The 129,883-nt window shown below is 46.3% G+C and overlaps 1 protein-coding gene across 1 annotated transcript; it reads right to left on the reverse strand.

Moving 5' to 3' along the window:
• Positions 1-63,005: 63,005 nt before the first annotated feature.
• On the reverse strand, positions 63,006-121,516 carry Pgm1 (phosphoglucomutase 1). The gene is made up of 11 exons (XM_041651907.1): positions 121,152-121,516; positions 88,129-88,291; positions 87,519-87,665; positions 85,607-85,732; positions 84,494-84,684; positions 83,071-83,225; positions 80,975-81,090; positions 73,550-73,685; positions 70,462-70,645; positions 68,147-68,281; positions 63,006-63,628 (listed from the first exon to the last, which is right to left on the reverse strand). The coding sequence occupies exons 1-11, from the start codon at positions 121,395-121,397 to the stop codon at positions 63,539-63,541; spliced, it is 1,689 nt and encodes a 562-aa protein (XP_041507841.1). The 5' UTR covers positions 121,398-121,516; the 3' UTR covers positions 63,006-63,538.
• Between the last annotated feature and the right edge of the window lie 8,367 nt (positions 121,517-129,883).

Here is a 129,883-nt window from a genome sequence, read left to right on the forward strand (position 1 = left end):
CAGCGAGACGCCGCCTGTGAAACGCCAGCACTGAGGTGCAGAGGGCTCCCCAAGTGTGAGTAGTTATGAACCAGCGTGTTGTTTTTGGAAATCTCGCTGCATTTTATGTATCACATGTGCTCTCCAGCCCATCTCCCCGTGTAATTGCCTTTCCCTTCGGAGCGAGGAACCTCTGATCTGACAAAAGGCGGTGACGTCACCAGGCTTGCTCTCACCCAGCTTCGTGTTTAAGCTTTGGACAGGCAGCTCTCCCACGAGTCATCTGACAGCCCAGGCCTCGCTATGCCGTTCCTGGGGGACGTTAGTCAATGCTGCCTGAGCTTCTTATGCGGGTCTCCAGACAAGCACGGGGGAAAAGTAGAAGGGAGAGGAGTCGGTGCGGACATGTGAGTGGGACAGAGTCTCTGCAGAGCACATGGGAACGGAAGAAAGCTTACTCTTACTGGGTAATGGGAGGGCCCGGTGCATGACGGGAAAGTCATCACAGTGCAGCAGAGAAGGGACTTACATCCACTGGCCCACTTGAAACATGACTTTGACATTGCTCTGCTCTGGCGCTAGCGTGCACCAAGGGGCACCTAGCATGTCAGTCTGAGTGCACACAAAACTAGAAACTGGATCAAGAACCAAAGGCAAGATTCCAAGCAAGCGACATGCCAGTTGAGTAGGTGATATGAATCCCAAACAGGATTCGGAGAGGGATCCCAGTTTCAGAACTGGGGAGAACGGGCAAGAAAGGTAACCCGCCATTTAGTCAACACGTTCTAAGCAGACACCCCGCATATCCCCACAGCACCACCACATGCAGACCAGCCCCCTTCACACAGTCAGACCGAGACACAGTGAGTTCAGCAGCTTTACCAAAAGTGCACAGCTAGTGTGTGGCCAAAGCAGAGGTCGGATTCAGACCTGTGCAACTAGATCCTTGACTTGAAACTAAGGGAGTTTCTCTACCAAGGAAGCGAAGCCAAGTTTGGAAACTCATGGAAATCTGGCCAAATACATTTAGAAGTTAGACGCACACACACACACACACACACACACACACACACACACACTTATTATTACTCAAGAGACTGCCTGAACAGCCACACTGATCTAATAGTGTTCCCAGAGCTTGCGTCTACCCAGAGCTAGAGAGTCTGCTGGAGACTTTAAAGGTCTTAGCCAGGTGTCTCAGATCCTAGAAGGTGAGCTGGTGGTCACTGTGCTATCACCCAGGCAGGGGACACAGGAGAGAATGGTAGTCTTCCAGAACTCTATCTTAGAGCTAATTTACAGGTCTTGTTTCAAGCCCTCAAAGCCTACAACTGATGTCCCATCCCTTCTGCCACAATTACTACTAAAGTCACAAGACAGCCCAGATTCAAGAGGTGAGAATGAGGCTCCATCTAGCTGTAGTGGAGGTGCTGGCAAAGCCACACTGCAAAGTGCTTCAAGGATCCACCCACATTTTGCAACTGTCCGGCCATGGTGCTCAACCCAATTCCAGAAGTCCAGTGAAGGGCAGTGGCCCCTCCCAGCATTCTGGACTATGCTGACTTCCCTGCCAAAATCCTTTCTTCTACTAAAGATCCTCTCCTTGGCTGGTTTTGGGGTCTTGTTAGCACTAGACTGGGAAGGGAGAGATGGAATGGCTTAGAGTTGGGCAGATAGACAATGTATCTGCCTTCCTTCTTTTAGAGGTAGTAAAATCCAGACTGTTTACCCCTTTACTTCATCTCTATAGCTTTTACAACTAACACAGCTTCATGAGAAAGTACATTTGAACTTTCTCAGCGAGCTGTCCAGCCTCGCCATTCTTCTCTGAGAACACTGTCAAATTCCAGAAAACAGATGTTCTTTAATTAGATGAAGTTTTACTAGGATTTCTACCCCACTGCTAGCACTGTTTGCAATCTGAATTTAAGACACGGGATTCTTGAAATGTATTTCCTATGGGTACCACTGAGATCACAGACTCCCCAGAGGTGTACCTTGGAAAGCCCTGACATATGAGATTGCTGGAAGGAGACTTGACGCGTTGGTGCCAAGAGCTGAGTGCTTCAGTGTCTTGGAGAGAACAATGGACTTGGAGTCAGAATTGGCTGACGCAGAAGTCAAAGTACCATGATCGAACCTGTGCTCGGAGGCCAGACTGCCTGGCCTTGCATTCTGGCTCTGTCATGTGTGCGATGTGATTTGCCAGGCCACTTAGCCTCTCTGTGTCTCAATTTCTTCACCAATAAAGCAGGGTAATATAAATGCTTATTTCACTGATGTGCCATAATTCAAATAAAGTGCCGAGCGCAATGCCTGAACCGAGCGCATTCCACCTGTGTGTCGCCTGCCATTACCGGCACCTACTCTTGTGGCCTGGGGAGCCTTGAACAAAATTCTTAACATCGCTCATGCCAAATACCGCCATCTCTAAAATGGGAATGCCGTTATTCCTCGCTCTTACGTCCTTCAACTTCAGATCTCAGAGGGACCTTCCTGCCGCCAACGTACTTTGATATGAGGCTTTTGCTCAAGCTAACTGGCAGAGACAATCTCCTGGGAACAGAGAGGGCACTCCCGCCACTTTCCCACAGTGTCTTTGCTTGTCCTTAGCCGCCTCATTGACTCAGTACTCACTCTGGGGGATGCAGTCATGCTGCTCAGCTGACTTGCTGCCCTGGGAGGCAGCCGTGCACAGGGGAACTCCTGCTTCTCGCTTCCCTCCTGCTCCCTGCTGCATCCGCCACCATCTGGAAAGACCGATGACCAACCCACTTTCCTATAGCCGATCCACTCTTCACATGCACAGCAGCCAACAGAGGCATGGCTTCCCACCCTCCCGTGCTCCCCCTTCTTTTGCCTGGGCTGGTACAGTCAAAGGTTGGGAAACAGTTTCTCTCCTGGGCCAAAGGAAGGGCGTGAGGTCACGTAAACACAGCAATGAGTGGGGACAGAAAAGTAGCAGTGAGCTTCTTGGCGTAGTTAGCCAAGTCTTGGCAGCCTGACTTGACTAGCAACTGTTCAGTTACTTTGTTCTTCTCCATGGCCTGGCTACTGCCTCGAGCATGCGGATCAAGTCCCTCACCTGGACATAGGACGCATTTTCTCTCAGCTCCATCTTCTTCCTTCATTCCAAAAACAGATACTGATTGTGTTGCCATTTCTCAGTGGTTTTCCAGCCCTTATCATTGAAAGTTTGCCATCTTAAAGTTCAGCAATGGATCTCCTCCATCCCAAGCCTCATCACGTCTCCATATTCTAGTCTTGCTCCTACTTCAACCTTTCTCCATCCCCCCATTCTCCTATGCCTTCCCCAAGAAATTTCTTCTCCGTACCTCCTTTCTCTACAAGCTCGACTTTATGTGGCATACTAATAACCTCTGCCTCCTCCAGGAAGTCCCCCTAGTTTCCCAAGGAAGGTTAGTTGTTACACTCCATTTTTGCACTTGCTGACGGCACACTCTTATGATGGGTTTGATTGTGTGTTTATACAGGCATGTTTACAGTCTCACACAGCTCAGTGAGACCCACTGCGTCCCTTTGGTGGCCTGTGAAAGTCCAAAATCCTCCCCAAGGCTACTGTGAATTCCCTGTTTTCCTGGTTCCCTCGTCTGCACCTCTTGCTTCCACGCCTACGCACTTTAGTGTGCACAGTGCCAACCCAGGTGTGGTCAAGAATGTCCTGCCAGGGGTGTGTAGACTATATATTGCTCCAGGACACTCAGTCAAGAGGACTAAAAGGTCTTGACAGCTCAGGCCAGTCAATGCTAACTCTGCATCTAGTCACAAGGAACCTTTGCCAGGGTACAGTGTGCAGCATGAACCAGCTGCGCTCCTGTGAGCTTCCTGCAGTTCTAGCACAAAACTGTCCTACAGCAAGCTTCTGTGATACAGACTTCACTGAGCTCTGGGGAGGCATGGCACGGGGACAGGGCCCTAATTCTTCATCATCCACGGCCTCACTTCCATGTACTGCCCCCCCTTCCTGCCTCCATTCCTTTTCTTCCCCCTTCTATCTCCATATCTCTTCTATTTTCGCCTTATCTCCTGTTTTCTCTCCCTCTTTTTTTTTCCTCTTCTGTCTTTCTCATTTTCTCAGGAGCAACTTGATCACTTCATTCATTCATTCTGCCAACTCCAGAGGTTAACTTTACCCACCGGCTGCTTACAAAGACATTCTGGCAAACAGACTTACTTCCCCTTCCCCAGGAAGATGTGGCTGCTATCTGCCATAAAGATAATGCTCGCCCTTAGGCATCGAACTGTCTGTGGCCCACCCCGTGTCTGTCAGCTCTGTAAGAGTGGAGGAGGCAGGTGCCCATCCATGGTGGCCAGCATTAGCCCATTAGTAAAGTAAGAAATGAAAAATGAAATGTAGGACTAATTAGGACCTGGCTCAAACTCCTACTCTGTCACTCATTAGCTGAGGGCTTTGGATAAGTCATTTAACCCTGCAGGGTCTTGGTTTCTTCATCTTCAAAAGCAACAGAATGAAAGAATAGAAAGTAACACACTTGGGAGCAGGTTTGCCCAGACTCATGAGCCGGAATACCGAAGGCAAGGACTCGTGGAAATGCTGTGAGGACCATTAACAACAAAGCACACACGAGGCTAAGCAGGGCATCTACCATCCTCTTGATTATTCCCGGGATTTTAACTTAGTATTGCTGTTATAATATCAAGCTATCAGAACACAAGAAATCAATAAGTTTAACAGAAACTTTTTTTTAAAAAAAATGAGTGTTTTACATTGTAATGATCTAATCGGACCCTAAAATAATCTTAAATTTTGTTTTAGAAAAAGTCATTGCGTACGCAATTGTTGTCCAGCTGGTTGGAACATAGGCATATTTCACGTGTCAATCTATCAGTGACAGTTGTCCTGTTTGGTATAAGACATCTCTTTGTGAAACTCTTCTCTGGACCTCAAGTGCCTTTCTCATTCTCACTGACGTTTTACATTTTTGTCTTTTTTTTATTTTTTCATTATTTTTTATTTATTTATTAAAGATTTCTGCCTCCTCCCCTCCACCGCCTCCCATATCCCTCCCCCTCCCCCAATCAAGTCCCCCTCCCTCATCAGCCCGAAGGGCAGTCGGGGTTCCCTGCCTTGTGGGAAGTCCAAGGACCTCCCACCTCCTTCCAGGTCTAGTAAGGTGAGCATCCAAACTGCTTAGGCTCCTACAAAGCTAGTACGTGCAGTAGAATCAGAAACCCATTGCCATTGTTCTTGAGTTCTCAGTAGTCCTCATTGTCCGCTATGTTCAGAGAGTCCGGTTTTATCGCATGCTTTTTCAAACCCAGTCCAGCTGGCCTTGTTGAGTTCCCAATAGATCATCCCCAATGTCTCAGTATGTGGGTGCACCCCAGAACCTGGAAACAACCTAGATGCCCTTCAAGGGAAGAATGGATGAAGAAAGTATGGAATATATACATATTAGAGTACTACTCAGCAGTAAAAAAACAATGACTTCTTGAATTTTGCATGCAAATGGACGGAAATAGAAAACACTATCCTGAGTGAGGTAAGCCAGACCCAAAAAGAGGAACATGGGATGTACTCACTCATAGTTGGTTTCTAGTCATAAATAAAGGACATTGAGCCTATAATTCGTGATCCTAGAGAAGCTAAATAAGAAGGTGAACCCAAAGACAGACATATAGTCATCCTCCTGGAGATTAACTTTCATCGGGCGATGAAAGGAGACAGAGACAGAGACCCACATTGGAGCACCGGACTCAAATCCCAAGGTCCAAATCAGGAGCAGAAGGAGAGGGAGCACGAGCAAGGAACTCAGGACCGCGAGGGGTGCACCCACACACTGAGACATTTTTGTCTTTTAAAAAACTTTTCCTGGCCTTGAATTAAGGCCTTTAAGGGGCTTTCCATCCTCTATAATGTATGCATACTCATTACGGAGCAAAACAATGGGTGTTTTGAAATAGAATGAACCCAAGGAGCTTCCTTACCCAAAGATTTACTCTAGCGGAATTTTAAAAACAGAAATGTCTGACCTTAATGGGATCTTTAGATTGTGACATCATAACACTGTGCAGGACAGAGGAAGCTCTCCCTTTCAGCCCAGCCTTTCCCATGGTGGCATTTGGATGTCATGTAGCATTTATTTGAAATGAGGCCATCCTCAAATACCTTTCATACTGGCTGAAAATTCATCCAGCTGTTTTCACACGATGTGGTGCCAAAGGAACAGAAAGGGGCGAACTCATGTTTGTGTAGTTGATAATGGTGGATAAATGATCCCGTGGACTTATGGGAATGTCAGGCTGACAAAGAGACTTAGTAGCAGCCAACGGCACCTGGTATCCCGTAAGCCTCCAGTAAACGCTGTTATCTGTTTTGTGAAAGATCAGGGTGCGAAGCCTCCTCGCCCCATCATTATCTCTACGAAACCCCGGGGAGGGAACAGACACCCAGAACAAAACCCCCAGGGAGATGTGCTGAAGGGTGGGAGAGAGCTGCATCCGAGCCAAGGAGCCCCCTCTCTTCTCCTCAGCATCTTTTCCTTTGTTGTTATAGTGTGCATCACGCAACAGTATAAGGGGTTAATAACTGTGGGGAGACGTTCCCCCCTAGAACCCCAGTTTCTCACTATTTACAAATCCAATGTGCCCCAAACCTCTGAGCCTTTCGGAGGAGCGGCAACATGAGGAGGGTTCTAGGAAAACCAGCATGGAGTCGTCCTCCAGCAAGAAGACAAATCACCATTCTGGCCTCCCTTTTTTGTTTTTCCTTCTTTCTCTCCCTTTCTCGAGTGGCCAGATCAATGATCTGCAGCTGTGAATGCTGCCATGTTTATTTCTCTACTTTTTTCTACAAAACCCCTCGCATTGTCAAGGCTGCCTGCGCAAAATGAAAACATAAACATCTAGACAGTTGTTATTATTTTCAATACAAAACAAAAATGAATTTATCCTGAACACAACCAGACTGCATAGGTCAATGTTTTCTGTTTTTTTTTTTTTTTAAATTCCTTTATACACCAGAAGATTTAGTAGCTAGAAACTGCTAGAATTCTCTTTACAGACTCCAAGGCATTGACCTCGGTTAAACTCCTGAGTGCAAAGTAAACAGAAAGTCCCACAACTTAAGCCTGATTTTATGCCCCAGCTGTGTAACAGGAGGCGGATGTCTTAAAACAAACAGCCAAACAACAAATGCAACCACCACCACCAACTCTAAAGTGATAGGGTGTGGCCCATGCCGCCGAGAGCAGCACAGCTTCCTTCTCTTCCCAAGTGTCCTACAGGAACTCTTGAAGAATAGGACAGGGAGCTCCAGGACTGGCAGAGTGGGCTGGAGCTCACCTGTTGAAGGTGGTCAGTGCACAGCGGCTCAATCAGCCCAGGTTGGTGACTTAGTGATGTCTGAGAACATCACAGTGGGCACCAACAGTCCGATGTTTTGCAGCGAAAGGGAATTCGAACGGTCGATGGGATGCTCACACTGACGGGGCTTCCCCCTGCCCAGTCTCCTCCGTTTTCCACTAGAGCTTTGTGAGTCGAGGGTTGTTGCTCTCATTTAGACAACAGACCTCAGAAGCAAAGTGACTGGAATGGGAGTCATCCGTAAACCAGAGTCAGAACCAGAAATAAAATTCATTTCCCCGGGGCGGCTGCTCAGCTAAGAGTCTGCAGGTGTGAATGAGCTCCAGAAGCTTCCTGTAGTAAGAATATGCAGGCCTGATCCTTAGAAATGCAAGAGCTTCAACCAGACCCTGCGAGGAAGGGGGTTTCCAAGTGACTGAGAAAGGGGCGGCGTTCTTTTTAAATGATGCGTTTGCCGTCTGCACAGCATCTGTCCCTTCCCTCTCGTGGGGTGGGTGACAGAGATTGTATCTCAGCTCTGAATCCTGTCACCTGATCATGCAGAGACCAGTTCTTCTGGCCTAATCCTCAAATGGCCGCAGTCTGGCAGGCAGGCTTTATGTTAGCCTGGAGGGTTATGAGGTTAGACGATAATGAGTAAATATTTTAGTACCAACTCCTCATGAAAGAACAGGGTGGCCTGGGAGAAAGTTTCCCCAGTCTAAGCTGTTCCTGGTTGGACAATGGTCAGTATTGAAGATGGTGCCAGTCCACAGTAAAAAGGCTGATTACAGCCAACTTATCTAGCCTTCAATGTGGTGTTTTAAAATCAAAAGAAAATATTTTTTTGGAAAACATAAATCACATAGAAATAATTCTGAATTAACAGTTACGCTGAGGTATCCAGATGGTTAGCTATCCGAAAGCTTTTATCTAAACTACAACACCCCCCCCCCACACCGGGGCCTTAGCACAAGTTAGATGGGGCACTAATTGATTCAGGGAGCAAGGAGGCCATACATCACAAAGGGTGCAGAGAGATTTAAACTTTTGACAAGACAGAGTAAAAATAGAAATAGATGGCCCATAAGATGTAAAAAGGCTCCCTCAGCTGAACTGGAACACTGACCTGGCAGGTGAGCCTCTGTCATATATGAAAATGACCACCTAATTCTGAGTCTAATTTCTTTATGGTCATAATTACCTATTACTGTAATTCTATCATTACTACAATGCCGAAGTCTGGAGAGAAGAGAAACTGCAAAATCACTGCTAATCATCTTACTAACAATAACACAGAGGAGGGTCTCCCACTCTCAAGTCCTTGCAAGAGTCTGTGTGTCCGTACAAGGACTCTTTACCAAGCAATGACGTCGTGTTGAACACTGTTCTTCTCTGATGCAGCAATCACTGTGTGAACATAATCTTTTCACTCATCTTTACTGAATTGGTATAAGCATCTTGTGTTTCTAGCCTTAGAAAACCACAAAGGTAGCAGAAAAAAACACTCATGTTCAATTCTGAGTGATATCCCAGAAGCCCCGTGGGACATCATTGGTATAGGAAGTAATGAGGGAGGTGTCACAATGAGTTGTTCCTGGTCATTTGTGTTCTGGGATGTGGGCTGCTTTACGTGGTTAGGGAAAAGTGATATACATGTCTTTTAACAATAACTATCAATATAAATGGATCATTTTTCTCAGTGAAAAGCCAGACTAACAGATTGGGTCATAAAATGAGATTCTTCTCTTTGTTACCTCTATAAGCAAACTTCCAATCAAAGATAGACACTACTTCAGAAAGAACTGACTCCCACAGGTTGTTGTCTGATGTCCACACACACGCAAACATGCTTGCATACACTAAACAAATGTATGATTTTTTTTAACTGACAGGTGGAAATAAATAAAATCAGAACTGAAATCAATTAAATAGAAATATAAAGATCATTGATAAGATGAACAGTTCTTTGAAAAACGAAACTAATAGAGATTGGCAAACCCTTACCCATACCAGTCAAATGAAATAGAAAGAAGACCCAAATTAATAGGATTAGAGACAAAACAAAGGAAGGCTTAGTGCCTGTGGTGGTTTGAATGAAAACGGCCCCCATAGGCTCTCAAGGAGTGGTGCTATTATTAGGAGGTGTGGTCTTGTTAGAGCAGGTGTGACCTTTGGGAGGAAGTGTGTCACTGAGGGCAGGCTTTGAGGTTTTAAATGCTCAAGTCAGGCTCAATGCCACTCTCTCTTCCTGCTGCCTGAGGATCTGGGTGTAAAACTCTAAACTACATCTCAAGCACCATGTCTGCCTGCGCGCCACCATGCTTCCAGCCTTGATAACAATGGACTAAACCTCTGAACTGTAAGCCAGCCCCAATTAAAGGCTTTCCTTTAAAATAATTGCCATGGTCATGGTGTCTCTTCACAACAACAAAACCCTAAGATAGAGCCTGACATCAGTCAGCCTGCCTCTGAAGCTCAGTCTTCTCATTGGCTTGCTCTTTGTGAATAAACTAATCGACTTCTCTGAATCTAAATATTCCTATTTGTGTAAAAGGGAAAAATAACACCCAACTGCTGGTGTAGTAGTGATAATCAAATAAAGTACTGGATATAAGAGACATTTGACAACTCTAGATAGCTACAGAGACACGGGATACTGTGGGCATTGATAATAAAAAGCTGGACTGTTGTTGTTAACCATAACTTCTAGTGTATGCGTGCTGAGCATTTGCGTCTGTGCGTGTTTTGCATGTGTGGAGATACACGTGTGTGTACATAGGCACGTGGAGGCCCAAGGTTGATGTCATGAGTCATCCTCAGTCATCCAGCCACCTTATTCACTGAGGCAGAGCCAATCGAATCCAGAGTTTGCAGATACGGCTAGTCTCAGTAGCCAGTTTGCTGTCTCTCTTTCAAGGCTGAAATTATAGGCCCACTTGGCACACAGGTCTTTAGTTAGGGTTTTTATTATTGCTGCGAAGATACACCATGACCATGGCAACTCATATTTAAAAAAAAACTCATTTAACTGAGGCTAGCTCACTTGCAGTTTCAGAGGTTCAGTCCATCATGACAGGGAACACAGCAGCGTGTAAGCAGTCATGGTGCTGCAGAAAGAGCCAAGTGTCCTACATCTCGCAGGCAACAGGAAGTCAGCTGACTCACTGGGCAGTATTCTGAGTATATGAAACCTCAAAGTCTACCTGCACAGTGACACACTTTCCCCAACAAGGCCATATTCACTCCAACAAAGCCACACCTCCTAATAGTGCCACTCCCTGTGAGATTATAGGATTATGGGGGCCAATGACGTTCAAGCTATCACAGCACTGACACAGGTTCTAGCAACGCTGACTCCAGTCTGCACCCTTGCACAGCAAATCCTTTCATCTCCAGCCCCACCCACCAGGGACGGTGTTCGCACGTGGCAGAAATGCTCTGTGAACATGATTAGTTTACCAAAGAAAACACAGACCTCAACAGACTGGGGAGAAACACCAGGGCACAGACCTGGATGAGAGGGGAGCCTTGAGTTCTTGGCCATGGGAACCAGTAGCATCAAGTTCAGTAAGTGCTCCTCTTGTGTCTGAGAAGTGTCCCACTGTTACCAAGAGACCAGGAAATAGAGCTAGAGCAACTTCACCAGCTGGGGCAAGGGAAGGCCTGAGGCTCTCGTAATGACGCCTACCATTTGTGCCTTTAGAACTAACTGTGAGACACCACCACACTCGTTATCTTGGTAGCAATGATTATTGTAATCGTACCTATTATTACTTATTGCCCACAACTGTTTGTCTCGGGCTTAGCAGTAGTCTAAGCACTTCATATAAATAGTCCAGGTGATCCTCCCAATAAACACAAAAGGTAGAAACCTCTATTTTACATATGGGGGTTCTTGGGACACAGAAACTTAAGCTACAGTGTTAATTTGTCTTCAAAATCTGAGCAAGGAGAGTGGAGGAGAAAGTGGCATGACTATGGCTTCCCATTTTTCAGATGAGGAAACTGAGTCTTGGATAGGTTGAATACATTGCTTAAGACTTCTTTCCAATCCATCACTGCTGTAGAGTGCGGCCCATTTCCCTTCTGCTCTGCTCAGCTCCATTAGGTCAGTGACACATTCAGGCTTGGAAACCACATCTTTTAACTTCCAACCTGAGCCCAACCACAGCTGCCAATGTTTTGCTACCAAGACTTATTGCCTTGAATACACAAGTGGGCAATTTGATGGCTGAGGTCACCCCAGGAGCCCAAAGCCATCTGCCTGCTACACAGAAGAGTCCTGTCCCACTCGCGGTCAGAGGGGACCTGCACTGACCTTCCCACCTGACAACCAGGAAAACAAACTCAGGAGATTCTGGAGGGGAGGGGGTCAGAGGAATCCAGCTCTGGTCTACGGCCTGGTCTACAGACCACCTGGTCTGAGGTGGTCTGTAGCCACCCTCAGTTTAACTCCCTGGAGGCAATGGTGTAATCCCCCATCTGCCATTCAGCAAGACTCACTTGCCCCATGTTGCTTTATTATGCATCCCTCCCGTGCTTACACAAGCCAGCGCGTGTACTAGAACTGCACACTCCTGCACGCAGCTACTTTATTGGGTCTCTGGGAAAACTTCAGTCCCTCCGGTCACCCCTGCACACACTCCCATCTAAAAAGCACCATGAACTGCAGCCATAGCAACCAGTGGGAGCTGGCGGGGAAACAACTGGCAAGAGCCTCACTCATCAGTCTCTCACTTAAGCGTTTGTTGAGTTTCTCTCCTTGGCCGGACACCGTAGAAGGAACTGGGGATGAGATAGATGCACATTTACACGTCCTAACAACTTCTCTATGGCGATTATTATTGTACATTCCCCCTCCAACGCAGAGAGTTATTTGTGGAAGGCACCTTCCGCTTGCCTATGGTGTGGCAAGGCACCTTCTTGTCACTAATGGAATACCGATAGGCGTATGGGTACCACTTCTGGGTCAGAGCTGATGTGTTTCTTTCCCACTTAAACTTCCCCCAGGAGCTGGCAGAAAGCAGGGGGTCTTTTGAGCATGGGTCTCTAGGCTGCCCTGCTTGGAAGAGAGCAGTGTGGCAAACACAAGCACAAATGGACTTGCTGAACAGGACGTAGGCAACTCGGCTTGATCATTTACACCTTTGTAAGGCTTGTGACAGCAGCCAGCATGGCCGCTGTTAAAAACAGCTTGCTGGCTCAGAGAAAATCAAGAAACCAATGACATACACAAAGGTGAAGTGGCATTGCCTGAGGACAGGAAAGGCCCGAGGTCCGAGGTGTGGCATTCCCGGACATATGTTCCTCTAGGGTTGAGCCCTATTTCTTGTTTTCTGCAGTTGTGCTGGGCCTGGTTTGTGCCTGAAACCCCAGCCATCTCCCTGGGTTTGCCTGCCACTGGTGAGTGAACGGCTTGCAAGTTTGGAATTTGCTGCAAATATCCCGCCACTAGAAACATGGGGCCAGTTCTAAAATGTTTCACAGCAAACTAAAAACTAGACAAACACCGAAGATGGAGATACAGAAATATTTCAGGCTTAAAACCTCACTTTACTTTAAAAATAGAAGCTGAATCTCTTGACGAGATACACTTTGGTGTCCCCACCCGGAAGGCTTCCTCTGTGATGAGCTACCCTCTAATCCATGACCGGTCATCCCTGATATTCCCAAGGGCTTGTTCTGGCTAGGAAGCTTTATGGGAAGAGCTTGAAATACCCAGAGAGAGAGTGCACGGCAATAGTTATCAGACTCTAGCGGCCAAAATATCACACAGGAGGCAAGAGCTTCTCACCACGCTCTTCTGGGCTATCCAGGGAAAGTCCCTGAGTTCCAAAACACAGGCACCGTAACTCGGCCTCCTGGATAGTCTGATCTGAAGCCACAACACAAAGCATCTCTTCATCAGTGTCAGGGACAGCAGTCTGGACCCGACCTCTAAAGCCACTGAACAGCTGGACTGAGTTGAGCTAAGGGAAGTTCGATGGCTCCCACTGACGAATGCCTATGAAATGCCGGGAGTTCTGCAGATATTCTTTTACCAGTAGTACACTGAAAATATTTATCTTTATAACTCTGAGAAGCAGGTGTCATTATGTTGCTTTACAGATTTGAGGCATGCAAATCGCCCAATTGGTTTCAAGTCGAAGCCCAGATGATGTTGAAAGTCACTGTGCACCATGGGTGCACCAGGACACGACCCTCTGGAGGCATTGTGTGTCTCACCTTGGCACTGTTACGGTCGAGAAAGAACTTATACTGTTGCCTCTGCATCGGGGTTGTGCTTTGCTGAAGGGATAAAACCAAAACATTTTAAAGAACCAGAAGCCAGTGTTCTCACAAGCTCAGAGGAAACCTCCAGGCCCCTCGGTTTGGAACCTGGCTTAGTCAGCTGCCCACATCACCAAAAGTGGTAACATAAATTCCTTCTCTTTTGCCTCTGTTCTTGGGAGCACAGTCCTATTTTGCAACCCTCATTTACAGCAGGGTACCTCAAGTTCTGCACTACTGGCAGTTTCTAGCACAAAATTGATCTGCACACATTACGGCACACATGGGGATTCAAACCCCATGGAAGCGGGTCAACTGCCAGCACTGGGCTTTTCTGGGGAATTCAGCTCACAGAGCCCAATGCATAACATTGCCTGTGCATTCCAACCTGCTGAACCTCTAAGCCCAGCTAGGTAGGCTATTTCCCCAGGCTTGGGTGCGCGTGAGTGCCAAGTTCATTCTGGCTGAAAACCAAGTCTGATTTCCTGAGTTCAAAATTGGTTATTTCAGAACCCCTTGACAGGCCCATGTCACCTGCTTCTCCTATAGGCCCCTGGGAATTCCTCTTTCTAGGACAGTCATGCTTGCCTTCCCCCAGTCTTCCTCTCAAGGACTTTTTAAAAATGTGTTACCATGTAGTATGATTTTTCTACTTAACTTTAAGAACATTATTTAGGTATATCTATGCATGCCTGCTTTTCTGTATGTGAACCATATGCAGGCAGGTACCTGCAGAGGCCAGATGAGGGCACCAGATGCCCTGGAACTAGAGTTACAGGTGACTGTGAGCCATTCTATGTATGTACTAGGAACTGCGTTCAGGTCTTCAATAACAACAACAAGGGTTTGACGGGCACTCAGGAGGCAGAGGCAGGCATATCTCTGTGAGTTTGCCGCCAGCCTGGTCTACAAACAAGTTCCAGGACAAACAGGACTGTTATATAGAGAAACTTTGTCTCAAAAAAAAAAAAAAAAACCGTAATTATTTTTATTATAAATAAAAAGGTAGCAAGGGCTCTTACCTGGTAGGCCATCTCTCCTGCCCCAATTTTCAATTTTTTGCATACTTTCAGCATTTAAAGCTGCCAGCTTATCACAAAAATATAGCAGGTAGCGCCATATGCAGTTCTACCAACCCTCAGTTTGCTCATTGGCTGACACGGAGCCATAAGGCCAGCAATGTCGTGCCACAGATGGTGCTAGCCGTTACTATTCCTCTGTGGTGGACAGCAAGTGTGTCTCACTGACAGGACTGAGCAGATGCCGTGACAGGCTGCTCAGTCTTTCCTCAGAGATCAGGCCTCAATTTCGGTTTCCTGAGAGGAAAAGCCATGAATAAAGGACAGTCAATATCCAACACTCCCAACAGCAAGGAGGAGGCCTAGTGCATGCAGTGCTAGGCCAGGCCAGGCCTGAGCCAGCCTCCACGGCAGCTCAGGAACAGGGCCCGGGACTCGCCCAGGCCTGTCCCAAATGGAAAACTGTAGCCCTGACTAACCCCTGACTAGCCCTAGCCAATTAAAATGTACTAATATGATTTTCACTTGCTTAAGTCAATCATATCTAATATGATGGAGGGGGGTGTTTAAAATGGCAGTCCCCTCAGTAAGACTTAAAAGAAGCCCCCACCTCCCTCTTGTAGCCATTTTGCCTTTATGTAGGATGGTCAGCATGCTGGAATAATTTTTTTAAAGACTCTGCTTTTGCATTTGATCTGGTCTCTTGGTGGTCTTGGGGGTCTGGGCTCTGGGTACAACATCATCCCTTACCCTAATGCTGATAATATTCCTGAGGCTTCAGAACGAGTCAGATAGGTGGACTCTCAGCAGGCAGGAGTCTGCATACATTCTGAGGAGAAAGAGTGTGGGGACAGACACATATTTTGGGTTCTACAGTTTCCACTTGCCATAGATTGTCTAAAAACACGGACTTTTCAGGTCCCCCTCCTTGGACAGGAATACAGGTCTGTCTCCTCTGAATTTTGGCTGTTTTTCAATTCCCTTTGAGGTGTGAAATACACTGGGAACTATGTAGTGGTGACGTCCAGGCCTTGTGTGGCTTTGAAGCTGATTTTCACTCTCGTGAGGTCCAGACACCATACGAGAAAATTTGAGTTTGACTAGACAGTTTTCTTGGAGAGAGGAGCAGTTACAAACAGCCCCCGGATGTCCCTGCCACACCAGTGGGGAATCAGGCATAGGAGGTGGCCAGCCTAGATATCACCCCCATGCCATACCACATACTAAATTCACTGCATGAAGGACCTGGGCAGCATAAATGTTTCTGAACTGTTGGCAGAGCCTGGCTACTCCTTGGAGTCGGGAGAAATAAGACATATTTTTAAGTCATGTTTCTTGCGTTGCGTAGCAATAGACAAGATACACAACACATCGTAAAACTTCCACTTTCTCCCCTCAATTCACCTCCGTAAAGATGGAAACGGCAGCTCTCTCTTCTGTGTCCTCGGTGACTCTACTTTTTACTGAACATACATTTGTACCTCTCTCTCCTCCAATGTACTGGAGACAGCTGGGGGCTCCTGTTTGGGTTTTATTCATGTGGGTGTCACCCACTCCACAGAGACTGTTTAAGGAATCAATCACCCTAGCTCTTGCCCTAAGTCCTCTGGGCGCTTACGGTACTGCCTCCCTCTCACCCACAACAGTAGCACCTACTCGAAGGTCTTTCTCCCCTCCATATGCGAAACAGGGGCTCTCGCATGCTCTCTTTCTGTTTTTCTCCCTTTATTTTCTTTCATGGAACATTTGACACTTTGCATATCTGTTTATGGCCCATCTGACAGGAGCACAGAAACTCGTGCTGCCCGTGACGGGTTTTAATTCCCTACTGTGTTTCAGTCCCTAGAGCCATGCTTGACACCCGGTATGTGTCTCACAAATGTCCAGACCAATAAATGCAGGAACTGGATACTGGTAGTCTCACTTTTTTTTCATGCAGTAAACCCCTTTATCCATATATTCTTATATGCAGGAGTTTATCAAAAAAGATTCATTGTTCTGGTTCAAGGCCCCTGGTCTCCGCTACACTATTGCTGCTGGGTCCTCATTAGGACTCTTCCTGAACACACCCTCGCTGTCCTGTGTCATGGAGATCCTGCAGCCCTGGGTTCAGAGGACTGATACACCCCCAACCCCCAACCCAGTGCTCCAGCAGAACACAGAAGGAGTGGACGTTGGGGTAGGGCCGACATACAACCCTGCTTCTGGAACTGTGTCAGCCGGCCCGATCTCCCGTATCTTTGCTACCAGGGTGGGCTCTCCAGCATTGCCCTGCCCAGTTCACCCCTTGCCGCCATAAATGAGGAGCAGGGCGGTTCTCCAGCTTTCAGTTCCACAGGGTTGTTTCTCCCATACCTAGAGCTTCAGGGCCAGCTTTACCCTGTGACCCAGGTGAGGTCTAGGGTCACTCTGTCCAGTGCAGCAGCTGATGAAGGAGCAGGGACAGCTCTCCCACTCCTATGACCTCAGGACCAGCGCTCCCACCTGCCTCAGGCATTGATGGGCGGGGACAAGGGTGGTAGTCATTTCTCACTTTTAACTCGGGCTCTTACCTTTTCATTTGAGACCTTATAAACATGATTGGTCCACAGACATGTGCAGCCTTTCCCCTTTTTTCTTTTTTATTTCTTTTTGTTTGTTTTTTTCCCTCTTTTTTCTTTTCCATTTTTTTTCCTAACAGTCTTAAGGTAGAGAATAGTCATATGCCTCGATCTGGCTGGGCCCACAGAGGCAGTCACCAGATGCACTTCTGGGCTGAGCGAAGAGCCTGTGCCTCCTGCTGGCTCTTGCCTGGCCCTGTGTTGAGATGATGGAGCCACCAAATCAAAGGAGTCTTGGATTGCTAGGCCACTGTATGCAGAACAGCTGTCCTGGAGAGCTGCCCATCACCACAGGGGACATTGCATGAGTCAGAAATAAACTTTTGTTAAGTTAAGCCACAGAGATTTGAGAGTGGGCTCTTACGAAACAGCCTAACCCGCCCTGATCCAGGAAAGCGTATTTGCTTGAAACAGAAGAGGAAAACACAGAGAGAAGGGGAGAATGAAGTCCTCCCATCACCCAAATCCTGGCTTACCATTTCAAAGTGCAAAATTGTCTCGCCTGAGCCAGGCGCAGCACCAGGCGAGGCCCCAAGGGACCGGGATAAATATGACTCAGTCTAACAGCCCAGTGAGAGACAGTGAGCTACTAAAAGATGATGTGGTGTCACGTGGTGCTAGCTGCTCCTCATCCCGGAGATCACTTCCCGTGTAAGATTAGTCTGCATCAACGGAGCAGGCGCTCCCGGAATAGGCATAGGTCCTGGGATAATGCAATTAGGTCAGGCTAGGCAGGAAGTGGAGAGGCTGGGCACACAGAAAAGGGCTGCTGTCTTTCCTTGGTGGCCACATGCCTACTGGGTCCTCTTCCCCAAGATGGCGGTCTTCTCCTGGTTCTGTGGGTTCTCACTTAGGCCTGTCGTCTAAAGCCAGAGCCTTGACCAATGCCTTGCGCCATTCTCCACTGAATTGTGAGCAGCTTACCTTTGCAAGCAGAAGGGAGAGAGGGGACCATGCAGTACCCCCATGCACAACAATGGCTGGACAAGTCTCACCGTTCCAGATGTGTCAGACTATTTTTTTATGCCTCTACCTCACAAGAAGGACTGTCCCCATTCTTCAGACGAGGCACCTTCATGATCGGAGAGGTCAGTTACCTGGCCCAGAGCCATGTAACTTATTAAGTTACTTGGCTTATTAAACTTATTAATAACTAAGTTATTGCGTTTACTGGTGCCTCCCAGAGGTCTGAACACAGGGGCCACCCCTTCTAATTTCCACCCTGCACTCAGATCGTGCCTTTACTCTCTAAACAACCATGTCTGCTCCTGCTCTTACTATTGTTGCTTCCTTCCAATCAGTCAAGGCAGGGAGATCTACTACTGACTGCGGGGATCTCAGAAACCCCGTCACTTCCGGACCCCTAACACCCTCACCCTACCACTTTTAAAGTCAGAAAGGGAAAACTCTTCATTCTGGGAACAGCCAGAAAGGACAATTCAGAAGCAGCTGTGCTGATGGCAAAATAGCCCTGTTCTACTGCACCTGGACCTGAAGACGTCACCATTTCTTACCTGGATTGGCTGCGTAGTTTGTCTACAACTTCTATTCATTGGTCAATCCATACCTGCAATCCAATTGCTTCTCTGGTAGAATCGAGTAAGGAGAAGCTAGCCATCTAGACTACAGGAGCAGGTAGTTCTGGGGAAGTGAAAGGGTTGCCAACATCACAGCTATGGTTGCTGAATAGCCAGTGAGCTAGGAAGACCCAAGGATTCCCACACAAGTAGTGGCTGACCTTCATCTCTATGGAAACATCCCAACACAAAAACATGTGCATTTTCTTGGCCACAAGTTTAATTTTACCAGTTATGGACAAAGTCTCTAGGCCATCCTACGGGCTTCTAAGAATAGTTAAAGGTGTGTGGTGTGTGGTGTGTGTGTGTGTTTCTTTAAAACTAGGTCTTACCTATAACCGCAGAGATCCAAGACCGGAAACGAAATCACGTTTATCCCCATACCCATGCATCCTCCATGTTGCTCGAGGCAGTGACATTGGAAAGAAATTCTTCCTTTGCCTATGGCGCAGGCTCCCAGGTGTTCCCTGGGACCCTCTGATAAGCATGCTAGCCAGTGGTGTTAGTCTATTCTTGTGTTGCTCTAATAAAATAGCTGGTGCTAAATAATGTAAAAGGGAAATATATGTATTTGATTTTCAATTTGATGGCTACAAAGTTCAACCAGAATGGCATCAAGTCTGACCTTACACGGCTGTTTTGCTTTTCTGACCTTCATGCTGAACCCCAATACCAGTCTCTGGGGTTTTATTAATCCTGCTTCAGCGACCAGAGCTGCTGACTAGGTCATCCTGAGATGGGTGACGTCACATGGCAGGTGCAGGCGTGAGAGAACTCATGTAGTGAGAAGGAAAGCAGGAGACGAAGGAGGACAAGGCTGTTTTCTAATAAACCGCTCTTAGGGACTCAGCCCATCAGAAAGGCCTAACACATTCTTCAACATTGTCTCCTCACAGGGGCAGTCCCGTGCCTACCCTACTGGTAGGTCATACAGTTTAACACTGGAAGCCTGTGTTACCTTTTCATTTTGTCACAGTGGTGACCAGGCTTCCAGTGCACGAGCGTTCGGGAGACATATTTGTCAACTATATCCAAACCACAGAAGCCCTGATCCTCAGCCTTTGTTTTTGTCTACAAACAAACCAAAAATAAATATTCATGTTTCTGGCAGGAGCAGTAGCTTACTGTGTCATGGGCAGTTTCTGTGCAAGGCAGGCAGGGAGGGAAGAGGGCAGGCACAGGATAAATAAGCCCTTGGGGTGCTTTAGATGATGAGCAAGGAGATAATTAGTGCAGTCATCCTCACCACAGAGATCCTAGTGTCAGTGTGTGATCAGGTATGATCACCCCCACTGCAGAGATCCTAGTGTCAGTGCATGCTCAGGTGTGATCACCCCCACTGCAGAGATCCTAGTGTCAGTGCATGCTCAGGTGTGATCACCCCCACTGCAGAGATCCTAGTGTCAGTGCATGCTCAGGTGTGATCACCCCCACTGCAGAGATCCTAGTGTCAGTGCATGCTCAGGTGTGATCACCCCCACTGCAGAGATCCTAGTATCCGTGCGTGCTCAGGTGTGATCACCCCCACTGCAGAGATCCTAGTGTCAGTGTGTGCTCAGGTGTGATCACCCCCACTGCAGAGATCCTAGTGTCAGTGCATGCTCAGGTGTGATCACCCCCACTGCAGAGATCCTAGTGTCAGTGTGTGCTCAGGTGCCGTCACCCCCACTGCAGAGATCCTAGTGTCAGTGTGTGCTCAGGTGTGATCACCCCCACTGCAGAGATCCTAGTATCAGTGCGTGCTCAGGTGTGATCACCCCCACTGCAGAGATCCTAGTGTCAGTGTTTGCTCAGGGCTAAGCTTCCAGGAACAGGACATTTCCCCCTTTTTTTAAAAAAAATATTTTTATTTATTGTGTATGTGTGTATGCACATACAGACGCCAAAGGAAGTTAGAAGAGGGTATCGGCTCCTCTGGAATTGTAGGCTTTGTGATACTCCTGCTGTAGCTGCTGAGAACCCCATGTAGGTCCTCCACGGTGCAGAATGCACTCTTACCGGCTGAGGCATCTCTCCTTCTCCATGTTTTACATTTATTTCTACCAAATTTAAACTGTTTATCATTAGTAAAACAATTAGAAATAAACCCTAATCCCTTTGCTCCACTCTCCGGGCCTTTTCTATTAGACACAGCTGTGAGCTACGCATGCAGGGGACAGGGACATTGAGAGCACAGGGTTCCCGGCAGGGCAGGAAACCGTTTCAGACTCAGTTTCCTCACTTGCCCTTAGGACCGGATCCTTCTGTTGCCTTTCACAGTTTGGGGAGTCTTCCACCGGAACCCTGCCTCTCTCGCTGAGTATTATTTCACAAGTGCCATTCCAAGAACTGGACTTGCTGGTCAAGGAGGCGGAACAGTTTTGTAGCCTTTGTTATTTACTGCCGGCTGAAATCTCATTTTGTGAGGAACCTTTGGGCCGGCAGAGCGGCCCATGGAATAGACGTCACAGGCGGCCGCTTTCGCCGCTGTTTCCGCCCCAGTCCCCACTGCAAAATCCATCCTCAGCGCTCTCCCCTCCAGCAGTTGGCTCCAAGTGCAGGAAATAAGGATTCCATAGAGAAGGGCGACGGAAGACCTACGACGTGAGAGGACGCAAAGCTGGGAGGGGGAGGGACCGGAACTCTGCATTCGGGGTACCTTTTGTGATTTTAGCACTTTGATCAAGTGAACAATGCCAGGAAGAAACTTCGGTAGATTAATAACTTGTTGCTTTTGTGCTTTATGAGCACCTTTTGCTTTCTCTTTCTTCCATTTTTGGTTCTTTAATTTATTTTATTTAACGTACAAAGCGACAGGTTTCCTTCTCTCCTTCTCGTACATCTTTAGCAGCTGTCGACTTCGCACGGCCTGGCCCTCTCCTCTGCGTCCTTGCCTACCCTCCCCATTCCAGTATCCAGCATCCGCCCCCCCATCTGCTTCTATATCACCCTTTCCACCTCCACTTCCTCAAGCGCACCCCCCAAGAGCTTCTTCCTACTCTCCTGACCTCTGCCCACACCCACCTCCACACAATTATACGTATATAAAAACTAGACACTAGGATCCACATATAAAAACAAATATGCAGTATTTATCTTTCTGAGCCTGGCTTACCTCACTTAAGATCATACTTTCCTGTTTGATTCATTTTCCTGCAAAGTTTATACTTCAATTTCTCTTTGTGGCTGAAAAAAAATCTATTGTGGGGACTAGGGAACTGACTCAGTAGGTGAAGTGTCTACCACACAAGCATGGGAGCCTGAATTCAGATCCCCAGCACCCATATTAAAAAAAAAAAAAAAAAAAAAAAAAAAAAAACAGGCATGGTTGTCTGCATCTGTGAACCTAGTGCAAGGTGCATAGACACCAAGGGATCCCTGACTAAGTAAATAAATATTGGGTTTAATGGGAAACTGTGTCTCAAAAGATAAGCCAAGGGGAAATCAGGAAAGACACCCAAAGTTGATGTCTGGCTTCTACTCACACAGACAGACACACACACAGAGGCACACACACATGTGCACGTACACACACACAATTCTGCTGTGGACATGTACCACACTTTCACCCTACATCCATGTGTTAATAGGCATCTACGTTGGTGTCATTTCCTTGCAGAGGAGACGTGAACAAGGATGTGCAAGTATTCCTGTGGCAGATATGGAATGCTTTCAACATACACCTAGAGTAGTATAGCCAGACTATATGGTAATTCTGCTCATGCCTGAGGCCTGAAGAAGCCAGAGAGGGCATCGGACCCCATGGAGTTATGGGTGGTTTTGAGTCGCTGTGTGGTGCCGGGAATCAAACTCAGGTCCCGAGCAAGAACAAGCGCTCTCAACCACTGAGCCATTTCTCAGTCCCTAAACTTGACTATTCTTGCTTTCTGCTTGGTATACCAATAACCAAGGAGGTTATCCTATAAAGTCTTTTAATGACTTTTTATAGATTACCTTTTGTAATCTTTTTGCTTGCCTGACTGCGTGATTCAGAGGCTAATCTCGGAGGGAGCAGCATACTGGGTCACTCTGCCCTTCTCAAGGAACGACCGCTACATTTAGCTATTTACCTCTAAAATTGGACCTAAAGAGTAAGCACTGAAAGGAGTCATTTGGGTGCCAACTATGTCCCTTTGTGTCCCCATTATGAGATATAAGCCATCTCTTCCTGATAAGGACTGGGTGCTGGCAATGAGTAGACAACAGGCTATGGGGTGTTCCCCTCTGCGCGTGGGCTCCTCAACATGTAGACTGCAGAGGTGTGGCGGTGCGGTCCAAGCTCTGTAGGCGAATACTGGGGAGCGATGATAAGGAAGTTCCCTTGCCAAGCTTCTTGGCTCCTCCTCTCGCATGCCCCACACCCTACCGTCTCCATAGCTTCCGGCAGATTTGGCTTTTCCTATGCTGTCGCTTACTGTGTTCGTTGTACTTTTGGTGTTTCTCACCGGTGACCACTGATATCTGGTCTCTGATTTTGATACCTCATCTTCTCTGGCATCATGAATCACCCCAGTCTCCCAGCACAGGCTCCAGTCTACCGAGGACAGCCAACCCCGAGCTTCTGAGCCATGGTGGCTTTCCTTTGGGCCAGGGATCTCCTGTTCTTTCTGCCAGCGGGATGCTACTTGCGATTGCCCTGTGGGTTTCTCATCTTCTGGCAGATTTCGTCAGCCTTCCCTAGCTCTTTGCTCCAGTAGTCACGCTTCTGAAAGCCCTTTGCTAACTCCCTCTGACAGGCTCCATACCACTGTGGCACTGGAACCTCACTTGCTGGGGATTACGGCTCTTTCCAACTTCCCGAGAGTCACTCTGGAGATGGGTGAATAGCATTTCTCAGAGGCCTCGTCAGGGACAATGTCCTTGCAACAAAATTTAAGGTCTGATCCCTTCCTACCCACCTACTTAATTGAGTAATCTCAGGATCCCATTCCACATGATTTTCCCAGTCTCTGTTGACATATGTTGTTTAGGTTCTACAGTTTCTCCGGCATATAGTTCTTTTTCTTCCTTCGACAGACCGAACACTTCTCCGGCTAAAGTGTGTTGAAATTCCAGCCTATTGTTTTCTTGTCTGGTGGATAAGGAAATGGGGAGATCATGTGTTATTCTATAAGGCGAAGGTTTCCACATTACCTGCAACCGAATAGGAAGCATTAGCCTTTAGCTAGATGTGGTGAACTGCAGGTGCAGCCCAGAAGAGTCCAAAGATTGCCAAGAACATCACCAGGATGTCCTCCTCCACTGCGGAGGATTCCATTCCTACCACATTGCAGTCAACATTATTGAAATATCTCTGCATGGGTTCAGCAAACTCTGCTTCTCTCTGAATCTGTTCTGGGCATTTCTCTAAGTTCTTCCCACTTGAGACTCGAGGATATAAGGGTTAGTACATGCTGTGCATTCTGCTGAATGCGGTGCCTCCATCTGCCATCCCTTCTCTAAAGCTGTGACTGCTCTCTGCCATGCCATACCCACTCAATGCCATTACCCACTCCACTCTATTCTCTTATAACTCAGTATCCCTATACTGCACTACACTTCTGCCTTGGGCCAGACGTCATCCACACACCACCTATCACCAGTTATTCTTGTTGCCAGCTCAAAATTCAGCGTCAAGTTTTCCTGTTAACATTCACGTCCTTAGATACTTGAAGAACCTCTCTTGAATGGGGTCCGATTTCCTGGGAGCCAGACTCAAATGGATACTGGTGTGTTTGAGCCACAGAGAATACTACGACACAGAAGAACAGGACTGACTGAGGAAAGAGGCCAGCATGCCGAAGCCAAGGTTTAGGCAAGTCCCAGGTGGCTCTCGGGAGTTTGGGTGAACTACAGAGTAATCCTGAGGTGGGGGTGTGGCTGGCTGGATTCCAGTGTGTTTCTGACTCATCGGCTTCAGAAGAAGGGATGCTCCGCTCCTCAGAAACCGTTGAAGCCGAAGAGAAGGAGGGAAAATGAAGCCTCAGTCTGAGAATGTGGTATAGATGAGATCTCTTTTAGTGAGTGTAGGGGTGTTTGTGTGTGTGTGTGTGTGTGTAAAGTGTGTGTGTGTGAAACAATTGAAGATAGCATGGCACGTCTGAAACTCATGCAGATGGGGAGATCTTGAAGGGAACCAGACCTGGAGGAGAATCTATACATTGAAGACATTTGCAATTAAAAACTGTTTTTTGTTTGTTTGGTTGGTTGGTTGTTGTTGAACTTATTGAATCAGTGTCTCCCAAATTTATACGTCACAGAACTTGTGACTTTTCCGGAACACCTACTGATGTGCTTAGGGCATTTTGGAAGACACAGTTTGGGGAACCATGAGGTAAGCAATGATCACAGGGCTTCCACCACTCTCTAAACAACCCAATTTTAACCAGGACATTGGTGGTTGATTCCTTATTATAATCAGGAAACAGAATGAAATGGTAGGATTAAGTCACAGTTTCCTTGCTCAGCAATGTTTCTATGGAAACAGGTACCAAGTCACACCCACTAAGTAACAAATTCTGTTCCAAGGTCTGAGGCCATAGATGACTGACAAAGGCTCTCTCCCCAAGGAGCTGATGGGCTGTGGTGGGGTTCAGAGTGCCTATATGTAATTATTATATGACATAGCGTGTTCCTGAGAGGGAGGAGTGTGCCGAGTGACCATCTTGAGCCTGCAGTTGTCCAGACACAGCCTGAACATCTTCCTTTCCTGAGGATGGCCTAGCAAGGGACACAGAAGTTGGGCCTGGATAGGGACTCTGGGGGAGACAGAGGTTGGAGGGGAACTTCAGGATTGGGACTCAGGATTTATAAGTATCTTGACAATAGCAACTCATGTGGTTTTAGCCAGAGCCTGTCTATTGTGCTGAGGTAGTGAGATGAAGATAGTAGCCATTTGCACCCCACAGGGACTCCATGAGTATCAAACAGGAGAAAAAGGCCATAAAAATTAAGCCCGCAGTAAAGTACTATGCAAAGAAGGATCTTAGGACGTTCTTATTCCTCCAGAAAGTACATTTCAAAGACAGCTAAACAAACTCCCCCAAACTTTCCACTCTCGGGGCTATTTTTATTTTGTGATTTTCCAAGCCTCAAAATGAAATTGGAAAAAAAAAAAAAAGGAGAAGAAGAAAGAAAGAACCCTTGGCGGCTGCTTTTTATATGGTAGTTTATAAGAGTGAGGATGAAATAGAAATCATGATAGCATAAGGCCCCAAGTTTACATTCTCAGAGGGAGGCCGAGCTGGAAGCTCTGATGACTTTAGGGAGGGCAGCTGAACTCACTAACGCCAGCCTGGCTCTAACTAGCCTGTGTAGTTTTAAGTGGTCTAATCAGGCCCGCTTTTCACAAACACAAATAAATAAAAATTGACATTACATCGGGCAACAATATGGCATGCCCTGTGCAATTAGAACCAGCTGAGTTTGTGCACCCCACGGTTTACAGAGAAGGCAGCCATGCACTGCGCTCCGGGGACAGATGTCTCTGTGGCTTCTCAACACACGGTCCAGGGCAGCGGTTCCCAAGCCCTCGAGGGGGGCTGCGGAGTCACTCACTTCTCTCAGATGGTCCTGGGCCTCATGTGCTACAACAGTTGTGTCATAGACTGGCAAGCAGCGCGATGAGAGATTTTCCCTTAATGAAGGGTGGATCCCATTGTTCTAGGGTGACAAAACTCCAGTTTCCTGGGATCTCGTCTGAGAAGGCCTGGAGAAAGGGAGCGATGGCAGTCGGCGGAAGGATGGGAGGCAAAGCACATTCTAGATCTTTCAACAACCAGGCCTGCCATTTAAACTCAAACGATTCTTCGGCATCATTCTTTCTCTAAGACACTGCCGGGCTCTGGGTTCTCAACCTCGTCTCCCGCCGGAGTGGACTGCACACGGCGATGGGAATACCCTTCCTAAGACGCAGAGCGAAACGGGATCTCCTCAATTCAGGTGGGTACCACTACCCTGGGAACAGAACCCAAGGGCTCCCAGTTCGGGTGGGTACCCAAGGCTTACAAGTGGCTCACAAGGTTCTCAGTGAGACCTATGGCAGTCTCCCCTCTCCCTGACCTCATGCCCTGCCTCCATGGCTGCACACTCTCCCCCTGCCCTCCACTGCCACCCCCATTTCCCCCTCAGCTGGGATCCCTTTCCTTTTTCTCATTCTTGCTCAAGTAACTCCAGGCCTGCCGATTTCAGGTCTGAATTTTAGATACCATTTTTGGGGTAAGTTTTTGCCAGAATGTTCCTCCTCAAAACTGAGGTTGGAAGACCGGCTCAGCAGTTAAAAGCACTTGCTGCTCTTGGAAGAGGACCAGAGTTTGGTTTCCAGCACCAACATAGCCCCTCACAACGTTCTATGGGCTGTAACTGCAGATGGATCCAGTGTCCTATTCTGGCCTCCACAGGCACTGTACATATGGAGTGAACATATAGACAGACAGACAAAACACTCATAAACATAAAAATATTAAAAAATAACTAAGGTTGGCATTAGCCTCAAGACTGAGTTGCCTCTCCTGCGGATGTGCCTCCCTATCATTGTGTCATGAGAGAATAATATGTGGGTGACCCACGGCCATCTCTCCATTACCAACCCGGAAGTTTTAGGAGGGTCAGTCTGAGAGTTGTGGCTGCTGAGTCCCTCTGGAAGAAGCTGAACAAGTCAGTTAATGGACATATTCAGGGAATGTTTTTCCTATCTTCTGGTTTCCTAAGTCGGGTTGCCAGACGGAGAAGTTCCTGAGCCCTCATCCCCATCACATCACCCCATGAAGCTGACCATTCTGCTAGGCCAGCTTTCGTTGATCAAAGAACAAAACTAAAGTTTTCAGACACTACAATCTTAGGAGAGAACTGATTAAAGGGAGGGCAAAAACAACAAGGGAGTTGGCTCCGTGGAACAGAGAGAAGGGAGAGATGGTGGAAATACTGGCACTCTCCTCAACATATCCCTTCTGGCATCAAGGCATTCGTTCACTGCGAAGCTATTGACACCCTCTTGGGCTTGATGGGAAAGGATGGTGAGGACCGCTGAGGAGGCTCAGAAAGAGCAGTAAGCTGTCAACTTTGCTCAACAACCAAGGAGCAGAACTCAACCAAAGGCCCAGTTGTCTAATCCCAAGTTATCTCCTCCTCTCAGAGTCTCTGGAGTTCTCAGATCTGTGTGTACACTTCCTGAAGACTATGCAGACGCAGAAGTAGTGCATGTGCCCTTCAGCCAGAGACGGCCAAGGCAAATACGGATTGCTCCTTGGCTTGCAAAGCAAATATTTACTCAAAAGCCACATAGCATGGTACATAAGTTCCTGATATCCCCGGGCAGTTTCTAATTCATTTATCGTTTATTTTTAATTTGTTTTTTAGTGCATATATTTTCTGCATTAGGCCCGGAATAAACAAAGTTCAGAATCAAGGCTGGCTGAGTTGAAAAAGTGGTCTGTACTTAAAACCCCTAGTCTCTGCCCATTACCTCTACATTCCGATTTCTGACAAGTCCAGGAGCAAAATCAATCAAGTTAAATGGAGTCAGAGCTCCATGTAAGGGCTGTCTCTCAGGCGATACAGCATGCTGCCCTGTGGGAAATGACTGGAACAATAAGAAGACGTGAGCAGCTCCTAGCACATGCTTCCTACTGCTAGCCAAGCGAGCTGGGGTTTGCTTATGACCTTGTCTCTAGCCAGTTGGTGACCTGGGCAAGTCACTTAACCTCTCTGAACTTCAGCTTCCTCCTCTGTAGAGTGTGATTAATGATCAGCTCCTAAGTTGAGTCTCTATACATTAACAAGAGCCCAAATGAAAGCCCGACTCTAATGTCTGCCCCCCAAGTATTTGCTAAAGCCTTCCAGGAGCCTGGCTGTTCTGTGGAGTGGGTAGAAGCAATGGGCAGTAGATGAACTTCCCTCTTCTTAGAACCTGTCCTCCAGTGGGGCCAGACAGATGATAAACAAAGAGTACACCGTAGATCGCATGGTAAGCTGGAAAAAGAAAAGTCACCGTAAAGAGGAACTAGAAGGTGCTGGGATATGTCGTGATTTTATACAAAGAGCTTCTCTGACGCAGTGGATCCTGGAGGCATTGCGGGAAAAGAGCAGGGGAAGAGTGGGACAGAGGCTTCGGCTGGGGATACTGGGAGTGTGGGGGGTGGAAAGCCAGAGTGGGTGAGCAGATTGTATGGGCGCCGTGGGAAGTGGATGAGGGGGAGCTAAAGCTCCTTCCTTGTACTAAACTCAAACCTGGACCCTTACATGTGTTAAGACTTACCAAAATAAACCCCATCCCAACTTGACCCAAGAGCGAGAGGTGTTGCCTGTTTGACTGTGAGCATACACCCTTCCACACCAGTCCAGTTCATGCAGATTCTGTAAACATAATCTGGTCCTGAATTGGATCCCATCTTTAGGTCAGGTTACTGTTTTGGACTGTTTCATCTACAGAACTTGGCACTAACCTACCCATTGTTCTTTGTGGATATGAAAGACAGGACAACTTGGCCAGAGCTGCTTTACTCACCAGCAGCTTTTGGTTCCTTATATAAAGTCTGGCTGGGGAGCTCAGCCGTTATCTAATGCCACCATTTCATCTGCCTGGATTTTCCAAGATCCATAGAAGAACAAGTTTACCTTGCCTTGGTATTAAGCAAAGACTGGAAGAAAAAAGGAACTTCTGCTAGACAGGCTAGGACCAGCGGGGGCCTACACGAGCCAGGGCAGCCAGTGGGCAGGTGAATGGCATGGCCTGGCAGAAGAGGAACAGTAGGCATGAGGGGAAGGAGTAAAGGATTTCCAAAGATCACTGAGTAGGCTTAGCTAGCAGAGATATGCAAGGAATAGGGATTGACTTGACTCTGGCAACAGCAAATGAAGGAAGGACACAAATGTACAAAAAAAAAAAACTGGGACCAGATGGCTGTGGTGCCTGATAGAGATGCCCCAGCAGCAGCTCAGAAATGCTGCACCAGTATTTCATACAAGAGGCACAACTACATACAGGTAGTATTACATACAATTGGATATATAGGTATTTAATCTTGGCGGCAGGTCTTTGTTTTAGGGGAGCAGTCTCAGGTTGTAGTCACCCAGGAAGACAGAACTGTGGTTGACAGTTTCTGCCTATGATACCAATATCTAGGAGGAGGAAGATGCGGTTGATACTTTCCTCACACACTCCACATCCATACTGGACCAAGGGAAGACATGCCATTCATGTAGCCTCCTTTATCTCATTCCTACAATGGGAGATGGCAGGCAGCACTTTCATTAAGTACCTGCTGCTTGCGGCACAAATTCTTAAGTAGTCCTCGCCAACCCTCAAAACAGAATTACATCATTTAGAAGAGGTAACTGCAACCCCGAGAGGCTGAGGGAATTGCCCACACCACCATAACTAATGAGAAACAATTGGAGGATTACAACCTACTGCCTGCATGGCCTGACATCTTGCAAGATAGTAGGAATATTGCTCTGAGAGAGGTTATTTTCTCATGAGACAGGATACTGTTCAGAGTTCAGAAGTTGAGGCAAATTATCCTCTGTAGGGATAACCAGATTCACCAGATAGATTTTTGGTTCAGGTCGGGGCAGGGTTTATTCCTGTACAGTACCAGTGATCTGGTCCTTTGGATTGAGACCCATCTCCTCTCCACCCAAGCTCTCATCCTTGCGGGTCCAGCTGCCTTCTAATGCTTAGCAGGTCTCTCAGCACCAGGATCGATCACACTCCTCACATGTAACCAGCACCCTGCCACCCTGCCTGCCTCTGCTTCCGGAAGCCAGCCTGAATGAGTCAGACACTTTAGCCACCGCATTGACTTATTTTACAACTGCCTGCCTGGTTTCCCTTGTCCTTCTTGGGCTTGTTGGCACCCACTCCCTTTCATAAGCACGGTTCTTCAAGAAATAGCATCTGCATATATGGGAATCTCTGCCCTGGCCCTGCATTGTTGATAGCTCTGGAGTTGTTTATAAAAATATCCCTCACATTCCCTGCCCGATATGGTTCCCGCCATGCTATGCATCCTGGCTTGCTTTGCCAGTTTGATAAGAAGCACTTTGTTTGCCCTTCGGGGAATTTCTGACCCACCTCACCGGTTTTTCTTTCCAATATCACATTATTCATTAAAAGAACTATTATAAAAATTGCACACATAAATCCAACCCCTGAGTTTTAAACTGTAAGGAGGGCACACTTGAATCTGTGGTGTTTTGTATCTGATCAGTTTAACTGGGAACTCCTTCGATTATCTGGAGACTAGTTAGCTCAGTCAGTAACCTGCCCACTCATCTTGGTACTATACTAGTTAGTTCAGCAGGGGACTAAAGAACTCAAGTGGCGTTCTGGTTCACAGAATGCAGGACTGGGTATCTCATGTTTGATTGGAAATTGTAGTTGGTTAATGTACTCGTTGGCCAATAAACTCAACTTCCTACAGCCCTGAGTTTTGGAAGAAAGACCCTGATCTATATCTCCCTGAAAGCAAGCCAGCATCACTCTGCCAGGTTCACTAAGCACGGTTTTCGGCTTTAACCCAGGTAGCACATATAGAGACTACATATAGAGATATAGAGAAGATGAATAGGTCCCTGCAGTGTGTCAGCATTTCTAAGAACAGCTCTAAGTAAACTCGCCTCTGGGACATTAGGTCTCAGCAATCTTTGAACCTCAAGTAGGGTACCAGTAAAAATAATTTACTCACCAGTTTACCAAGCCTCTGCTGTACCCTAAATACCATGCTTAGCCCCACGGATGCAGAAAAATAGTGCATACAATTGGATGATGTTTTCCAGTCCCTAGGAATGGCCCTGTGACTGAAGTTTGGCCAATGGAGCATGAGTGATACCCATTAACCATTAACCATTAACCACTCCTCGCGGCGTGGTTAACGGGCCTGTCTCTTTCTGTTCCAAGACAGGTAGGCCACCCAGAGGACCTTTATTTTTCTTCTGCGACATCTCTGACTTGTTTATGCTGTCTCCGCCCTTGGTTTCTCCATCCCACCACCCGCTAGCATGAGTCCTCCACCTGGGATCTTGACACATCCCCCTAAAAAGTTTTGCATCTGCTTTCTGTTGACTTTCTTGCACCTAACATCATGCATTTAACTCTTTTCTCTTTAAATCAGAGTCCCCTCCATGAGTTGAATAGTTGAGGCTAGCCATCTTTCCTATTATCCTAGGAGTATCTAGACAGATATGGAATTGAGCTAGGGAGGGGAGTCTGTGTTTCCCTAGCACGCTATTGGCCTGGACTTTGAAATAGAAGGCTTATCACTTTAAATAATGTATTTGGGAAGGTTTGCTAATCTTGAATCCCTCTAAGGCAACTCTTTCTTAGAAGATTCAGCTTGCTTTTAAAAAATACCATAAACTGAATTTATTGGCGGCAACAGAAATTTGTTTCTCGTGTATTTGGAGACTGTAAAGTCCAGATTTGGTAACAGTAAGGGCCAACAGTCTTCCACAAACAATGCCCCCTTCCTGTGTTCTCACATTGTACAGGGGCTAAGAAGTGTCCCTCTGGCTTCTTGTATAACGACACTAATCCCATGCCCATGGCTCAGTTAGCTCTTAAAAGCTCCACTTTCAAACATCATCATCATCTTGATAACTAGGATAGCCGTATATGGATTTGAGGGGCTGAAACTTTCAGACCACAGCACCTCACCACCTAAAGCTCTATGAAGATATCCGAGTCACTATTCCTGCTGTTCACCAGATCCTGAACCTACAGCATCTCTTTCCTCCTAAAAGGGGCTGTCGCTGTCTTCTTTCAAAGGTTCCCCGTGATCTCTGTCAAATCCAGCCTATTGGTCTCACATGAAGCATGTGACCAACCTCTCCCTCATTCATGTTAGCTTAATATCTCCAAGTCATCTGACTCCTGGGTCTCTCTATTACCTCAAAATAGGCATGCTCCCATATTCTCTTCCCAGTAGACTCTGTCTGCTTGCTTGCTTCTGAAATCTTGATCCTCCTGCCTCAGCCGTCTCATTCTTCTCTAAATCCTCCTTTTTAGTATGTAGGACCATTACTACTACTTGCGAATACACGCATGAAACAAGCCCTAGGCATACCCCTGGCATCGCCATGCCTTCCTCCCGAAGAGCCCTGTGAAGCTGAGCACCCTAACTCCATATTGCATATAGGACGTCAAGGCAAAAGGAAGAGCTAGGCAACGTGTGCAAGGCACGCAGCTGCCACGAAGTGAAGCTAGACAAGACCAGTATTTGTCCAGGGGACGCCCCCTTCACACTGGAAAAGATACCTCGCTTTCTGAAGCAGATACAGTCCAATTTCAGAGTGCTTAGTTTGGCAAAGAGAGGAAGTCTTTATTACCGCTTGTACTGTTAGCCATGTCCCTTCCTGCAGGAACAGAATGCAGGAAGTCCACGTTGGGCTCAAGTAGCTAGAATTCCAAGCCTGGCCTCTGACTCCAGGGGTGCTCTCCCAGCAACCTCAATTCCTTGGCCCCACAGTCTGCTGTGAGGATTTAACTAAACAGATCACAGATGTATAGCGCTTGGCCCGGAGTCTGACGCGTGAGAAGTCCGTGATATAAGGTAGTCACTATTAGTGTCATTCCCATTCACATCCCTGTTCTGACCCACTTCCAAAGCTTCAACAAACTCATTCATCAGAGACTTAATTGGCTCTCTGGTGCCAAGCAGTATGCTAGCGACTGGGGTTGCAAAGATGATTACAGTTCGCTGCCTGCCTCACCCAACTGCAAATCCAGCAGGCGAGAAAGCCACAGAAAAGATGAACTGGATGGAATATAGGGACAGCGGCAGTAATAGCTACCATGAGCTCAGAGGAAGGAATCATGGGCTGGCATCAGGAGGGATGAGGTCCAAGGTAGGTTTGGTAGCAGACTTAAAGAATTTTTGTAAGCATTTGAATCATCAGCTGTTGGTCAGGCTGGATCACTGGCAAGGATGGTACAGAGATTGGTAACAACATGAAAGAAAGCAGAGAGCTAGGCAAGGGCATGCTGGGTGTGACCTGGAGTTAACACTCGAGAATGGAAAGCCACTAAAATCAGGTCATCAGACTGGGATGTGAACAGGAAGCCAATTCTGGCACCTAGAACAACACTTTGCACATAGCAGGTCCTTAGTAAACACTTTGTCGGTGAATATATGGATGGAAAAATGGATGAAATAACTTGCAAAAAACGGGCTCCTGCGTTAGCACTGAGAGAGTAGTGTGTAAATTTAAAGAGCCCCTGGACCGGTGAACACAGATGTGGATGCTTGATTTAATCCACGGTGGAAGAAGCTGAGCCTTTGATGATGAACTATTCCTGTCTTCCATGACTGACCCAAACGCTAAGGCCCAGAGGAACAAGAGGCTTGGGAAAACCATTGTTCTCACAGCCTGTGGGGTGGGGTTGCATCAGAGTGAGCATCCCTGAGTCTAGCGGCCATTATAAAGGTCTGATTGGAGCTGAAGCTTCATGCCTTGCTTGTCCATCCCACCCCTAAGAGAATGCCTGATTCTGGGTTCTTCCTGCAAACTGTCCATCCTTTGGGGGCTCTTTGCTCCCGGAAGCCTCCCCTGCTGATTCTAGCAAGAAACAATTCCCTTCTAACTCGCAATGCTGGGCTCTGCAATTTACATTTCTTCCTTACCCCAAGTCTTTACAGCAACTATATAAAACAAGGACCTTGGTTATTCCCAGCACACAAAAAAGGAAGCTGACAGGCCATAGTGACTGCATCCACAATCCCAAAAGGATCAGGAGTTTAAGACTAGCCTGTGCTACATAGAGAAACCCTGTTGCCAAAGAGCCTAACCACGGTGGACTAAATACTTTTCAAAGACTGCACAGAGTATCTTCCACAATCCCTAAACTGATATTGCCATGTCCCACAGCACTGATAAGAAAGCTGAGACTCAAAGCAGTGAACGTGCCCAGTTTCCACAGGGATCAGAAGCTGTTCCCAGGACCAAACCCAGCATTCTGTTGCTTGCGCCTCAGGGTTCCCAGTAAGGAGGAAGATTTGCCTGGGCTCACCCTACAGGGTGCCAGCCCATCGGGAAACCCTTACTTTATCCCAGCACTTGGACCGTCTTCCATCACAAGCCTGTCCATTCTGAGGATACACACAGCTGCTTTTGTTGTTGATAAATAGCTCCTGTAACTTCTCTGTGTAGTTTTCAAATTCCTGTGGACAGAGACTATGCTTTGGAGATCTCCAAGAGCCACAAGCATGCAGAAACCTATGTATTTCAACTAGCTGAAGGACCAGCTACACAAACAACTCTGAAGATGCTCTTGTACTTTCTTGAGTCTGTAGAGGTCTGTAGGAATCAGCAGTCTCAGATTTTGGTTGTCCCAAACTTTTGTGAGTTGCTGAAATCCCAAGTCCGATTTTACATCCGGCCTGATTTCTTTATATTATAAAGTATAAGGACCTGAGAACAAACCATAAAGCTTTGGAATAGGTTTCTAGAAGAGAAAGGGGGAAAGATTTTTATTGTCTGTCTTTATTTTTCCTGCTCCTGCATGAATAAGGGAAGTTAAGCACACTTCCTGTGAGTTTCCCTCTCCAAGGACCAGTTCTAAGCCATCATATTGTCGCCCTCTACTGGTAGCAATGGCAGGTGACTTACTCTCTAAAGTTAAGGGTGAGGGTTTTTTGGCTTTGAAAACATCAGAGCTTTTAGGCTAAAAACATTTTGCTTGGAAGAGTAAAATTGACCACCAGAGGTGGATACAATTCACTCCCTGCAGAGAAAAGCTCTCCTCTGTTTCAGAGCCCTTTATATTAACTCTACTGGAGCGCTTCCTTCTGCGTATGTCATGATCACACCTCACAATGGCATTCAGTCAGAACTGTTTATATTTGTTTGCTGTCTTAGGTCACAGGTCTTGACTCATACCAGGTGATCAATTAGTGGTCATCAAACACAGGCACGTGCAAACGGACGGAAGAGGACGCCACATTGTTCATCTATAGAATGGAGGAAAGGCAGCAGGGGCAGAACATACCTCAGTGCCCTCGATAACAGATTTTCAAATCAAAGTAATGCCTTTCTCCTAGAACTGAACAGAATCAATGCCTGGCACTGTTTAGATTTGGGTCATCAGACTTTCAAACTAATGGCTATACTTTTCATTTCTTTCTTTGAAGTTCTCGGTAATTGAAGGGTAGTAGAATTCTTTTCTTTTTTTCTAGAAAGCTGAAGAAAGGAAACTAGGCTGTGCATAGTTGTGGCTACCCAGCAACAATCCACGCTTTACCGAGGTGGGGGGGGCACGATCCTGCTGTGGGTAACCTTGCCTCCTTCTGCTGGCCTCCTGGCAGCTACAGACCGAGTATGAAATCCAAGATCAGTTACCTGAAACCCTTGCCATGGGCTTAGGCTCCTGTGGAACTGGAGAGGTATTAAATGTTTTTATGGTGGTGGTTATGGAGTAGGGCAGGGGGGAAGGCTTGGCTGGAGTAGTCAAGTCTCCATCACGAGGATGTGTTCTTAACTAGGGGTGTAGCTCAGTGGCAAAGTGCTTTCTTATCAGGCGGGAGCCCCCAGTGCAATCCCCAGCACCATGGGAGGGGACCGGGAGGCAACTAGGAGGTGTCCAAGCCACCCTCCCCATGGGCTACAGGGCTGGAAGTGCCTGCCATCTCCAGAGTTTGTGGAACCACCTGGGTTCTCATCTCTATTCCATGGTCCGCCAGATTGTCTGGAGTCTGTGACCTCTCCTTTATTCTCCCTTCGCCTTAATGAACCCAAAGTCGGTTTCTGTACCTTAATAACAACAACAACAACAAATGTAAAAAAAGAAAAAGCAGAAAAAGAGAAGTCAGAAAAGAAAAAGAAAGAGAGAAAGATCATGAGGGAGGAAGAAAAGAAGGGAGGAGGCAGGAGGAAGAGAAGGAGCAATAGGAAAAGAAACTGGAGGCATCTTCTGGTTGACAGACAGCTTTGCACATGCTTAATACATGGTAGGCATCCAAGGAAAGTTAAACTAGAGGAAAATCAATTGTTTAGGTTATTTTGTCTTGGTGTTTGTTTGGTTGGTATGTTGGTTGGTTTGGTTTGGTTTTTCTGAGGCAGGGTCTCACCCTGTCTTCCTGACTGGCCTCAAACTCTCGCTGACCTTCACCTTAGCTTCTCAGAAGGGATTACAGATGTGAGCCACCATGTCCAGCCAAAAGTCCCCTTTTTAATAAAGCACAGGATGCTTGTTTGATAGTCTCCTTATCTGACTTCTCTGGCAACCCCAGCCGCTCTTTCAGGGTCAACCAAGCCTAAATTACCTGCTCAGAGTGGTTGGTCCATTAACCATCAGGAACTACACGGGGGCTCCAGAAAAGGTAATTATCTTCTCCCCCAACACACAAATCCACTATATGCATTTTATCAAGGCCCCCACAGATTCCTGAGAACAATCCAGAGTGAGAAGTTTTACCGTCTATACTACATGTACTATATGGTACTACTCCTGTATTGCAGCGCGTGCACTACAGGACTATTCGTAAGCCTCAGGCAAGGGCCTGGAGATTTAAACACTCAAAGACACACAGACATAGACATATGTCATCTTTGAAACAGGAATGCCCCAAGAATGCCCCCTTTATTGTGTACCAGAGCTTAGTGATCCTTAACTGATAGCCATTCCCCAGCCAAACCCACCAGAAACCAATCTCCTGCCATCAGGAACTCCCGAGGGTCTCATGCTCAGAGCAGCCGCAGGTTGTCTCAGAGCATAGGAAAACAAGTTGTTTACAAGAAATTCAGGTTCTGGGGGTTCACTGTTCCCAACCAGAAGTCACTGAGATCCAGGCTATCTTATCCTTTCAACTCACAGTTCCATCCACACAATGAAGAAAATTAAGCCAACAAGTGCGAAATAGGAACCTATAAAATTACCAATATGTCACCATTTCAATCTACAGAAATTGCATTTCCATATGGAAAATGACTTCTAATTCCAACTAGTTTTTGTTGTGGTTTGGTTTTGTGTTTTACCATACCTAAAATTGTCTGTAGCTGGAATGCAGGCGAGAGAAGTAAAATGGCCCCAGTGCAGCTCCTAGTTTGTTTGTTCTCAAGTTCTACAGCTCAAAACTCTGGAAGCAACCATCAGTATTCCTTGGGTAGAAAGGGAGAATGTCCAGGAGGAAATGATTCCATTCAATCCTACATTGCTTTTTTTGAATCTCATTTGTGCCACTTATTATACAAGATGCTGAGGAATCTGAGTCCCCAGACTGGAGTCCTTGATGGAGGATGAAGTTGGCCATGTATCCGGCCTTGCTCTTAGCAGACACGAGAAGTCATCACGTCCATGTTTTTATCTTGTTCCTTCTCACACATCTGTAAGAGGGAATTTAGCTCCCTATGGAAATGAGAGAACTAAGACCCAGAATTTAGCAAATGTCTAAGACCACCAGGTAAATGATGAAATCAGATTTAGAATCCAGTCAAGGTTACCCAACCACTGTGGTCAGCTGAGACACTACATCAACATGGCGTGTGAAGCCCACAGAACTTGCTGCTGCTTCTTTATTTTTTTTAAAACTGCTGCACTCTTTCCTTACCCTATCCCCTCCTTACTTCTTCTGACATCAAACTCTAATTTGGTGAGCAACTGGTTTACACAACAAATGGCTTAGTTTGGAAAGGAAGGACTGCTTTTTATTTGGGTCAACCTGATAGCATCTCCTAGGTGGCTATAAAAAATATTATGGATCTCTATTACCTATCCAGTTTCAACTTGTCCTGGAATTTTCTAGTTCTTTATTCATCATCGTGAGAGTGGATTCTCAAGACTGGAGTCCAAGTTGTGTTACAGCTAGAGGCCAGGAGCACAGAATCTGCATTTGGGTGTCCTACCGTTGCACACAGCACAGATCAGTTTCCTACCCATCCTTCCTGTGGCCATTCCCAAATGGATGTGGCTGTAGACTCATTCATTTAGTGGAAAAATACTGAGTGCCTGCTATAGTTGAGAACTTTGCTAGGGTTGGCAGCATTGCATGGTCAGAACGTGCTGTGACCCCCACCACCACACACATCCCCAGGTCTTCCTCTCCACTGCAGGGCGAACTTATCCTGAGGGCTCTCAGTCTTTCAACTTTGACATCTCTTTGTCGTAAATTCTTACTTTTCCATTTCCATTTTCTTTTCCAGTTTCAATTTCCACTCACCCCACTTTCCTTTTGCAGGGATGCAGATTGAGTCCAGGGCCTTGTGCATCCCAGGCAAGAGCTCCACCCCTGAATTACAGCCTCAGGATTTTGTTTTGCTATAATCTTTTGTATAATCATATTCAGGGTCTTACCAAGTTACCAGGCTAGCCTCAAACACACTCTGAGACCCGCACAGGCCTTGAGAGTTACTGATATTCCTGCGTCGGCTCCCAAGTGGCTGGGATTACAGGTGTGTGCAAAGATCCCAAGCCTCTTACCTCTTTTCTAATGAAGGGAAGCATCCCCGCACATAGATTAGGTAAAACAGACAAGTCGTATAATTGATAGCCCAGCGGCAGCTCTCATAGTGACTCCCTCTGTTCTCAGGCAGGTTGTCAAACTATACATGCTATTTCCTATGATAGCAGCAGGACTATTACCTATTTTTTTGAGCTCAGTAATGTCTCAGCCCCATGTCTTGCTCAGTTCCCTGACTAGCCACTTCCTACATGCCTGGTGACCCATCCTTCAGAATCCTTAGTTGTGGCTTCAAGAGACCCCTGTGGGGGAATCAGATAGTAGCTGTGTTATAGAGTACAGTTTCCCAACATATTTGATGTCCTGGGTTTGATCATCTGCCCCCATGTCCTCCAGAAAGAGAATCCCTGATAGAGATCTAGGCCCAGATGACTACAGTATCAGTCATTTCTGCAACTGCTCTCCCCAGATGTTGGGTGGGAGAGTTTTGCTGCCAAAATGACCTGGCAAGAGCCCCAATGATGCAGAGAATCCCAGGACCCAGAGGGAGAGTCTTGCTGGAGCCTTAGACTAAGCCAGCACGTCAAGCCCCAGACTCCACGGAGCCCTCAGAGATTTCCTGAAAAGCTTCCTGGCTCCTTTGTTTCTTGAGAACTGAGAGAGGTAGGTAAACCACTGAAGATGTTTGATCCAACAACTATTAACCAGGCATCCGGGGGTCTCTGGGATCATGAACATTCCAACGTAGATAGAAAAGTGCAGCAGATACAACTATCCATTTGAGGATTTACGTGGTTTCTAAACTCATTAAATAATTAATAATTCTCCCCGTTAATATGGTAAGTCCATTTAAATTCTTTTACGTGTGTGTATGTTTCAGGATGCTTTTAGAGAAGTAGGGCTCTGATTTTTTTCCCATTACTTGAGGCAGGGTTTCCCACTAAGCCTGGAACTCTTGGCAGCTCTGCCAGAGCTGTTGGCAGTGAATCCCAGAAACAGAGACGAGAGTTCTGAATGGGTGAATGGAGAAATGGATGGATGGGCAATACCAATGTATATCGGTATGACAGTCACAAAACATTAATAAAAGGGGTAAAGACTTGTAACTACTGTGTCCATTTCATTTTGTAAATGCATTTTGCTTCAAGTATATCTGCTGTGAAGACATTCTGCCATGATGTTTTTCTTTGCCTCTAAAGGTAAAATTGTGTAGCACTTGTGGTCAAAGGCTAATTTGACCCTGACTTGTCCATTTCCTAGTGGTGTGATCTGGAACATTTTTCTTTGCCTGTCTGGGCCTTGGTTCCTTCATCTGTATGACGTGGATAGCACCTTACAATGTTCCCCGGAAAGGTGGATGAACGTGAATGTCTTAACCCAGTGCCCGTCACACAGTAAACAGTAAGTAACTTTAAGAATGGGTAGACAGTGGTGTTGATTCACCCAAGGCCTTTGGTAGTTAAGAATCTACTCAACAAGTATGATCTACCATGTGTTAAAACTAACTTCAGGGAGCCAGCAATAATCTAGACTAAAACATACTAATTAAAGCCTCTAAATAAACACAAAGTCGGCCAGAAAGAAGAATTCTCAGATACAGCGGATGGCTCAGCAATACAAAGACTTCATCTCTAGGGGTTAGAAGATGGAATTACTTTGAAGTACAAACACACTCATTGGTCCTCTCCATGTGAGCTACCCAGCCTGCCATCATTGTACTAGAACAGCACTAGGCTGTGGCCATGGTAAAATGACACTAGGCCTAACACGGGGCAGATCCAGGTTTGTGTAACTTGACTCCTAAAAACTGAGGAATCTGCACCCAGAAAAACTGCAGTAGCGTCCTTTGCCATGGTTTCACCTTCTAGACTCTGTTACCTCAGGCAAACAATGGACCAAAAATATTAAACAGAAATTTTCAGAAATCAGCACCTTCTGAGTTTATATTGGTATGCATTCTGCACTGTAGAGACAGGAATCAATCCTTTGGCCGGTGTATCCATGCTTTATAAGCTACCCACCTGTCAGTCACTTACTAGACGTCTTGGTTGTCACATCAGCCATATGCTCATCTATTGGAGCTGACACTGTCTACAGTTTCAAGTATCCACTGAGGATGTTGCTGTCTACGCTATATTGTAATTTCTTATTTTACACTAACATTGAACCACAGGAGCACATTGCTAAAACCTTTACAAGGGCTTGGGGGACCAGTGCAGTGAGGGACTCAGAAGCTTAGACCACTAGCAGGCAATAGTACATCTTCCTCAGGTCCTAGGAAATTTGTCCCCGTCTCTATATAGGATTTGGCTTGCAAAATATAATCTGTCATTGCATACAGACCAACAGAACCTCAGTACTGAACTATATACTTCAGAAAATGTCTATATAGCTTATTGGGTTTATACTTGAGAAGAAGAGAGGTGAGATGTTTTGGTAAAGATCAAATAGAAAGCCTGCCAGAAAAAGGCACCCCATGGTAGAGAAAGTACCTTGAAAATTTTAGCTATGAAAAATCTGTTTTCTTTTCGGGATTAGATTTTGTCAGTATTAATAAGAACCTGTATTTTTATTTTTTAAAATGGTACACCATGACAAAACATAAATATATAGGCTATAGAAGCAGTTGAATATCTTCTAAGAATATAGCAGACAATGCTTCTTAAGTTGCTCTGAAATCTTCTACCCTGACCTAATCATTCATGAAACAGAAAACAGCCATGTGGATTTGGGCAACCCTGGAAGCAGAGACCAGGACAAAGCTCTGGATGAACATATTTTATTAGGAAGATGAGCCCCCAAAGCAGTCTTTGGGGTGGGGGGCAGAAAGAGTAATGCAAGAAGAGGGTAATGGTCTCCAAGGCTACGTGAGCAGGTCACTGTTCTGAGTCAGATGGAAGAGAGGCCAGGGGGCCAAAGTGGAGCCCCTGCTGCAGTGTTGGTGAGACGTACTATGAGCTGTGCAAGCTCAAAGAAGAGAAAAACACTTTCAGCCTGGGTTTCTACGGTTAACTATTAAGCATTCTCAGGTGTCTCAGATAGAAAGCATTGAAAGATAACTCCAGTAATTATGCCTGAGGAATGCTTGTGAATCTGGGTTCTCTGGAGAAACAGAATGCACAGATATGCCCTAGGAGAGACAAGGAGATGGGTTTATTCCAAGCAATTTGATCATAAGGAACATAGCTAAGAGGTTCAAGGTTGTAGCGGGCAAGTTGAAGACTGAGTGTGGCCGATGACATGATCCTAGCGTAAGTCTGCAGAAGGAGGTGAGTGCAAGCTGCAGCTCCAGTCCAAGGCACAGAGCAAACACAGCTTTGCCTTGTCTTCTTTCTATGAGGATGTCCGACAGCTTGGATGATATCTACCATGTTTGGAAAGGCAATTTGCTTTCCTTGGTCTGCAGATTCAAATGTTCATCTCATGCAGAGACATCTTCACAAACGGACACAAGGAAATGTTTCAGCAGCTCTCCAGGCACCCAGAACCCAGACAAGTTGAGACATAAGTAACCACCACTCTAGTGAAAAAAAAGTTAAGATGGTTATGGTAGTTCAGAGGTTGGGCACTTCTGTGTAAGGCACGTGAGTTTGCAAAGCCTAAAAGTCACTTGGGTTGGTGACAAACCAGCACCAGGGTTTGGAAGGTTGAAGTTCTAGGGAGAGCCTGTAGTTGTGGACTTGAAATTTATTGATCTAAGGATGGCTTGAAAGTAAAGGAAGTGAACAATGGACCTAGTTGGAGAGAAACAAGGGTCCATAGTGAATCCTGGGGGTACTTTAGTGTACTCTACCTGCTACTGGTTTACAGAGCTTCCAAATTATGTCTAAATATCCCCCATTTATAAAGACACCAGCCATCCTGGGCCCCAATGAACCTTTAAAAAGAACTTAATTGCTTATTAAAAAAAAAAAAGGACCACATTTTCAGATTCTGGGGTCCTGGGGGTTTTGGATTCATCTCTCTTCTGGATTCATGCCAATTCCAACCCACTTCGCCCAGATCCCGAGCCTGTTCCGTCCTGTTCTGGGCACCCATAAAAGAGTTTCTGATGACTGATTTCTGGGAAACTGAGGCTGACTCCTAAGGACCCAGTACTTGATGTCCCCTCGCCTGGGCTTTGCCAAGTTCCTGCTGAGAAGGACACTGAAGCACCAACACCCTGAACTCATCCCCAGAGTCAGCCACCCACTCGGGGTGAAAAAACAGAATCGCCGAGAGTGAGTACTGAGAGTTCAGCTGACTTCTGAGATGAGGACTTCAGAGAGATGTGTACAGAATAGATCAAGGGAAGATTTAGAAACGGAGGTGGGACCATGCAGAAAAGGACCCTGGGTGACTCACACATCATAGTTCTCAGGCTCATTCAGTTACTAACTCTCTGCTTCCCCCTTCTTGAACTGCTCTTGACTTATCTTTGAAAGTACAGACTACACCAGCCATCTGTAATAATAAAATACTGACCCTAGGAAACCAGGGAGGTGGCTTGTTCTGTAAAAATGCTTGCTCTGCAAGTATAAAAACCTAAATTCAAAACCACTACATTCACATGAAAAGCAGGCCTACGTGTGCATAGAAGTAACCCCAATGTTGGGGGTGGGGCAGAGACAGGCAGATCCCGGGAATTCACTGGCCAACCAGCCTCGCTGAAGACTGAGTCTCTAGCTTCATGCTCTGAGCTAAGTCTTCCCTTGCTCCTGCCATCCCCCACATGATCTTTTGCCTTGCATTGCCCTCTGTCATATCTTGACACATGATGAAGGCCTTCACAAATACCGAAGTATGAGAAACGACTTTCTCTTCTTTATTATTTTTTTAAAAAAAGAAATGGCATTCCATCTGCAATATTCTGTTATGGCAACACAAAACAGATTAACACTTTTTAAGCTGAGGTTCCTTAAGGGCAGAGACCATGCCCTACTCTGTTCACCACTGCATCGCCCAGCTGGCACATAAGTATCTGCAGAAGGAAACAAGCAAGGAAACAAACGGCTCAGTGGTCTTTGAGAAAGGATTACCTAGGAAGAAGGAGGGGCGAGCTGCTGTCCAGTGGCTCAGTGCATCCCACACAGCTGTCAGTAGAACAACCAGCACACAGCAGCTATTCAGTAACTGCTTATTGCTTCATCCTGCCAGTTGGGATGACTAGAACGCTTAGGTCTCCATGTGAGCCCAGGACTTAAAAATCCCCAACCAAAAAAAAAAAGAGTTGTGTAGATCTTCCCACTTGGACTTTGATCCTCCTTTTGGCAGCATCCTGCACCGCCCTTTGGGGAAATGAGTAATGAAAGCCTCTGTAGCTAGTAGAGGACCTGGGCCAAAACCAAAGAAGAGGAGCCCAGATCCCCTCAAAGAGAGTATCCTGGAGTGGTCGTAAGGGATTAAGGCTATGCTCGACTCTCTCTTGAATTCATATAAATCTTTTACCTTTTATTATCAAAGAAACTATTTCTTTGGAACCATCAGAGTGAGAAAACCAGGGAAAAAACAGGTAATGGGGAGATGGTATTTATGTTTGTATTGGGGGAAGGGTCTCGATGGGCACTGGGGTCTGCCCACAACCAGGCTCACATATGCTGCTGCTACATATTAGTTTGACATGCTAGAATCATGGGAAGGCCAGTGTTTAGGCAAACCTGAGGCCTAGGACCTCAAACCTTCACCTCCATCTCCTGTTCTTTCTGGGAGGAACACTGTCTATACCCGAGGGGCCAGGCTTGGACCATCAACTACTGGCACAGTCTGGGGCCCACTTTCTCCATTTCTGAGAGACTCTGCATCCTATGGCCATCTTCACAGACGCTCCTTGGGTTCTTCTGTCTACAGGAGTCTGCGTGGACTCAGCCAACAGGAGACACTAGTGGGAAGCGGAAAGCAGGACCAGAGAGGGACGATGGGGTATGGTGAGGAGTGTGGCTGCTAAGTCTGGTTCATTGTAAATGCCTGTACATTATTAGGCTACTGGGCAGAAACCCAGTGGTAGAAACCCCTAGGACGTACAAAATGAAAGTGAAAACGATAGTTCCCAGAAGTAAATCTCTTCTTATGAAGAATTGACAGGAAATGTATAGGTAGACACATATACAGGTTCCATATGGCATCCTGTTCTCTGCAATGTTTGTGCTCTGTAGGACCAGAGCTGTTGGAGCAAAGGAAAGGCACGCCCCGCCCTTCTAATTTAGCCCACCACTGCACAATGCCCACATTGATGCCGTTCAGAAACCGGGCATCCGAAAGATGCGTGTCTACCTGAGGGGCTCGCTGGTCTCCTGGTCTTAGTTTATTTATGCTCTAGATGATAGCCAGGCTCCTCCTAGTCCCTTAGGACTACAGTGACCTGGACTGTGACCTCACACACAGACTGCATTTCATTGGCTCCTGAGCGCTGCTGCCGTGTTACTCCAAACACAGTTCTGTGCACGGCAAGACTCTCAGACTGGTTATGAGGGCTCCTTCAGTAGATGCTCCCGGGTATGTCTAGAGAAACATAGCTGGGCCAAAGGTTTTGGGGGGCCTGTGAGGATGATAGAGTTTTCTTATTGGAGCACCTCTGGCCTTTGTGGCTGTTCTGAAAGCATCTCACGGTGATACCCAGGCTAAACTCAAACTCATGAACTCCCCACCCCAGCCTCCTGAGTGCTGGGGTTGGGCCATGTGCTACCACGCCTGGCTATACTTTGAGGCCCTGTCCACTGCTCACATGACTTGTGGGTATATGGGGGGGATACATATTTAGCTGTGGGATATTCTTCCTAAACATCTCAATGACAAGGGGCTGTTTTTAGAGTCTTCTTCAGAGTATGTATTTCTGGGAACCAAATCCTTATCTGTTACTCTCAGTCCCTGAGTCCGGGGGACTTTTAACAATGAGAAGGAGTAAGGAGTGCATTCTTGGCTTCAGAATTAGGTTTTCTCTGGAGGTCAAGATTTCAAAGAGATTGACTGCAAAGACAGAAGAACATGTTTGTGCTGTCGCTGGAATTGGACAAACTTAGGTTTGAGTTTGGTTCCACAACTCACTAGCTGTATGTCCTTGATCTCTGAACTCCACTTTCCTAATCTGTAAAAGGGGGCCATTGCAACCACTGCCTATTAGGGATATCATGAGAAATACGTGGAATGTATGTAGCGAGCATTCAGTAAATACCCAATGAGAGCCTCTATTGTAACCATGGAAAAATAGCACATTTCCTAGGCATCCCATTTAAAAGAAAAAAAAAACTTTTGGTGTTTATTTCAGGAGAGAAGGAGAAGAAGACAAGGGGAGAGAAGGAAAAAGTGCAAACAATCTGGCTTGGAAGGGAGCTTACACTTTGAAGCTGACAAGTGTAATTTGTCTTGAGACTGCCAAGTACTCGGGTTGAGCCTTCGTGTGGGAAAGGAGAGACAAGCAAGATTAATCTGGGGCCTTCATTACTGACTCCATCTGGCCTGGTTTGGCACAGTCCCTTCCCTCTACAGGCAGATTATTCCTTCAAAAGCCTCAGCGGAGGGCTCTTTAATGGGTCCTGACATGGCAGGAATGGGGCGCACACAGCTCCGAGATAAGGGCCCAACACGAGGCCAAAACGCTTCCAGCACTACAGGCCAGATGCTCTGCCACAGAAGACAGAAACACGCTGAAAAGGAGCCAAGGCCTCTGGGCCATGGTGAAGCCAGGATCCCAGAAGCACCTGGTCTCCACCCTGGGGAGCAGCAGGAACCGCCTTGTGGGATGGGCTGGTGACATGGATTACCTGACTGGACGTAGTCCAATGACCAAAGGCTTTGGGTGATCTACTTTAGAGTCACACTGGGGATGAAAGAGCTGGGTAGGAAGAGGTTGGTTTTAGACATTTTCTAGTAAAATCCTTGTGAATTTTCCCATACTCATTCATCCTTATGCATGTGGTAGCGGGGTGAGGAGGGGGAGGGAGAATGAGGAAGGGGATATTTGCAATGTTCCAGCCACGTTCACATGGTTGCCTTAATCAGAAACCTGGGAAACAGGCAGTGCTACTGTATGTGTGTGCGTGTGTGTGTGTGTGTGTGTGTGTGTTGGGAGGGGGGGATCTTGTCCCTGGTCACATAGTGACTGATCTAGGACTGTATGTGGGTCTGTGGGGGTAACTTGATCAGTCTATTCTCACTGTAACAACCTCAGGGTCTCAGGAGAAAAAATTACAAGCAGGGAGACTCTTCCACAGCCTGACTCTAGTCTTCCGGGAGAGGCAAAGGGGCCACTTTTGAGCTACCCTCAGATAGAAGGAGTTCTCAAACCACACAGAAAAGCAGATGGATCAATCAGGGATTTGTTTGTCTTGGATTTGCACACGTCCGTTCCTGGGACAAAGACTCTGCTCTTTTGAACACACACAGTTCTTTCAGCCAGTCCTCACTTGTGTTCCAGGGCTCTGGAGGACAAAGTCCAGCCTGATAGCTCCCAGAACTCGAAAAGTGTTTAAAAGCCTAGGGAGACCAGAGACTATACAACGCTGCCATCTCCTGGGAGCAAAGGCCACTCTGGTATGCAGACAGAAGTCAACATAAAGCCCAGGACTAGATTGGGCATGAGGCTGTCGCCTTCTTTAGGGAGATTCTTGCTGTGGCACTGTGACTCGGGATGACCTGTGTTTATCCACTGGCTAACAAAGCTCAAAGAAATCAAAAACTTTCAAGTCAAACATTCATGCTTTTTGTTTGCAACTGACAAATATTAACGGGACACCTATTTTCTGTGATGCGCTACTACATACTAAATGCATTGTGGGGCATAAGAAAGGTGGTTCTCAGCAGGGCAGAGTGTCTCGTGCATGTAGTTCTAGTACTTAGGAGGCTTTAAGATCATGGCCAACCTAGGCTATGTAGTGAGTTTCAGGACAGCCTGGGCTATGGCTTGAGACACTGTTGTTTTACCTTCCCAGATGAAGAGTCTCTAAATTCATGTAGCTGACGGAGAGGAGGGCCTGGAAACAAGAAACGACCTTGCTGTGAAGGGCTTTGTTCTTCATGACTGTGACGGACTCAGTTGGGAAGAAAAGCTCAAGTAGGACTCTCCATGGGAGAAGGAGACCCTGGCTAGGCAAACAGCTTGGGAGCCTTCCCTAAAAACACAACCTATATGCAGACACGCGGCCACCTGTGAACGGAAGAGCTGATCATGTGAAGGCTCTGACACCAGGAGCATAGCCTGGTGCGGGAACTGCAGGAAGATTTGTGTGGATGGTCACTGAGAAGCATGAGAAACAGCTGATGATAACCAGATCACACATGGTCTCACCCTCCATGTTAGCCCTATCTTGGTCAAGTCTTCTTGAAAAACCAACTTGCTGATTTATATAAATTCTGGTATTAAAACTTCAAGCCAGGCTGAATCCAGGAGCTTAGGTAGTATCATCAAGATTCTCTTTTTCTACTAATTAAATGTCTTGGTTGGTTTCTGCATTTCTTTTTAAATTATGTAAATGCATGTGCATGTGTGAACAGATACCTTCAGGGGTCAAAAGGCATCAGATCCCCTGGATCTAGCATTACAGGTTGTTTGGTGTGGAGAATGGCCTGTATTCTGTCAATTATATTTTAAATAAATGCTGACTGGACAGTAGCCAGGCAGGAAGAATAGGTGGGACAACCTGCAGGAAGTAGAGGTGGGTCAATGAGAACAGGAGAATTCTGGGAAGAAGAAAGCCCATCTCTCTGCAATCCTGCCCCACCACAGGAAAAGCAAGATGTGACCACCTCACTGAAAAAGGTACCGAGCCATGTGGCTAACATAGATAAGAATAATGGGTTAATATAAGTTATAATAGTTAATAAGAAGCCTGAGCTAATGGGCCAATCAGTTTATGATTAATGTAGACCTCTGTGTGATTTCTTTGGGACTTAACAATTGCAGGAACCGGGCAGAACAGAAAAACTCAGTCAAGAGTTGTTGAATATTCTTTTACATGTGGATACATGTCGCTGTGACTGTTTTAATAAAGAAGCTGACTGGCCAATAGCTGGACAGGATAAGGTTAGACAGGAGAGCCAAACTGAGAATGCTGGGAGGAAGAAGTGCAGAGTTGCCAGCAGATACAGAGAGAAGCAAGATGGGCATGCCATACTGAGAAAAGGTACCAAGTCATGTGGCAAAACATAGACAAGAAATACAGGTTAATTAAAATGTAAAAGTTAGTTAGCAATAAACCTGAGCTATTGGCCAAGCATTTGTAATTACTATAAGCTTCTGTGTGTTTACTTGGGAGCTGTTGGTGGGACAGAAACTTCTTCTACAACAGGTAGTTGTGAGCTACCCTATGTGGGTGGCTAGCAACAGAACTCAGGTCCTCTGCAAGAGCAGCAAGTGATCTTAACTGCTGAGCCATCTCTCCATCCCTGTTTCTCTATTTCTTAGCTGGACTTATTGTCTCTAGCATCAACAGATTCTGTCAATCTGGTAAGAAAACAGTCACTGAGACTTACCAGGCTTCTATCTTTATATTCTAAATATGACCCAAAAAGAAAAGATGTCTTCAAAATGGGAGGAAAAGAGTCAAGGCCAAAGTCCAGCATAGTTTGATTCATGTACATACTTGATGAGCCGATATTTGTGGTGGCTCAAAAGGCATGTGTTCTAACCTGGGCTATGTTCCTCCCCCTCTAACTAAAGAAGAAGAATTGAGAGGAAAGGAAAGAACAATTGAGTCCTATGGATGATAGCCTTGGGATTTTAAGACTCAGGGAGGAGTCTCTACCAAGAAACAGGAGTGCCGACTGCAGAAGATAAATTGGGAACTCTGTGCTATACCAGGTCCCTGAGAAAACAGCAGCGACAAACAGAATGCTGGGACACTGCTTGAAGGCTTATGAAAGGAGAAAACAAAGATTAATTTCCTAAGAACAAACAAGTAAAGCACCACATGGGTGTGGTGGTGCACACCTTTAAATCCAGCATTCAGGAGGCAGAGGCAGGCAGAATTCTTTGAGTTTGAGTCTAGCATGATCTACAGATTGAGTTCCAGGCCACAAGTGTTACAAATTCATATTGAGACAAAACAAACAAACAAAAGATCACACTGGCTATTGCAAGGCTGGAAAAGAGGGAGAAATCATGGAAGCAGAGAGGACTTTGGATTCTAGGTAAAAGGAACCATCTCCCAACTGCCTAGGGATTGCATAGAAGTGCTCAAAAACCACAGTAATAGCACCTGCTGGGCATCTGAAGACCCCAGAACAACACACATACAGTAAACCATTGGAAAGCCATTTTAAGCACAGTAGAACTTAGAAGAAAACATGAGACATCTTCATGGACCAAAGACAAGGAGGAAACAGAAAAATGGAGGGTTTTGTGTGTGACTGATACTACAGCAAGTTCCCTTGACAAATTCCTCCAACCTTTGATAACCAAGATGCTTAAATTGTTCAAGTGGGAAAGGGCAGCAAGTCTTGTCCCATAATGCATCTGAGAGTCTTCCTCCTGCTACTGAAAGTCCACATACCACAGTGTACTTCATTAACAGTGAAATAACGGATCAGGATAAAAGAACGCATCCTTTGCCAAGCAACGGTCATAGGGATGAGTGTCTGCCTGGGCTTTTGGTGGGAAAACGTTTTTATAAACATGGATCTATCCATGGGTTCAGCTTAATTCACTTCCCTCGCAAATTAAGTCTAGTGAAAGATCCATATCCCAGAGTTCCCTGGAGAAACAAGCACAGATGTCCTAGACCGATCCTAAACATTCTCACAGAAGCATTCCCTGAGCCTTCCACCATCCCTTGTTCCCTTTAATACCACTTGGACTTTTACTGGCCACCAACCTTTTTGTGGCCCCTGCCAACCTGTGTGGGCCTTTGAGAAGCCTCTTCCTGTTTATCCCTTTTGCTTACATAATTTCTTGGGCTCAGAACTTCTACCTCTCACTTGATCTAGTTCTAATTCCCATTCAGTTATGAGGCCTCTGGCTGCCCTATTAACAACTGTCTCCTCCCCTTGGGTCCAGCCTAGCCCTTGGATCCTGCATCTTGCCATGAACTGATATAGGCAGCATCTCTCTCAGATGACCCAGACAAAGGAACAGAGAACTAGGAGCAGGCTAACTTGGTCCTCATTCCAGTGAGTGACATCTTAGGTAGCATAGCTTTGTAGAACCCAGGCTTCTCCCAATGCTGGTCCACAACTGACCAGGCTGGGTGAGGCAAATGGTGACCATGGAACCACCTGCCTGTGGAAGACCATTGCCCACCTGAAATGACGAATGTGCTCCATGGTCACACCACTCCCCAGAGCCCCAGTTCCACTTCATACCATGGCCTGTGATGGCAAGACTGGTGCCATGAAGTGCTGGCATGGAGTTCTGGGGGAAAATCTAACAGCTAGCTGACTTGGTTAAAAAAAAAAATCCAGCACAACAGTGTTTGTGAAGAGAGAAAAATCCCTGAGCAGGCCCAGAAACCCAAAGTAGCCAGGTTGGCAGCAGCACCCTGCCCTGCAGCGAGGAGGAAGTCACTAAGCACACCTTCCTGACAGACAAGGGCAGGGCCTTGGCAGCCATTGACAGGATGGGGTGCTCTTCTTGGACCCTGAAGACCAGGAACATAATAACCAAGGCCAGGTGCCCTTCCCATCTGGTTCCCCAAGGGTGTGAGAAAGGATTCTACAAGCCTAGGAGCTCACACAGCAGTATGCCTTGCAGAAAGGTGGCTCAGGCCTTGAACGGCACATACAAGTGTGCACACCTCACCTGGTGCCTTGCACAGGGAATTCCAATTGTGGGTCAAGTTACTCTCATATTGACACTGGCCTGCAGTCTCTGGGGTGCATTGAGATTAATAGATGCCTTCAGCACATCAAAGGCTTCCATTGCTACTGCAGACAGAGCAACCTGTAACTTTCCACTGCACACAACTTGGAAATGCGGGCTCGGCCGCCATAGATAGGAATTCAACGCGGAGACCATCGCCCATTAGTCTCAACAGCATTTGCTTCATAATGCACAGCGAAGGACGTGCTGATGACAAGGGCCAGGGGCCTGCTTCATGTTGAATGACTCCAAAGTCTAGGGTCCTTGCTTTGTTAAAATAAGAGCTGTATAAGCACAGAAGTCAGATGTCTACAACTCCAGTTGTACGAGATGTGCAGCCTAGACAAACCCATAGATGCAGAGGTAGATTTGTGGATACCAGGAGGCGGGTGATGGAAGAGTAACTGCTAAGAGATGTCATGATTGTCGCAGGGTGAAGAAAATGGTCCTGAACTGGATAAGAGCGATGAGAGCCCACCTCGACAGCCTTCTGAATACAGCACACATCCATGAACCCCACACTTTAAGGAGATGGATTCTGTGATACGTGGTTCTATCTCCTTTTGTTTTCTGGAATGTAGAAAAGCACCATTCTTTGTATCTGAATATATCATGAAGGAACACACACTGCACTTTAATGGTAAAAAGATACAAGTTTATAACATCTTATAAAAACTATCATTTGAAAGCGATCTTGTTCATTTGATACTCCCTCCCCCATAGCAAAATAAGTACATTTTTTTAAAAAAAAAAAAAAGATGGAGCATGATAGGAAGGGAATTCAAGATAAAAAGCCCAGGGCCATGGCGAGGGGCAGAAGGAACCTGGAAAGAGGGCTGAAACTGTCAGGGAACTTCTGTAGGGGGACTTTACTCATATAACCATCCATGTCAAGGCATGGACCACAGTCAGCAGGTAAGTGATGACCAGAGGCTGTTGGGGATGGGTGGAAAGGACAGGCACCAGCAAGGACAGGGTGGTAGGGCTGGCACAGGAAGCTACCCAGGGACTGGCTTGACTCTCCCCACTCATTCCCATTCGGATCACTGAAAATCTGCTCTCTCTTTCCCTTTTCTACACACACCCGAGACATCTGTCCAGAGCTAGCACCCCATTCCAGCAGATATGCAGCATCAGGCCCCAGAAGCCCTTACAGTTTTCTGTGTTTTCCCTGCGGTGGAGATGTGGTTCCTGAGCCCTTGGGTCTATTACTCTTCACCCCAGGGCCTGTCTCTCCTCAACCACTGCTAGCCTCTGAGCTTCTCATCCCTGGGCCTTGGCAGCGTGGTTCTGGCTGGGCCATCTGTACACATGTCCCCAAGTTCTCTCCATATCTCTGCTTTTGAAAAGGAATTGTGGAGGCTGCCTGCCTGCCAGTCAGAACCACCTTACAAGTCACAGAACCTCTCTGTGCCTCAGTTTCTTTTCCAGCACAGTAAGGATGGAAGGCTGAAGAGGTATCTTACAGAGCATGAGCAGACTCAGGCAGCATGGTACCTTTACTAGTAAGGTTTTGTTTTTGCTTTTTTATTTTTATTTTATTTTTGGATTTTAAAGACAGGGTTTCCCTGCAGCTTTGGAGCCTGTGCTGGAACTAGCTCTTGTAGACCAGGCTGGCCTCGAACTCACAGAGATCCACCTGCCTCTGCCTCCCGAGTGCAGGGATTAAAAGCGTGTGCCACTGCCTCCTGGTTTCCTAGTAAGGTTTTAACCTGCTGTGTCACAAGCTTGTCCCAAACCCCAAGGAGGCCCTGCCTAGAACAAGACCTGCTTTGCAGCTGGAGAGATGGTTCAGAGGACCCGGGTTCAGTTCCCAGCACCCCTATGGCAGTTCACAAACAACCTTCTGTAAGTACAGTTCCAGAGGACCCAAAGTTCTAGGGGATCAGTGCCCTCTTCCGGCCTCCATATACACCAAGCACACACACAGCACCGGAAGACGCTCATACTTGGAAGATAAAACCAAATTTTTTAATTGATTTTATTACGCTATAGATTTTTCTCTATTCCCCTCCCTTCATCTCCCCTCCCCTTCAATCCCCTCCCAAGTTTTTGAGAATAAGATCCACTTGAAGCACATGAGATATATGCTTATATGCTTAGGTTTGGTCAAATCACACGCGTCACCTAACCGACAGAAAATATCCAGATTAATCAGGTCTTGTCCCATTCTGTGACATAAGCTCCACCGTCCAAGGGAAAGCAGGTCAGGACTTAACAAAACTATCTGGAACATTTTGCTCATGAGTTAAATTTTACAAGAGAAAAATGCCCCAGCATAAAAAAGAAAGCAGTGTGACCCAATAGCAACTTGAAGTAATATTTCAAAGTCTACCATTTCCAGCCATATGTAATAGGGGTTTCTCTGCATCCCTAGAGTGGCACCTGGCATTAGAACTAATTATTACAGCTCTTGAAGTTCTTTGAAAGAAGTGTGGGTAAAAGAAACATAAATGGGTAAGGATCTTAGCCACTCATTCACTCATGCTTCAGATGGTGCCTGAAAAATCCTAGAATTAGATTGGAGTAGGGACCTGATGGGCTGGTGATGTAGCCCAGCTGATAGATTGGAGTAGGGACCTGATGGGCTGGAGATGTAGCCCAGCTGATAGATTGGAGTAGGGACCTGATGGGCTGGCGATGTAGCCCAGCTGATAGATTGGAGTAGGGACCTGATGGGCTGGCGACGTAGCCCAGCTGCTAGAGTGCTTGCTTCACATGCAGAAAGCCCTGGCTTTCATCCACAGCAGTGTATTCAACCAGGTGGGGAGGTGCACACCTGAAGTCCTAGCACCTGGGATTCAAGGTCATCATCAACTACACAGTGAGTTCCAGGCCAGCCTGTGCTCCATGAGACCCAGATTCTAAAAAGGAGCAGGGCACAGTCACATAAGCTCAATGTAATCAATCCTGAGTAGGTTGCCTAAGCATCTGTGCCTCTGTCTTTTCATTTAAAATGAGACTAAAAATCGTACCGGCTTTTTTGCCATGTGCTTTAAATGAGAGCCATTCGGTGTTCAATGAAGAAAAAACACCCCTGATATCTAGTGGAATGGAGGCCAGAGCCAGGCTTCAACTCCCTTGAGATAAAGAAATGTGAATATATGCTGCCTATCTGAACCTGAGTACTAACTGTGCATCCATGGAGTCCTTCTCAGGGATGAGGAGCCTGGGACTAGAACTCAGGACAGCTTTTCTCCCCCAGAGTCCATATCAGAGGAAGGATGAGGGCTGTGGCCATTCAGAGGACATGTTTGTCTTTAGCTGACAGCTAAAGAAATCAAATTTATTCTTGTCTTACCTGGCGCTCCTGAGAGTCTGGTCTTCCTGAAGAGAGCAGTAGCAGGTCACATCAGGCCAGCATGGAAAACGGAAGGGGATCTGGGCAGCTGTGGAAGGAGACAAATACTGCATTGTAGAGGGTCACAAAGCTGGAAAGGGAACCTGGCCAAGGCTGGCTACAGTTGCCTTCTGCCTCGCTCTGGAAATCAGGACATCCTTTTTTTGTAGGGTGGATTGGTGGGGGTGGGGTCATTTTTTGAGAAGATCACCAAGAGTGGATCTGTATTAGGGATTATACTGGACATTAGACTGAGGGTTCCTGATCATTGTCATCAGAGGGCATGACTGTGGCCTCCAAGGACATTCTGGAGTTAGTCCTTCATTTTTCAGAAATATGTATTCTCTTTCCGTGTATGTGTGTTCATGTGTGTTCATATGTGTGAATGTGAATGTGCACATGCCACAGCATGCATGTGGAGATGAGACCACCTCAGGTGACAGTGTTTACCTTCTACTTTGCTTGAGATGGGATTTCTTGATGCTTGAGACTGTGTATATCATACTAGCTGGTCCATGAACTTCTGAGGATTCTGCCTCATTTCAGTTCTAATTAGGGTTACAATTGTTATGCAATGCCATAACCAAAATCAAGTTGGAGAGGAAAGGGTTTATTTTACTTCCACTTCCACATCATAGTCCATCCGTGAGGGAAGTCAGGACAGGAACCCAAGCAGAGCAGGAACATGGAGGCAGGAGCTGATGCAGAGGCCATGGATGGGTGCTGCTTACTTGCTTGCTCCCCATGGCTTACAGAACCTAAAACCAACAGCCCAAGGGTAACACCACACAAAATGGGCTGGGCCCTCCCCCTTCAATCACTAATTAAGAAAATGCTCCTCAGCTGGATCTTATGGAGGCATTTTCTCAGTTGAGATGCCTTCCTTTCAGATGATTCTAGCTTGTGTCAAGTTGACATAAAACTAGCTAGCACAATTGACCCCTTGTCAGTTTAACACATGTAAACATATCACTATTGATCCATAACCTTTCCTTTCTTGTTTATCCCCAATATCACACTTGAATAACAACACTACACTATAAACATTCCGAATTTTAAGAGTCCTACAGTCTTCAAAACTTCAAACACTTAAAATCTAGTCATTTTAAAATATTCATTCTCTTTTAAAATCCAAAGTATTTGTAAAATTCTAAAATCTCTTTAAAAGTTCAGTCTTTCAAGTAGGGGATCATTCAAAATTAAAAAAAAATAAGTTAAATATATTCTTAGTACAAGAGGGAAGAGTCAGGATATAGTCACAATCAAATCAAAGAAAAGCCAAACTCCAGCTGTGTAAATAGCTCAATGACCAATAAATGGGATCCACTTTCTGTCTTCTAGGCCTTCCAAAGGGTTTGGGTCACATCTCGAGGTTCACCCTCTACAGCCCGCATGGCTTGTCTTCTAGGCTCCAACTGGCTCCACCCCACCACTGCCTCTACCCCCATGGCACTGGCATCTCCAAACTGCTGGGGTCTTCTGATGCAACTAAGCTACACTTTCACCAATAGCCTCTCCTAGGCTCCCTCCTCATGGCACTAAGCCTCAACTTCTCTGCATGACCCTTTCAAGTCTGGGGCTTCAACTGCTCCTGAGGCTGCACCTTATCCGGTGACCTCTCACAGTGCCACGCCTCAGCAGCTTTTCACAACCCCAGCAGCACCTGGGCGACTCTTACACTATCAAGTTCAGCTGCCAGAACAAGATTCAACCTTGGCCTCCTCTGGAACACAGCTTCTGTGTGCCGACTCTCAGGAAACACGTCCCAGAAGGGTTCACCTCAGTGATGCTGATCTCTTCTTAACCAGTGCTAATTTCTTAGCTCCAGCTGAGCAGCGCCAAGTGTCCCAGGAAAGCAAAGGTTTCACATCAATGGCTCTTGTCTCCTGTTCATCACAAGCTGATTCTTCAGACTCAACTGACCAGAACCACACATTCTAAACTCGAAATATACAACATCCCTGAAAGTTTTTAAGTGACCTTGAACTTCCCTCTGAAGCTTCCCAAGCCAGGCCTCTGTCATCTCCATTTCTCTCAACCTTCTTTTCTTCCAGGCTCCCATAGAACAGTTGACCAAGCTTTGAACACTCAGTGGCTTTTGCAACCCAAAGTTCCAAAGTCCTTCCACAATCCTCCCCAAAACAACATGGTCAGGTCTGCCACAGCAATACGCCATAATCTTAGTACTAATTTCTGTCCACTTAGGGCTTCTGTTGCTATGAAACACCATGGCCAAACAACTTGGGGAGGAAAGGGTTTATTTCACTTCCTCTTCCAGGTAATAATCCATCACTGAGCTGGGAAAGAACTCAGTCGAGCAGGAACCTGATGGTAGGAGCTCATGCAGAGGTCATAGAGGGGTGCTGCTTCCTGGCTTGCTCCTCATGGCTTGCTCAACCTGCTTTTTTAGAGAACCCGAGACCACCAGACCAGGGGTGACACCACCCACAGTGGACTGAGCCCTCCCCCATCAACCACTAATTAAGAAAATGCTCCCCAGTTGGATATTATGGAGGTGTTTACTCAACTGAGGTGCCCTCCTTTCAGATGACTCTAGCTTCTGTCGAGCTGACATATAACCAGCCAGGACAGCACCCCGTTTTCATCAAAGTAGCCTTGGAATTTTAGGCACGTAATACTGTGTAGTACTCTACATAGGTTCTAGGGACCTTAACTTAGGTCTCATGTTTGTGTGGTATTTATTCATTGATCCATCTTCCCCAGTACAGAGTTTTCATATGACTTAAAAGATACCCGGCCTGTACTAAAAACATGGGAATAAGAACACGAACTTAGGGACCCTGAGATGAACTGGTTGTTATGATGGCTGGGAGAGCATCCGGGAATGGTTTGGTTTAGGATGCTTGTGCAAACAGAAGACAGCCAAGGCTTTCCATCTATCTTGAATCAGGCACCTTGCAAGTTATCTGCTGAAGACCTGGGATTCTTGAACTTGACCTTCTATAAACTAGCCTTTGACCCCTCCCCAGTACCAGTCAAGTAAATCTCTCTGGTAGTACCACCCATGAACTATAAGCACAGGCAACACATCATCAATTCAAAAAACAGGATCTTGGGACTTTCAAGGGTACTATTGGAGTTGTGGAAGCAATGATGTCAAGGCAGGGACCACAGCTGTGTGCAGGGCTTGGGACTGAACCTAAGGTTTTGTTCACGTCAGCCAAGCATTCTATTAACTGAGCTGCATCCCCTGCCCAGAAAATGCTGTTTTGTTCACACCTCCACTACACTTAAAATGAATTTTTTTTGGTCCAATACCTCATATTGAGGCTTCTGGAATACAAGCCAAGATTTCCAGTAGTAGCATTGCAGGTGGTTTGCTGTATCTGTTATGCGCATGTCATGGCTCATGTCCTAGCTAGATGAATGACAATAGGATGGTCTCTGGAAAAACAACTTCTAAATTACAGTCATTCTCATACCCACGCGGCCTAGAATGGCAGATTTATTAGTGGGGAGGTATCATTTAAGAATGTGATCCTTGGCCAGGCAGTGGTGGCACATACCTGTAATCTCAGCACTCTGGAGGCAGAGGCAGGCAAATCTCTGTGAGTTCAAGGCCAGCCTGGTCTACAGAACAAGTGATACTTTCCAAAGATGACCACATTGACGTCCACCAAACACATTCTCCTCCAGTATGTCCTTGGGAATCCGTCAAGAAGAGGCAGAGTGCAACTTTCCTACCCTTGAACATGGGCTGGCCCGAAGGACTTGCTAGAACCAACTGGTTTTGGTCAAAGACATTCTATAGAATTCCAACCTGCTCCCTGCCTCTCTCCTGCAGCCAGCATCATGCTACATGGGGAAGCCATAGGAAGGTACACAAGATCCCATGGTCCCAACTGAGCTTCCTGTGACGGAAGACATGGGACTGGGTGAGGATTCAGCCCATGTAGGTATCTCAGCTACTCCAGGGTTCTCGAGTGAAGTCGCAGACACTGAGGTAAATACAAACTATCTCCACTGTGTCCCACCTGACTTCCTGCCCCGTAGACTCTGTGAGCATGAGAAGATCAGTAATGTGTATTTGGGGGTGTTCTTCTACCTCACAATGGTTAGTGCTATACACAGAGTTCCCACAGCCCTCGGGTGGGTGAAGGAGGCGAGCTGGCCTTCTGCACTGACGCAGCAGGGACTCCCAAAGCTTCCATTTCTTTCTCTGGCCTAGGAGTAGCTCGTTTATCATGGTGTAGAACAGAGTCAGCCGGGAAGCAGCGGAGACAGAGATTTTCTTAAACATTAGCCCAAAAGCTCCTCTGATGGATCTTCCTGTCATCTGGAGAGCAGAAGTGACTCGTGGAGACGTGGCAAAGCTATTAGCCCACACCCTCCAATCCAACTTAATGGATCTAGGTGAAGCTTTTGCATCAGATGAAAACCAAACCCAGGGCAGCATGCGGGCGGCTATCAAGAGGCTGTGCCATAAACACTGACATCACTCTTTTGTATAAGGATACATCAGCATCTCATTCTGGTCCTGAGAACCAAGAAGGCCGAACCCCAGCCTTCCAGGAGGGCCTGAAATGGGAGGCCCAGGGTCAGGTACCTGTCTTATTCCAGTCTGGGTTTCTCCCCATGAACTGGTTGCAAAGAATACTTTAGCTTGGACCTGCTTTGGTAATTCCTTGAGGGAAAATAACTTGTTTCTGTAAGCAACAGAAAGAACTCTTCTGCAAATTGACCCCAAATTTTCAGAGCAATAAATGACAATACTGGTAATATTTAATAATTGTTCCACCTCCCTTGCCTCTCTTCCTCCTCCTTTCTCACCCTTTTGCCCCAAACCTAACTCCTATTTTCTCAATGCAGATCTTGCTGTCTTGCCCAGAATGGTCCTGCACTCTTATACTCAAAGACATCCTTCTGCCTCAGCCTCCTGAGTATCTGGGACTACAGATGTTTACCATTGCATTCAGCAAATTAAGTCTTAGTCTAAGGGATCCCGATGTGTGTTTCCTATTTGCTACCAGGTTCCCCTCCCCTGGATATTTTCTCACTTTCAGTCTTGAGTTCTTGGTTGTAATATTGAGTTGGAAGTGTTATCCCAGCCCACCAACCACTTGGACTCCAACTCCCAGCCTGCCAAGCGCTGACCCCTCCCTGGGAAGGGTCAGGACCACTCCCACTGGGTATTTAGGAACACATGGTTTTGGGTTTGGTGTGTGCTCCCTCTGTCTTTCCCCTGCCATGTTCCCGACCACCCGGGACCACCTTCTATTAAACACGGGCATTTACTTTGGTTTAATCTGGTCTGATTGGAATTCTTTGAGCCGGCGGAGAGGCGGTGTTAGAAAATATTTCTAACACTGGTTAGCCAGGAAAGTTGGTCACTTGCTTGGGACCTCTAAGACATTCCTACTTCTCACATCAGAAAAGTCGCAGCATAATGAAAGTGCCATGCGTGAAACCAATGCAAACACACGTGCTAACAGCTTTTGAAGAACCAGGCGTGAAGTTAGACCATGAGAGAAGGCACAGAACAGTCTGCCTGCCACAGAGCTCTAGGCAGAAGTGCAAAAGAACATCGGTAAGCGACAATGTGGGCTCAGGAAAGTGTCACAGGGAAAGAACATGTAATTAGGGACACAAGGAAGATCAGGAATGGAGGGCACAACTGAGGAGGGGCAAGCAGAGCAGACGGGAGGGTCTAGAGGCAGGAGCATGGCATTTAGAGGAAACTGCAAGTATCTCAGAAGGCAGAAAAGGGAAAGAAGCGGGCGCAGAGAGCAGGCAGACAGGCCAAAGGGATCTTTGTCCTGCAACATTCAAGAGATCAAGCGGAACTTGAGAGTATACAGCAGGTGGCAACTAGCAGGGTTCAGCAGAGGGTGAAGCCAGAAGGCCAGGAAGCCCTTCCATGCTGGGGAAGATGTGCACTGAGACCACCAGGGAGCTCTCTCTCATCCCACCCACTCTACTGTGGGGGTCAGATCACTGGTGAGGGGTGTTTCCTCTGCACACGGGAACACGTTTTTGGGAGGACTGCTGGACAGCAAGGCTAGCTTCGGTATCATCGGTTTTGAAATGCATCGGGGAACAGCTGGGTGGGCTCTGGAACAGAGGAGGCAGAGGAACCAAGGGAAACAGTGCTGAGGGAGCTTGGCCTCTGCTCTCCTCCTTGAGGGAGGCCCAGTGTAGGAAGCCAGGTCTAGTTGGGGTGCTGGGGAACATCTGAGCAGGAAACTGCTTCTCCAGGAAGAGCCATAAGTCAAGATAAGGGGAAGGGGAAGTTTCCAAGCCGAGGGCCCCAAACAATTCTGACCCAATTTTCTCACAGCAATGCTCACCACACCCCAAAGAAAACAAGCATGACTCAACAATGATGCTGTTTGGGGGGGGGGGGGGGTGTTGGCTGCTGCAGCAGGCCAGCCTCTCTTACTCCTCCTCCCACCCTCCTGCAGGCAGCCACCTATAGGTGGCTCCAGCCACCTCCCTCTCCCTTGTCTTCTCCTCAGCTTTCAGCTTCCAAGTGGAGTCAGGAAAAGCAGCTGAACTATGGCTGGGGCAAACAGGACATTTTTACAGCTACCCTAGGGGCTGCAATACTGGGAGTGTCTGCAGCTCCTTCTAGAGACAGAGAGTTGTGGAAAGTCAACAAAACACAATGTCAGAAATGAGCCCCTGCTTATGGGAGCTGAGAGCCCCAGGTAAGGTGCTTAAACATCTGTTAGGTTTCAGCTGAGCTGATTAACGCGGGGATAATAACTTCTTAGTTGGAGGGTTTCTGGATGGCACACATCTCAATCTCAACATTTACAACAGAATAGACACGGGGAAAATATGAATGCCAACAGCAGGTATTGCCCGCCCAACTCACGGCATTCTACCTGTGCTGGCTCCGATGCCCCAGCAAATCCTACAGGCAGTTTGAGGGCAGTGATACATGTCGTACATGGTTTCTTTCCTCTGACCCTTAGCCAGCATTTATTTCCTGGCAGACCGATACGTGCAGATGTTTCTTGGGGGAACTGTAATGCTACACTAAGCCTCTTAACACCCTGGGCGCACATTATCGACCTTTAATAAGGAGAATAATGTTTTCACACCTTCTGCGCTATTCGATGTAGTCTGGTAAAGAAAGGGTAATGCTGAGCAGTGGCTAACGATGAGGGCGTGCTGCTCGGGGGGCACCCTCCTTGGGGGGTGAATATTTCAGAGATTGACGGCACAGGTTTATGCACCTAATGAGCCCTGCACCCCCAAAGTTAGAACTATTCGTGTCGCCACTTTGAAGATGAGGGGAACGGCATCCAAAGGTCAGCCAGGGGCTCAGGTATGAGTCAAACCCAGGTCACTGGCTTCAAAGCCAGCCCTTTTGACTGCTGTTATCCTTGTGGGCTGGCCAGCAAGGTGCAGAGGTTACTCAGATCTAAGGGCCTTCCTCCGCCTCTTCAGCAGGCCTGGGGCAGCCAGCACTGCAAAGGATACATGTGGTTTTGTTCCACCAGCTCCACAGATCTGAAAATCACCTTCTTCCCTAAGTCGTTCACCGCACCAAGCTTTCTTCAGTAACCCTGGGAGTATCCAGAGGTTGCTGCCCCGGTGAGATTGAAAATTATAGCTCTTAAATCTAAGGATTGTTAACTTATCCAGAAATAAAGTCCTTCTGGCTAGGACATCAAAACAGAATATAATCCCCCCTCATCAAATAAACCACTACCCCCAAACAAAATATAATCCCCCCTCCTGAAACAAGTCAGACAGTCTGTTTTATTTCTTTGTAGTTAAGAGTGAAGAAGACAACAGGCAACAAACAGTAAGTGCATTCTGCTTTAATGTCCCAAATATCGGTGCGGATGGGACCATGCGCAAAACAACACAGAGATCTGTGGACAAGCACGTCTCACTCGGAGGAAAACTGACTAGAGAGAAGGCACCAGAAACCGTATGCTGTCAGATGACATGTAAACATGGGGACATTCACAGTGGAGCGGGAACCTCATCATTTCACGGGCACACCCTACCGACAGGAGATGGCCTTACTGCTGACCCTCAGCCTCCAAACCTTTACATGTTGGTATAAGCAGTACCTGATGCTAGGAGACCAAGGGGCACACAGCAGCAGTTGAACAGGGCAAAGGAAGGGACAGACGTGAGTGCGAGCTCTCAGGTCTGCCGTTCTTCTCCCCCACACAGTGGTAGTGCCTCACAATTGGCTGTTTATCAAGTGGGAAGTAAAAAAACCAAGTCCTAAAAAGCCCAGGCGAATACACTGTTTCTGTTCATGCTCTTCAATCGGTGGTGTGGATGGGTCCTGGGTGGAGGGACGTACCACGTCTGGCCATCTTTCTAGGTGATGACAGTGGGGGCAGTGCGTCCTGTCCTCTCCTGGAGCTGGGACACCTTCAGAGCAATGGAGATCAGGGGAGCCAGCATGACCTGAGAGAAACACAAACGGAAAAACCTTTTCCATCACTTTTGTCAACAGATCCCTAGTCCATGACTCCAACCACCTACTCCAGGGCTCCAAGATACCCGAAGCTCTTTTAAGTTAATAAAGCGAACCCAAGCCTGGCTCCAGCCCTTCTCATTTCAGTTAGCCAACTCCAGGTCTACCCTGAGAAGCAAGTGACCAAAACATTCTGGGTATTTCCTCTCCACATCCCCCACATTCATCCCATCAAGTCCACGAGACTCTTATGCTGTAAATATTTTGCCAGGGTACCCACTTCTCTCTAATCCTCTGCCATGACTCCCCATAAAACACGGTTCTCTTAGCTGGGTCCTTCTACATCGTCTGAGCTGATGCTCACATCTGTCAGATGCAACCCCCTCCCTCACAGCAGCTTTCACTGGGGGCAGGGGTGGACCCCACTGTTGAAATGAATCATCCTTGACATCAGACAAACAAAAACTCCATGTAGTTAGACTGACTGTTTTACAGAGAATACCAAAGGTGTGCAGTGATTGGACATAAATAGCCCAAACAGGGCATTTTCTTGCCATTACTGTCTTTCATCTCCATCAAATCATGCTAACTGGGAAAGTCGGCACCACCCGCTATGACTACCACATGCCACTGTCCTTGCAGCTTAAACACAGCAGCAGCAGAGTAAAGGCAGGCACTCCCCAGGTGGCTGGTGGTGTCTGCAGGCACGGAGAGAGCCACAAACGTTTCAGTTGATTCTCCACCCTGGGAATTTAAGTTCAGAAGAAATATATTTTTTCATTCCTCTGCCTAGCACAGACCAGGCTTTAAACTTGAAGATAAAGAGAGAGCTAACCATTCCCACCTTTCCCTTTTCTCCTTCTCTATTATCTTAAGAACCTGTGGTGTGGCCCCCAGGGCCCTTGGATCAGGTTTTAGGGAAGTTAAAACCATACACAGATATGGAGATTTCTGAAGCTGGAACCTGGCTGCTGGAAAAAGTGTGACAGAAACAGAGAAGCAGGCTCTTGTAGCTCCGTTTTTGTTTTCCCAGCTCCTTTTCAACAAATGCAACTGTGCACAAAGTATCTAGTCAAATTCAGACATAACAGCAGAGGGTTGGCTGCAAGTACTGATGGAAAACCAGGCTGCCACAGAGGGTCAACCTTCAGCTCTGCAAAAGCACACCTTGGGGTGCTACACACATTATTAGAAATGGGCTAGTCCAGGTGAGAGAGTTAGCTGAGAAGAGGCTAGATATAATGGGCCAAGCAGTGTTGAAAAGAAAAAAAAAAGAAACAGAGAAGCAGGCTCTTGCAGCTCCGTTTTTGTTTTCCCAGCTCCTTTTCAACAAATGCAACTGCGCACAAAGTATCTAGTCAAATTCAGACATAACAGCAGAGGGTTGGCTGCAAGGACTGATGGAAAACTAGGCTGCCACAGAGGGTCAACCTTCAGCTCTGCAAACTGAAAAGGCTCTGGCGCTCTGCTGGGAACAATGCAAACATGCTCTACATATACTTTAAAAACATGATAGACTGGGGGGGGGTTACAATTAAAAATTTAGGGTCAAAAAATCTGAAAATGGATCGCTCTATTTTACATCTTTTGTGTGTATGTGTATATACACACTTACATGAGCCAGATGCATACCACAAAAGCACACGTGGTGGGTGAGAAGACAGCTTAGGGGAGCCTGTTCTCTCCTTCCACTGGGTGGCTTCTGGGGTTCAAATTCAGTGCCTTTACCGGCTGAGCACCTCACCAGCCTTGAACTGCTTTTGATTTTTAATTTTTAAGGTTTTAAAGATTTCTTTATTTTCTGAATATGGGTGTTTTGCTTTCATGTATGTAGCGGTACCACATATGACTAGTGCCTAGGGAGGGCAGAATAAAGGATCAGAGTCCATGAAAGTGGAGTTATAGATGGCTCTGAGCTATCATGTGAGTGCTTGGAACCAAAACCATGTCCTGTGCAAAAGCAGCAAGCACTCCTAACCATGACATCACCTTTCTTAAAAGCTGATCGCATGTGCCAGCCCCAGTGAGGAAGCATTTTAAATCCACTCTCTTTCCAAATCCCTACAATGATGTAAAGTTATCACTGCACCATTTTATATACAAGGAAACCAAGACACAAAAACATGGAACACGGGTCTTCAGTGGCAGGAAGAGAATTTAAAATAAGACCTCACTAACTCTACAACCTATATGCTCAAACTCACTACACTAGAATCTCCAAATTGGAGTTTTACAAGCTTTTATCGGGTACTAGAAGAAAAGAGGCTTTGTGCAAAAGTACATATGATACACATTACTTCATTTCTTTTTCACAAAAATTGGTTTATATTTGAGGTATCAAATGTAATTTTTAAAAATCTGGCTCCCTGCAGGATGATGAGGTTTATGAACGCTAGGCAAGCACTCTGCCATCAAGTCAAACTCCCAGCTCCCAACAGCAGCGAAGAGGTGAAGGAACTACTACTATCGAACCACCTGCCACAGCCAATCTCGTCACAGCTCTTCTTATGCCATGGTGGTAGTGAAGACATCAGCAATATGTTTTCTCAGAAAAATGTAAGCACTAAACACAGCATTACTAACTACAGGCATCACCGTGACTCTGTTCTCGCCTGCATCCTGCCTAACTGCAAGTGTCTACCCTTTAACTAACCCTTCTCTGTGTATGAGTTAAATTGTTTCTTTTTAGCTTCTGCAAATAAATAACCCCGTATGGCCTCTATCTCTCTGGGACTGTCCTGTTTTGCTCAGTATAATGTTCTACAAGATCACCGTGTCGCTGCAAATGGCAGGACTCTCTTATTTTTAAGATGGGGTAACTTTGTCCTGTGTGACTTGGTCCCACCTTTATCTCTTCATCTGTTGCTAGGAATGAAGCTGGAGTCACAGTGGAACCATGGGCACAGCAGCATAGCAACTGCCTACGAGGGCAGCCGTCTCTCCAGCACAAAGGCTCCAGCTTCTCCGGGCACAGACCCAGGCAAAGATTGTTCATTGCACGGAAGTTCTTGGTAACGTGTTTGTTTTGTGTGTGTGGTGGGGGGTCACACATTTCTGAGAACTGCCATACCAGTGTGCTTCCTGGTCCCCAGCATGACACTCACCTCAGGTCCTCTTGTCAACAGCCAGTCTGCTGACATGGGGTCCTAACATATTCTGGCTTTCCTTTGCATTTCCCTTATGAACAGTGACAGGGTCTCTGTTCCACAAACTTCCCGGCCATTTTTATGCCTTTGGAAAACATCTGCTGAATTCTTAGCAGATGCCATTTAGATGAGCATCTTCCAGGGGACATTGTCTTGAGCCTTTTATGGTACAATATGAGTTGTGAACACCAAGAGAGCAAATGTGCCTTATCTCCTCCACACTCTGTGAATCTAAAGCTCTGGCTTAGGAGCATCGGCCAAGGTGAGTGCTCTGAGGAACACACCTGGGGACCTCCTCTGTGCACCATTTATCCTCTTAGCTCCTCGGTTTGGTGACTATTCTGGAAGTCCAGGACCCCTGTTCATTCTTACACACTCCACAGGCACCCAACCCAGTAGACTTTTCCAGCAAGACACATAAAATTGCCTGTCCCCGCTTGTCCCTGACCCTGACAAAGCTGGAACCAGCAGAGGCTTTATCAGGGCAGGTGACCCAGCAAGCAAAGCGATGCATGATCAAAGACAGGCCAGACATCATGCAACGACTGATGCAAAGAACCATTTTCGTGTAACTGCCACTGAATAGAGCGCAGCCCTAGTCAGTGCCTGTTGCCTTCCTGTGTCTCAGTGCCCTTATCAGTACAAGGGGGAATAACAGTCCATATAGTCTGAGAATTAAACGAATAGGAACTGGGGCAAGTAAGGGTGCTTGCTATAAGTATCACCAGATGAGTTAAATGTCTGAAACCCACACAAAACAAGCTGTGCATAGCTGTGCACATACTTCGAACCCCAGTGCTGTGAGGGGGAAGGCAGAGAGAGGAGGGTCACTTGCCAGTTGCCAGCCTAGCTGCAGGCTCAGTGAGAGACCCTGTCTAGGGGAATAAGGTAACAGCAGGGCACTAGATGTCTTCCTCTGACTGTCAGGAACACATAGGCATACATCACTACATACACCGTCATACACACACACACACACACACACACACACACACACACACACAAACACAAGAGAGACAGACAGATACACACACACGTTAGAGAGAAAGAGAGACAGATACATACACACACACAAGACAGACAGACACACAAGAGAGAGACAGAGACAGAGAGGATGAGATTGTTAACTGAATATATTTATACAGTGGGTGTAATCAACAACAAATGTTCAGACAAAGGTAATTATTACTGTGGTTATTATTGGTCATTTTGTTCTAACACACTAAAAGAGACAAAACAAAAGCTAGTGAGCCAGTGACCTGATGGGTCATTGAGGACAGGCAGTGATGCTGCAGGTTCGGCAGACCATAATCACTCCCTTGAATCAAAATAACGAACCAGGGTACAGGACATAGGCATTACCTGGGGGTCCTGATTGATTTTGGCAGCGTCCTTCTCATAACTATCAATGTACAATCGAATGGTGGCCCCTGCACTCCCGGTGCCACTCAGTCTGAAGATGATACGAGAACCATCTGCAAATATAAGCCGCAAGCCCTGGAAAAAGATAAGCAAAGGGTTTTTCCCGGCGAATGCTGAGAGGGAGACTGCAGACTGGCAGACAGGAGGGGTCCATTTGGAGACCCAACCTTATCCATTGGGGGATTAGATCCTTGATAGATGGCAGCAATCGAGCCCTGTGAGTCTGCCTTCTGTCAGCCTCTCGCTGCATCCAGACAGAGAGGCTTAACTATGTAGGAGCAGCATCTCCAGGGTCATCTGGGAGATGCAATCTTGGTGGTTGCTGCTCTCATCCCTGCCCATTTCCCCGTGATTCATGGACTGGTCATTTCAGCTTGAAGCTTCATAAATAAGTCAAGCTGCTGGAGGAGAACCTGGCTCAAAGCTCTGGAGAAAACTGCAGGCAGATGAGAGAAAGGGCTCTGTAGAGCACTGCGAGGGAATCTCAGAAAAGGGCCACATGCCCTGGACAGGAGAAGCGGGGCTCATCCTAACCCAGCACGATCCAGTGGCCAGTCCTCTGATGACTAATAACCCGAAGTGAGGTCCATGCGCGAGCAGGGCCTTTTTCTGTTTCCCTCCCTCCCAGTACCTTTCTGCCTTACTTAGGGCGAGACTGGGGGCTCCGAGACAGCTCTCTTTCAGCACAAGGAAGAAAGGCTATGTCAGATGCTTGCCTAAGGGTCCTTCGCTCTTTGTGCGTCTATTTGTAAGATGCCAAAGACCGAGCAGAAGGAAGGACACGTCTTGCCTGGTGTTTGTCACTTCACAGTTCCAGCTGTGCCACTCCTTGGATTCGTTGTGAGGACAGCAGACAGGTCACACACAGTGTGTCCTCCAGCTAGTCAATGGGGAGGGCACATTTGCTCTACTCAGCATGTTTTACTTTCTAGAAGCAAACCAGGGTTGTCCTCACCCCAGGCTTCAACTTGTAGCTCCTAAAGACTCCTCCCTGTGTTTACTGTGGCCAGTTTCTCTCCTACCCCGTCTCTCTCTATGTGTTCTAGTTTCCCAATCCTACAAAATGGTACTGCTGTCTCCTTCCTTGTGGCATAGAGCACAGCTCCAGCTTCCCACAATGCACTGCCCTGCCCCTCCCTCGTGGGCGAGGTGCCTGCAGAGTTGGGACCCTGTGTTCTGAACTCTTAAGGCTTCATTACACCTCCCGTACAGCTCTGCTGACCTCTGGACTGCTCTCTCCTGTACAGGCCTCCTTCCTGCTAACTGCAAGACCTAAGTTACCATCATCCAGACTGATCCAGGGTCCTCATTCATGCTAAAGGCATGAGGCTATGCCACTTTCTAGAACTGGGCACTGATGCTGGCTCTGGTATCCACCCACCATCTACTCTCTACAGGGGGCTTCCAGTCACTCTCCAAACCATCTCCTCCAAAATCTGGCAGATGCCGTGTAAGGAAGCAAGCCAAGGCTCTGCATCCCTCCAGAAAAGCAAGCAGGGAGTTTACGGTGCTACAGCACCTTCGTCCCCTTCAGTTCTCTGCTTCCGAATTCCCAGGCATGACTTCATTCCTTGACAACAGGCACCAGGCGTAAAAGCAAGCAGATCCTGGGTGCTGAATAACTGGGAGAAGGAGCAAGAAGGACGACCAGGCTGGAGCCCTAGACACCCATCATGAGAAACCCCAGCAGCCATCTGTCACCACCCAGGATAGGCAAGATCCTCAGCTTTGCTGTCCTACTATGTACTGCCTTGTCAGATGGCCACAGATAACAACAGTGGGAATTCCTAACCAGGAAGCCTTCCTTAGAGGGGCAAATTCTTATCGTGAATCTAGAGCATACAAGAAGAGTGCATACAATGTCACTCATGACATCACACTGTTAGCATGTCGGAAGGGAGAGAAACTGATATCTAGGACCGCAGTAAGGTTTTTCTACAGCTTTAAGACTTTCCCAAACATTCTACAATGGCATCTTGTGTATAATTTTAGGGCTTACAAAAATCCCTCGATATACAGACTCAGAGTTCTAGCATGGAGGTACAGGGGGCTGTAAAGAACTGTGGTCAAAAAATGAAATCTTTTTCTCCCTATGAGAATGTAGGAGAGTCACATGTAACTGGGCAGAAAGTCAACTGAGATCAAAAGGCCCCCAAAACAGGTCTGCCAAGGAAACCTAGGGGCCTTTCTCATTTTTCTCTTGAGGATTCCGAGACGATGCTCTGGTCTCTCTCACGTACTCAGTCTGTTCCTACCTGATTTTTTGAAACGCTTCCATCTACTGGATCACTGTACTCAAAATTATCGGCTTTCTCCACAGTGTAGACTTTATCGTTTGCCGAGAACTGCTTCCCCACAAAGGAGCGGTCCAGCATCAGGGCCTCCAGGTCCTTCATCATTTTGCTGGCACCCTCTGCTTCCACCTCCTCGTAGTCATACCTGGAAAAAGTGAAGTAGCTGAGACCCCTGGGCTGACGTCAGGGCATCCCAGGCAAGCAGACCACTGTCATCCTTTGTGTGCCCATCCCCCACCCCCACAAACAAGCCATCGAACTTCAGGAGCTGGCAAAAGCTGTGAACTTGTCAGTCAGCAGGGAGAGTGGGTGCTGGGGATGAAAGGGGGGTTCAGAAGAAAGGGCAGGGCTGCCTGAATAACCAGAGAACTCCTGGTTTGGCTTCTCTACAGATAGAGGCTCTAAGGTACTCCTCTACGGGCTTTGAGGAGATGCCATTACTGTCACATCCCTACATCCTGAGGAGGGAACGTGACCAGCTCTATGACCTCCAGAGAACTCTATGTCAACCAGCACATGACTCAGACCCTTCTGCTCCAAATGCCTATCGCTCTTATGAGGTGAAGGCTGGGCCTGCCCTTGGTTTGGGGCCTGTGTGAAGCTGTAAGACTGTGGCTAAGCAAAGTTCCAGTACCCACAGGAATTTCCTAGAGCAAGGCCAGAATATCAGAGACCAGATAAGTAGGTGCTAACTAGTTATGCTTCAAACACCAGTCTCCTTCAGCGGGGAGTGTAGTCTGCTTTAAATTCAGCCTGGCAGAGGGATGCCTTCAATGGATGATAAGGGGTCAAGAAAAGAAAACAGCTGTGTCACAACAAAATTCTGTGGTTATTATTTTTCTTTCAAGACTTGCTCTCAACATCTTTCTTGTGAAGTTAAAGACCTTGGCAGGCTTTCTTAACGTGATGGCACAATTCCTCTTGAAACAGTTAGAGGCTCAAGATGGCAGAATCCATTTGTTTGCTACAGCAAACAAAGTACAAGATGTTCAAGATAATACATCTGAGACAAGAGGAATACTGGAGAATTATCACTAACTTATCTGGCTCCGGGAGTCTATGTAGCTGAGACAAAATAGTCCTCTCCATCCTGAAGCTGGCGCTTCCCCCAGTTAAAACGATAAAGAACAAGAAATCACAGCCAGGTTTCTGTGCTTTGTGCCTGTGGTCTTTGGGTGTTTCGGAGAGAAGATGTTTAAATCCCAAACACAGAGGGCTAGAATGGAAAGAATTCTGGCTTTGTAACCAGAGCAAGCTACGCCTCCAACTTCTGCTAGCAGCTGCCTTTACAGAAGGGCCAGCTGTCCTGCCTCTCAGAATCCGGGTTGCCTGATGAAATAATTGTCTTAAGGCTCATGTTGGCCACTGGTGTGGAAGTTGACTAGCACTGCTGTTCAGTGAGTGGAGGGTAGAGTGGGCTCAGAACAGGTCCGAAGTGCAGGTTCTGCAGACTGCATTTGGAGTCTTTGATTGGTGTAGTATCGCTAAGTAGTGAAACTGTGGTGGAGTATTTCCAGTATGGAGGTGTGTTTAGCTATCAACAGTGAAGATCTGAACACACTCAACCTGACTCCACTCTGGTCACTGCTCATCCACATATTCACACAGTGTCTGCATGACTCAGGTGACACACAGAACATAAAAACAAACATGGTGGTGTTTTGTGAAACTCTGGGCCTAGAGAGTCCATGGCTGCTACTGTGAATGTCCTCCTTGAGGACAGTCCTGATTGGTTCCCAGGACTTCATGATGAACACATGGCAGTTTTTATTTATGCTTTCAACAAAATAATAATTTGATCAGAATCTTCTTGAAAGACTAACAAGTTCAAGTTGCTTAAGGTTGAATTCTTTTCTGAATTTCTGAAGACCATGGACTACCAGTTCTGGAATATACGCACTTTTTTTTCTTCTAAAACATCTAGTCCAATGTATCCATTTTATAAAAAAAAAAAACAAAAACAAAAAAAAAACCTAAGGGTGGTATGGGGAGCCAGGTATGGTGGTGCACACCTTTAATGCCAACATTTGTAAGACAGAGGCAAGTAGATCTTTGTGAGTTTGGGGCCAGCCAGGGCAAAATAGTGAGTGAATCCCTGCTTAAAAAAAAAGAACAATAAAAATAAAACAAGAAATGCAACTGAGGCCCAATGAAATATATCCAAAATTTTCTTACATATAAATGCTTTCTCTAATATCCCTTCTCATAAAATATTGAGATTCAGGGAAACAATTTTTCAATTTTTACACTTATTAAGGGATAGTCAAATTAGAAATAACGAAGAACACTACTGGCAAGAATGTATTTTGGGGTCCTAAAAGTAGAGCCCATAGCCTTCTGCATGCTGACCACACGGACACTTCACTCCAGCTACACCTCCAGCCTCACTCCTCATATCTGAACGCTTCTTAAAAATAAAGGCATATATGGTAAAGAAGAATTGTTAAGTGTTCTGAAATATTGTTTTCCTACAGATTTACCAGTACGTGGGAGAAAGAAAAATAGAGAGTAAATATTGGTTGGACCAATGGGTGAGAGGCTGACCAGTATCACTGGGTCCTATTTAACGAGTCAGAGAGTTGATCTGAACTGAGCACTAATTGTTTCCAGAATTGAAGGAGACACATTTCCAGGCTTTCTGAGCTCCAGACTTTACACTACATCTTCACTTAATCCTCTCAATAGCCAGACCAATATTCCTCTTCCTACAGATCAGAAAACTAATGACCTCCTAACTCAGAAAAGAAATAAAATTCATCTACTCCTATGACTCTAAACCCAGTGCTATTATTTTGCCTATTCGACAGGTACATTTAAATGCTTATTCTTTTGATTAAGCTAGCTATTTTTAAAAATCCTTGTTCTTTATGGTTGGCTTAAAAACTGACTTCATCTTCATCCTGATCAGATCATATTCAAAGTTGCCAGTTAAAGAAGCTAGGTGAACTCAGGTGTCCGTAACATTACAGACAAGATAGACACTGTCCCTGAGAATTGTCTCTGTCCACTTCCCCACAATCCCTCAAACCCAATCCAGACTGTGTCTGACCTGGTAAAGAAGTTCCGACCAAACTTCTGCCAGTGATCTTTGAGGATGTCCTCCACACTTTGCTTGCGGGTGGCCAGAATGGAGAGCCAGGCCAAGACAGCCCACAGTCCATCTTTCTCGCGAATGTGATCGGAACCTGCAAGGCAATGAGAAAGCTAGTTTTTCACAAGGCCTTGAGAGCAAGCCCAGCGGTATATAGGTACCAAAGCAGTCAAGGGGCTCCTGAGGACTCCAGGACGTGAAAGGATTCACGTGTTCAATAAAGTGGCACAATACTGGCAAACAGTGGAAGAAACTTAGGAATCAGAGGGAGATGCCAAGAAGCATCTGCGGGATGCTTTGGTAGAGCCTGGTGTATCAATTATCAAGTATTAGTGTGGGAGGAAAAGTCCAATATCAATCTTAAATAAATAATAGGAAAATATGGCTATTGTAAATTTTCAGTAAAGAAAACAGCCTGCAGCACCGTGGAAAAAACAAAACACCCAGATAGCGGTGTAAATACAGGTGAGCCTCGAGCTGATAAAGCCTCACTTTGAGCCTGTGGTAAAACAACGGACGACCTTTAATGATGTTAGCATAACTGGCTCATTACTATAAAGAAACTTCAGGGCTTGTTTTCCCCCTTAAAAAGAAAACATTTCAAATCTAGAAGTTTAAAACTCTGCTAGGCATGATGGTGTACACATATCATCCCAACACTGGAGAGGTGGAGGCAAGAAGATCAGAAGTTCAAAGCCAGCCTGAGCTATATGGGGCCTTGTCTCAAAGAAATGGGAAAAGGTGGGGGAAGACGGAAAGCCTTTAAATACTAGAAAATATCTAAATGTCTTTTTACTCTTGAGAGTAATAAATACAGGTAAATATATTGTTCAAAAAGAGAACTGACATATTTATCTACTTGAAAAATGCCTATTTCTATACAGCACTATAAAATAAATAAAATTAATTTTATTTATATACTTTAAAGACTACCTATTTACAATTGTAAAACAGGTATTAACAATACTCAGTATAGAAAAAAGTATTATTAATAAGAAGAAAGCAAGAACAAAATTTAAAAAGTATACCAAAGATACAATAGGTAATTCATAAAAAGAATAGATTATTTTGTAATTAATCAATATAACAAAAAGGCTGGCATTATTTTTTTTAATATTTATTTATTTATTATGTATACAATATTCTGTCTGTATGCCTGAAGGCCAGAAGAAAGCGCCAGACCTCTTTATACAGATGGTTGTGAGCCACCTTGTGGTTGCTGGGAATTGAACTCAGGACCTTTGGAAGAGCAGGCAATGCTCTTAACCATTGAGCCATCTCTCCAGCCCAGCTGGCATTATTTTTAAGAAGATAAATTAAAACTAAGGTGAGCAACTGGTACTTCTAGACAAAGAGCCACAGATTTAAGTTAGAACCTTGGGGTTAGGGTTATAAGGGAAATGAGATTCTGTTACAGTGCTCTTATATTACACTGGTACCACCCCTCTGAGAAGCAGGGAGGCACAAAGTATCAAACTCTTAAGGGAAGCCAATAGTGGGCAAGCCTGTTCTAGGACATCTATCTTTAAACCAGTAATGTCCGGATTAGTGACTGGGCATAACCTGCTTTTTGCTGAGGTTCTTGCTAAAATCTTCACCAAAATTAAGAAATTATCTCCTTTTGCATAGGACAAAATTTTCACTTTTATCATTTTAGCTTTTTTAAGAATCAAAACACCACAGTAAACCAATTTTCTGTTTCCTGAGAACCCCACGTGGTCTTTAGAATCATGTTTCCCATACTGCCACACTGTGATTTCTTTACATGTCTTCTTGTCCTCCTTGCCTTTTCACTTGGTCTTGTTTCCCTTGGTGTTTCAGAGTATCTGGAATGACGCTGGCCACTGTGTGGACATGTTTGGGAGTCCCTTTCCTTCCTGTCATCATCCTTTTAGACCCAGTCCAAATATCCTCTCCTCTTAGAGACTAGTTCCCAACTTCGCAGAGCAGTTCTGCGTGCCCCTTGCCTTCTCCTACAGCAACCTAAGCAAGGTCTCTGAGCCCCTCCTATCTGTTCACACTAACCATGTGCTTCTTAGATACTTGTTATTTTTGTAATTAATTCTGACAACCAGCATAGCATATTTAATTTAGCAAGAAACTAATGGTGGATGTGTGCACAAATGAGCAAGTTAATTAATTCATCCACTCCAGCACTTTCCCTTTTTCATTCAAAAAATAAATAAACATTTTCTTTCCAACATTTTTCTCTTTGATGGATACTTCTTTTAGACTGTTTTTGTTAGGGTTTCTATTGAAGATAAACACCATGACCAAGTTCTCAGTAGTCCTCATTGTCTGCTATGTTCAGCAAGTCCGGTTTTATCCCATGCTTTTTCAGACCCAGGCCAGCTGGCCTTAGTGGGTTCCCGATAGAAAATCCCCATTGTCTCAGTGTGTGGGTGCACCCCTCGCGGTCCTGAGTTCCTTGCTCGTGCTCTCTCTCCTTCTGCTCCTGATTTGGACCTTGAGATTTCAGTCCGGTGCTCCAATGTGGGTCTCTGTCTCCCTTCATCGCCTGATGAAGGTTAATATTCAGGAGGATGCTTATATGTTTGTCTTTGGATTCACCTTCTTATTTAGCTTCTCTAGGATCACACTACTGAGAACTCAAGAACAATGGCAATGGGTTTTTGATCCTACGGCACGTCCTGGCTTTGGGGGAGCCTAGGCAGTTTGGATGTTCACCTTACTAGACCTGGATGGAGATGGGTGGTCCTTGGACTTCCCACACGTCGGGGAACCCTGATTGCTCTTCAAGCTGATGAGGGAGGGGGACTTGATCGGGGGAGGGGGAGGGAAATGGGAGGCGGTGGCGGGGAGGAGGCAGAAATCTTTAATAAATAAATAAATTAATTAAAAAAAAACCACCATGACCGAAAGCAACGCAGGGGTTTACTTCAATTCTCAGCTGTAGTGCAGTGTGAAGGGAAGCTAGGGCAAGAATTCAAGGCAGGAACTGGAGCAGAAGTCTTGGAGAAATGTTGCTTACTGGCTTGATCCCAGGGCTTGCTCAATCTGTTTTTGTATACAGCCAGGGCCATCTGCCCGAGGGTAGCACCACCCATAGTGGGCTCAGCCCTTCACCATCCATCATTACTAAGGAAAAGTCTCTACAAGCTTGCCTAAAGGCCAGTTTAATGGAGGTGTTTTCTCAATTAAGATTCCCTTTCCCAGATATGACTAGGTTTGTGTCAGGTTGAAAAAAACCAACTGGGACAAGAAGTGAAGTGACATCTCAAAACCCAGAAGCTGCAAGTCTAGAGACTACAGGTAGTGCACTATAAGGCTTTAGTTAATACATTCTGGAAATACTTACATAACTTCATTACCTACAGACTTTTACTGCTATTTCAAGGAATAAGCAGCTCTCGGCCTCTCATGACTTTTACAAATGAGATGTTTTGGAACAGTTCATTCTGAGGATTCTGGCAGTTTCCCCGATACACTAGAGATTCATGATCACTTGGAATTATTTCTGTGTACCCTGGACTTTCCTTTTTGTTTTGGTGGGGTTTTCTTAAGTTTTATTTATTTATAGGAGTATGTGTGTGAGCCTGTGAGTGTTTATGTGCACCGTAAGCATGTAGAAGCCTGTGGAGGCTGAACAGGGTATCAGAAACCCTGGAACTGGCCTTACAGGAAGTTGAGAGCCACCCAGCATAGGTAGTGGGAACTGAACCTAAGTCCTCTGCAGAAACAGTTGAGTACCCTTAGCTGCTGAACATCTCTCTAGCCCCATCTGTGTTTTACAGGCAGGGTCTCCACCCTCAAGTGCTCTGACAACTGCAGGTGTGTGCCACCACACCTGAGACCTCTTTTTAAATAAGGTAAATTAATAAATTAAAAGCACACATTAACTTCTTTTTTCTTTTTAGGGATGCGGTGGTGGGTGCTAGACTAAAAGCATGAATATGTTTCCACTTCTAAAAAGAGACGTAGGGTTTTTTCTTCCTTTATGGAAAATGAAAATGAAGTCTAAAAGTCTTAGCCACTCTGACTAGGCTATCTGGAAATCACCGCATCATGCACTCACTACCATACACAAGCATCCGCCTCACACGACAGCAGCGTTCCTTCCAGCCTGCTGTGGGCTCTGCGGTCTCTTGTCTGTATTAACCTCGCATGGATGAGAACTCAGGTGATCTGGCTGCCTTCAGGAAGGCTGGATCAAGTCTACTCCTTCAGTGTTCTGATGCACAGCAATGGTTCCCAGCAACAGCGAGAAATGGCATGGCACCTCTGCTGCTAACATTTCATGGCTGTGGCGCAACAGAAAGTCCTTTTCAATAAAGGACAGAAAAGGCCAACTTGAGCTGCTGTTTCTAGGACATTTGGGTCTAAATCAGCTGCTTTACTTTTTCAAAGCCTCTGCTTTGTCATTTGTGAAAAGGGAGAGACGGCTAACCTCTCCCACAGATGCAAGACATCATCCTGCAAGCCAGCAAGTGGAGCCTTACAAAAATACAAATGCATGGTGCTCTTTGGAATAAGGAAAAAAACAGAATTTTTAGGGAGAAAGTAATGTTTTCCATTCACCATATTAAGCTTTCAAAACATAATTTCTTTCGTTGTGCATAGTGGGGAAAAATGAAAAAATATAATCCAATAAGCTTTCTCCTCTAGGTCGTGGAAACACACCTCCCCCAACCCTAAAGGTACAAGAATCCAGGCTCACTTAAATGTAAGGCAGAGAAGCCACTGTCACCCAAGTGGGGAGAAAGCTAGTGCTGGGCTTCTCTCCAAGTGTCTCCGTTCTTGCTCCAGTGCAGGGCCCTGGAGCCCGTGGGAATCCTGCCCTTTGAGCATCTTGCAACACCTGTCACTGCGCTTTGGCTTAGTCAGCAGCTTGTGGTAAGGACAAACGGGGCTCAGTCAGGGCATGCTCTGGGTCATAGGTAAGACAAATGTCAGCCCCGGCTGCGGGAGCCAAGAGTTAACGGTGTGGGGGTTTGGTTACATTTACTAGTGCTTGGGCATCTTGGGAGCTGGCCCGGCATTGCCTCTGCCCGATGACAGCCTGAGACGGGGTGGGGCAGCTGGAAAACAGCAGCGTGGACTTCTCTGAAAGGATCACTGTCATGTCTGTCTGCCTGTCTCTCTTTCTCTCTCTGTTCCCATTCCCATGAACATGCAGATCTCTCTGGAAATTTCCATGCATCCCCAGCAGCCTGGCAAACATCTCTTGTCAACTGCTGTCACCACACACTCACCCAGGACAGCACCCTTGACCTCTCTGTGCTATGGCTACCATCTCCCACCACCATACTCTACTTTTGACTATGAGCTGTGGCCACTGTTGGCTCAGGGCAGTTCTCAAGAAGGGTTGGCCCAAGAATAGCCAGTTCCTAGCTGTGTGGTGCAGGCCTATCTTGTTTCTCTTTCGGTGTGTCAACTGGAAAGGACTGGCTCCCCAGAAAGCCTTCTCTAGCCCACTCCAGCACTTGAAGGGCTCTTCCCTAGGAACGCCCAGCTCTCCACTTAGCATGTCTCCTGCACAACCTCACGACCGCTCTAGAACTGGGTTTGCTTTCTACCGAGCGCCTCTGTTGGGAGACAGAAAGTTATTGGACATGAACATCATTTTATTCAACAAGCCAGAATCAATGGCAGCATGTCCCAAGTACCAAGGTGTGTCTCCCATCCTTGCAGAAGAGCACAGAGACACGGTGAGGAGGCAGGCGTGCAGGTAACAATACGCCCAAGTTAAATACAACCAGGGTCTAAGCCTAGTCCCCCTAGGCAGTCTGCCTGCAACATCTCCAGACATGGGATGCTGCTATCTTTCCTGGAAGCACTGTGTAGCTGAGCTGAGGATGCAGCGTTTGCCTCCCGTGCCCAAGGCTCAGTTCCGAGCATGGAAATGGAAGAGCGGACTGGAAGGACGGCTGCTGCTGCACCTTTACCTACAGGCCAACTCTGAGAACCCCACGGGGAGGACTATCTCACAGGCAGCAGGCACGCAGTAACTCACAGAACAAAGTGGCATGGCCCACGTTCTGTGACGGACATGACTAAGCAGTCATCTTATATTCTTTTATTAAAAACTCAGAATTCTGGAAAATCTAGTGTCCTTTGGGACATTGTTCAATTGTCAAATTCACCTTCCTTCCTTTTCTTTCTTTTTTTTTTTGTTTATCTGTTTGTTTGTTTTTCTGTTTTGTTTGTTTCAGACAGGGTTCCTTGGTGTAGACCTGGCTACAGTGAAATTCAAACTCAGTGATCCACTTGTCTCTGTCTCCCAAGTGCTGGGCTCAAAGACATGGGCCACCGCCGTCCTGCTTCCCCTCTCTTTCTTAGTTCTCGATTCCATCAGGTCAATTTGCTATCAAGAAGCGGTCACTCTCCCAAGAGGAGTGAACTGCTTAGAACCTCATAAAAAGTCTAACAACTCCACTGCCCACCATAAACTCCAGGTTCAGAGGAAAGGGGATCAGGATTTGGTCCTTATTAGCCAGCATGAACTGCACTCTATTGCAATGCTTGGTGAATGCTTGGTTTTGACCTTTGTTTTACTAAAGGGTAATCAGACAGTAATAAAGGATCACAGAGATGAGCCCCTTTACTTTAAAATGCTGGGCAGAGAGAATGTAAGACGTAAGACTCCTTGAGTGTCTTGCAGCCTGGCTGACTAGAAATGAGCACAGGCCTGGAGAGGAGCAACTGACTCAGGTGCAATGGGACAGTAGGGAAAGTCATGGGGGAGGCTAGAGCTCGGGTCCGTGTTTGGACTGGCAGAGGTGAGAAGAGAAAGCACAGAGATGGGACTCAGACCACCAGACCCCACTCCATGCCACCCTTTCTCCGGCTCTAGTCCACACCCAGGCCCGCATGCCAAGGCTACATGCTTACATTTTTATCACCCATCAACTTAGTCTCACCCTCAAGGTCTCCTTGAGTTAAGCCTGATACATCATAATTTGTTGCTACAGAAAACTTGGCTCCATGAAAGGGAAAGATTTAATGACATGCCAAAACCTTTTCTTACATAAAAACAAAATAAAACAAAAAAAAAAAACCTGACTTGTTCTACCATATTTCTCCTTAGAAATGAAAACATTTGCAAGGTTTCCTTGGCCACTAAGGGAAGAAAACTGTGTTTATCGTGTGTTTAATCCATAGAGACTCAAAGACCAAGGCTGCCAAGGAGGTCCTCAAACTTCTGTCTCAGTAGTTGTGCTCCTCTGGAAGTTAAGCCAGCCCTCCTGTCCAAATGTGCCCACTGTTTTTCCAATGTGTATACTTCACCAGGTTGTCGTAAATAAACTCTGTCTTGATTTAGGGTTCGCTGGCTCCCGCTGCTATTCTAAGATCTAGACAGTCTAAACTTTCCCCTGAGGCAGAGGTTGTGGGAGAGAAACTGCTAGCGTGAGCACAACTTACCAGTCCCGAAGCTCTCCTCCCCACAAAGGGACAGTTTGCTTGCATCCATCAAGTTCCCAAAAAACTTCCAGCCAGTTGGGGTCTCATACAAAGCGATCTTTGTGGCGTTTGCTACCCTTCAAAGGCATGAAATCAAAGTTACATCCCCGCAGGACTGTGGACAGAGCAGCCATCAGGGTAACCAAGGGTCCCATTTAACTTTTCTTAGAGGTAGACAGAATTCTATGTATGGTGGAAAATCAGAAAAGAAAATCTGGCACAAGGGGCTCTTTTTTATGGACTCAGAGGAAGGTGGAGAGGAGGGGAAGAAAGGATTTGTTCAGATCACATTGTAATACTTAACAGGAGTAAAACAGCAGGGTTGGGCATTTAAACCCACATGTCTGTGTGCAAAACACATGTACAAGTGTCCCTTAAAGAGCCACAGAATGGCGTCTCCACGGGCTTACTGACAATGATGGGTCAGCATTTCACAGGGAGGTGCAGAGCAAGTCACACAGGCAGATGACCCACAGCCTGTTCTCAACTTCCAGCCAGTGCTTCCTCCTTATCACCAGACGTCCCAGCTGCAGGGTCTCCATTCCCAACAGCCTCACCCACTACGATAAGCAGCCTTGTTCTCCATCAAACCTTTTACTCCTTCCTCTATAGCTTTAGACTAGCGCAAGGCCCTGCAACAGACTCCCCGCACTGAGAAAACCGTGAAGGAGGGAAGAACTTTGGAGTGACTTTTTAGCCTGTTCCCCCACCAAAGCCCTTTCTGTTTGCATAGTTGAAGCTGCCTGATAGTTTTAATGCAGCCTCGGTGAGATATCTATTTCAAGATGCCTGACCCCTTCTTCCAAGCAAAACTGGGTGGCTCGCGTCTAGATTCTAACAGGGAAGGAAACCAAATCTATGATTCTGAGAACCATGAGAACACTTTTATTTCAGATAAGGTGTTTCAGTTTCGATTCTATACAGGTTATCAATTTTTCCAAAAATTCTAATCAAAGTACTTCTGAAGAGACACAGAAGGCATTTCAGAGCCACCACAGTATGGCACCAAGCAGTTGTGAGCTCCAGGGTTGCATCTGGAGGCAGAAACACAGGCTTCGGGAGCTGCTCTGGGTCAGCTGTGTGTCCTAGTGGGGCTGGCAACTCCTGACTCTCAGCTCCTCACTTCTGAAGTTAGGGTGCCAGGGAGGATCAAAGGATGGAGAACATGAAGAACTCCACAGAACTCACCTTCTGTCCGGCATTAATCATTCTTTCCTTAGTAACTGAAGTGAAGCCAGCAGTAATTCTGTGACCACCTAGCAGTTGGGTGCCAAGGCTGTGTTCAAATCCTAACTTAGCCATTTCCCAGCCGGCTGAGCCTAACAGCCTCCTTGACTTTTTGACGTCTACCAGTAAAGTGGGGCTATTAACAGCATTAAATATTAACAGCATTTAAGGAAATGACTTACTCAAATATGTAAAGTATTTATTGTCCTGAACAAGGGACCATTCTTAAGCTTAGCTGCTACTGTGTCTAGACCAATACAGTCCTCTTTTTCATGATCATGGCCTTTTACTCATTCGCTCTTGACCAGTTATTTAGCAAAAACTTTCTTCTGAGCTCCAGATATGTTCTAAAAGCACCCCGCTTGTTATTTCTTTTCATCTTTAGTTGTTTTACATGCGCACTGCTCAACAAAAACGATCCTGCACAGCTCAAGAATCATACCTTGCATACAAAGGCAGTGCCAAACATTCATGTAGTCACTAAAATTCACTTACTTGCTCATTTAAAAACAAAAAATGCATGTGTGTATACCCTACAATATGTAGGCACGTTGTTAAGCAGAATCTAGGATACTGAAAAAACAAAACAAAACAGTGCTTTCTCTGCAGAAGTGATAGGCTAGTGGAGCAGTCAATCAAACAGACGGAGTTGTCAGAAACCAGGGTGGTGAGTCTGGTCAGGAGGAGCAGAGGATGCTGGGAGAGCTCAGAAGAGGGCTAACCCTGAAAACAAGACACTGCAGCACTGTCTAAGCTGAAGCACAAGGACACATGCTCCAGGCAGTGAAGAGCATGAGGAAGAACAGTATGATCCAAGAACGGAGACCTACCGATCCAGGGCGCCACTTGTGGGCATGCTGCGTGCAAAGCCACGGACCCCGGTCTGCTGGAAATATGGAATGCTGAAGATGTTGGCAGCGATGACGGCCACAGAGTCAGAGGGGTTCACAAAGAACCCATGCTTGCCTAGAATCATGTTCCGATCCTTTGGAAGAAGAGAGGCTCAAAGTAAGGACCTTTTAATCAAACGGTAAACAAAAGCAAACGATCATCTGCTGAGTGCTAGAAAATTCAAAATGGACCCTATCCTCACACTGGGCTTTAAACACTGGACTCTAAGTGGATTTGTACAGCGCCGTTTGACCAAAGGCACCTCCGTGCTCAAGAGTTAAAACTGGTTTCAATTAAAGTGCAAGCACAACCCCCCCCTCTGAGCTAAACTCTCTGTTCTCCCTCCAGGGGCCCACTAACTTTAACCTCCTAGACCTTCCCAAACTCTGGAACCAATCACATCCCTCCCAGAGGGGGGGAAAGGATGTACACGGGAGGAAATGCTGGCTGCTGACGCGGTTTGACATGTCTGCTGGGCATCCTTTGAGGAACAAAGGCCGAGTTCTTCAAGGCAGGACTGCTAAATCATGCCCCCCCCCCATTTGATACCGGACCCAACAAGAAAGGCTGCCACCTTCGCTGTTTCCGAGGTGCCTCATGAACAGCTGCACTTGAGCACCAGAGAACATAGAGGAATGTTAGCCCAACGCCAGCCCAACGCCAGCCCGCGCTGCACTGGAAGATGCTCTGTGACACGGTACCTGCCATGAGCCCCTTTCATTTCCCTAAATCTTGATATGGGGGAAATTAGTTTTCAGGAAGCCATGACTTGTAGCTGGTAAAGCAACAAGTAAAAACTCAGCGCGATAAACAGCGCTTGCTGTCTACGACACACCTAAGACATAATCATCTTGATTTTCACACGGTCACCAAGCTAAGGAGCAATTTATACACAAAATGTTCACAGTAAAGAAAGGGTAAAATGGTAATCCTTTTAACATAATCGTTATATTGGCTCTAAATAGTTTCACTATCCAGCTAGCATGAATGCAAGGGTATATTACACGCTGAAAACCTTCTCTGGAGGCTAGATGACTAACCAGGGGCTGGCTGAGATCCACCTTAGGATAAGTGTCTAAGACTCCAACAGCTTATGAAGCATAGTCATTAAATCCTAACTGCACCTAAGCCCTCCTACTCAGCAAATTTGAGCGCCTGAAATTAAGTGCATTGGTTACACTAAAACTCTTGTTTCTGCTCACGGAGGGTCTTTCACTTACTTGGCCTTGGCCTCTGGCACAATAAAAGGCCCTAGAGAGCCACTCACCAGGCTCCCAGGGCCCAGGCAGAAACTGTTCATTTCCCCCCAACATCTACAAGGTCCAGCTTGTTGAGGATTCATTTAAATGTACATAGACTCACCCCATCACCATCAAAGGCAGCCCCAAAATCATGCTCTCCTGACTTCATGGTCTCCACAAGGTCAGCAGCATAGGTGAGGTTGGGGTCAGGGTGGTGGCCTCCAAAGTCCTCCAGGGGAACACAGTTCACCGCGGAGTTTGCGGGGGCACCAAGCTCCTCACAGAGGATCTTCTTTACATACGGTCCCACAACTGTAACAAATTAAAATATGAATAGTCAAACATCAAACTATATAAAGCTTTTGAAGGTTGAAGGGTGGGCCGAACACACTTTGGGGCTAAGAATGGTGTGGACAGCTTCAAACCTTTCTCATGCAGGAAGAAGTAGACTTGTTCTGTTAAAACCAGGGGGGCAACAAGGACCCAACAGAAGGCTGGAGCCCAGCAGGAGAAGACTTCCTGAGGGAGGTCTGCAGTGTGCCAGGACGCTCTGACCACTGTCAGGTCTCACAGACCCACGAAAGGGCTCGGGCACAGGCACTCTTCCCCAGTACGTGGTTCCACACCCCTGTCACTCAGATATGTTACGGTTTTGAACTGTTGCAGAAAAGGCAGAAAACCTAGTCATGAATTTTCATGTTCTATATAAGGGAAAGCCTCACAGCTTTGGTTCATAGACATGGTTGTCCCTCCTGGCCCGGTCAAACAGCCCACGGAGGAAGAAGATGGTGTGGGAGCTACGCATCCTGCTGCTGCTGAAGTTAATCTTCAGCTTGTGCTTGCCCTCCGCTAAGAGTGGGTGGGGGTGGGTGGGGCTTAGAACATATCCCACAGGGCACTAGCAAGCCAATGGCACCCTTCAGAGCATATGTGGCTGCACAAGAAGAATGTAAGCGACCTGCCGAGGGACAGAAAAGTATCCACAACAGCTGCATGGGACTCTAAGGCCAGGGCTTCCTGTGAAAACACTGACCTTCACACCAGCTTACCGAGAGGGACAGCTCTACTGTTCTGCACGCCTACCATGAGATTTATAACTGTGTAAATATGGGTCTGAAATAGTTGTGAAATAGCTCTGTCTAAGCTACTGGAGGCTTAAGAAGAGGGTTGTGAAGGCGTCAAGGCACACACAGTAGAGAGTAACCCCCATCTTTGCAGATCCACAAGTCTGTACCTCCATGCATGGCGTCTATGCGGATCTTCAGTCGGTTAGGACCGGACAGTAGCTCCTTCAGTGCATTGAAATCAAAGATGTTTCTCAGCATTGTGGCATAGGCCTCCACCGAGTCCACAATCTCCACTGTGAGAATAATAAAAGGAAAAACAAAACATATCCAGACATATTATACTCCAAACTAACTATATTTCTATCAACCTTCAGTAACCATTCAAAAGGGCAACTGTGACAGCTGTTAAATGTCATCTTATTCACACTAACAATTTTCCTTGGACATAAATATTACTCATGTGATTTTATAGGCAACGAAATTCAAGGTTTAAAAGTCAGAACTTGCACAGCTAGGGTAGGACACTTGAATTCCCAGCAGAGGCCAGATGAACTCTGCTATGTTGCCACTCACTATCCCTACACATCCCCCAAATTGTTTCTATTTTGACATCATGGATGACAGAAAAAATAATGTCATCTTTTCAATTTTATTTTCCAAGGTTAAGTAAAAGGAAGAAGAAAAACCCACTTTCTGCATATACTACTAGTGGCTAAAACTAGAATTATCTTTGCTCAGGAATTCTGTGTATATTCAATGCATGAGGAGTCTATGGACCTCTCTAGTGGTGCCTTCCAAACCTTAAGAACATGTGACACTTTGTGTTTATTGCAGTACAACTGTCAGCCCCTGGTGCAGTCCCTAAAGTTGTTTGTGTTTATTGAGGTGCAGCTGTCAGCCCCTGGTGCACCCCTTAAAGTTGTTTGTGTTTGAGGTACAACCGGCAGCCCGTGATGCACCTTCTGAAGTTGTCCAGTGGAAAAAAGACAAGCTGAGCTAGGTCAAATACAGGCCACAGAGGTCTCTTAATATGAACTTATATATGTTTACTTCATAGATCACTGCAATACCTTGGCATTCAACAACAAAATGTGACCAATGGCTCCCTTTTTGGGGAGTTTCATGATGGAGGAAGGTCAATGGTTAAAAAATAAAGAAACTGCTTGGCCCTCATAGGTTAAAACATAGGTGGGAGGAGTAAACAGAACAGAATGCTGGGAGGAACAGGAAGTGAGCTCAGAGGCCATGCTCCCCTCTCCCCGGCAGACACGATGAAGCAAGCTGCCAGGTCAGACATGCTGACTCTTTCCTGGTAAGACCGGTGCTACACAGTTTATTAGAGATGGGTTGATGGGGATATCAGAATTAGCCAGTAAGGGCTAAAGCTAATGGGCCAAGCAGTGTTTAAATGAATACAGTTTGTGTGTTGTTATTTCTGGTGTAAAGCTTGCCATGCGGGAGCCGGGTGGGACGAAAAGCAGGCCCGCAGCTCCTACTACAGTTTCATGCAACCCAAATACATGGTTTGACCAATTCGAAGGAATGTCAGGGAATGGGGAAAAACTGAAAGCCAGGCCTGAGCACCATTCACAGAGTCTGAATGCAGGTTTTACTGTCACTGACTAGTGTGAGCCTGTTTTCTGATCCCTCTCTGCTTTGCTTCTTTCTCTGCTGACAGTCTGAGGGACAGTGTTGGCCCCACAGGATGGCTATGAGAATAAAATGGAACATTGCACAAAAACAAATATAGGAGAAGCATAAGATCAATCAGACAGGTCTTCTAGTCAAGGCTGTTATGAAACTGAGACCCAGAGAGTTGGAAAGGAATCACCCAAAATCATACAGCCCAACACTCACACGGCTAATGGCCCAGCTCTCTACACTCCCCAGACAAACTCCAGACCTGCTAAGTAGTTAATCCATGCAAAGTTCATGGTCCACAGTTTTCCAAAGCTGAAGACCCATTCTCACAAAACCTCAAGAAGAAAACTACTCAAGCTGGAGACAGGAAGGAATGTGTAGGGAGAAAAGAGTAACACACTTGTGAGGAAGGGCAGGAGACAAGGAAGGTAAACCTGCCTGTGAAGGGCTTGAACTTGTTTTCCAGATCAAACTGCTGCTTTCCCAGAACACTGAGGTCTACCTTCAAGTCAGGACAAATGGCATATTCTTCGATTGTCTTGCTGATTTGGAAAATTTTGTCAGTGATTGCTTCTGGAGCAGGACCTACAGATCAACAAATCACACAGCAAGCAAAGGTCATCATGTGCAGTTCACGTGAACACACAGCCTGCCACTCGGCAGTTCCTCTCCCCTAACACACTTCCACTGAATCACAAAGCATCAAGACTCTCTTTCCAGGAGACTTTGAGATACAGCCTCACTATACAGTTTATATTGGCCTTGAAATCACGATTCTCCTGCCTCAGTCTTCTATATGCTAGGATTGCAGGCATGTGTCAGTTAATAGCAATTAGAATTTCCTAAAAGAAAATCCCATTTTAGTTGCAATTCATGTATGGTTCCTCTGACAAGGAAGATACAGCAGAGTTCAGAAGCACTTTGCCATCTCCAAAGGGAAGCAAAGTCCCTTCTTAAGGTGAGAACCAGAGCCCAAGCCTTCCAGTATTTCAGGTACTAGCGTATCCAACTGAATGTCTGACTGTCCTCAAAATGACAGAACACTCACCCCCATTAGAAATATTGAATTTAATCCCAAAATCTCCGTTGGGCCCTCCTGGATTGTGGCTGGCCGTCAGAATGATCCCACCAATGGCTTTGATTTTTCGGATGATGCAGGACACAGCAGGAGTGGAGAGGATGCCATTCTGTCCAATAACCAGACGGCCAATCTAGGAGAAGAAATACAGAAAATATAAATCCAAAGCTACCACAAAAATGCCAGGGCAAGAAGAAAATGGACAATGGAAACACTGTTGGACCAGCAAAGATGTTTTCTTTAAAAAACATCAAAAAGCATCAGCATATTGCATGTCTCCACCATATTACTGAGAGAGGACCAAAGCTACTGAACAAAGCCATTTCCTTTTCTTTCATTCTTTTTTGTAGCTTTGGAGTAGTGTGTTGGGTAAGGGTATGGGAAGAAAACATAGTGCATGTGTAATAATCTGTACAGGTCAGGATCTCAGTGTGGATGGACTGAAGGATTGTGAGAAAACCTGCATTTTTATCCAACTCCATCCTATTTTCCATCAACAATGAGAAAAAAGAACACAGGCTTAACTAGTGAAAGGCGTTCTAACCTAAGAAAAGGCTTTTGCAATTAAGACCTTTAAAAAGCAAAAAGATTGCACATGATGTCAAAATGCATCTTACAAATTTATCTTTCCAAGCATGCTTGGCTTTTGCAAATAGCATTCCTCACTATATATCATGTTAGGGTATAGACTGATTACCTCCTGAGCCTACGACAAGGATATGATGGCTGCTGAGGAAACTGGTCAGACCCATCTACATGGAAGGGACATGGGGACTTCTGCCTTGTTCCTAACTCACTTTCCTGCATTGCGCAGTTGTTATCAGCCCAGTTCTTGAAACTTCCCTTGCTAAAATGAAGCCTATTTCAACATGTCCCAAGTTGGAAAGATGTCAGGTCAGCGCCTGTGACTTCCCTGGGGGAGGTGGGACCACCGTATTTTGTATTAAAAATACTTAGAACACAGGAAGTTTGTGCCTGATCTCTTTACTGTTCTGAAAGAAGAAAGGATCAGGAATGTCTTTTAATTTTCCATTAGGTGCGTTTGTTTTTTGATAGTGGAGATGACTTGGCAGTAGAAGATGCATTTTTTAAATTTTATTTTTATTTTTAATTATGTATGTGTGTGTGCATGCCTGTGGGGGGTGTGTGCACACAAATGTAGGTGCACACAGAACCCAGAGGTGCTAAGAGGCTACTATGAGTTGCCCAATACGGGTGCTGGGAACGGTCTGCAAGAGGACTCACTCTTTTTTTTTTTTTTAAGAGGACCCACTCTTAAGAGGATACACTCTTAAGCACTAAGCCATCTCTCTAGTCCAGAAGATGTATTTCTAATGTGAAAATGCCCACAAGAAACCTGGATTCACTGGAGAATATGTAAGGAAGCCTTAACTTTGTGAGTCCCATCTGCACTTACAACATGTCACTCAAAACTTGAGTTCTTGTGATGCACCCCATTACCAAACTCCTTACAGAGAGAGAAAGCACCTCTTTTCCCTCACCTCCATTAGTTCTCATGTCTTTAACTAAGGGGAGCTGGTAGACAGTATGACTACTGCATTCCACGGAACTTTGGTCCCTGAAAGTGAATTTGTTCCTCCCAGGTGACATTCCCAACGCTGTCCCAACCCCAACATCTCTTCCTTCTGATAAGTACTCATGGGAAAGAACTACAGCCATAGCTGGACCAACGACAGGAGCATGTCACAGAACAAGCTGGCTGTGTCGGGGAAAGGGGAAGGAGAATGTGAACATGTCGCCCCTCCAGGGATTTCTTCATTCTAGAAATGAAGCCAGAAATCAGGTAATTTTAGATTTCTCTGTTTAAGAGTCATTGAGTCATCTAAAATGGTTTCTTTGCAGTGAACACACCACCTTTCACTTCGATTTTCTATGTATTTGGTTTGAAAGGAAGGACTGACAAAGAGTACGCTAAACCACACAAACCACCCTTCATTCTACCAGTTCTTAAGCTGAGATCTGTGGTCAGTCAGGACTACTTCTCTCTTGACAGCTGAAGGCTCTAAAGCAGGCTCCTGTGGACCGCCTTGGCCTGACTAGGGAAAGCAATGCCCGACCCTCATCCTTAAAGATGCCCGCGCCACTGCAACCACCCCTCACTCCACCTCCCACCAACCCCTCCTGGCTCCACCAGGCTGAATCCCACCATGATGCTCATCCGCGTGATCTTCACACAACTCTGTCCTTCTGCTAAAAACAGATCCCTATTGTACACGATTCCCCCAACCTGCCCTCCCCAGGCATTCATCCCTGGAGACTGGGAAGCAGGACTCGGATGCTCACACAGCGGTGTTTGTAGTAGCATCACTCACAACAACCAAAGGAAAAGAGAACCCAAACGATCTGCGCGAGAAGAAAAAATAGATACCCAATGCATTGCACAAAATGGAGTATTATTCAGCCTTGAAACAGAAATCAGATTGAAGAGTGTTACACAGTGAAAGAGTGGGTGGGGAGTGAAGAAGCAGGGACAAAGCAGATTACAAAGAAGGACCTCCTGTCACACATTATAATATGGATGAGCCTGAGGATGTCACACAGACAGAGAGATAAGGCATGATTCCACTTACATAAGGTACCCAAATCATCAAAACCACAGAAACAGAAAGGAGAATGGAGGCTGCTGGGGGCTGGGGGGTAGGTGAAGAAATAAGGAGCTCCCAGTGGGCACTGATGAAGATGAGAACATTCTAGAGACACGCTGCCCCAATGGAATACAGCTAACTCTACCAAACCACACAACTGAAATGGCTGTGCCCATGGATGATGCTATGCTATGCAACTGATTACTGTATTCCGAGGTGGCATTGCTATCTATACACTGGGAAGTATTGGAAGAGCATCTGTAGGATCAACATTCATTTTTTATTTTCTTTTTTGAGACAGCATTTTGCTATATACATCCCAGTCTAGCCTCAAACTCACAATCATTGGCTGTAGCCTCCCAAGTGCTGAGATGACAGGACTAGACAAGCATGCCTGGCTAGAACTCTTTCTAAAACTCAAGGAGAAGGGAATGAAATTCTGGCCTGTGCTTGGGCATGACAGTCTTGGAAATGTTATGAAGTGAACTAGGCCAGACACAGAAAGACAAGTACTGGCCATTACTGACGTGAGGGATCTAGGAGAGGCAAGGGCAAGGCAGAAGGGTAGCATCAGAGCTACCCGTGGCTGGAGAAAGCAGGTGTGAGAGCGATTCTGTAATGAGTGCAGAGTTTCTGTTTGGGATGATGAAAAAGTTCTGGTGATGGATAATGATGGTAGCACAGTATTATAAATGCCACTGCAAACGCTTAAAATGATAAATCTAATGTTGCATTACCTTCCCCAGTAAAGGGAAAACACAGCTTGCTGGTCATGTTTCATTAAAAAGGAGGAGGAGGAAGAGGAGGAAGATACCCTCCTCTCCATTTTCTTTGTCCTGCTAGCTACAAGCATAGTCCTTCTTTTAACCTCTGACCTTTCTCCAGTTCAATGCTCTGGGCACAAAATAAGACACCAATAGTCTACATGGAGCCCACCAAAGACTCACCTTGTGCATTAAAATGTCCAGTAAAAGTAGACAGCTCCATGCAAATGAGAACCAAAAAACTTGCTAATGAAGCCTAATTACTTTCTATACTCCACAGATGCACCAGATAGAGAAAGAAATATATAGACGCACCAGTACACAGAAAGGGGGAGCTGACAGGCTCCATTTAGCTCCATATGCTAAAAAGTCATCCCCAAACCAGTTGTGAGGGTGGGGGATGGCTACTGACAATGGTGAGCAATGCTGTCTTCTGCTAAAATCCACAGTAATAACTATCTTTCTTTTAGATTTCCTGCATCCTACCACAACCGGAGATGTTAAAGCCGTCAGAATGTGGGCTATGTTAGAAAAAGGAGAAACTAAGCAAGGTCTTTAGAGTCTCACGGTTTCTATCAGACTGGAGTACTTTATCAGTCCACTCAACGTCTTTAGAGCAATTCAGCCAGCATGACTGCTTTCAATGCAATGCTATTTTTAATAAGGAATGTCCTTGAAAATATTGCTCAAGCTGTCACAGCCTTAACAAATAGGCAGTTACCATATTTAATCAATTATTATCTCTGAAATCTATTATTTAGCAAACCTTCAGACAATCAGAGACAGTCTGTAAGTCCGCCTGAATTACACACCCCCAACACCTCTTCCCCAGCTTTCAGCTCCACACAAAAAAACTTTAATGAAGCCAAATCTATCAGAGCAAAGGGGACAGTGTACCAGATCCACTCAACAACCTAGATATATGGAGAAATAATGTTCCACTCGTCCCTCTCAAAAGATTAAAGCATCTTTAATACCATTCCCTGTGCAGCACTCCTCAAAGATGAAATTTATGGCATGTCACATTTTATCTTAAAAATGTATGTGCTTCATAATAATTCCATATTTGAGTTCTTTATCAGCAATTTTTACATGACAGGCATTCAGATTCTGAACCTGAGGGTTGAAGGAAACCCACACTGTAGAGTAGTTGGTAACACATCTCTGTTTACTCTGGTGGCTTGCCTTCTGTTGTTTGCTCTTGCCAACACCTGCTTGGCACAGTATTACAACAGTCTGACAATGAACGCCCAACACATCTGACCGCAGTGCTAAGGGGTATGCGCTCCGGGCCAGAATTTCTTCAAGAAAATAGTACAACAAACTTTCAAAGTCTGTAGCTAGTAAAGGAATGTGTACCCCAAATTTTAGCTAAGTATCATTTAAAGCACCCCCCTTCCCCCACCCCCACAAATTGGTTTTGGGCCCCCAGAGGGATCTGTAGAACAAAACAGCAATGCCCTGACATACACCTTCCTGTAGGAGTGGGCTGGAGAGCTGCTCCACCATAGACCAGGGTTTTCACCATTTTACTTCTACCGTGCTTCACCCAGCCCATGTGTACCCATGATGCAGCACTGACAGAGCCTATTACATCACTGCCATCCAGGAGCTGTTAGCGCCACCCTGCTGCACAAACCTAGCCTCACACAGGGCATCTTTGTGTCTGAGGTCATCATAAGCAGACCATCTGGAACGGTCCTCCCTGAAGTCACACACCTAACCTCCAATCCACACCCCAAATCCCCACCCCAAGCACTTTTACATGACTACCAAGATCCACAAACAATGGCATGCCCTGCCTTTGTTTTCCTGTTTGACAAATGACTGAATTCCAACAAAGAAGCCTTTGAACACACAGTAAGCCCTCCTCTTGCCACCATTTGTGACAGCTCTCCTTGGACATGGGCAGTTCTAGAGACTAGCTAGCAAGCATTCACAAAAGCTTACATGTCTACGAATCACCAGGTACTTTCCAAGCTACCGAACTAAGAACAACACGTACGAAGATGAACTTGATTCCCAGATCCCCCGTCACTGCTGTAATTCTGGACTTGATTCCCAGATCCCTGGTCACTGCTGCAACTCTGGAGTATTTTCACATTCGCTCTTGGAGGTCACAATGAAACGAAGTGGGTGTTAGAACTGAGGTGCAGATCATACACGCCTCTATGTATTTGAATATTTCTGCAGAATTGAAAAGTTACTTAGAAGGCCAGAGACAAAGCGATACTTATTGTATACCAACCCCATTGGCAGCTGCCATCTGCACTATTGTTTCTATTGCTGACTTATTAAAATATCGCCCATCTCCACCGACCACCAGAGATGATCCCTGGCGATCTTTTAGGTCTATGGAAAAGAATATACTCTGGATGAAATTCTCCAGATAGCAAGGCTTTGCCTCAAAGCAGTAGGTGGTCTTCCGTAATCCACTTGTTCCCGGCTTCTGGTCATGGTAAGGAGCTGTGGCAAAAGTCAGCAGAGGGAGGGGACCCTCTTCTGTCTTCCTGTATGTCCCAGAAATCCATTCTTCAAAGTCACTCATCTTTCATATCCACCACTTGGCTCTGGGAGGGTGTCCAGAAAGTAGCTGACGGTCCCCCAAATTGTCTATCCGACTTGACTGCCACAGTGTCCTCCGAGAAAATACACAGTATTTTCCTGACCATCACTCTCAGTGAGAAAACCTGGTTAATCCCCTATGTTGGCTGTCTCCTGAGAAAAACTTATGGGTCACACACCCACCCATACCCCAACAGAGCAGATCTGCAAAGTCGTTCAGATGGAGATCCGTCTGCCCACACAATGAAGCTGAACACCCTTCAATTATCTCTGCCTCCCCTCCCCGTTAGGGCAGGACGCTCCAAAGTATTGCAGCAGATTTTGGTTTCAGACACCAGACAGCTGCCAGCCTACTCTTAAAGCCAAGGGTAGGATGGAATAACTGTAATCCCCCAGCTCAGGTTAGGACAAGATACTTGGTGTGGCTCTCTCTATTCCTGCTGCCCCTTGAGCCGGAGCCTCTGGGCCATCTGCAGCTAAAGTTGCTTGGAGCCACTGAGCAAATTAAAGGTCAAGCTTAAAATGGAAGAGCGGGATGGGTCTCAGTTTCTGCTGGTCTCTTGGTGTCACTGCCATCCCATTGACCACAGGATTATGTCCTTCCCATGTGCAGCCCTAGGTGGAAGGGAATAATCACCGAACAGATTTGCTCACTGGCCTCTAAGAAGTTAACCAAATAAGGCTGGAGAACAGCGTAGGGGTAGTGGGAATGTGCTTTTCAGCACGTGGGAGGCCTAGGAGTCATCTCCAGCACTGGGGGTAAGAATAATCTAGTAAGAGTATCCACTGGCCAACAGTTTGGCTGTTCCCTTAAATTTATAGTAAAATGACTCCAAAGATCCACCAAATTCTTGAGAAGTCCAGAACAATGAGGGGTTGAGGGGTTGATAGGTATTTTCCTAAGTGTATCAGGCTGGACCAGTTACTAGCAATTAAATAAGTATTAGGACAATAAGATTAATTTTTTAAATAAGGTCTCAATCTGTAGTCCAGACTGGACTTGAACTTGTCATGTAGCTCACACAGGTCTAGAACTTGAAATCTTTATTTTTTAAGCCAGGTATAGTGGCACATACTTACTTTTTAAAAAGATTTTATTATATACAGTTTTGCCTCCATGTATGCCTGCATGCCAGAAGAGGGCATCAGATCTCACTGTAGATGGTTGTGAGCCACCATGTGGTTGCTGGGAATTGAACTCGGGACCTCTGGAAAAGCAGTCAGTGTTCTTAACCTCTAAGCCATATTTCCAGTCCCGGAACTTGAAATCTTGCTGGTCTCTGCTTCCCAATTGCTGAGACACAGGCACATGACACCATGCCTGGTATAAACCGACTTTACTATCAAGAAAACATTTTTAAATTAAAAATTTTTTCTTTATGTGTGTATGTATGTCTGGGTGCACCTATAGAGGTCAGAAGATGACCAGGGATGCCCTGGAGCTGGAGTTCCAGGCAGCTGTGAAGTGTGACCATGGTGTGGGTGATAGGACCCAATCTTGAGTCCTAGGGAAGAACAGTGCCCACTCTTAACCGCCACACCATCTCTCCAGCCCCCTTAAGAAAAAGTTTTAGTAAGCAAATTGTCTTTTGGTTGAAGAACCTACAATGTTTTAGAACATTTTACCTTAACAAATTTAGTACCTAATCTCCTCGAACCCCTGAGTTTTTCTTAACAATCTATTTAAATACATACACGTGCGTTTCTTATCTGGGTCAGCAGAAGTTACCAATCAAGAAGCTATATCATCTAAGTTTTGAACATGTTACAGATGTTAAAATTAAACCAGGACTGGTCAGCATGTCTGAGAAGTCTGGTAGGAATCGGGAAGTCAGGGTGAGAAGCAAGCGGTGGCTCACCACCTTTGAAAAACAATGCATTTTTCTGCCAGAATGCCAACTGGAGAGTGACAGCAGCCAAGCTCTGGTGGCAGGAGTGGTCCTGTGCCCTGGGGATTGTCCAGACAGGGCCAGCAGAGCTAACGGGCCCATGGTTGAAAAGCAGTCTCCTGGCACAGGAGCCTGATCTCCCTCACATAAGAAACACTCATCAGCCACTGGCACCTCAAGTACCACTGGGTCTGCTGGACAACACGCTCACACGATAGAGCAGCCTCAGAGCAGCCCAGACCAGCTCCAGAGCCTGCTCCTGCTCCAGGTCCCACATAGAGCTAGCAGCTTTCCAAGTCACTTGGTACAGAAGCCAGACTAACACACCCTAGTGGGGAATGTGCGGCCTCCAGAATCCAAACAGGCTTCTTTCTCAGAGGTGGGAGGGGCCGCTGCAGGAACTTTTCCTTCACCTTAGAAGGAAGGCCTCTGCATACCCGACACCACTAGGTGCTTAGAGAGTTCACTGACATGGAAGGCCCTTGAATTTTGGTTGGACTTATTTCCCATCCTCTGATGTGTATGTGTTACCAATAATCCAAAGTGGCTGCTACCTCTTGCTCACTTCGTCCTATCAGCATAAGGTCATCAATATAGCAAACCAGTGTGATATTTGGTGGAAGAGACAGACGAAGAAGATCCCTTTAACTAAGTTATGACACAGGGCTGGAGAGTTAGTGCCCCTGAGGCAAACTGTAAAGGTGTAACGCTGGCCTTGCCAATCGAAAGCAAAGAGAAAGGAAGTCATGAGATGTGGAACATGGGGCCCGTGTTTTAGGCTGAGAACCAGAGAGTCAAAACCCAACCACTTTTTAATAGCTTATTTAGGTCTCCTGTTTTAAAAAGATGAAATTCTTTGAACTTAATTTTACAAGCAAGCTTATTTTATTTGTGCCTGTATACCACAATTTTCTTTTTTACTTATTACAAGTAGATTTTTAAAATTCATCTATTTTAAGTTCCGTGCCAAATTCCCCTTCATTTCTTATAACCTTGCAGATTAGACCACCGTATGTGTCTTGGTATTCGCAACCAGAGTTAGATTTATGGAATATTAGTCCAGGGACTTCCTCACTGGACTAACAGAGCAGTCACCCACGGCACTGGAGCCCTCCTAATGAGATCTCGGTGTCCCGGGGCACATTCGGGAGCACACGGGCATACCCACCTAGGCTCTCTGCCACTCCAGAATGTTCGCAGTTCCTGCTGGGCCACTTGAAGTGAAGTGCTTTCTCACTGCGATTACAAAAGTCTAAGTTTAGGAGCCTGCACATGCCCAGTCTGGTATCTACCAATATGCAAAAGGAAACCTGAAGAACACATGGTAGATGTTTATAGCAGAAAGCTACAGGAGGAAGAGGGAGGGAGGGAAGGAGGGAGGGAGGGAGGGAGGAAGGGAGGGAGGGAGGGAGGGAGGGAGAGAGAGAGAGAGGGAGAGAGAGAGAGACAATGAACAAGTCGTAATTTTATGGACACCATAGAACTCAACCTCATATAAAAACATTACCAGAAGCAGCAATGCTAGACGGACTGTGAAGTGGGATAAAAGGGAAGAGGCATTAAAAACATTAAGCTTCCTGCGCCGCCCGGCCTAAGCGGAGCAGCTATTAGGAAACTCATCTGTTTTAGCTCTGCAGCAAAGGTTGAACTTCATCTTCAGAAACGCTACTGTCGAGCAGAGCGAACCCAATTTGGCCTAATGAATTCGCCGGCATTGCCAGTACTCCTTCACAATGACACAGATTACATTTAGACCATATGGGGGATTTAAGGATTGCTCCCTTCAGACAAGGAACTTTCATACTGGTCTTGGGCCCAATCAATTTCACAATGGGCAGAGTTATGAACCCCTTCACTCCTGGCCTCCCAAAAATTCAGATTCCTTTCTCAACAGTAAGCTGGAAATCTCTCTGTGCCCCCCCCACACACACACACCTTCCTTTTCCCCTCTCTTTCCCCTCCTCTTTCTTTTCATTAGCACATCCTTACTGGACAGCTAACTACTATGTCTACGCCCCATACAAGCACCAGACCTAGGGCTCAAGTGGGTTCATGTTTCTCCCATACACAGAATCCAGCTTTTAAAAATGTCACAGAAGTGAGCATAAAGGACAGAAGTGCTACCCCTAACTCAGGTGCAAAGCCTAGGAAGGCTCATTCAGCTAAATACTCATTTAGCTAAAAGTAGCATGGTGTATCCAACTACTGGCCCATAGCTGTCTACTCTTGCCATGATCCAAAATGCATACCACTAAGAGCCCAGAGTGTTGTCCACAGTGGTGGGAAAAGCCCATTCATTTCACCAGCCAACCCAGGCTCAGCATTGCAGTATATGAAGTGCACAGGATTAGGATGCAAGTACAACCAGGCCTCAAATCTATGACTCTAAATGCTATAAAAGTAAACTCATTAACAGGTAATTTAATTGAATCAAGCCTGCAAAATGCAGCTAGCTCTTAATTGAAATGGGTAGTAATCATGAAAACACTCAGTGTTATACGTAACATCCAAGAAGCTGTGAGAAATGGCTAGCCCCTCCCTGCTCCAAGTCTCAGTTAGTGAGATCTTAGCTAACACCCGCCTCCCTCATGAGAGTAAAGATCATCACTCTCCTGAACGCTGATGCAAGCCTGTCAACTAGGAAATGATGCAATGATAGATACTATTATTGCTTTTTTTCACATTCTGGGTCGGGGTGAGGACAGAAACATGGGTGAGTGGGTCTTTGATGGAAAAAAGGCATATCAGGAGGACGTACTCGTGGCGTGGTGGCCATTGTCCTGCCCTGGGGGAACATTAACAGGGCTGAGGCAATGCCAAAGATGAGCCTGGAAACCCCTGGGACAAAACATGGAGTCACGTGAGTCACGGAAGGTCACTTTTGTAGGCAGCAGAGAACTGCAAGGAATCAAGGCAGGAAGGACACGAGCCAGCATGCTTTGGGACATGTGACTGGCTAGCAACCGTGCATGAACGAGCTTTCGGAAAGATAAACTAGAAGAGATTATCCAAGACTGGTGAATTAAAACTAGCCAAGGCTAGCCCACCAAACAAGGCTAGTAAAAAGCATTCCTTCCTTAGCCGGGGTGGCTTTAAAGGTCCTTGTGGCTATAATCTGCTGAGCACTGACCCCTGCTGGCCTTCAACTTTGAGTCCCTGGGCCAGCCAGGGGTTTCTGTCCTCCAACAGAAAGAGATTTCCTAAGCAGCTTTCCTTCTGATACCTTCTCCATGGCTGACTGTCTATTCATTCTCTCTCTTCTCTGAGAACAACCCCCTACCCTGCCCAAAGGACTCATCCAGGAAGAGCAGGGGTGCAGAGCTGACCCACTCAAGCCCTCAGGCACTGGACTCTAGAACTGTGATTTAAAGTATCCTAATCGGGGCCAGTTAGCCCTTTAATCAGAGATGCTGTGGTTGCCTGGATGAAAATGGTCCCCACAGGTTCATAGGAAGTGGCACTATTGGGAGGTGTGGCCTTGTCAAAGTGGATGTGGCCTTGTTGGAGGAAGTGTGTCTCTTTGGGTGGGCTCTGAGGTTTCAGAGACTCAAGCTGGGCCCAGTGGCTCACTCACTCTCCTGCTGTCTATGGATTCAGATGTAGAACTCTCAGCTACCTCTCCAGGACGATTTCTGCCTAAGGGACACCATGCTTTCCATCATGACAATAATGGGCTAAACCTCTGAACTGTATACCAGCCCCAATTAAATGTTTTTCTTTATAACAGTTGCTGTGGTCATGGTGTCTCCTCACAGCAACAGAAACCCTAACTAAGAGAGATGGACAGCTTAAGGAACTAGAGGAGCAAGACCCATCATATCATGAGCAAATCAGCAGAATTGATTTCTGACAGCCAGATGATACACAAAGATACTCAAAAATTACTAACCTGGCACTAAAAATTACTAACTCTAAGGTAAGGATGACTAAATTTAAGTTAAAAATTACTAACACTAAGCACTGTGCCCTTGATACATAGAGGGGAAATCAGAAAAGAATCAAAAACTAAAAATAGAAAGGAGCAGAAAATGGGTAAGCTGTACCTCTGAACTGTGCAGGGGAATAGATGCTCGGAGATGCACCGTGGCCTTGGCATTCTGGACCAGGAAGACGCCACATCCAGATGCCTGGCCATCACACTCCGCCCAGCTCACATCACCCTCAGTCAACTAGAAAAGTAACTCCTGGTTGCTCCAAATAAGAGAATGGATGGATGTTTTTAAGTGGACTTTGGGTAAGGGAGAGTGTGGTGGGAATCGAATTCATGGCCTTGAGCATGCAGGCAAGCACTGGACACTAAGCTACATTCCCAGGCCCTACATTAAAACACATATTCAGAATTAAGTACAGAATTTCAAAGTGTACCTTGTATAAAGATAATAAATCAAATTTACAGTACACGTTGAGTATCTCTTATCCCAAATTCTCTAAACCAGAAGAGTTTTGGATATCAGATTTCTCTGAATTCTGGAATGTGTGTGTGAAAAGAAGTGTCTTAGGGATGGAGTCCAGTCTAGGTTAACCCACATTTTCATATGCATCCTTCGCACACAGCCCGAGGGAAATGCTATTTGAAGTTTTTAGTGTGCCTGTGATTTCATTGTGATTTGCCACATGTGTGGTCGTCATGGCTGCTCAGCAAAATCTCACTGGGCACTTACAACCACCTGTATCTCCCCACAGTGTTGCTGGGACTCTGTGGGGCACCTGCTGGCTAGTCTGAGGAGTCTAACTACATCACTTCCAAGAAGACAGGAAGAGGGGGAGAAGCAACTTTCTCCCCCCTCTCCTTTGAGAACTTTTTGGCAGAGGGGAGATCTGTCAAAAGCGTAGGTAAAAGATGCTCACTAGCAACTTGCGCTGGAACTGTGTGCTCAGGAGGAGAACGCGGGCAGCAGTGCCACCTGCAGGGAGGCCATTCCGACTTAAAGAGGTACCGGAGTTTACGTTCTTTATTTTCTTTTTTGTTGTTTGGTTTGGTTATTTTTTGAGACAAGGTTTCTCTGTGTATCCCCGACTGTCCTGGAACTCACCCGGTAGACCAAGCTGGCCTTGAACTCACAGAGATCCGCCTGCCTCTGCCTCCAGGTTGCTGGGATTAAAGGTGTGCCCCACCATTGACCGGCAGGTATTTATTTTCTAAATAATATATATGTGAGGAAAATAACTGTTTTATCAAAAATAATTAATATTCAACCATGGAACAACTAATAGGGACCATATGAAGTTTTCATACAGATCTTTTATTTTCCTTTTTGGTTATTTTCAAAGAAATTCTCATTTAAGTACCTTACGAGTATTCATGTGGCATTGACAGGACTTTGCACATTCTAGGTATTACCTAAAGTTAAGTATTAAAGTCCCATGATAAAAAAAAAAAGGCCAAGTTCCAAAGTTTTCCATCACAAAGAAACAATAAATGTTAAGGAGCACTGTATGTGTGCATTAAACCACCACACTGTGACCATAAGGATAATTATTATGAATCCATTTAAACATAAGAGACACCCCCCCCACACACACACACACACAAAGTCTGGTTACAGAATTGCTTTATTTTCAGATCATTCATGGTTTTTTGTTTCCCTCTTGTGGTAGGAAACGGGAAAAACAGGCAAAATTAAAAAATGGGGCCTAGGGAGCTGGGGTTGCTCTCTCCAGAACTTCTGCCTTGTCCAAAACTAGGAGGATCCCTTTCACCAGGCCCCACAAGACATGGCAGAACCCCTAGGATTTTTAACATGAAGCAAGAAAGTGTTACTCGGAGACAGCCCCATGCTTACACGCAGCCAGCTTTGTATGGCTACAAAGAAAGGAAAATGCATGGGGGGGGGGGGATATCTCTAGGCAGTAAGGGAGTGACGCTTCCCTGAGGAAATTCAAGAAAATAAGGAAAAGCTTCTGAAGTTCTTATCACACTGCCTGGCCTCACAGTAACAAAAATCAAGAGGGATCAAGGCCTGACCCCACCCTTCTAACTCACCTCCTGATGGGAGCCAGGTAGAAGAGAAGCAATGGTTTGGGGGATAAACACAGACTCAACTTCTGTGTTGGCCCAGGCACTGGGGGAGGGGCCCACAGAGGTGGAAGAGCAAACATGGAGGAAGGAGAAGGCAAACAGGAGAGGAGCAGAGAGGAAGAAGGACTCTGTGGACCAAACAGTCTGCTCTATCCAGAGGGCGCTGGGTTAGAGCAGCCTGGGACTAACCCTGGTTTTGCCTCTTCTGCCGAGGTACAGTCTCTCTGACCTCCACTTCTTGTTTGTAAAACAGGGACAATGATGCAGCTAACACTGAGGAATCACCATTAATCTGACCAGCCTGGACTACCTGGTGTGGGAGAATTGTCTGTATTCTGTCAATCATGTTTTATATAAATGCTGATTGGCCAGGCAGGAGGTATAGGCCTATCAACCAGACAGGAAGTAGTGTCAGGGCGATGAGAACAGCAGAATTCTAGGAAGGAGGAAACCCATTCCTCCCAGTCCTGCCCAGTCCACGGAAGAAGCAGGATGTGTGTGACCTGTCCCGCTGAAAAAGGTACTGAGCAACGTGGCTAACATAGATAAGAATAATGGGTTAATATAAGCTACAAGAGCTAATAAGAAGCCTGAGCTAATGGGCCAATCAGTTTATAACCTAATGTAGATTCTCTTCGTGATTTTCTTTGGGGTTTACTAGCTGTGGGAACCGGGCAGGACAGAAACCCCAACAAGCCAGCACTCGTGTTACAGAGTTTGAAGCCAGCATGGACTACAAAGTGAGGTATTGTTTCAACATAAAGCAAACCAATTTCTGGAGGGGGTAGCAGCATCTGTGGTGGTTTGAATGAGAATGACCCCCACAGGCTCATATGGTCTCCAGAACAGAACTATCGGAGAAGGATTAGGAGGTGTGGCCTTGATGGAGGAGGTGTGCCACTGGGGGTGGGGGCTTTAAGGTTTCAAAAGTCTATGCCATTACCAGTTATCTTTCTCTGCCTAATACTCATGGATCAGAATGTAAGCTTCAATTACCACTCCAGCGCCATGCTTTCCTACCTGCCGCCAAGCTCGCCACCATGATGGTCACAGACTCACCCTGTGAAACTGTAAGTCCCCAATAAACTCTTTATTCTAGAACTGCCTTGGTCATGGTGTCTCATCACAGCGATAGAAAAAAAAAAAACACCACCACAACAATAATGATGAAGAAGACAGCATTATTGAATGACTTCTTTGGACATAATAGATTAGTGAGCATACGGCTTAGGGACTTTGAGAACTGTCTGCTTTGAGGAAGTCAGTGCAATGGAAGGGGCTCTAATTCTAATTCTTCACAGGCTCTAGTACTTCAGTAGCATTGAGGCAATCAATCTGGCTCCTCACCTATTACACAGCAGCCCAACATCTATTTCTTCTAAGCTGTTGGAATCATATGAACTCACATGAAGTGCTTAGCACTGTGACTAATAGTACAAGCAGGCCCTTCCTGCAGACTTAATAACAATCCCATGGTGTGGGTGTTCTCACTACTCCCACATTACAGATGAGGAGATTGAAGTCTGATTGCATTAGGTCAGGCACTAAATCCAATCAGTGGCTGGCATATTTATAAGGAGAGGTGATTTGGAGACAGAGAAAGACACCCCAGGACAGCGGCAGAGAACGGGAGTTATGCTGTAGCACCAAGCGATAGGAGGGGGCAAGGCAGAGTCTTCTCTAGGGTCCTCTAAAGCATGGGCTGGGGATGCCACGGGAGTGAAGAGGGCCTGTCTAGCATATGTGAGGAGCTGGGTTTGGAAAAAGGAGGAGGAGGAGGAAAAAAGGTGGAGGAAGAAGAAATAACCCTTAGGGCCACTATGAAGATTTCGGAATTCCAAACCTTTGAAACTACCAGGGTGAGTGTCTGTTGTTTTAAGCAACTAAGTGGGATACCTTGTTCTGGAAACCTTGGGAAATTGACATGACAAGTCAGCAGTAATTTCAAATGTCATATCCTATTCTGGAGCAGCTGAGCTTTCTGCGGTAGGGTGGGCAGTCTGAGTAAAGACACTCTGGGGATCCCCCAGCCCCATCCTGTATACCTTTACTTTGCCCCAGGGTGCTTGCTCCTAGTCACCAAGTATCAGCCTGGATGGTAGCTCAGGATCTAAAGATAAGAGTCCTCTCTTGTGAGAAATAAAGAGAGGACATGCATCTCACTGCATCTTACCTCGGTACCTGAAACAGGTTTGCTCAGAGCAGTCAAATTCCTGAGGGACTGAAGTCCCGACAAGAGAGCATCAATGCCCTCTGAGACTAGTGCATCTTCCTAGAGACTCAAAGAGTCTCTCCATCTCAGAACGACCCCAACTATGAAACGGCTTCCTCTCTACCCCAGACAGTTCGGGCATCAGCAGAGGGCACCCTGCCTGAGAACTAGCATGTGTGGTTTCTAGAGCAAACCAGACTTGCACAGTAACAACTGAGAACAGTCGAGAAACTTCAGTGTAGGGAGGGGACGACAACTGGTTGGTCTGTGTGGTTCAGACAGGAAGCTTGCCCTGCTCCCTAGTGGAGCTCCAGAGACCACAGGCAGAAATGGCAAGGGGCCTTCATGGTTCTTTTCTAGGTGAGGCAGAAAAACAATGAACTGGGCAGAGGACACCAAAGCAAACCAGAGAAAAAGAGAGTTACAGTAGACATAGTTTAACACTAGATTTGTCAACAATGTCAGAGAAATTCTGGTATGACGGTATATACCTGAAATACCAGCACTTGGTAGGCAGAGGCAGGGGGACTGTCATGAAGTCAAGGACCACATACCAAGTTCCAGGCCAGCCAAGGCTAGACAGTAAGACTCTGTCTCAAAAACAGTATATGCATATATATTTATCTATATATTTATATATAGATGTCTCAGAGAGAGCTGTAGGAAAAACAACTACATTGTATATCTATTTGCAGTGTGATTTTGCATCTGTAAAATATGTAATTTAACTAAGTATGTGTATCTCCTTGCAGTTTGCTTTTGTACATGTACTATATGTAATTTAACTAAGTACTCAAGTTGAACTCATTCTATAGTACTACTTTGGACCATGAACCCAAGCTCAGAGACTTGCTCTATTTGAAGCATCAGCTGGCATACAGACCTGTCCCATGTCATAGAACCTGTTAGTTAAACAGAGAACCACAGCAAACCACCAGAGCTTCAAAGTCACAAGACAAATACTGTGACCAGCCCCACTTAGAAACAGCCTTTCTGGTTTGCTGACCCACATCTCCAAAACACTTAAACCCTTCCTTCCCCCAGAGTCATGGAGCAGGCTTGGGCCGGGCTGTAGGTTGGCCTGTGTATGATATAAATCTTGGGAAGACTGCAGAGATAGGGAACTGCTACCCACTGTAGGTGGGTGTGTACATTTCTATAGCCATGAACAACTACATACGATATAACTATCAACGCTCCTCAAAACACTGTGAGAACAGTACGACCCAATTACCCCACTGCTGGTTATAAATGCCTTGGGGGGAATCTCTAGGCAGTAAGGGAGTGATGCTCTCCTGAGGAAACTCAAGAAAATAAGGAAAAGCATAAGAAGTTCTTATCACACTGCCTGGCCATACAGTAACAAAAATCAAGAGGTATCAAGAAGGCCTGGCCAATCTCATGTTAATTGCCACCACCATTCACCATCAACTGAGTCCACTTGAATGAACAACAGGGAGACTGTTGCACACATGTACACACACACACACACACACACACACACACACACTGGGCAATTATTCGATCATTAAGAAAAGGAAAAGAAAGGAAAAAATTTTCTGTTGTTCATGGCAACATGGATAGAATTGAGTACCCCATGTTATCAAGCATTGGGCTATGCTGGATAATTAAGACAGAAAACACCCCTCCCACACTGCTCAAGAGAGGTCCCAGGAACAAGAGGACCCATCTGACCACTTCCTACAACTGCCCTCAACTCCTACTGCACAGAGCTGCTAAGCAAGCCCAGACACTGCCTCTCAGGACAATTCTGCTTACTTTGGGGCTGCCGGCGGTGAACTTCTGAGACGAGACAGCTGAGTGTCAGACGAAGGACATACTGAAAACCTAGTTATTCAGAGTAGGCTCCCTCCCATCCTGAAAGCCTGTGCATGAAGCCCTGTTCGTGAGAAAACACTGGGGCTCTGAAATAAAAGACTAACGGTATGGAGCATGGCGGTAGGTCGCTGGCAAATCTGCCAAGAGATGCAAAGCTGGGGAGGTGGTAGACGCCGTCGATGGGTGGGGCTTTTAGCAGGTACAAAGTGTCTGCCCTTTCCTACGGAATGCTGACCCTACCCCCAGTGGCCAGTCCACTTAGGACTGTGTGGTCCTTGTACGGGCAATTTGCCTACACGTCATCTTATCCCCTAAACTCATGCTATGACATATTTATTTCAAAAATAAGCAAAGAGAAATTCAAAGGCTATAGTTGAATTGTAGTGTGCTTGTCTAGTATGCAATGCTGGGTTTGATTCTCAGCACCTCTCCTCCTCACATAAGAAAAAAGGATTTTTCAAGTAACTTGCCCCAAACAAAAGATCAGATAATAAATATTATTCTGGGAATCAAACCTGGGTTTTTTCTGACTCTGAAATCATGCTACAATAAAATCCTAAGTAAAAAAAAATCTAAATTTATAAAATTTTATTAGAGTGTGTGAGTGCTTGAATCTACATGTGTGCGTGTATGGCCCTTTCAAGAGTGTGGCACTCAGAGGACAACTTGCAAGAATCAATGCTCTCCTTCCACCCTGTGAGTCCCAGGGACCAAACTCAGGTCACACAGCTTGTTGGCAAGCGCCTTTACCCGTGAGCCTCTTCCTCAGTCTGGAGGAAGTAATGATGATAAAGATCACCATGTACTCAGGATGCCCTAGTCTGTGCTGTTTTAGCTGCCCTTCAGCTCATCCGAGGTGTTATCACGTGGGCTCTGAGAGGTCTGTTTGGAGCAGGAGTGAACCACCCATGGGGTGGCTTGCCTGAATCAAAAGTGCATCTCAAGGACAACCATGTAACTCAAACACTTATGTACTTATTAAACCGTTCAGTTCCCATAATCCTCTTTGTCAGATACCAGAGCTAACCCCTGTGCACACGTGGGGATGCTGAGTTCTAGGGACACTAAGCAGAGTGTGTAACATTTCACATTAACTGAAAACCACAGCGTGTGCCAGAGTCAACTCCACCTCACCCTATGAACTACTTCTTTGTGCAATGCAGAGTGACACCCAGCGGCCTGTCCTCTCTTTGGCATTATGGCAAAGGCCGTCAGTCCATAGGGAAACTGCAGGATGAAGCCCTAAAACCTTGGGTACGCTCAAGCAGGGCAGCGCTTGCCTCCTGTGGAAAGACATCCTGGTCTGGTTCCATCAAGCAGCAGTGGTGGGGGAGGTCTCTCCTCTGGGTTCCCATCCCATGCTAGCTGTAGATTAAATGGCGGTCTCTCCTACCCCCAGAACTCTTCACTCAGAACCTGGAATGGATCTTGAGAGCATCCTGGATTACCTAGGTGGGCCCTAAATCCAATGACAAGCATCCTATGACCAAAGATGGATGTGGCACAGTGGCCGACTGCACACGACAGGCCTAGAGTTGAATCCCACCATAGAAAGCAGGGATGGGAGAGAAGATAGGCTAACGGAGGTGGCCTTGGGAAGTCAGAATCAGCAACTAGACACATGCCAGGAACACCTGGGCCACCCAAAGAGGAAAGCATCACAGAAGGGTCCTCCCTCTACTATTCTGCTGCTAGCATCTTGATTTTAGACTTCTGTTTTCCAGAAATAAATGATGAAGTTTTTTTTCCTTAAGCCCCCAGCTTGTGGCTATCTGTCTCAGTCGTCACAGGAAACTAACCTACAGAACAGTTTTTAACTACCCATGGATATGCCACCTCTCCCATGAGCACTCCGCCTTATTTACCATCTGGGTTGCGCCAGACAACCTGAATAGTAACTGGCACACGGGCGTCAATGTTTGTCAAATAAATAGGTCCATGTGTCCCAGGAGGTTGACAGCACTGTTAGACGCACTCCTGGAAGCTTCCTATCCTATGACATTGGCCTCGGCCAGGGAACCAGGGATGCACCTTGAGGCATCACTCACACTGGGCTCAGCCCTCAAACCCAGGGGTCCATGGCTGAGCCTCACAGGGATTAGGGACTGCTGCCGGGCCACATAAATCTAATGCCTATAGCTGGAGACAAGACGAGATATCTGTGTAGTGTGACCCCCACCTACAGAGGAAGCTCAACCTCCATAGCCGGTCACTCTTACTCCCAGTACCATCTGAGTGTTCTCTAACTTCCTTCCTATTTGCTTCATTTAAAATCCTCCTTAAATTGCTTTTCCTCTTGAGCCACAGAATGAATTTCATGGGGCCATGGAAGGAGCCATAGAGACCTGGAATATAACAGTTGCATTACTACTAAATCAAAGGCCTTCTCTCCCTCTCCTCCCCAGTCATGCTGACCTAGTTCTCTATCCCAGACTCTTTGCCTACCAGGGATCAGGTGGGCACGGGACAGAGACCTGATGGGACTCTCTTCTTAATTCCGGTCTTGGTATTTGGTCATTTGTTCATCATGTGTGAACAAACCTTCCCAATGTGCACACCTGCAAGATGCCTGTGTGCTCACCAGAGCGGAAGAGATCTCATGCTGGCCCCCACGACAGATCACATGAGGTGGTAAGAGAACAGTGCTGTGTCTGTGGCAGAGCACGCAGGAGTGGGACAGCAGGGTCCTCCTCAGCGTGAGCTAGCTCCTAGGAGCCTCTCCACAGACATGTGCAGAGGGTCCACACGGTAACTCACTTCCCACACTCCGCCAGAGCATATTCATCTCAGTGCCAGCTCCTTCGGTGGCCTCAGGGAGCAGCAAGATCATTCGCTCTTTTAGGGGAAGCTGTCTTTCCTGTCTGTGGTACTTTCTTTGAAAGTCCTCAGTCATAACAAATTTCATCCTTTGAGAATAGGTTTGAACTTTGGAAAGAGACGAAAAATTGTCTGGAGCCGTGTCTAATGAATAAAGTGGGTGTTCAAATCTCATTACATCATTTTAAGTGAAAAATGAAGCCTGACTATAAAATAATGTGACTGCTTTTCCTGCGTGGCCCATAAACCAGTGGCCTGAAAAATAATTCCCACAGAGGCACTTCCAGACGCTCTGAGCACTGGACCGTGACTGGAGCAAGTGCGCAGTCCCAGAGAGGCCATGTGCCAGGGAACAATACTAACTGTCATGAGGAAGCTCAAACATGTTTGTTAAAAAAGGAATCTGACTGCTCATGCGAATGGGAGTGGGGCGGGGGTAGTCTCCTGGAGAGACACTGAAACTAACCCTCATCTCCTCTGGATAGGATGTGACTGACATAGAGCAACGCACTCACCTGTAACAAGCCTTCACTAGCCTTACTCCCTTACAGACACATAAAGTACCATGCCCCAGGCTGGCCCTGCACTCCCATAGACATCTCTCTCCCTGACCGTAACATCTTTGGCATATCGTGCTACCCCAGTCATCAGGAAGGCCCTTGAGAATGAGGACATCTCCATGGTGCCTCTAGTCTGCAGGACAGTGCACACCGTCACATGGTTACTGCTGCTGTTTGGATCTTGAGTGTCCCCAAAAGCCCATGTGCTAAAATCTTGGTCCCCAATGTGGTACTGGGAGGGGAAGTAGAGCCTTCAGGAGGAAGAGTCTGAAGAGAGGTCTTTCTATCACTGGGGCATACCCTCAGGAGTCTGTGGGACTCTACCTTCTTTCTGTATCTCCTTTCCTGTGATAAAAGTCAGTTTGCTCTACCATGTGCCCTGCCATAAGCTGTCTTACCACAACAGTAAGCAGTGAGCCTGCCTGGCATCAGAGAGAAATCTCTAAAACCTTGAGCCCAAATCAACATTTCTGCTTTCTAAGTTACTGACTCAGGCACTTTGCTACAGCAATGAGAAGCTGACTCACAGAGACACTAAGTGCACTGCTCTCCACACAAACCCTTTGTCTCTGCTCTCATGAAGCCCCTGGAACTTTACTTTGTAAGTGTAGCTTCCCCTGCCTGGTAACCAAGCTAGACATCAGGTCCACATACAGACACGAGAGACCTAAAGGAAACTAGCGATTGCCTAAGGCTGACGCAGGCAGGAAGGGTGACTAACTGCTAATTAGTGGGGTTGCTTTTAAGGCCAAAGACTAGATAGAGATGCTGGCTGCACAATTCTGAGAATAAACTAAACAATATTACCGGGTACAGGGCCGTGTGCCTACAACCCGGCCCCTGGAGAGGCTGAAGCATGAGGATCGCTCCTGAGCCTGGGGTTGGGAGGCCAGCCTGGAAAATACCCCTCACCCCAAAATATTAAATGCTATATACTTAAAATGGGCAAGCTGTCTGGTGTGTGAGTTATTTCCCAATAAAACAATTAATTCTGAAAAGCTCTCAGGACAGGCAGGTTTGTGCTCTGGCCCCTCCCTAAGGCAGCAGGTGGGATGACTGACAAGCAATGACAATGACTAAATGACATCCAGCACCAGATTTGGAAGAAAGGCACAGAGATGGCTGTAAGCTGCTGGCTGATCTTCAAAATTAATTTTACTTTTCATTTCGTTCAATGAATCCCAGTATTTCATCTATCACGTAAGACCCAGAATACAACTGGTAATTTCCAGCTTCCCTTGGGTGGCTCAGCTGCTTTGGTTAGTAGATATGAGCATGTTCGTAGATACATTCCACATAATCTTTACTCTATTCTGATTGCTGGAACAAAGGTAGGGTGGGGGCTGGCCATCTAGGACTACACAGAAAAAAACCCCATGAGATTCAGCTGGGCAATAAGAAAAGACTCATGAATCCTTTACACAAAAGAGCCACACACAGCCCTGAACTGCCCAGCTCTGAACCATGACAAAGAAGTTCTAGTACTATAAACTTCTAAACGCTGTATTTTGGGACTCTGTAAGAACAGCCAAACCTATCTGACGGATACAAAGAGTTAGACCTCCGACTCAAGCAGAATCTAAAATATGTGCCATCTGCATTTTTTTTAGGTCATGGCAGGACTGTTCTGCCAGCATGGACTAGACCACAGGCCAGTGACAGCTGCCACTGCAGGCAGATAGATGGGTTAGAAGAATCTGACACATGAGCATTGGCTGGGAAGTGGGGAGATTATGACTGCCACAGAAAGTTTGCTTCAACAGTGGCCTCAAAATGAGGCCACTCAAGGCCAGCATTAGTGGCCCTGCAGAGTAGCAATGATGGCTGTTTGTCTACAGAGCAGTGTTTGGCAAGGAGAACTGTGTGTGTCGTGGTATTCCAGGATTCTCTGGGAGACAACGGGAGTCAAGCACCAGGCAGGTGAAGGATCTGCCTTCTTACCCAGCTTACTTCTTCTCCTCCAAAGCAGCCATCAGCAATTGACAAGTCGAGGCGGAGGAGATCACACACGTAATAAATATAAAATTCAGTTTCTCTATGCCTATGAAAACATTCTCTGTGGCTACCAGCCCAAGGAATTGAGCAGACCAGGCTGGCAGTCCCCTGAGTCTAGAAGGGAACATGCAATCACAGCCTGCAAAGGTAACCCCATCATTTATCCCCCACCTTTCATCAAAAGAAGCCCCCAAATGGGCACAGGGCACACTTGATGCTGTTTATTACCCAGTGAGCAAAGGGGGCAGGGAAAAAGTTCCTCCCTGAGGGCGGACCCAGTGCTCCCCATGAGCCCACTCATGACCAGAGCAGGGGTCTGTGCCCCAGCCTGCACAACACCTCCAAGGCTGAGGGCTGGCAGCTGCTCAGCACATGTCTCTATAACTGCACAGAATTCATCGTCCTTCTCTCCCAATCCACTACACTCCTCTGCCCACCTACCTTCCTGGACACACACATATGTGGTTATACAGTTACAGTACTGCACATATTAGCTAGATGCCGCGCTATAAGGAGCCATACACGGCCTGAAGGGAAGAGCACTGGATCACCTAGAGATAGTGAACTCTGCACTGACTGCATTGCTGGAAGCGATCTGGGCTGCCTCCCCTTGGGGGTGGAGGGAGTAGTGTAAACAGTGGGTAAGGGGATCTACGAGGGCAATGAAGCAAGGGTTGAAGTGGGCATTTTGAGTTTTACTTCCTTCTCTTAAGTAATAGGACTATTTTAGCTAACCACATGCCTTCCAATATACTGGGTAAGTGTCCCCAAAGGTTCATGTGTTAGGCTTAGTTCTGGGCGCAGGATGCCATCGAGACTTTTAGGTGGGTCTACTGGTATTTACCATGCCATTGTTGGTGCCCTTGAGTGGGACAGCGGGACCTAGCCTCTTCCTTTGCCCTAGGCCATAAAGAGCATGGACTTCCTCTATCATACCAGAGAATCCACTACTGTGCTGCTGGAGGCCCAAAGCAATGGGGCCAATGTTCATCCACTGAAAATTCTCCAAGAGAAGGCAAATGACCTTTCCCCCTTTTGAAGCTGACTACACTCGGGCATTGGTGCTGCAATGGAAAGCTGACCCAGCAGGGGTGCACAGGGAACCATCTGCAATCAGGTGGGCAAGCATAATGCCATGAGCAGGACAGCAAAGGCAGAAGACCACAGGAGGCCAGGCCCTACCTGTTTGCACCAGCCAGCCCAAGGGAGGAAAAGTATCCTGTTTAATTCATTACTATTGAGTCTCTGCTACCATAGTTCAACTTACATAGTCATACAAATCATGTGGATTACCATATAGACTGCATAATATATACCAAGATCACTTTGGAGGCTACTTCAAAGTGTCAACCTCCAGAGCAGCCAAACTGATCTGGGGGAGCGGAGGGTCCTCCTGTAAATCCACAGACTTCATCTGAACATCAAAACTCTGGAAGCCCATGAACGCTGCCTAATCCAGTGTCCTCAAGATTTTACTAGGATATCATCACAGGCCCTGGAACTCCTTTCTGTGAAATACACTCACTTTTGTTCCTTGTTTGACTTTTCTGTTGTTGTTGAAGAACACCATGCTGCTTTACAGCCCTTGCTGGCCTTGAATTTACAGGCCTCTTGCCTTCGTCTCCTGACTGCTGAGATTACAGGTGTGTGCCGCTGTGCCCCATGAGACAAACTTATTTATAGAAAAGATCAACTGTATGAAATATCAGAAGACCAAAGTCTCAGCTCCAATGCCACCAAGAAGCTGGACAAGTGAGCCATGTGTCATCACCACGGCTCACCTTTTAAGACATGCACCGGGGACAGCCTTCTCCAGATCTAGACTGCCGAGTGTAGTTCTCGCTCATCAAGAAACGTCTCCTTCCAACAGATGGAGACCATTGCAGAAAAACACAACTAACCAAAATGCAGAGCTGCTTAGCCCAGTCCCAATGGATCTACCTTCAACACAACTCCTGTACCTAAGGCTCAGAGATCATGGCCGAAGCGGGGATTTGGGGGGGGGGGGGGGGGGCACAACAATATTGTTAGGGCCAGAGGATCAAGGAGTTTGCTGTGAGATTGTGCCCTCTAGAAATGTCTAAAGCTACACCCAAAAGTCTCACATGACTGCCTAAATGTGAGCTGAACAAGAACAACAGACATGCTGACGTGGATGGGGAATGCACAGGAGGCCTCAAGCCTGTACAAAGCACTATAGACAACTAAGGAATGCTTAGAGCGGGAGAAAGTCTTCCCAGGAACAAGCACACCAATCGGTTATCCAATACCAATGGTCAGCACTGAACACATACATACAAGTAACATTATACGGGCTGAGCTGCACTTATGTACTTAGGAATATATATGTATGCATGTAACAGCGATTAATGAAGAAAGAGGCCATGAACATGAGAGAGGGAGAGGAGTGGTATGGAAGGTCCTGGAGGTAGGAAAGGGAAGGGAGAAATTATGTAATTACAGTATAATCTCAAAAAATAAAAGAAAGAAACAAGGACCACAGCAAGGCAGATTATGCTGATCCATTTCATTTCTGTTAGTATAACGCAATGTCTAAACTGAACACAATATACAGAAGAGACTGAGTAAGTACACAGTTTTGAAGGGTGACAGTCGAAGCAAGTTCTCATACCATTTCAGGCCAGCTCACAGGGCTGCCCTTCTGTACTGGTTAGTTTTATGTCACTTAACACAAGCTAAAGTCATCTGAGAGGAGGGGACCTAAATTAAGAAAATGCTTCCTTCTGTAGGCCAGCCTGCAGGGCATTCTCTTAGTGATGGGTGGAGGAGGACCTAGCCCACTGTGGGTAGTATCACCTGTGGCGCAGTGGTCCTGGGTTCTCTAAGAAAGTGGACTGAGTGTCTTAGGTAGGGTTCCACTGCCGTGAAGAGACACTGTGACCATGGCAACTCTTATAATAAAATTCTAATCGTGGTGGCTCGCTTGCAGTTGAGAGGTTAAGTTCCGGTTGTGGCAGGAAGCAAGGCAGCATGCAGGCAGACATGGTCCAAAGAAGTAGCTGAGAGCTCTTACATCTTGAAGCACAGGCAATACCTATGGTTCTGGCCAGCTGGTGCTGAAGATTCAGGTGATGTTTTGAGTAACAAGATACCAGAACCTCTGCTTTGGTGGGACAATCAATGTTGGAATCGAGAAATTGATGGTGATTAAGAAGAGACCAGAATCACGGAGGTGGAATCTTCTAGGAAGTGGTTCCCCAGGGTCAACATACAGAGCTGCGTTCTAGAGGTGGTTGACGATGTACTTCACGCTGGCAGCCTCACCCAGGAGGTACTGGTTTTGAAAGCATGAAAGGGTCATGGAGAGCAGCTGAGGCTTGGCACGGTGAGAGGCCAGGATAGGCCGTTGCTGAAGATGCAGCTTCAGTAACGGTTGAAGTACCAGGACTAAAGGGGTCATGCAGGAAAGTCAAGGCTTGGCACCCTGAAGAGAGCCCAGGAAAGGCTATAGTGAAAGTGTAGCCCAGCTGCAGCAGGAGACACTGGTACCACGGGATGACTACCAAGGAGAGCAGCAGGCATGAAGCGGAGCCCGCCTTATGGTGTTTGTCTGCATGTACGTATATTGGCACACCATTTGAGTCCTGGTGTTCACAGAGGCCAGAAGAGGGCATCACACCCTTTAGAATTGCTATCTGTGAATGCTACAAATCAGACCTGGGCCATCTTCAACAGCAACAAGTGGTCTTAACCACTGAGCCATCTCTCCAGCCTCCTTTTTAATCTTTAATACTCCAGCAATAGTTCTGATTGAAGAAGGGAAGACTATCCATTTATTTTTAGTGAAACTGAGAAAGGGAAATTCCCAAACAACTTAATACAAAGTCTTATGTGACCGGGGTTAGAGACACGACTCAGTGGTACAGTGTTTGACTAACACGGGTGAGGCCCTGAAACCTATGCCTGGCACTGAAGGGGGAAGGGGGGGGAAGCACAAAACAAAAAAGCACAAGTGTAGCAAAGATCATTCATGACTAAGTATCGGTCTCTAACAGCTACTCCTCCCTCTAACAGCTACTCCTCCCTCTAACATCGACTCCTCCCTACCCTTCCTGCCACTCTCCTCTCTTGGGAGGTGGGCACATATCCTCTGTCCACAGGCTGCAGCCTCAGTCCCAGCACTAAGAAAATAGCTTAGTTGGTATAAAATGCTGCTGTACGAGCATCAGGACCAGAGTTCAAATTGCAGACACTCCCTACATAAATTCCAGGTGGGTATGCCTGTAATCCCGGTGCTGGGAAGTGCTGGCAGCAACAGGTAGAACCCTGGGGCTCCCTAACCAGCCAACCATGCTGGCCTGGCTAGCTGTAAGCCAAAGAGAGAAGCTATTTCAGGAAACAGGCTGGATGGTGAATGTGCCCGAAGAATACCTGAGGCTGTCCTCTCATCTCCACATGCATGTATCACATGTGTCCAGAGGAAGGAACACGCACGCACGCACATACACACACAGACACATGCATCCTCGCACAGACACAGTTCGGGCTCACTTATTTCAAATCCAGAATGTTCTCTTTTTTTTATTCTGCTTTGTGTATGTACATGGGTATCTCTTCTGTTCTACCTCTCCCAAAGCCAAGGTATCCTCAGTGGAAAACAACATCTACTGCAACCTGGCATTTAATGCTGATTCAAAATCAGAAACAACAGAGAAATCACTCAAAAATGGCTGATAAATAAGAATTTTTGAAACAGGATGTTATGAAACTTTTTAAACAGGTGGTATATTAAAAAGTGCCTCAAAGAGGGTTCCCCGCTAAGTCAGTCCTGCAGCAAGGACAGAACACAGCTTCCTGGGGCTTGCAGGCCAGCCAGCCTAGCTTACTTGGAGAGTTCCAGGCCAGCGAGAGACCCCTACCTTAAGAAGGAAAAAAGGAGCTGGTGCATGAAGAACAACATTCTGGTTCCCATGCTCATGTGCACATACATGCAGGGGAGCCTGCACACGTGCACACAGTACATACATGCAGGGGAGCCTACACATGTGCACACAGTACATACATGCAGGGGAGCCTGCACACGTGCACACAGTACATACATGCAGGGGAGCCTGCACACGTGCACACAGTACATACATGCAGGGGAGCCTGCACATGTGCACACAGTACATACATGCAGGGGAGCCTGCACACGTGCACACAGTACATACATGCAGGGGAGCCTGCACACGTGCACACAGTACATACATGCAGGGGAGCCTGCACATGTGCACACAGTACATACATGCAGGGGAGCCTGCACACGTGCACACAGTACATACATGCAGGGGAGCCTACACATGTGCACACAGTACATACATGCAGGGGAGCCTGCACACGTGCACACAGTACATACATGCAGGGGAGCCTGCACACGTGCACACAGTACATACAGGCACACCTGTACATGCACATGCACACACCCGCATACACTCAGGCCAACTCAGAGGTATTTGTCTCAAATGGGAGGCATGAGAGCTCTCAAAGCCTGGCTGACATGATCTATGACTGTAAGAGCCTTCACGCTGGTCCATGTATTTCAGGCACATTTTGGTAGAGGTTGTACCAGTCACTAAAAGGACTCACTGCTCAATGTAAAGGTTCTTAACCCAGCCTGCTTCAACCGCAGACAATAAATTTATTTTCAGGCTTCTGCTTTGTATGTGATACTGTGTCTGCAGTGTTGTCTACATTGGTGATTCATAATTCAAGGCAGCCAGACAAGAAGTCACCAGATACTACCTTTGGCCCAGGTACTGTAGGTACAATCTGATTTTTCTAGTCACCAGATCCACACCCATAAGTTCTATCAATCAATCAATCAAGGACTCATACTATTCAGAAAGAGCAAAAATAATGAAAGGGGGTAATAAAACATAATACAGAGGCCAGTGAGATACCTTAGTGGGTAAGAGTACTTGTTGTAATCAAAACAACTCTGAGATTCCATCTTACATCTGTAAGAATGGCCAAGATCAAAAACACTGATGACAACTTATGCTGGAGAGGATGTGGGGAAAAGGGAACACTCCTGCATTACTGGTGGGAGTGCAAGCTGGTACAGCCCCTTTGGATATCAGTATGGCGATTTCTCAGAAATTAGGAAACAACCTTCCTCAAGACCCAGCAATACCACTTTTGGGTATGTACCCAAAGGATGCTCAATCGTACAACAAGGACATGTGCTCAACTATGTTCAGAGCACCATTGTTTGTCATAGCCAGAACCTGGAAACAACCTAAATGCTCCTCGACCAAAGAATGGATAAGGAAAATGTGGTACATTTACACAGGGGAGTACTACACAGCAGAAAAAAAAATTATGACATCTTGAAATTTGCGGGCAAGTGGATAGATCTAGAAAACATCATAATGAATGAGATAACTCACACTCAGCAAGACAAGTATCAAATGTACTCACTCATAAGTGACTTTTAGACACAAAGCAAAGACAAAACAGCCCACAACTCACAATCCCAGAGAACCCAGACAACAATGAGAACCCTAAGAGAGACATACATGGATCTAATGTATATGGGAAATAGAAAACCACAAGATCTCCTGAGTAAATTGGGAGCATGGGGACTATGGAAGAGGGTAGAAGGGATGGGGAGAGGAATGGAGGGGAGTGGAAAAAAAACATAGAGCTCAATAAAAACAGTAGAAAAGAGTACTTGCTACTAAGCATGGGTACCTAAGTGCAAGTCCTGAGACCCACAATGGAGAGAACCAAATCCCAGTTGTTCCCACCTCCACATGCTTGCTGTGACACACACACACACACACACACACACACACACACACACACAAATCAACATTAAAAAGTAATGTAAAACAAATAAAAATACCTACATCATATTCTCAAACAGCATGATATCTATGCTATATTTGGTTTTATGATATAGAGATGATTTAGGTAAACGCATGGATTATAAGCAAATGCCATCTTATAGAGGAACATTGTGAGAAACAAGAGCCCCACTATACAATAACAAACTTAAGACACTAGGGATGGTGAAGCAGTTTTTAATACACCATTCTGCAGGCAGAGATGCAAGCATCAGGAAAAGGCAAAAATGGCTAGTGTGCTGTTTGGTGCAAATCAGGGGTTGTTAAGGTCCCAATCATGAGATAGTCTTGCCCTCTTTCTCCCAGGGGTACAACCTTCATATTCTTCTAGCATAGCTGCCTTCCCAAATCTCCTATCCTACTGGTTCAGAATGCAAGGCCTTACCTTGGGAATATTCTGGGGCTTGAGACCCTTTCTGATCATGGGCTCAGTCAAGTAGCAGACTGTCTGCAACTTTCCAGTTCTCAAGAGTTCTCACGCACACAGCTGCCAGCTGCCAGCTAGCAGAGAGGGGCCTGGTGCCCTCTGCTTCTCCGTGACTCTCTGATGCGCTCTAACTGCACCTCATACTGAAAATGGACCATAACAATTTATTTCCTAAAGACATAATCTTTTCTAGAACTTGGTTAGTGAAGGGGTCCTAGACCAATACTCCTGACTACACCAAGGGAAGGCTTATAGGTAAAATAGAATCCCGTCTCAAGCTTACTCACCAGTGGGAACAAATGACACGCAGACATAATCTCACCAGAATTGGATCAATCTATTCTAGCAGTATCTATGGGAAAGGAGCAGTTGCTTTCTGAAGATACGATCTTAACTAAATCACACCAGAAGAGGAACAAACACACGTAAACCCCTGGTGAGTAAAGTATTTAATTAAATCAGAGCAGCAAACCAGGGAACCTAGGGAACCACTAGGGTGTAAGTACAGCAGGCAAGCGGGGACAAATTTCCTGAGTAGAATCGGCAAAGTGATCAGACCCAGACCAGGCGTGAGACTGTTGACAAATGCAGGTGAAAGGTGAAGGCCTACAGCTGCTGCAGGGAAGGAGCTACCAGAGTCACCAGAGGCTCTGAGGGAGCGAGTCAGGGGAGAGGCGGAAGCAGCACAAGTTATCAGGAAGTAAGGTGCGGAGCGGACAGTGAGACTCAGTGATGACAGAACTCAGAATCTGGCCAAAGAGAGAAGAGCAACAGGCCAGTCAGTGGCTAACGTGTGAAGACGTCTAATAACTGATTTCCTTTCCACCCCACAGGGCTCCCGAAGGGACAGATATCCATTTGAACCCTAAAACTCCCACTCTACCTAAACGTAAGGACAAGACCCACGTCTGCGCACCCCGATTCCCCCCAAGCCGTTCTCTGTACAGGGCACAGGCCAGGGAACCGCTGGATGAATCCTCTAGGAGCACAGGTGAGATGAAGGAGCTTCCACACATAGCTACTGAGTGCTCTCTCTCCCCTCATGGAAAGCTGCAGTGGTCTGAGGGGCAGAGAAAAAGAAACCCTGGCTTCTTTCACTGTGTTTGCAAATGTCTGCCCCATCCAGGAAAGTCTACAGAGCTCAGTTTAGACTTTGACAACTGGGAAAAGGAGGTCCTAAAATTTAAGAATCCCTTAATTCTCAGACGCCGCTCAAGTTCTTGGGACTGGCAGGTCTGCGCCAGATTCAATGCTACGGCTAAGTTCTGGTAAATTGTTTTTGTTTTGTTTTGTTTTGTTTTTCCAAGACAGGGTTTCTCTGTGTAACTTTAGAGCCTGTCCTGGAACTAGCTCTTGCAAACCAGGCTGGCCTTGAACTCACAGAGATCCACCTGCCTCTGCCTGGATTAAAGGTGTGTGCCACCATCGCGTGGCTAAATTCTGGTAAATTCTTTAAGCTGCCCAGGCTTCAGAACTCTCATTGGTGACTTGAAAGCACCCATAATAGCATCTTCCTTACAGGGCTTCAAGAATATACTTGAGACACCAGTGCGGTGTTGGCGTGGTGCTTGGCAAGAGGCAAGACTGTTTAAAACACGTTAATAAAGTAAAACAAAGTACTGCTAAAATAAGTAAATGTAACTGCTAAAGGGAATGAACCCTTTAGCTGATTGCAAGTCCAATATTATTTTAAATATACAAAGAAAACATGTTCCTTAAAACGCCTTGGAAATTACCTTGTGGCAACAAACAATTCCAACTTTGCAAACCCACATTTTTATTCATCAGATTTATAGAAAAGAAATATTTAAGCTTCACCTCTCTAGTGGACTTCCCCAATTAAGACAGTTAACCTCCCTTAACAGGGGGTGGGGGTGGGCGGAACCAGGGGCGTTGCATTGCATTAATTTCCTGGCCCGACAGGACAGCTTGCCTAAGAGCGCCCTTGGGTATATTGTCTCTGTTTTAATGAAAATTCAGCTCCAGCCCCCTTAGTGGAACAGGTCCAGTGAATTACCCAACAGAAACTGGACTTTTCAAAAGCCTGCTCCCAGGCAGTAGGCCGAGCAGGGACCTTCCCCAAGCCAACTTGGGGAGAGGGGGGGGAGCTCGGGCACCTGCCCACCCAGATCACTGGCCTGACACCCCAGGGGGGTGAGCGCTCCGGTGGCCAGCCCTTCCAGCTCTAGGCCGGGAGCCAGCGGGAGGCGCCCCAGTCCCAGACCAGAATAGTAAGGCGCCTAGGCGGGTTCACCTTTCCCAACAGAGCCACGGCGAAACTGGGGTGGGAGTGAGGGTGGGGGAGGCACTAGAGTGGGGAGGGTACATCCAAGGTCAAGGGAGCGTGCGCGGGGCGGGGCGAGGCGGGGACTGGATAGAGGCGCGCACGGAAGCGTGGGCCCGGAGGAGCCCGCACGTCGTGCACGCTCGGCCCGGCCTGCACGTCTCTTACCCCGTTGGCGGCGGCGATGCGGACGATCAGCTGGATGGCCTCGGTCATGTAGAAGCGGCCGTCCCCGCCCACCACCAGTGTGGCCTCCTGCCTCAGCGCTGGCTCCACGGTGGAGATGATGCTCTGGATGAAATTCTCGGCATAGTTGGCGTTGCTCTGGAACACTTTCACCCGCTTCCGCAACCCGCTCGTACCGGGCTTCTGGTCCGGGTACGCCTGCGTCTTCACCGTCACGATCTTCACCATGGTGGCGGTTGGCTGCGGGAGGACAGCGACTGCGGCGGCTGCTGTCGTGGCTGCTGCAGGCGAGGGTGCAGGGTCCGTTGAGCTCTCCTCCTAGAAGCGACCGCCCAGGGCCCGCCCACGCCGCTAAAGTCCGGCAGCCTGGGGGGGGGGGGGGGGGACAGGTCACGGGGTCGAGAGGGGCGGAGTCTCCCAGATGGACACCTGAGCCAAAAGTCTATAAAAAGAAACTAGCTCTTTAGTTGAGGGGCAGAGCTTAGTGTAGGAACAGGTCATAGTGCAAGGACGAAGAGTTCAGTGCTGTTGGCGGTGATTGGACAAGAGTTCCAGGTATAGAAGCAGGTCTGAAGGACAGAAATGCCATCCTCCGACTTATTATTATTTTTTTCTGCAAGGGCAGGAACAACCCCAAAGTTAAATAGGCTTTCTGCTTTTTACATGTTTGCTATGCAGCACACCACTTTATTAGGGATAGTGGGTAACCAAAGAACTGACTTGCTGTGTGTAGTTGCTACACCTTTCAAAAGTAAGAGGTCTGTCTTTCCCTGCTTATGCTTTCAAAACGGAAAATTCTGATGATCAGATCCTTCCACGCCACAAAGTTCAACTCAGATTGGGTCTAAGCAAACCAGAGTCTTACTAGGATTTCCCTGCCCGTCATCCCATCAGGTTTGACAAGGAGGAAACGGAAACTTTGGGGCAGCCTAGATAATCGTTGGTACAGACGGAAGGTGTCCTGTGATTATGTGACAACACTCGAGTGGTGGCGACAACGGGAAGGGCTAAAGCACAGAGGATTGGATTATTCCGTAGGGCACTTTCTTTTCTTGTGGCTCTAGTAGCTCCTTCGGTTTGCTGAGAGTCTCTGTTTGGCAAATGTGTCATTTGGTGTGCTGAGAAAAAAAAAATAAAAAAACCTTCAGAGAGTTAACATCTGAGTGGCCATCTTAAGCATAAAACCTTTCAGGATGGGTTTCTGCAAGAATTAGTGAGGCTGTGGTAATGAGCGTGCCTACATTCTTAGGCACATGCACACACGGTGGATATACGGACCTATACAGACCTTTGCAATGACCTAGTCCAATACAGTCCAGTCCCTTATACTCCACTGATACAGGCAGCAGGCTGTACCTAAAACATATTAGGCCTAAAATTATCAGCTCCCCCTCCCCAGTTCCAGGACTAGAGCATACCGTTAGCCCATAAATTATTGTATTCATGCTTTCATAGTGGATAATTGGTGTGTCTTGGCCAAGCGGGGAGGTTGGCTGGCCCATGTGAGTTCTGCCTCCGAGCAAATGTTGACATATAAGTGGATACAAAGGATATGTACATATCGCATAGTTTGATACAATCATTGCCAGTGAGCTTCGTTGGTAAATATGTGGACATTAAATACTAGACTGCTGCTCATAATTTCTGATACTTTCCTAAGAGTCCACAGTTTATATAGTCACATGTTTTTGTAAATTGTGTGAACAGACCCATTGAATAGATGAGAAAATTGAGGGTGGAATTGGTGAATGTGATTGAAATTACCTACCTCAAAAATGAAAATATAGCATAGACTCCACTGAGTCTTAGTAATATCTACTTAAAAATTACATAGTTTACATTAGTGCTTTTACCACAGTACTGATAAAAAAGTACTGAACTAATGGTATAGTGGAAAGTGGTGGTGGGCTCAAACTCTGGTCCCATGCCCTCCCAGCCTTTTTTACTTTCTATGAAAGTATGATGAAGCCTTCCGCTTAAGAATGGCTCTCTCTGTATAGATCAGGTTGGGTTCAGGTTGGGTTCAGGGTGGGTGGGTGGGGGGAGTACCGAAAGAGACTACTGCAGAGGAGGCATTTCGGGGTCAGGTAGGAACCTGGCATAAGGAATCTCTCCTGAATCTACGAGGATGACCCCAGCTCAGACTCCTGACAACAGCAAATATGTAGCATGAACCGGTCTTCTCCTGTGACCAGGCAAGACTTCAAGTGCAGAGAGTGGGAATCCAACCTCTAGTCGGATACCCTCCAGTCTACAGTCTGCTGTCATCAGAGAGGCTTCATCCAGCAGCTGATGGAAGCAGATACCGACCCACAGCCAAACATTAGGTGGAGTTCTGGGAATTCTGCAGAAGAGAGGGAGAAAGGATTGGAGGAGCCAGTGGGGCCAACGACACCACAAGAAAACCCACAGAATCAGCTATTGTGGGCTCATAGGGGCTCACAGAGACTGAACTGACAACCAGGGAGCCTGCCTGGGACTGACCTAGACACTCTGCACATATGTGACAGTTGTGTAGCTTGGTCCTCTTGTGGGACTCCAAACAGTGGAAGCAGAGACTGTCCCCAACTCTTTTACTGGCTTTTGGGACCCTACTCCTCATACTGGGTTGTCTTACTGTAGCTTAATATGGCATATTTTGTGGGAGACCTGCCCTTTCCTGAACAGAAATGGAGGAGTGGATTGGGGTACAGGAACGGGTTTGCAGGGGGGTGGGGGAGGCTGGGAAGAGAGGAGGGAAGGAAAACTCTAACTGGGATGTAAAAGAAAAAAGAATGGCTCTCTACCTCTCTTACAATATGCAACATTCAGCTTCAACTGCATAATAAATTGGTCTGAAACTTATTGGCTTAACACAACCCCCATTTATTACTGCTCATGATGTGAGTTAATTGGTAATTGTTTATGTAATCCCTTAGTATTACTTTTATAATACTGTATAACAAAGTATCACATACATGGTGATTGTGATTGAAAACACCCATTTATTACCTTAAAATTCTATAGGTCAGAAGTCTGCCAGATTTGGCTGTGTTCCACAGTCTGCATATGTAAAAAGATTAGAACCATGGTCTTGGCCAGGCCCAGCCCTTATCTGGAGGCAAAGTGTTAGAGGTAAATAAAAGTAGAGGCCACAGGGTAGCTATTCAAAGTCCAATCACCTGTGCCCTGTATCCCAAACTGCACTCACCCTCACTACCCTTAGCTACTGCTAGCTCCAGTCATAAATGGCACAGAATGTCCTGTCATCATGAGTCAACAAAACCTACCAACTCCAGACAGCTTAGAGAGCGCTGCATGGCGTAAAAGGAATGTTAAAGTATAACAACACTATGGAGACGGACATATGCTTTACTGTTGGGTAAAAGGTTCAAGCCCAAACCCTGAGCGTGAAAACCCACCAGTCCCTGAGCATGAAAACCCACCAATCCCTGAGCGTGAAAACCCACCAATCCCTGAACATGAAAACCCTCCCTCCAATCCCTGAGCGTGAAAATCCACCAGTCCCTGAGCGTGAAAACCCATCAATCCCTGAGTGTGAAAACCCACCAACTCCTGAGCGTGAAAACCCACCAATCCCTGGGCTCAAGGTCCCACCCCTAGTTGAAGGGCTATAGGCAGTTGACAGCTGCTGACAGGGAAGGTCAGTTTTCTTCTAGGATAGCTCTGATAGGTCGCCCACACCCAAGAGGTCAGCCCAGCACCCATGTACATGTAGATAACACTAATTGAACTGGAGGAAGAAAAGAAGTCCTGGCATGTGAAGGCCCCTGCAGACAGAAATGAGACACTTCTTGGCAGTGTGGACCCAAGAAGCAAGTGGGCTGATTATGTGCATACCAAACCTAAGCATTCTTACTCCATGCTTTGGCATCCAAGCTAAGAGAATTTCATCATAGTCCAAGGAAACACAGACTTAGTGATGGAAGATGGGTATAAAGGGAACTCTGAAAATAAGCATGGTGGTGCAGGCCTGCAACCTAAGCACTTAAGAGGCTGAGGCAAGAGGATAATGTGTTTGTGGCCTGCGTGAGTTCTATGCTCTGAGGCCAGCCTAGGCTACATAGAGACCCTACCCAAATATTAAAACCTGGAAAAATTTCATTTTCTGAGAGATTTGTATCACTCAGAAACCTGTGTCTCTGCTACTCAAACATAATGGAGTTTTTAAGCACTGAAGTATAGAAAAAGTTGTCTTTCTATATATAGTATGCTTTATGCTTAACAATATACTACTACTTTCATCCATTTCCTGATTCATATTTTCATATTGATTTTCATCATGATTTCATATTGATATTTTTTTATTCCAATAAAAATCCAAGATGTAAAGATGTAAGCAATTAAAAAACATTTTAATTCTGAATTACTTATAGTATGGCCCTAAATAAAATAAGTTTAAAAATGAAATTGTATATAAATTATTTTACTTGGATATTTTCTTTTTGAAGAAAAGATCTGAGGACTTCTTTTTAAAATTTATATTTATACTCTTAAAAGTTTTAAATATAATTACATCTTTCTCACCTTCCATTCCTTGAAACCCTTCCATGTACTCAGCCCAAATCCTCCTCAAATTTATAACCTCTTTTTGTTTTATATATCTATGTAGATATAGATATGTGTGTGCATGTATATGAATATGAAATAATAACAAAAAAATATTTGTGTATAATCTGCTGAGTCATTTAGTGTCACTTGTATGTATATTATTTCAGAGCTAACCACCTGTAATTGGAAAGCCAACTGGGGGACTTGTAAGTATTACAGCTTGGATAGAGAGGTATTGTGGCAGTCAGGAGCCAAAGAATACCACAAAGTCATACAGCACAACAAACCTCACTCAGGAAATTTATCGGGAGGAGAAAAACAAAAAGGCGGCTGCCTTTGCTGGGGCAAGAAACAGCAGAGAATGGAACAGAAGGCAGGGCTTATATAGCGTTTATTGAGAAAGGGGTGGAACTTTTCAGCATGAAGCTTTTCAGGGTGGAAATTGGTGGAATTTCATGTCCAGAGACAGGGTTTTTACTCTGTAGGGTGGGGAGGGGGTCCAGCAGTTAGGGCAGCTAGAATGTTCTTTGAGTGGAACCTGGCAGTTGGAGGTCCTAGAGGGAGGGGCCTGGCCTCTCCCGTAGCTTGAGGGTCTTACAGAGCACACCTCTGGAAACCCCTAATTCTCCCTCTCTACTCTAAGCAATCATTTGCTTCAATCGCTTGTCTACAGTGGGACCCACTAGAGATTCCCCTTCCATATTAGTGTGTCTATTGGTGTGGTCATTGTTCAGGTTCTGTTTAGAAAGCCATATTGTTGAGTATCACAGGAGTAGCTTCCCTGTCTGTGCTGGAGGACAGTCTCACAGAAGACTTTCTGCCTCCTCTTCCATGTCCCCTGAGCCTTATGTGCAGAAGCTGTGTTGTAGATGCGTCTGTTGTCTGGGCACACCGTGATGAGTTGTTCTCTGTTGTCTGGGCACACCGTGATGAGTTGTTCTCTGTTGTCTGGGCACACCGTGATGAGTTGTTCTCTATTGTCTGGGCACACTGTGATGAGTTGTTCTCTGTTGTCTGGGCACACCGTGATGAGTTGTTCTCTACAGTTTTCACCAGTTGTGGGGATTTTGTTGTTGTTTTGTAATGGTTACCATCTGCTTCAAAGAGAAGTTTCTTTGATGAGGGCTGAGTGCTACCTGTATGATGTGTTTATCTAATTAATTATTCTTTATCAATAAAAAATCAGGAGTCGGCTATCAGGGTAAGAATTTGAACCATCAGAGAAGTGGCAATGAAGCAACCAGTGACCTCCTATCTTTGTCATTCCTCCATCCGGAAGGGGCCAAGATCCTCTCAGCCCCAGCCACTACTTCCTGTCTATCTGTTCTTGGTCTTCCAAAACCTCTATAGCTAATTTTGGTCAGCTAGTAACTAGCTCTACACTCTGATTGGAAACAAACTTTATTGTCAGTCTCTGGAACATCTAAATGCAGTAAAAATATCACACATTTCCCGTCTTTTATCTAAATAAAAAGGAAAGATTTTAATTCTGACACAGAAAAACTATACCATAAAACAATTATCAGGTAAGAATATTTATAATGTACAGTTTATTTGAATTTGGCAAATTCAGTGAAAATACTCCATTATCTAGCCTACCTTGGTGGGTCCAAAGTTTTGTACCCAATTTCTATCCTAATTTGTATTACCAACCCAAACTGTTTAGACTTCATTTTCTTAAATAATGTGGCAGTGGCCCAGAGGAGGGCTTCCAGATCCATGGAGAGGGGGAAGCAGTTGCCTGGAAAGTGGGCATGGCAACATGCAAAAGAAGCATATGTGGTGGGAGGTGAGGGCGCATGGCCGCCTGAAGGCAGAGCCAGTCGGCGGTGGATGGCTAACTCTGGTGGTGTTTGGTGCCCAGGTGCCTGGGGAGTTTGGAGCAGGGAATGGGCAGCAGCTGGAGGCTGTTGTAGAGAGGCAGCAACAGGAAAATCCCAGACTCTCTCAGAGGGAAAAGTCAGCCAGTATTGGTACTTCCAGGGACTGCAAAGCTAGGGACAAGCGGCTGTCTAGTGATTTCGTGCCCCGAGGTGGACACCAGATGATGCATTTATCTCATTATTCTTTATCAATAAAAACTCAGGAGTCAGCTATCAGGATTAAGAACCTGAATGAATGATCAGAGAAGCAGCGGAGAAGTGACCAATGACCTGCTATCTTTGTTGGTCCTCCATCCAAAAGGGGTGGAAACCCACTCTCAGCCCCACCCTACTATGCTGTTTTTCTATCTGACCTCAGTTCTCCAAAACCTCTTTGACTACTAATTTTGATCAGCTAGTAACTGGCGCCATCCTGATTCAAAACAAACTTTATTGTTAGTCTCAGGAGTATCAGAAAGCAACCAAAATATCACACAACACATTTATCTGTGGGTCTAAGGATAAACATTTAGAACGCAGTTAGCAATTATGCAGGTTCAATACAGTGACAGTCTATGACCTCAGACTACTGGTCCTAGAGAGTTGGTTAGGTTTCCAGTACCGGTATTAGTCCTCTACAGTTGAACAGGCCTTACATCTAAGACAGCTGCTGGATATCACCAAGATGAGTGTTACTATTGAACCCTTGGGAATATCTTGCCGTAAGTGGTCTTTGCTGTGGTTCACAGGCGTCACAGCTGGCTAGGATTATTGGTTGCTTTCCTCTCTTGGTAGCATGTACAGCACTGCCTCGTACTTCCGGTACCATGAACACTAGTCCTCAGGAGGAGACTTTTAGGTCAGAACAAGCACCAACGCTTAGGAGTCCTCTGTCCAAAGTGCATGCATGCTGTATTCAGCAATAGGGGTTTATGCAACATGTACACACACCACACAGACACACACACACACACAGAGTGCTAGAAGAAAATAAGCCAAGATATGTTAGCTATAACTATCCTCAGGCATGATATTATCTCATTTTGTTATCTTAACAAATTAACTGGAGTTCAAGATTTTCTATGACAATTTGTATTATCACAAAACACGATTTTTTTTCCTTTGGAAAAAATTATCTCTTAGTCTTCATGCTATTTGTGTGTGTTTTTTTAATTAATCATTTAGGCCAATGGTTCTCACCTTTGGGGCCTGACCCCATCAGGGTTGCACATCAGATACCTTGCATATTAAATAGGTGTGGAGAGAGTAGGCAATCTTGACTAAGATCACAAACACAAGTGACAGGTCATGCTGGAGAAGATGTGGAGCAAGGGAGCACTCCTCCACTGCTGGGAAGAGTACAAACTTGTGCAGACACTTGGAAACCAATAATGTAGTTTCTCAGAAAACTGGGAATCAATCTACCACAAAACCCAGCTACATCATAGCTCTTGGGCATATACCCAAAGGATGCTCAATCATACCACAAGGACACTTACTTAACTATGTTCATAGCAGCTTTATTTGTAATGACTAGAACCTGGAAAACTAAATGCCCCTCAACCAAGGAATAGATAAAGAAAATATGGTACATTAGCACAATGGAGAATTACTCAGTTGTAGGCAAATGGATGGAACTAGAAAAAAATCATCCTGAGTGAGATAACCCAGACTCAGAAAGACAAACATGGTATGTACTCAATCATAAGTAGATATTGGTTGTTAAATAAAGATAACTATGCTCCGATCCGCAGACCCAGAGAGACTAGGTAACAAGAAGGTTCAAGGGGAGGGGCACCTGGATCTCCCTGGGAAGGATAAATAGAAGAGATTTCAGGAGTAGACTGCAGTGAGTGGGGGTAGTAACGTGAGCAACCATGTTGGGGGGTGACAGAGGGGAAGACTACTGAAAGAGACCACTGAAAAGGGGGCACCTTTCAGGATCAGGTTAAAACCTGGCACAAGGGAGTCTCCCAGGAATCTACAAGGATGACCCCAGCTAAGACATTTAGCAATAGAGGATACATAGCATGAACTGGCCTTCTCCTGTGACAGGCAAGATTTCAAGCAGAGGGAGTGGGAAACGAACCTAGTCACATAACCTTTGACTTTGTCTGTCCTACCCATGGAATGTGCTGGGGTTAAGGGTGGCCTAGAGATTGAGGTAGTGGTCAACCAATGACTGTTCTAGCCTAAAACCCATGCCAGGAGAGTAAGCCCACCCAGACACTGCCTGGAGCACCAGGAACCACAGGTTGGATGACCCGGAGACCTAGAATAAAAGGAACATGACTGGAGAAA

Source organism: Microtus oregoni, unplaced genomic scaffold (genome assembly GCF_018167655.1).
Source record: "Microtus oregoni isolate MIOR12 unplaced genomic scaffold, Mior012 000005F_ref0000423, whole genome shotgun sequence".
NCBI classification, from domain to species: Eukaryota; Metazoa; Chordata; class Mammalia; order Rodentia; family Cricetidae; genus Microtus; species Microtus oregoni.

Excerpts from the sequence above, each read along its gene's own strand:
- Pgm1 (XM_041651907.1), bottom strand. The coding sequence starts at position 121,397 with ATGGTGAAGATCGTGACGGTGAAGACGCAGGCGTACCCGGACCAGAAG. Across the intron at positions 81,091-83,070 it reads ACAAGTGGCGCCCTGGATCG|GGTAGCAAACGCCACAAAGA; the intron begins GTAGGTCTCCGT and ends ATGCCTTTGAAG. Across the intron at positions 63,629-68,146 it reads AAATCAATCAGGACCCCCAG|GTCATGCTGGCTCCCCTGAT; the intron begins GTAATGCCTATG and ends TGTTTCTCTCAG.